At 37.1% G+C, this 144,179-nt stretch overlaps 2 protein-coding genes across 3 annotated transcripts; both read right to left on the bottom strand.

Moving 5' to 3' along the window:
- Positions 1-40,474: 40,474 nt before the first annotated feature.
- On the bottom strand, positions 40,475-81,629 carry LOC149807796 (2'-5'-oligoadenylate synthase 1A-like). The gene is made up of 11 exons (XM_089960459.1): positions 81,544-81,629; positions 76,439-76,514; positions 74,766-75,024; positions 59,353-59,411; positions 56,145-56,327; positions 55,109-55,249; positions 53,047-53,164; positions 46,934-47,100; positions 45,014-45,219; positions 43,723-43,803; positions 40,475-43,234 (listed from the first exon to the last, which is right to left on the bottom strand). The coding sequence occupies exons 1-11, from the start codon at positions 81,627-81,629 to the stop codon at positions 43,081-43,083; spliced, it is 1,530 nt and encodes a 509-aa protein (XP_089816585.1). The 3' UTR covers positions 40,475-43,080.
- A 2,243-nt stretch (positions 81,630-83,872) lies between these two features.
- Positions 83,873-111,437, bottom strand: LOC149807795 (2'-5'-oligoadenylate synthase 1A-like). 2 transcript variants are annotated; one of them, XM_089970648.1, is made up of 6 exons: positions 111,370-111,437; positions 98,484-98,662; positions 94,403-94,661; positions 92,507-92,670; positions 85,356-85,546; positions 83,873-84,737 (listed from the first exon to the last, which is right to left on the bottom strand). In XM_089970648.1, exons 2-6 carry the CDS (start codon positions 98,658-98,660, stop codon positions 84,575-84,577), a joined length of 954 nt encoding a protein of 317 aa, XP_089826774.1. In that variant the 5' UTR covers positions 98,661-98,662; positions 111,370-111,437; the 3' UTR covers positions 83,873-84,574. The 2 variants fall into 2 exon arrangements, with proteins under 2 accessions (XP_089826774.1, XP_089826783.1); XM_089970657.1 differs by having other exon boundaries at positions 98,484-98,702; positions 111,370-111,427.
- Positions 111,438-144,179: the final 32,742 nt, after the last annotated feature.

The raw sequence follows: 144,179 nt of genomic DNA, 5'->3' as shown, positions 1-144,179 counted from the left end.
TAATAGATCTTTTAATCGTAAGACGTAAACAACTGCTTTGCACTTTTATATGTTTTTCTCAGGCTTTTGACAGGGTATGGAGACTTGGTTTATGGACAAAACTGATTAACACTGTTACAAATGGGAAAATACGCAAGGTGGTAATGATGCGTATGGTCGTAAAATCTTGTCTATTCCACAACGGAAAGAAATCAGGGCTGTTTACTTGTTTTTAAAAAAGGGAGCAAGACAAGGCGAGAAATCTGCATCTGTATTATTTGGCCTGTATCAAAACAACACTGAGAATCACCTTTTGAGCTCGAATCGTAGTGGTATTACAGTATAATTACCGGATATAGATATCTTGAGATATTTATAACTATTTATTTTACTTCATACCGTTGTATTTTCAGATAACCCAAAAAGATATCCGAAATAACTTTGACGTATACTTCAATTACTGCCAAAAATATAAGCATATCATTAACACAAGTAAAACGAAAATTATGATAATTGGGAAATGTACACACAGAAAAATGTAAAGTTCAAATTAGGAAATTTGGAACATGAAATTATCAGAAATGATAAATATTTAGGGCTGACACTAATGGAGAATGAGTGATTAAATAACGAATTAGTCAAGCCAAAAAAGAATATTAAATTTGAAACTTGAATGCTGACGGTACGCATAAACTGTTTGATATGACAATAGTCCCAATTCTCACATACGTAGCTGAAATCTGTGGCTTTGAACTTCTATATATGCTGGAACTGATGTATTTAGATTTTCTAAAAATATGTGCAAGCAGTTATTAAAACAATCCACTCCCACGTATATGCTTTATGGTGAGCTTGGTAGAACCAAGCTATTTTCACAAATAAAAAGGAGAATGGTTAGCTATTGGATAAATCTAATTAATATTAAACAAACGAAACTTATATCATGTATTTTAGGATATTGTAGGATTATAATAATAGTCTAGGCAGAAAAGCAGATGGGTTGATAGCAATTTAAAATATCCTATCGGAAACTGCTTACAATTTATTTGAGTTAATAAAAACATTTCCAACAAATGCTGGCTAGATACAATATTTAAGGAAATGCTTGATGATCAGTTTATACAATCGTGGGAATCATACATTACTAACTCGATAAAAGATATATATAAAATAATAATAAAAATATTAATAATAATAATAATAATAATAATAATAATAATAATAATAATAATAATAATATTTCGAAAACACTGTGTGCTGAATTTCATTATCTCCTTGAATGCAGCTATTTCAGGAATCAAAGAAACTACTACTACTACCCAAAATTTTCCATACGAGACCAAATGTAACAAAGTTTAAAGAATTATTGTGTGTTTTAAGAAATCTATACAAAATAATTGATATTTTTTTTTAAAAATTTGCTTTTTTAAAATAATCTTTCATCGATGTGTTTATTGCTCTTCCGCTTGTTAAGGAAGGGAAAAAGTAATATAGGTTTATCATTGTAAAGTAATGAGTTTGATATATATTAATTTGTGATCCATATGTAGTAATTTATAACTTGTCTTTCCAAATATCTATGTATTTGAGTTTCAACATGTTCTTACTGCATTGGACAAAATTATATCGCGCATGGATGATCTACACGCATGCAAAATGACATACTATTTTTGCGTATTATAGCCTGGTTGTAATGTAGAACGTGTCATTGTAATGGTGCAAAATTTTATAGATTTTTTCACCGTACATTCTGTCGTGGTCAGCGTGACAAGTAAGCATTAAGATGGACGTAAATGATGGGCTAGCAATAAATTGCTGACTGTGAAGTATAGGATATGCTCTCTTTGGAGGCATAACTGAATTTTAGAGTCCACTCGATAACGTCAGACCGATGTAAGATGCTACTTTAATTTTTTCTTGAGGTCTGAAAATATTCGTGCATTCGTGGTCTAGAATGAAAAATGATTCACTTATTTTAAAAATGTCATACAATATTTCGCTGGTATTAATGAGTTCAGATTTAGTAGCTTTGTGTGTAATAGAAATCATCTATCGTAGGAATTTCACATATTACTATGATACGAATTGTGTGAATTAATTTATTTGTCTTGAAGGTTAAAGGAATCCTGTATCCTAAAGATTTCATGCATTTCTTCTGATAGGAATTGTGAGAAGTAAATTATCTATCCTATATGATTTGTATCATATATGCTGAGAATTTATTTTTCTATATCTGGAAATATAAGTCAATGAATCGCTAATTAGCAAGGTAACGTAGTTAGGACAAGGAGTGAAATCCATTAATTCATTTGTGTAATTAAGTTGAGAAATCTTTTCAAACGGGAATCTTTGGTGTTAGCATCAGAAACGTGTGTCGACTATATAGTTCAGCTAATGCATTATAGCTCACAGCGGGTGTGATGGTTTATCCAATACATCTAATTATATCACGATTCCGATTAGGAATGAGAGTAGCCGCTAGAAAGATATAAATTCGCGTTAATAGTATTGTGTATCAGCATCAGATTTCAACTTGACCATGACTTATTTATGTTGAATTACGACAGACGATATTTGACGTAAAAATAGTGGGAATATTGTTTGATCCCAGGAGAAGAAAAACCTCAGATATATTTAGATTGGATATTATATTTACTTGAAGGAAAAAATAACATCATACCAATACCGCACAGCGGAAAAGAGCACAGTCTAAAAACAAGAAAGTTGACGAACCGAAGAGGCTAGATACGAGAGAGAGAGAGAGAGAGAGAGAGAGAGAGAGAGAGAGAGAGAGAGAGAGAGAGAGATGGAAAGAAATACGACACTGCCGACCTATCGCCAACAGTAATTTGGAAAAGACCGAAAACAACCAAGTGATACTGACATGCCTTCAATATGAGCTCGAACAGTCACTCGATTATAAGATGAAATTTGTTTCATCGGTGTAACAGAAGGGCTAAATGAATTTCTCATACAATGTTTCTAAAAGAAAGAGCATTATTAAAATGTCATGATCAATTTCATTTTGTTTATGTAATTGATTCAATTGTTATATTTTACGTACGGCGGTTCGTGTCGTTCTGTTCTATATCTTTGCTCAGATCTCTGTTATTCCATCCATTATTTCATATTTTTTAATTATAAAAATATTTTTAAGATTGTCGATGTGGTGGCCATGTTGGACAACTAGTCAACACCATTTTTATTTTGGGCTAATTACACACCACAAGAAGTCTTTCGGTGAAAACCCTGCGGCAATACTACTTTTCATATATGAGGACTAGCATCAACAGTATTTTCAAGATGGTCACTGTTGTAGGCACACTTCACATCGGCACTATTTACATTTAAAATCAACGAGACATCATAAGAAGGCAATAACAATATTCGTTCAGGAGAATTTCAAGATGGTCATTGTAGCTACCATGGTGGACATCAGATCAGCACCATTTTTATTCAGTACCAACTAAACATCATAAGAAGCCTTTTATTGAAAGTCCAATGTTGATATAGCCTTTCAGGAGGAGTAGCAATAACAAGATTTAAAGATTGTCGATATGGCGGCCATATCGGCGACCATAGCATCACCTTCTTTTTTATAGGACTAACGTGATGTAATGTCTTCTGCTGAAAACTCTGCGGCAATATGACTTTCCGTTAAAGTCCACTGTTACGGCCATATTAGATTTGACAGCGGTGTCATTTTCAACAGGACGAACTAAAACTTGGGATGAATGATTGTGCAAAGTTTCGTGGGAATCTTCGAAGTAGTTTGGAGGAATGACAATCACAAACTTGTGCTAACGGAAGGAGGAACTGACCGACGACGGACAACATCCCATCCCATACCCTTCAAGAGGCTAAAATCACGAAGAAAGAAAACAACAAGAAACGGGAAACTTTAGCATGAATATTCATGACAAATTGGAAGAGAAACCGAATTTACTTCTTGTACTGATGTGGAAATTTCTCTTAAAGGTAGCCACAAAACAATTGTGAACAATATTAAAAATTAGTAATTGTATATAGAGTTTCAGTTTCGGGAAGGGAACTGAAAAAGTATTAGGCGTTTTACAAAATCGAGTGGTGGTGCGTAAATGACAGATCTTCTGCATCGGATTATATGGTGGTGGACAATTTTTGCGGTTTTATCAAAATGACATTTCTGCGATGAGTGCTGATTTGGCTGAAAGTTTTGTGGACTACATACACACACGAGTATGTTATTATAATTATTGCGGAACTTCATTATTGGCGTGTTTGAATTTCCAACGATATGTTGAACATAAATCCCGCCAAAATATACTTGCAACGGACCTATCACAAATGACGCCATAGACAGACGTCTAGGTAGACTACTGACATATTTTACTATTGATTATATAGGTATGTGGCAAATTAGAAAACAATACGTTTAAATATCGTAAAAATATTATAAAACCTATATCAATAACACGAACAAAAAACATACATTCCGGCAGTGTCTATTTTAGTAGTATAAGTGCCGACTGTGGCTAAGTATAATCTGTAGAAATTTTCAGATTTTGATAACTGTGGATAGGACGAACTACGTACGAACTTATCCACAATACGGGAAAGCTGTGCAAAAAGATCGTTTGCTAGTGAAGAAGAGTTCATAAAATATTTGGTTGCTCTTGCGCGATGAATTTATCGCGTTCTGGTAGTATAACCGTGCACTCACGAAAAATGGTGGCTCCATGGTTGTGTCCCTTTCCTGTAACTATAACGTTATGAAGTTTTCTTAGCACAACAAATTATGTCTTAGAAAAGACGATTGTGATGATAATCCGTAAAATAGACGATTGCGTTGAAACTTATTTTAAAGACTGGTCGAATGAAGTAAGTGAAACCGAGTTTCTGATTCATGAAGACAGCGAAAATTACTACGCCAGGTCTTGGAGCATTATCGTTTACTACTGCAGAGTCGGTGGTTCCACATAACAGCAGTTCATAAAATAAAGTAATTCATTAACTGTATGGACAAGAAATAAAAGCTTTTATTGAGGTACGTCTGGATCAAAGAATAATATGACTGACCCATAGCCAGAGCAGTGGTAGCCACGACCTATCCGTCAGCAATACACGTCATACAAAATCCATGTATTTTATATTCACTCTTTCTCCATGCGAATTAGTCGGGGTGGGGTGGGGGTTCATACGGGTATTTTCATGAAAAAGGTATAAATATGTTTAACTTATGACAATTTGAATTTCTGAAGGATATAGAGTAGCAGTCGGATAGGTTACGGACAATAGGCATGAATGTCTGACAAGCTGCCAGTGCACCTGTCCTACTAAATCACCCGTTTCAGATAGAGTACTGGTCGACGGTCTGCAGGTTTCGGCACATTTAAGGGTTTGAGTGACGTACGGGCGACATGTTAATTATCCCTATCCCCGCCCTTCCCCTCCGCCTCCAACTAATGGCAGGAGATGGATCAAGTTGTCTATACTCCGCCAATACGTCAGAAAGATAACTTCAACAATTGGGTATATGGTGGAAACTTTTCTGAAATCAAACAAAGATTAGCAAAGCTAACAATGAGGCGACTGTGTACATGTTACATAGCAAATCCGTCAACATGTCAGGGTTCTCTGATTATTCTCGTCTTCATACGAACGTTAAGTAAAGAGACGATCATTGAAGGTTATGCCTGTGCCGGACAACCTGAATGGTCAGTCATTCAAGCTCACCACTAATGTTGTTGTTATAGGGTTGAACGCCATTTTTCAGCACAAGATAGGCTATACATGGCGGCCAATATTAATGGTAGAGGAAGAACCCGAGCAAACCTCGGAAAGAACCACCGACCCACGAAAAACTACCGGCAGGCTTTCTCACATATCCACACTGGCCGAGCCCGAGACTCGGAAACTCACCAATAAAAAGCTGTAGCTGATTTACAGCTGTCAAAAGATAAATTCAAAAACTGTTTTCACACATCTCATCTGCACTTTCAGCTCACTATTTCGCACGGTAAAGAAGGAGTGTTGCAGCATATAAATTGGATTGTGAAAACAGTATCAATGAAATTATAACACAACACATGGGTTGATCTCTAAAAGACTAATTGTTACACGTACTAATGAATACAGTATATACCTACATAATGTGTGTGTGTGTGTGATTTGGATTTTTAACGTAGCTTTAACAATTCTTCAGTCATATCTACGATGTCTGCAGTGTGGCATTGTGCCGCACTGGGGCTTCATGCCGCAGACATGTAGCATGATGTCCCACCCAGTCACATTATCCTGACACCAGGCCAACCAGTCCTAACACTAACCTCTTAATGCTGAGCGCCAAGCGAGGCAGCTGTTAGTACCACTTTTTAAAGTCTTTGGTATGACTCGGCCGGGTTTCAAACACACGACCTCCCGATTCCGAGGCGGACGCTCTAACCGCTAGGCCACCGGAGCGGTAACAACATAATGAAGTGTCAGCACATATTTGCATAATTTAGTAACCTTCTATGTTGATAACGACATCAAGATCGCAATAAAATTGGCAATGAAGTCTTCGCAAGGGTAAATTAATTCACCCAATATAAAGGTGAACAAATAAAGGAAGGACTATTTAGACAGATGCTTGTAACATATGTCGGTCTCAGCTGAATTGGGGAACTTTCAAAATGCGTATGTGAATAACTATAATTCATAAACTCGTCTGCTAAGATATACACGGCTATCAATCTTCTGTTTATGCTGAAGCATTGATGGAACTTTTACGGGGTTTGTTTTACAAAAACAGTTCAACAACTGTATGAATTGCTATAAAAGGCAGACAACTTGCGTAATTTGCATATTAAAATTAACCGTAATTCTAGTTTTATATTTAAATTTTACCCCTTTAAGGAAAACAGATTATTTGAAGAGGATCAGACGAAATATTCAATAATAAGCGTCTCGATCAAAGTATTGGGAATACTGGTATACTTGGAAGGTAACCCGATTACCGTATGATATATATATATATATATATATATATATATATATATATATATATATATATATATATATATATATATATATATATATATATATATATATACACACACACACATTTATTATGGTTGTAAAGGAAATACCAATATCGCTTATAACAATCCAACGATCAATAAATGAGTAACAAGTCTCAGTTTTAACCTTTTACAGAAAATATATAAGAACTTCTTCGAAAGAAAAAGAAAAACAGAACTCATACCATTAGCGAAATAATATGTGTAACAGTAAGCAACCTTATTTAACTTGTACACCGAAACAGTGGATTCACAAGTGATCGTTTCGAAAGAAAAGTAAATATATCATACCGTCGCCATTGCTATAACCAAAGTTATGTTATTATTCGGCGTTCTTTTTATGATGCCGTATCCTAAAAATGTACATGTTAAAATTACGTATTAGGATACACGACTTCGGATGCACTTTTCTTCCAACTTTACTTGTGCTTCAACGGTAATGAGATTAACTCCAATGAGAAGAATAAGGCAAGGGAGAAAACTCATCAATTATCATCGAGGCAAATCTGATGAACAAGACTGAAGTGCATATAACCTTGCCAGAAATGCAACATGACATCATCTTCACCACATCTTTACCATCTGTAAATATTCATGCCCATCGTGCCAGTGACCATCCCTATCCCCACCGCTTCTTTTGCATTTACCCACTAACAACAAAGTCCTAAACCACTCTTAAACCCAATAGAGAGATACAACTTAAAACTCTAGATACAGTGGATACTTAGAATTATTATCCCAAGAACCTAAAGCCAACATTTTCTTGAAAACCAGTGTAATCAATATGTGCCTTCTGAATATGCTGAATATACCAGTGTAATCAACATGTGAATTCTGAATATGCTGAATATACCAGTGTAATCAACATGTGCCTTCTGAATATGCTGAATATACCAGTGTAATCAACATGTGCCATCTGAATATGCTGAATATACCAGTGTAATCAACATGTGCCTTCTGAATATACTGAATATACCAGAGTAATCAACATGTGCCATCTGAATATGCTGAATATACCAGTGTAATCAACATGTGCCTTCTGAATATACTGAATATACCAGTGTAATCAACATGTGCCTTCTGAATATGCTACCCAGATAGGAGTACTAGTGATGCTGATTAATCAAATCATGAAGTCCCCCTCCCCCCCCAAAAAAAGAAGCAAAATAACGTCGTCTATTGTGAAAGATTAAAAAATATACAGTACCTGAAATCACTTAATCGGCAGTGAGGTATCATTATCCCCTCTACTTTATTTACTTACCACTAATTCCACCCCCAAGTTACAACCCCAGGGGACGATCAAAATTCAACAACTTTTTGTGCACGTGTACAGACCATACCTAATCAAATCTCAAGTTTGAAATTTCTAATTTAACGATGTAGTAGAGGTGCGTGACATTCAAAGATGAAACGTTACCGACAACAAAAGTCCGAAGAGGTAAGCTCATGCAGCAAAACTGTTGACATCCTAGTATTTACAAGTAAGCCCTCATTCGAATAATGTGAAAACTCGGACCTTGTCCTTCATGTGGTTATTTAAGGTATATTCCTCAAAATTTTTAACACGCTCATGGTATGTTAAATAAGAATAGTGACCTGAATTTCCGTTAAGATCGTGGTGCATATACCTGTAAGGACCCAGCCATTGCCCCATCGAATGAAGCGGTCCTCTTAACAGATATCATACAACAGCTTAAAACGTCACGAAAAAGCGCCTAAAGATATAGTCCCTTTGCTGATTGGACATATAACACAATTAATTTTACTATATGTTCTCTACAGTTGTTTCTCAGTACTGACCTTTCCACTGTGTGACAATCAATGCAAATCATATGTTAATCTAAAATACCTTCAAAGATGACTTCACGGTGAAGTTCTTGTCAAAGGTTGACCTGCTCTTTTTTGAGATGCTGGAATGTCAACAGAGCAGCATGTAAACAGAACACAGATTTCACTTCCGGATCATCACCAAGACCGTATTACTCACTGTGCACTGTCGCCGACATACACACAGACAACAACACCCTGAGCTCATATTATCAAGAATAAACAATTACCTTTAAATCCATACCAAAAATGCATAAATAAAACTTCTATCACCATCAAAATGAGAGAGGAAAAAAATGTTCTAAAAATAGACTAGAACTACATTCGTGGGTACTGAACTGGAAGTACTAATTGTGACCCGATTCCAATTGAATCACCTACTTTAAATCGGAACTAGTAGCAGTTGTACCAATAGTATAGTTCGACTTTTTTTTGGCACGAAATTCCTTAACTTGATCTTATTGTTAATCAATAATACAACAAGTAAATAAATATTTTCTGCCAAATGCATACACTTTATATGCAATGGAATTTAACAGAAGTATTATATTTCGGTTAAAATAATAAGAAACGGAAGAAAATTATTTGCATTCAAACAACGGTAAAGGGTACCTCTGGCACCAAGCTTTAAGTGTTCTCGTCTTGAAAGAAAACTGAAAATACACAGATAAACAGTTTCAAAGTGCGCATGCGTACACTGTAGACTTACACAAGAGCTGTCAAGTCATATTTGATTAGGCAAATAAAAAGAATTAAAAAAAACGTGTTTCCAGTTGGCGGAATGTCCCTGGTTCTCATTGCCGACCCTCGACTTTTTCCCCAATGGTATCAATTTAGTTGGGTTCTTTTAAATCACATTGCCAAATTTGATTTGGGTATCTATAGTATGACCATACATCCCCGTTTGTTTGTACCCTGATATCAGTTTCAATAACCAAAACGTTTAATGTGATAAAAAGTACACAGAACTAAGTCAAATGAATCATTGATTTATAATTCTAACCTGTGACCAGAATGGCACTAATAGTGGCATCCCCTCAGGGGCGGATTAAGGCTCACTGGTGCCCTAAGCACTGACAAATCTTGGTGCCCCCCTCCTTTCCACGTACACCTGGGAAGATAACCCTAGGGTGCACCATGATCAAGAAACAGAACATTATGATCAATTTGCACTAGTTTTATCAATTTTTTTTAAAAATCTTCATTCGTTTTTTTTCTTTCACCCTTTTCTCGACTTTGTGGTGCCCCCTTTGGCCCTGCTGCCCTAAGCACATGCTTAGTCTGCTTAATGGTTAATACGCTCCTGCATCCCCTGCACCGTTCATGCTTAACGGACTTTTCCAACGAACAAACGGGTTGGTAGAGTCAGACTATAATTGAGCCGGTTTTGTCCAGTACTTTGAAGTGCTGGAAATATTATTTGATTTATAGATAATGTTTATTAAAAAAAATGAAGAAAAAACGTCTAACCAAATTATAAAATTAGTGAAATAGCAAACAAACATCACAGCCTTTTTCAGTCAAAAACAATATTTTATTTCACGTCATTTTTTAAATACTAATTTGTGTCTAAATATCTTTTCTTACTAATATTTAAAACAGAATTAAAAATTACTTTCATTCATCATGAAGTTGTTTGTTTTCATTTAGAACTAACTGCGAGATCACAAGTTATTTAACTTCTTGTTTACTGGCATTTTATACAGAGCCTGGAAAGGTTACTCTTACATCCGGGGTCTTCTAAGCAAATGGAAGCGCTGATGAAACTGTTTATCGGTGTATTATCGATGTCAAATATACTACAACAACTGCCGATACAACTTTTCCTTCTTCTAGGAAGCCATGGTAGCTATGTTGGTGGAGCACCAGACTCGTAAACTATGTATGCGGGTTCGATATCCGCCCATACCAGTCAGCATCCGCTGCTTCAGCGTGTCTTTCAGAAAGGCACTGAGTTCATGTTTCCTCTACATGATATATACAAAAATGTCTTAAAAGTGCGGAAAAAAAAGAATAATTACTATTATTATTATTATTATTACCGCTTATCAACATTCCATCCCTAATTCCCATAACCCCTATTTTCATCACACACGTTCATCGAACTTAGCTACCTCAAAATATAAAAATATACAAGTTGCATATATTTTGCAAGGAATATAAATGTAACTTATTTATTTTCGTTTAAAGTGATTCCAAAAAATAAAGTGCAGACTTTGAAGATATAAAAGTAAAGAAATGGTGAGTCAAACTCTGAGAAACGATCTCTGACCTGGGCGTATACATGAAAATTGATGACGTGGATTGCTTTTATCAACGTCCTAACTATTGTACACAAGAACGGTGTTCCGTTCCGCCGTAAGATGAATGCAGCACATTGCAATTTTATTTTTTATTTAAAAAAACTCCAACGGTTAAATGTTAAAAGACATTTTAGACTGTATATGATGCTTAAATATTTACCAAAATATATCCCTACCTGTATTGACTTTCTAGGCTCCGGCAGGTAAAATTCACTATCTGTGTAAGCGGCGGAGTCGCTTAGCTTGACTTGGAGTACAGTGAAATGAATAGAGTCCAGCGGTTATTAATTCCCTAAGGCTGATAACTGGCTGTAAAATTTGACTTAGTCGTCACAAAGTGATTTATTGCCCGTGCGTAATGCCCCAACCTGCAACTCTGCGAACAAGCCAAGTTGTTAACACACACCTTACCAAAGACACGAAAATTTATTGTTCTTGCGTTTGACTGGGGGGATGCAAACACACATGACGAGTCACTTTTCGCAATGACTCAACTTTTAGCTTATTAAGTACCTAATTAAGTCTAGAAAATGGAGTGGCTTCGCAAACACGGACTATGTAATAACGTCGCCTCACCTTTGTCCAATGATTGTCTGTCATATTAACAAGGTAAAGACAACTAAACTTTAAGTACCTTGTTGCACAACGAGCTTCCCGAATATTAAGACATGTTTAATATAACCCAGCCAATTGCAAAGTGTCCATAAATGGCTACCCTTGCAAACATTAGAACGAGTTTCAGGCATGGCACACTGTAAAACACGCTAAAAATGAACAGTCGACCTTTCATACAAATCTATACAGTTCATCAACACTGGTGAGAATGGAATGGTCACCATGCACAAGATTCATGTACCATGCATACTTACGTACTACACTGGTGAAGTTCGAAAGCAGAGTAATTTACAAACAAATTACTCGCAAGCATTCCTTTGTACTTTGTCTCAACTATTACCCAGTAATGGACGTGTCGTCTCTAAAGCCAGAAAGATACGTGTTCATTTGACAGGTAACTGAAGTATGTCTTGTACACAAGGAATACCTGAATGCCAAGAGCTAAGGTATGTAATGACTGCTGTATTTAGTAACCTACCTACGTGGTCAGCCTGTCTCCGGGCAGTATGACAAGTGGACAGTGGTCAGTGAAATGTACAATCTAGTTGACAGCACAAACTGATAGTATCCATCGTTCTGTATTGACAGATTTGCCTCCGGCTCAAACACGTTTCGTTCCAATGTTTCTCCTTTCAGCCATATAAGGCCGAAATGTCTGCCGTCCGCAGATAAACGTAGAGGGTCTTGCATAATAAAATCAGAGGTTGGGTCGCAACCCTCCCCCCTTCAGACAAGGAGAAACGAACCATAAAGAATCCGTACATATATATACATACTTACATAGATACACGCGTGCATATTTAAAATCACATGAATAATCTTCACAAACATACCCAAAGGCCTACCTATCAATCTGCCCCATTTTGATTATTTACCTACATCGAAGCTTGCTTGTTTTTTACCAATTTACACAACTGCCAAACCATCTGCTTACTTACCTACCTGCATCGGTACGTTCAGCAAACCAAATAAACAAGATATGATGGAAATAATTCAGTCCCTTGAATTAAAACGTTTGACAGTGACATGTACAACCGCTAGTCCTCCGCCACAATAATAGTGTGTATATGCTTCTTATACACGACAGAACATGGGTTACAAAAATTGATGTGATTATGAATTGTATGAAATTAAACATTACAGAATGCTATGTATGTATGTACGTATGTATGTATGTGATTTGGATTTTTAGCTAAGCTGTAATAATTGTTCAGCCATATATCTACGCTGTCTGCAGTGTGGCAGTTTGTGGTGATGTCTAGCACTGGGACATCATGCCGCAGACATGTCCCACCCAGTCACATTATTGTGACACCAGGCCTACCAGTCCTAACACTAACCTCGTAATGAGAGTGCCAAGCGATGCAGCTACTAGTACCATTTGTATAAGTCTTTGTTATGACTCGGCCGGGGTTCAAACAAGCGACCTTCCGCATCGGAGGCGGAAGCTCCAACCACTTAGGCCACCGGTGCGTGCGCGCGCGCGCGTGTGTGTGTGTGTGTATATATATATATATATATATATATATATATATATATATATAATCATCAAACTCTTATTTATTGAGAACAAATTAAATCAAACTCAGTGGAATTGGGCAGCAGATTATTTGGTACCTACGTCAAATACTTATGACTATACTTGTAGTTCAGTAGTATGCATACTATATCGATCTTGTATCTATAAATTATTTCATGTAACTATTTATGCATATTCCTACACGGTTCGTGGAGGGTGTTTCTTGGTTGTAAAATAATAACTATCCCGTAAACTATGCATATATTCCTTGCATACAGAACTATAAATTCCTAACTGCATTTCATAAACAGTAACTATTTTATGAGACAAAGTTACATAAACTGTAAAATAATCAACTGGAAAGCGTTTTATTTGCATCTTACACAGTCCGACTGGTCTTCTAGCCACTTTCCAATAGTTTTAGATGCTAGGACATTTATGCTGGGATGTGAAATCAGAGCGTATGGCCTACCAGCAACATATATTTGCTGAAACCACGCAGTAGCACTATGTGGCAGTATCTAATTAAGTGATTCTTTTTTTTAGTAACTAACCCTACATACCAAATTAAGATAACTACGCTATGCAATCGGATTAAAATCAGATCTCCGCTGTCCATCGTGAAGATCTGACGACGACTGCTTAAGGGCCATGTTTTGGTGACCTTTGAATTAGCCAATGGAAATGCAGTTTCGAAAATCTGAATTTGAATCAAATCGTTCGGTGCACACTCATGCTCTTCATCTACACTGCTCAGTCTCCAAACGCGAAAATATAAGACTTCATCTGACAGGATGATAAAATTAACGATTATCGTAATAACATAGGTAATCAGAACATGACCCCTAATCAATCGCTGTCAGATTTTCATTTATAACAGTGGAGATCTGATTTTAATCAGACTGGTACAATATGTATCGTATGATTCATAGTTTATCTTATTAATTTTGCCAACTTACAGATGTTTATAAACTGAACGCGTACTTTGCCATGTGTTACACTGTAAGGTCACGTAATCCAAAATCTCGCGGACAACATAAGCGTTTTTTTCTTCTTTTTTTCTCCACGTCGGAATACAACGTATCATCCGATAAAAAAATAAAAAATAAATAAATGCCAGGAAAAGGCCTATCGCTATCGAATACTGGTCCCGAGAAATGTGACAATCATGCGACCAAGTAATGCTGCATGTTAGAGTAGAACTGCTTGTAAATACTAGATAACTGGCGCATACAAAGTTATACATCATGCTTTTCCTTGTTATGTCTGAAAAGATAAATATTATACTTATCAATTTTAGACAGGTATAGTTCCATACGATGTCGCTTAATTCTACTACCCCCTGTTTAAAACAACCACCCTATGCGCTACGGCCTGGTTTAGGTGAATTCCATGTTTTCTATACAGAATGCGTTGTGTCCTACCACAATACTATAACCATTGCCATATCTAAAACGAACGGGAGATGCCAGAGGAAATTATATCTTAGAATCATTTTTTAAATATTACATCTAAACATATAAATGCAACAGATAGGAAAGGCTCGTATTTTCTATATACACAGCGGAAGTTGTTTCACATGCGTATCACTTTATCATAAACACAGAATATGATAGTCTCAACTGCGTATCACTTTTCCACATACACTGCGGATTGTGGTCTCGCTTCGATTCACTTCTTCATATACACAATGGATGGTGGTTTCACTTGCGTATCACTTTTCCAGCGGCGATGGTAGGTAGCAGTGTCGTCAACAATGTTAAAGTCCTGCGTAGCTTCTTCTTAAAACAAATCATTCTTTATCTATTCAAATTTTGTGGGTATATTGGTTTTTTCTTCTTCTGTTGTCAATTTTTATTAAAAAATATTCAAATTAATTGGTTTACGGTGATCCGTTCAAAGTCAAGTCAAAAGACGAATATAGGACTAAACCACAAGATATCTTTGCCGATTCTAATCGTTCAAACAGTTTGGGACTTTCACTAACTTTTTCTCTCATTTATCTAACAGTATCGTAACTCCACCACTCCAGAATAATTTCATACGATCGGAAATACTATTTTCACTGTGAAGGTTTCATTACAATATGAGTTTTACTTTTTATTCTTAAAATCGCAAACACGTCTTTTTCTCTCACTATATAGTCTAATTTTGTAACTGGAAAAGTAGAAGTGTTGAATTAGCGAATGTGGTTAGACTGCCCTACTTTAGCATGCATAAAATTAACAAGATGAATGTTTCAAATTATATTTACCATAAATTTGTCAGGTACTTAGAAAAAAATCGTGATGATCGAGTCTAAGGAATTTATAAGCTGGAAGGGATGTATTATTTTAATTAAGAAATGCCAAATGTCAGTACAACAATTATCATGTCCATAAAATATGCATGAATTCACATGACCTTGTCAACTTTATCAAAACGCATTGTAACAAAAATGAATGAACCGAGCGGTACATACGGTTTCTATGTAGGCGTTAAGAGAAAGTATTTTCTTTTGGTTAATGCAGTTTTCTAAACACTTCCTCATTTTCGCGTTCTCAAATTCAGATAAAATAGAAAATCTAAGCTATCCTTGCGTGATGCAATACCGTCTTCTTACTAAATTGTTACTATAAAACAGCCATATTTACAGAATTGAAAAACATATTACTTTTGTGTCAGTTGACAGGAGAATTGTGACATCTTGAAGGCATAACGTCAGTCTTGCTGATGCCTCGAAGCTAAAATCTACTACAAGGACAAATCCGTCAATCGGGTTCTGATTACTTACAGTATGCTTACAGGACACACGGTACTAATGATACGGAAAAATGGGAACCAGCCTGGAAATGGGTGAACATAAAATAGAGTATATATTGGTTTGGCTGACCAGGATTGGTTAATAATGTAAGTTATGTGTTAGGAAAAAGAATCTTTTGAGAGCTTCTCCTAGTTGTAAGTGAAAAAAGTAGAGACATCGTTTTATTGATGGAATTACAGTCCTTTAATAGTCTTGAGTTTGGAACACTCATTACTAAAATTGGCACCTGACTCTTTGGTGCAGAATTGAAAGCACATGTTTCAAACACATGCATGTCCAGAAAATGCAGCTGCTCATATCCTTTCCTTTACACAGAAGCTGACATCCAGGTTTCATCTATACTGATAAATACAGGTTTGATCATGAGCAATTTGAAATTATGAAGTTATTGATTTTTTAATATCATGGTGTTTGCATAGTTTTACTATGGGAACTGAATTAGTACCGTGAGTCCTACATACACGTTTATTCAAGAGTACGGGCAGAAGTTTAATCCTACATCACATGACCATTCGTATCAATACAATTGGAATATCGTCGACTCTTTTCGGGTGAATTGAACTCTTCAATGGACACTAGGAGTTAATCGGTGATACTCTCCAGACTGGTCAGTTTTTGGCGATCTGGCTATATGTGCGAAGAAAAGCTCCACTTAAAAAAGATATCCATTAACAAAAACAAAATATCTAGCCATTTAATGTTATTTCTGCAACCTTTATTTTAAAAAAATATGAAGAAATGGACCATTTTTAATACCCAGAGTCAAGAGTAGGGATCAATTCCCAAATTGGTAAAGTTTTGGCGGGCGAACATTTGGTTAGATGTGCTTAGAAAAGTCTTATAATGTGATTGGGCTTTAAAACAACACTCGAATACCTTCACAGTTAATACTTCATGTCATTCCAACCACTTTGTAAATGAGAAAGAGAAAGAAAAAAAAAACGAAGAAAGCGTTCGGTTGCAGTTCTCCGCATTTATTGCCTGCGTTGTTGTAAGTGAGACACGCCATCTGTTTATTGTTACTTTGTTAAGTCATTATGACGTATGATCAACAACGGGCTTGAGGGCAGTTCAAAATGGTCATTATTTACATCCAATGATTTTTTTTCCAGCATGCGATGGAAAAGACCAAGTTGTTCCGATTGTAGGAACTCCTTTACGTAATACGTAACATGGCCACGTATTCATTCAGATCCGACCCTGACTTGCAGGATTGCATAGACTAAATGCAGACAATACACATTATTGCTAAAATTTATGAAAACCAATTAAATTTTCCGATTCTGTATTTAAATGAAACAACTCTAAAACATTCTTATTTGACATGATGATACAGAATATGTGAAAAACTGCTAAGTGTTTTTAACTATTCAACCTATTTCGCCTCTGACTTCCACAGCTCCTGTATCTTTTGCGTCCAGGGCTGTAGACAGCGACCACGGACCCCGGGATAAGAAAAACACGGTCCTCTCCTAGTTCTTGTTCAAGCAAAACTTTTCTTTATAATATTAAAAAGTGTTTTTCGACTCTGGCCCCCTTACGGGCCCGGGCAGATGGGATATATCCCCGGTTGCCCCCCCCCCCCCATTGTCGGCCTTGTTTTCGTCCACTCGGTAGCGCTTTGATATCATCAAAGTAAGTCATAAATGCTTTAATTTTTGCATCTAAGGTCTTTAACTACCATGCGAGTGAGTTCATACTTGGGGACGAAGAAAGTCACAGGAATACCACTGAACAACATCCATGAATGTTAGCAAGTTTAACAGAAACACACATAAATGATATAGAATGATATCCATTTGGTAGGAAGGAATAAAAGGCTTGGAATAAATTTTCACGTCAGATATATTGAACTTTGAAGAAAATAGTACACTTTGTCCTCAATATCTGTGAGACAAATCAGGTATTTGTATGTAATGATATCCGTGTAAATTAATGTCCATTCATGAGTATTCCTACTCATACGTTACCGTCAATTAAGGTAATCTATTTCGATTTAAGTGATTCTTTATTTCTAGGTGGGCTCACCTCTGAATAATGGATACTTTGTCACCCGCAATGATTTCAATGTAATAAGACGTTAAACATAAGAAAAGAAAAGAAAGAGTCATTAAGCTTGTTGTTTTGTTGATTCTAGTGCCAAGCTTACCTAGTACCTAGCTTACTCAAATCATTAAGGCAACATGTATAATGATGTTTTCCTTTATTTTCTCTTACCATCTTTTTTGTGACAACGAAATTTACGATCATTGCCCCCTCCACCTCCAAAAGCAGTCCTTGCGAAAAATAAATTAGTGCAATAAGCTTCAACGGATGTAGAATACCAAATTTTACATTTGTCCCTTTCAGGACGCCCGATATATCCATTTTTAAATTTGATTTTGCTGCCATCCTGAGATTCTTAGTGTTAATGTTGGATCAATATTGGCAAGGAAATAACAGGCATGACACGACATACTGTGCAACACAACAAAACGGTTAGCAAAACAAGTTTTATAAACGATGAGAGAGTTGTTATACAATTTCCCATATCGAAACTAAAACATGCATGTAAACCGTACTGGTGTCAAGCAGACACACACATTAAGAATAAAGGAAACAAAAGATAAAACTATGTCGGGAGCAAATTTTACGCGTAATACTTGATCTGACAGCATACGCAAGTCTTTTGAGACAAACGGCAGCTACACTTAAACGGCGTACTTCAAACCAGACCGACTGTTTTGGGGCAGCCCCACCCACAATCCCCACCACAATCAGTGTTACTGCCCATTTTTCTTTAAAATGTGAGATGCAATAAGCCTGTCATTCCTCAAAATTAATACTGTAAAGCCTTACAAACAAATATCAAGTCCTAGAATAAAACTTAAAGTCTTTAAAGACTTTTATTTGTTTGCTTCTTTTGAAGTCAAGTCATTTATTAGAAATAAAAGCAGACAGTACATTACCTCTGTGAATGAGCCAACGAAAGCACACAATATTTTTGAATTGTTCTAAATAGCACACTTGTAGTGGTGACAACAAAATATGCTCGACGAAAAGATCCTTACTATCAACAATGGAAATAAACAGAATAGAATAACCAATAAGACTTAATCAAATTACCGATACCATAACAAATAATTCATGTCAAGGCCATGATGAAAGTAAAATGGTACGTTAAACAAATGTACTACACAGCTTTTAAAATAATATACGTTGTTCAAATGTGCAATACAACTGTGCTGCACAGTTTCACCAATGTGCTACACAGCTATACAAATATTATACAAATGTGCAACACAGCTATACAAATATTATACAAATGTGCCACACAGCTCTACAAATATGCAGCACAGTTATACATGTGTGCTACACAGATATTCAAGTATGCTACAGAATATTAGGTTCGAAAGCGAAGTAACACGCAATAAATGAAAAGTCAAACGCTTCTCCAGTGTCATAGAAATCTCCTGTCTTAAAGTTTGAAATGACCAATCGCATCGAAAAACTGCCGTGTCGAAAATATGTGTTGAAGAAATTATAATTTCGATAACATGTACAATATATCAATGGCTAAAAGATGAGCTATACACAAAGCCTATGTACACATACACTAAAACAGTCATATTTAGAGGCAACATTTTCAATGGGACTGATAAATTATATCCCTTGGTGATACGTGTATCTTTCAAACAGGGCTTAACATCAGGTACAGGTATCGCCATTTGCCGAGTTCAATACGTCAAGACAGCTCATAGAACGGGCCGCGCAAACTTACAGTTTACATCGTATCAATATACTTTACAGGTAAGTCTGAATAAAGGTAACGACACAAACTGAGTGGAATCATGACTAGAGAAATAAAATGGACCCCACCCATATCCCCCATTCCCACCGAACACTTCAAAATACCTTTTCAATTCACCACAACCCCTCATGTGCGTGGTAGAATTAGAGGAAAGCGTGTAAAACAAAACAATGAAAGATAAATACCGTGCAGAGAACGTGCACGCTTGTTTCCAAAATACATGGTTGTTTAAAAGAAAACATATATCCTTCCTCATTTGTTTACAAGTTTATATTAATATCACAAGTTCGCATTGCGCATTCGCTGTCGGTGTTACGATAGAAAAGTACCTAGTTTTAAAAATTCAACTTTATTCAGTGTTCGACCGACGATCTAAATGCCAGCCTTCGTATCAATCTGCAACGTTTGTTCCAAGCCAAAGTGTTTCCACAATAGTGTTTTTTTTTGTTGTTGTTAAAGCTTTACTCTTCTTTATCGACGCAAAATACTAAATGTGGAATAAATAAGAACTGTCAGACGGGAAACTATTTTGTGAAAAACAGAGAACAAAATGGTCCTTGGACGCATTGCGTTATATGGTCACGTGACTTGTCATTCTGGATCTGATCCTGGATGGCATGATTATATAGCCTCAATGTGGGCGACATTTTAAAACCAAATAAATTTTCTGATTCTCTAATGGTCTGAACTCATGCCAAAACTTCGTTATTCGCCAACACAATAAAAGATGTAAAACAATTTGTAGAGTTGTTGAATTACTGGGTTTAATTCATTACTACCCTTAATAGTTCTCAGTGACATCTAGGTCAATCACAAAAGCCCTTATAGACAGAATTACAAAGAAACAAAATATTGAAAATCCAATCAAAAAAGAAAGCATTAACTTAGAACAAGAAGAAATTTATATAAATTAATGAAAGTTTGAAACTGATGGAGGGAATCTACATTTTTTGGAATAGATCTAAAGAAATTTAACGAGTGAAGTGGAACATTGTAGGTTGAAGAGTGACGAAACCATTAGCGACAATTCAGGATGCTTCCACTTCAGTTTTTGAAATATTTCCTTATACCTACTTAAAAAAATCTCGATTTATAATGTATCATATATTTTCTACGGCAGAAACTATCGATTTTAATGGATTTGTTCTCCAATACGTGTTAATCTGAATGACGGCTGCATTACTTCTTCGATAAAAAGAAGATACGAATTTGTACAATAATTTTAGGAAAATTACTGTTTACAAATTTAGCTCTTACATTTTTACATACAATGCTTCAAATTGTGTATTTTATCAAATAAATGGCTGATTTCACACGAAAAATGTCATGCGCGGATTGATACAATGAACAGTGACGGGGTGAGAGTAATGTAGAAACACCGCAATGCGGTCGTATCAGACGAGCTTGAGAGCGTAAGTCTTTAATTCAAGGATTATAATGGTTGCGTATATGACATTTTAGGTTCTTTATTATGTTTATATCTGCATTGAAGCGTGAATGGTGTGACGTTGGCAAGGTTGCAGTCTAATTCGGGAAGAAACGATGCACACATATTTTGTTTATCACCAAATTTCGGTTTTCAATCAATATTCATCTATCCTCAAGATTTCCATTGTTATCAAACATGATTCTCATTGTTATGAGTTAAGTTGGCAACTTAAACAATATTAAAGCTATATTTAATCAAGAGGTTCCCCCCCCCCCATCATTAAAACTTGTAGCGTTTTTCGTACGGGATAACAGGTTCTGTATTCGTGACACCAAAATCTAACAGAAACAAACAATGCCAGTCCGGTGCTGAAAATTTGCAAGATTCGTGTTGAAAACTAGTTTTAACAAGTTTGACTGCAACTTCTTTTGGAGTTCATTTTTAGGCGGCGTGGGGTGGTGTGTATGTGCAAGAAAGTCGGTTACAGTCTTGACATTTTAAGATCCGTTTATCTTGAGAGAGAGAGAGAGACTAAAAAGAAAAATGAAATAGACATAGATATGGAAAGTTAAGTCTTAATAGCGAACACAAGGGCAGATATATTTACTAAAAGGGGAAAAAAGTAGTTCATTAAGTAATGTCACCATTGTGGCGACATCAATTGTCTCAAACCGATACATTTCCCAACCTCATTATGAAATACAGCATAAAGTGTTTTAGGCTTACCCGTAAACTGTTATATATCTATTTTAAAAAGATAACAGAACTGTACATATGGAAATGTTTTACCTTGCTTTTTACCTGTGGCGTATCTTAACAAACGGACGATGGGAGAGGGAGAGAGACAGAGAGACTGAGAACTACTTGTGTCACATATACGATCACAAGTATCAGACATACAGACCTGTTTGCTTATTTTCCAAGTGGTTGTATCGTATCCAAACGCAATCATGACATAATTATGTCCAAAGTTTTAAATCTAAAGTGCAGACGTAGCCTGTTTACACTCTGGCTTCTTTCTCTAAAGGACCGATGTTATAAACCATGCTGAAGACTAACTATATCGACTTACCGGAAACGATACATATATGTATGTATATGTCACTTTGCCTGGGGCTACCAGTTGTCGGTTGTACAAAATGTTGTCTCCACTTGTATTCTTCCACAGGCATAACAAAGGTAGCGGCGAAGATACATAGCAAAAGCTGACCTAGCGTCAGGGAAAGTCGCAATGCCGTGACACAGTGGAATGTCGTATATGGCTAGGTCGGGGAAATATTATCATCGTTATCAACTGTAGGCAAAAAGCCCGCCAAGTAACTTAGTCACGTGACCTGGTCATTCAAGAGGCTAGATAACAGAACTCAAATACCTTTATCATCGATATTGCCAATCGAAGTCCGCGTGGTGTAGCAAATATACTCCTCCATGTGTAATTTATTAGCTTTAAACCAAAGCTGCCAAAACGACACGAAAAGAGCTAAATGTTTGAAATGAAACTACAAACTATTTGATTATTAAAACGTTCTTCAATCAATTTTTTTTTACAATGTATTGACTCAAAATCGCGATGCTACAAAAACAATTTATTAAGGAATACGGGTTAAAAATGAAAGATCAATTTGCGGTCACTAGAGCAAGTGGAAATGTGTATGGAGAGAGATAAACATTTCACACTAACTCTTTATAACTGAAATTCGGAATTGTGATACACCGGAAGGTTGTATTTATACATATTGAATGAAGAAACCTTTCTTTTTGCAAGTGCACGCCTTATTTACAGACATTCGCCGTCTTTGAAATAGTTTATCTTTTTCTTTTCTTATTTCTTTTTGTTTATTTATTTTTATATTTTATTTTTAAGTATGTTAAACCTTGAGCTAAGTAAGACTGGCATCACATGAATGTTTATAGTCAAGTCAATGCTGTTCAAATTCGCATCCAAACTTTCCAGAACTGTATGCGTTTAACTTCTTAATAGTTTGTAAAGTGACTATTCCAATAGTTTATGCAATATGAAAAACTTAATAGTTTGTAAAGTGACTATTCCAATAGCCTGTACAATATGAGAAACTTAATAGTTTGTAAAGTGACTTTTCCAATAGCCTGTACAGTATGAGAAACTTAATACTTTGTAAAGTGACTATTCCGATAGCCTGTACAGTATGAGAAATTTTAGTCTTATATGTGTTTAGGAAGTTACTATGATGGTCGTTCTAAAAGCAGTCATAATCCTTAGAGAAGTATAAGTTTGAACTACTTGGACTATTCTGGGTAAATGTGCGTTTCAACTGTCACAACTATATATCCAGATATCTTTAAATGTAATTATAAACTGGCCGTTTAACAAATGAACGGACGGAAGCGCAACAAGCGTGTTCAGTGCCTTCAGTAAGCACAACATTTAGGTGCGATTGAACATAAATAATTTGTATAGCCACTCGCTATCTACGTAGGTCGGTGGGGCTGAGGGATTTTTCTCTTCGTAAATTGTAATAGAATAAAGAATCAACTATATCAACCGCTATGAAGAACTGTGTGTTCTGATTTCGAGTTATTAGCTAATTTCAAGGCACCCTGCTATAAAGCTGGATATTTTCTGCACACATTTGAATGCATACATTTGTGGTCCAAAATCCGATACGGACATGGCCGTTCAAGCTGTACCGTCTGCGACATCCCTGAATACCGAACATGTTTTGTTTTTGTTTAGTCTTCTAAAGTGCTATATACGACATATTACTAAATGCTTATCAATAGTATTTTTTTTCGGATTATATGTTTAACCACTATAATTTTTTTTTCTTATTTCAACATTAACGAAAATACTTATTTGGTCATTAAGGTCTAGCGCTGTCATAGCAACCTATCTAATCTAGGTCCCCGGCTGCGTTATCTTTGTTGAACCTGACAAGGCGATTTGCAGATCAACACGGAATAAAGTGACCGCTGGCCGACCAAGACTGATATCGGCTTAGAATTGACACAGGTATAACATGAGAAATAATTTAGCAGCAATACCGTATATTCTAACGTACAATTCATCTTAATAAAAAAACACAGCCCCAGATTTGAGGTCGCATTATGTGCCGGTAGATCATGACACAGGTATAACACGTGAAATAATTTAGCAGCAACACCGTAACGTATCAATATCTTAATAAAAACAACACAGCCCCAGATCTGAGGTGGCATAATGCGCTGCTAAATCATGGCTTGTGTTTGTTTGTTAGGACTAATCAGTAGACCTCACAACAAAGACACTAATCTACGGAAGCATTATGTTACAGCAGATCAATGTCTCTTTTGTTTGCAACTGGATTGTTTTTATACTCGAATACATGGTATCTTGCGGGGTGTCTTAATCACTGCAAACAACAAATTTAACCAACGGCAGTTGTTCATTTTAATCATTTCAAGTGCAAGATTTCACTACTGTATCATTGTCCCAGCGCTGAGAAAATAACTAGATGAGATTGTCTTCGTGCATTTTGACCAATGCTTTATCAGAAAGGGTCACTTATATTTCTTTCAGAGAAGTACAGCTATGTGTTTTACAAGTTAAAGGTCACAAAGTATGGCACATAACACTCATAAGCAAGCAGATTCCTGTAACACTGATACGCAGATACATGTAACTTATGCGCAAGCATGTATTTGTAACACTTGTACGCAGGCAAATACTTGTAACACATACATGCAGATACTTGTGTACACATACGCTAGTAGATGCTTGTATGGCATGTACGTAGCAGATACTTAAACTCGTACACAAACATGTAGTAGTGGTTAAGTAGAAGTTTGCTTTCTCAGTTACTGTTCTCAATCAATCTGATTAAAATCGGATCTCCTCTGTCCTGGGTTAAGGTCTCACAGCGACCGCTTTGGGGTCATGTTATGGTGACCTTTGAGTTAGCCAATGGAAATGCATCTTTCAGAAATTGGAAAATGAATCAGATCGATAGGCAAACACTGATGCTCTTCACCTATACTGCTCACTGGCCCAAATGCGAAGATATAAGGCTTTATCTGATTGGTTTATAAAAATAGTGATTACGGGGGCGCTCACCAGTTATTATGTACTTTTGAAAGAGTGACGTATATAAGGTGAAATTGTTTGCATTTAAAACATAAATGGCACATACACAGTTGAGCGCACGCCACTATAATTAAATTCAACAACAAATTTAAAACATACACATTGAAGAGAATGTTGGCATGCCTCTATGCAGCTTTGATGTAATGTGGCTGACATTTCTTTGGATATTGTACTTACGGAAATTGTGTATGATATAAGCACACTGCAAACTAAAATGACTGCTCCCTTGTGCTAAAAAAATTTATTATGAATTAGTCTAAAAGTACACTATCTTTAGCACCTATTTAAATAGGGAAAATGAATTTTGACCAACTAGACAATATCAGATTGTATTCTCAGTCCACTCCTTCGCTATAACATCAGTGCGCATCTCGCTCGAATCAAAGGTCGTCGGGGGCATCTGCAGCCGTTTATTCGATTTTACCGCGTGCTTTTAAATTGGCAGTGTCGATTTTGTTTCCGATTTTGCGCCTCGGTTCTCTATCATCGACTGTAATCGTTTTATCTGCGTTGACTACCGAGTACACATTTGCAATTGTGGTGAGACGGTTTTGGTCTGCCGCGAGAAGTTCTGAATAGATGCCGCGATGTATCGACAAGCAGAACTTGCCCAAACGTATCGCGGGTGGTTACAACACGCACATGTACTTCGAACAAAGTAGTTTTCTTTACTGGTGCAGTTACCATATAATTCTAGAATGTATTTTCTTGGGGAATGTTTGTGTTTTCGGCGATTGTTTGCACGCTTTAAGGCTTACCTAGAACTAAATGGATTATGCCCCTGCTTGGTGCTGCTAACCATCGTTCAAGTTTGTGGAAAACCACGTTCTTGTTGAATATCAGTTTGTTATTTTATTTCACCGGTCGAATTATCGGTGATGGTTCGATATAATTACGTAGAATTTATCACTGTGTACTGGTCAGTTATTTGATAAATCAATGAGAACGTTTGTCAGTTCATTGTTATAGAAACGGTCTTTGGATGTTTTTATATGTCCAACGGTGTAGCCAGCGATCGTGGGTTTTCCGCGAGCTAATGCGATGATTAGATGCTGACCTCGTATTGGTTTTGGTACACCACAGTGGTTCCAACTGTCAATTTCCATCTGATCCTCGACTAGTGTATATTTTATCGCATACGAGAGTCTGTTAACCCGCTATCAAGCAGATAGTTGTTCACGAGTGGAACAAACTTGTCGTCGATGTTGGCATGCACTCCCACCTGGTCCAACACATCGTCTTCCGATTCAACATCCCTCATAACGCAAGCGTCGCGTCCGCCATGCATGCAAGATTAATATTCTTCAGTTCAAATACCAAGGACTATTAATAGCGCTTCTTGCTCACCATGCAACCCTTGTATATCTATTCATTCTAAACGAGGCTGAAGCTGAAAACGTTCTCATTGATTTATCATTAGTATCTCACTTAAATAAATTTTTTAGAACTTCTAATGTTTTGCTATTCTTATAATCTTAGGCTTCACTCATAATACCTTCTGTTTTTAATTCACCTGGTTATGGAATGCTTATATACCCCCCAGTATATTGCTGGACACGTACACGATGAACAAATAATTCCCAGTTCTGTTAGTATTAAATAATATCCCTCAAACAACCATATGCAACTCCTGAATAATTACAGACGATAGTTAATATACCCCAGAGGTTATTGCTCTCGTGGCTGGCTCAGATTCACTAAAACATCACGAGATCTCATAAGTTTGGATTTTTAACGTAGCTTTAACAATTCTTCAGTCATATCGCTACGATGTCTGCAATGTGGCAGTTTATAGTGATGTCTAGCACTGGGGCATCATGCCGCAGACGTGTAGCATGATGTCCCACCCAGTCACACTATCCTCACACCAGGCCGACCAGTTCTAACACAAACCTCTTAATGCTAAGCGCCAAGCGAGGCAGCTGTTAGTACCATTTTTACAAGTTTTTCCCAGCAAAGCAAGACAGGATTCCAGTCAGATTTTGGCAAGTCAGGCAGCTCTCGAGATGTTTTTCCATCGACATATTGCTTTGTCTCAGAATCGGTATCGTCGGTGGGCTCTTCCATCCGTCGGATTCGCTTTTTGTTCAGGATATGATATCTACTTATTTAACACAGTTTTTCACTTTCGATGCTGTATTTGTGTCAACGTTGTTTTTGATTAACTCAGTCGACACTCACTCAGCGTCTCTGATTACCAGGTTCTCCGGGATTTTAGGAAGGTTTTTCACGACGGAGACTTGCGGTTTCAGAAAACAACATCACTGATGTCCAAATTGAACATTTCCAAATTTTCGGTTCTGTCTTGAAAAATCACAAGCTGATTGGGTCTGCGCCAACAACAAGCTGGTTTCTCAACCCCACCAAATTCGCTTTGGTGGCACGCCTGGTCATATCCACATTATCCCCGTGTCGGGTTGCTGCACTTGTGTGTCCGTAAATATCAGTACACATTTTATACACGTTTAAGCATAGCTTCTTCATGACGATGCAGCGTTGATATGCGCACTCGGTCTCAGTAAACTATCGAGTGCGCAGTACTTCAACGACAAGATGCCCACATACTGGGCCATAGGCTTGTGTTTACAACAGCAGCCATGGATAAAACAGCGATAGATGACTTCGTTTTCAAGTGGTTATACCATCATGTGAACAATTAACAACTTCACGTTGTGGTGCATCCCTGGACGAGTTAAAATACAAAATATCTTGCGGTGTCATTGCATATGCGACCCAGTGAGTTCCAGGTCCTGTCGACGAGTCCATGTTAACAAGCTCGTTTTCTTGCGTACAGGGACCATCGAGGCAAGTTTATCTCGCATGTAGATCCCTTGGAAATGTTTGTTTAAATTCGTTATCGCAAGCAAATCAAAATTTGTCAACGGCGTGGCCACAACCGAAGACCTTGTCCCCAAGTCGTGTCCCAATACTCGAAGACCTCCCTCCTGTTTTGTAGACGCTATACGTCCCCCTACGGCCATTTTCTGATGCGGTACTGATGGCCCCTAACTCAGCCGCTTTTGCTTATGATTTTCCATATGCAAATCAATGTCCCTCATTTGGTTACCCAAGCGCTCCAACAGTCATATCAGAGAGATTCATGGCGATGCATCTGTAATCTTGGCCACCAGCGACCGCTCATATGCATGGATTGAAAACTATATCTGCCAATGACTTCTTAACCGTGCTCTAGATGCTCAAGAGAAAAGTAATTAATGGGGTACATAGTGAATTCTTTCTAGAAAATCTGCAAATCTGTGTGAACGTTTTGTTTTCGACCCATGTTTTTCAACAGTCGGTGATACACCCGCCCAACATGATTATTTTCGAAGTCAAGCAAAATGTCTTCGATGGATTACTGGTGGCCATTTAACTTCGGTGAACTTCAATTTTTCAAATATCATTAGACCTTCCAGTTGGATTTTGTGGTTATCTGAGAATTGAAATGCAAAATAACACGCTACACGATGCGATAATACCCTATTGGGTACTTATTTACTACGTGATTCTCCTCTGATGCCGATTTTGCACCGATTTCTAGTCATCGTGAATAAATACAGTAGGCACGTCAGTCATATATAACTAATATCAAAAGTGCTTAAGCGGTCATTGAGGGGCTCATTGATGGTACACAACACGTATGTTTTGGATAATATAATTTTATTGTCCTCAGGGGCACACTCATCCAAGGTTGTTCGCATTGCGAATGTTCGTGTCCATATTAACGGGATTCGTTTGTTTGTCATGAAGCAGAGCATCCTCCCCCCAAGTCGATTCTGCGGTAACTATACAGGTTATGGGTGATCTCCGTAAACATATTCCCAAACTCGTGCAACGATTGGTTAACGACACATTTGATTGATTGCAGCTTCCAGCTAGAGGTGCGGTGAGGGTTTTCTTGCTTGCTCGCGGCTCAGAGCGTGCGATCACCACCTTTGACACATGTTTGTCATCCATGGGAATGCACGAGAGTCAAGTCAGGGGATAACGGTGGAGTGAACCCAGAATAGCTAAACTTCTATTTACAGCAACTGATGTACTTACAACACTTATACACAAACAGTTACGTGTAACACACATACAAATGCACATACATATTATGCATACTAAATTTGGATAGGAAAGCCTGAAAGCACAAGAAGGATGCTGAGCAAAAAGACACAATGTTTCACAAGGATAGGTATCAAGGCACTGGTGGGGGCCCCGAGTGACCGAGTGGTCTAAAGCGCTCTCCGTTACGGATCATTGCCATCTCACCTCTTCTGCGTGGGTTCGAGTCTCGGATTCAGCCAATGTAGGTATGTGAGAAAGCTTGCCAGTAGCTTCTCGTGGGTCCGTTGTTCTTTCCGGGGTTTCCCCCAGGTTCTTCCTCCACCATTAATACTGGCCGCCATGTATAGCCTATCGTGTGCTGAAAAATGGTGTTAAACCCTACAACAACAACAGCAAAAATCAAGTCACTGGTTGAAAATAATCACGATATAGAGGTAACAATCATACTAAACAATAATAAACACATATATCATTTAGCAAGAACTTCATACTTGATCTATTCATGAAGGGAGGAAAATGCTTTTTAGAACAGCTCACTGAATAATTGACTGAAACAGTTTACAATTATGGATTCTAAATATGTGAGAAAAGACATTTATCTATATGAATATATTATGAATACACGAAGAGGTTTTATCAGTTCGGTAAAATAGCTACACCACCGAAGTAGAAGTTACATTCATCCGTTCAACTGTTCTTTGAATTCTAAAGTTAAATACTTGTATGCATTTCGTCTCAAATGTTAAAGGACTCGTGTATTATATGAATCAGTTGTTTTGTTTGTAATATAAATCATGTAGTGTAAGTTTTCATCATATTTTATGATACGAATTGTGATGAGTAAATTATCTGTCTTAAATGACTTGTGTCATGTATGCTGATAATTTATTTTTCCATGTCTATGACAATAAATCGCCCATTAGCAAATAAAGCAGCTAGTGAAGCTCATTAATTCGTATGTAATTTGAGTAATTAATTCTCTTCAAAGGAGAATTATGGAACGTGTGCCGACTAGCATAGATGTATAGCAATAGCAGGGCAGTAATAGTATCTGAGGGGTCTAATTAAGTCATGGTCCCAATATGAATGCATAAGTAGCTAGACATGACATAAATGCACGTTCACAGGGTTGTGAATGTGTATTAGGCCGCGACCATAGCTAATTGTGCTGAATTTCTATAGACGATATCTGAAAGGGAATATAGTCTGATCCCATGAGAAGAAAAATCTAACACGTGTTTAGGCTGGGTAATATATTTTTATTTTTGAAGGGAAAATAGGTCCATACCTTACTGCATAATTGGGAGAGAGAATGCGAGAAGGAACGAAGTACAACGAAATACAGAAACGCCGACCATCACCAACAGTGATTTAGAAAGACCAGAAGCACCAGGTGATGCTTATATGCAGGCAATTTGAGTTCCATGTGCCACTTGGTTATATTTTGAAATTTGTTCTGTCGCTATAATAGAACGGCTAATTGAATTTCGCATAAATTTTGTATCTCTTTTTAAAGGTGAATCAGAAAAATGTCATGTTTGGTTTCATTTTGTTTATATAATTGATTAAATTGTTATATTTTACATATCGTGTTGTTCTATTTTATATCTCTGTTCATATCACTGTTATTCCATTCCTTAATTTCATATTTTATTTATTGTTTACTCGATCCGGGCAATGACAACGTGGTCGATCATCTCTTAGATAATGATAACCAAAAACCATAAGGAGTAGTTAGATCACAAATGTCCACCACCTCCTGACACCTATTTTGTTTTTCAACAGCGCAAGCTGGCGCTCCTGAAATTAGAGTGATGCTTGCCAAAGGCTTTCACCCATTAACAAACAAAGTAATCAGATCGAATTTATTTATGAAGCTTAGTTTTTGTGCTTGAACTTGCAGAGTCTCCGTTGCCGCAAGCAACGTGTCTCCGTAAGGAGGCAGCGGTACTTATTTTGTTGTCATGATTTGCAGGTGTATTTCCAGCACAGTGCTTTTGAAATTAATTGTTTGTATGGTTATCAAAATGGCAATAAGTTCATAGGTAATCCCAACTTGAATGAAAAATTCCAATGCAAAATCAAATTTGTTTCGAAGTCATTCTAATCTTTTTAAAGTTATTTCTGTAAACTGTTGATAGGAAGAAATCTGCTAAGCAATCATATCGCTGTGTAACCAACATCATCCCATAATGATTTTGAAAATATTAGCAGTTCTAGCATTGACACGATTTAATATATATATATATATATATATATATATATATATATATATATATATATATATATATATATATATATATATATATATATTATTTCTTTTTCATTAACTTTTCCCAGCTGTTGTAGTTAACCTTTTACTGACTATCTCTCTCATGTTTCATTTTATACTGCTATGTTCAAATTACTGTCCACTTTGCTCTAAAGTTTGTGGAGAAACGAAGCGATCGCTACATCTGTGATAATTCTTTTTTCCCGTTGTGCATTGTTTGCTTGTCGGTGATACAATCTACGCTATCTATAAATTGAAAAATGACTGAGAGCTGTGGTGATCATTTTAATAATTGAAAACCCCGTGTATGAAAAACAACAGTTATTTTGAAGATACCGAAACTGCAATTGATGATTCTGTAAGTCACGCGAATGATTTTTGGAGAAATAACACGAACTGAAGATTATGATATTTCACTAAACGTTAATAGCTTGTGCGTGGAGAAAAAACGATCGTAACATCAAAACACGCTGTTATGTAAAACCAGATACTCAAACATTTACATCGTGGAATGTAACAATAAACGTAACATAAACACCCAATACTATAGTACGCCAGACTGGAGATAACATTTTACTTACATTAGTTTCGACAAGACAAGGTAACAAATGGGTGTAACGTATTAAGAAGTAGAGACAGTTGTTTCTCCTCTAAGGGAACGTGTTATTTTACATGTTTTTGGTATTAGTTGGTTTCTTTTTTTGCGTTTATGGTCGTAAACAAAGCAGCTAGAGGATGGTTCGAATCGCTTAACCATTGCTGATGTCTTTCTTCAAAAGAACCTTGCCGTAGTTGAATTAGGCGTTTGTAAATTATTTCGTAAATTAAACTATAGCAGCTCTTGCAACTATTACTTTCAGAATAAATGACTTTTCGCTGATTTAATGAATAGTATGGTTTCTTGATGTTTCTAATTATTAGTATGTCATCTGAACGTCATAAAAGCGAATCTCAGATGTTCTATGCACAAGCTCCGGCAGCCTGATAACATGGCTATAATCATTGTCATCTTTTTATCCACATAATTGTTACTCGCAGTTTATTTATTTGTTCTTTCTATTTTATTGCCATACTGTCACAGACTGGATATCATCTTTTCAAATAACACCATTCACTGCATCGAAATTAATGGTAAAGTTTAATTAAAGTTAAACAAATCTTAGGATTCCTGTAGAATGTTCTTCAATACAAGAAAACTATGCAGTTTCATAACAATGTCACTTGGTTATAAAAAAAAAAAACCAATCTTCGCCTTTCACAAGCAGAGTGCAATCTGTTATGTAGCTCTGGAACACCCTCATAATGTTTTCGTATCACTTAGCTGGTATACTTTAATCCGCATTAAAACTATGCGACATCAAACTGAATTTGCATATACATTCTGTGTTGATAAATTATATTGTTTGAATCAGCTATTCTTTTTATTCGGACGGATAGTTGCTATTTGAGTAATAATTGGTCAAAAAAGAGACAAAAACATTTTTCTAGTTATAGAACAGCGAAAAACATTTCAGGGACAATGCTTACACGAAATAAACTAATGGCTCGTCATATGAGTCAGAATAAATACAAATATTTCATATTCTTTCACTCCTATTTCCATTTTTTTAAAAACTATGTGATAAACAGAATATCAACTGAGCAGTGATTTAATATTATATTTTATCAAATTCGTCGAATTATGCCCAGTTTTTGTTCGCCAAAGCTTGCAAAAGCTGGACATTTTTCAACTCGTCTCCTAAATTCAATAATAAATCATTCCCACTTAAGATCTTCTGCATATGTAACTTGCTGTCCTAAAATGGGGATATCGAAATTCCGTAAACATTTTAACAATGAATTATATTGCGCAGACAGACTTTGTAAGACATGATTTGTTCTGAACTAGATCACATAGAATACCAATCCTACATGAGCTGATACTCTGGTTTAATCATGGAATACATTCAACTATTAGTACGTTATCTTACAAAGAGAACAACGTACAGCCTATTGACTCATTCGCATCAATCGTCTCGTTAAGATAGATGTACATTTGTTTAACCTTACAGTCCTACTATCCGGATCGGCGAGTTTTTATCCCGTGTTCTTTTTTCGTGTTTGTTCTCTCACAAAATCAGATAAATCTTTATATAGTTTCCAGTAATACCTGTCATCACCTATGGCTTCTTAGAAATTCATTTCCTTAAGGTATCTCTATTCATGATGTGATGCAATGTTTAAAGTTTTGCATACTATTTGAAATTACTTCCGAATAATATATTTGATGTTTGGAATAAATCGAAACTCGACAGGTAGAGGTACTGCACTCTCATTCGCAGATTTCCTAATCTGAAAGTGAATGTGAAAATATATAAAAAGATTTTACTGCATCTGCAACAGTGTTATATCTTAAATGTCAGCGTTAAATCCATCAACCAGCTGTTGCCATCACACTGCCCAGATTAACTATTGCTCTCTTTTGAGATCATTCTTTTCATATCTGTTCAGATGATCAATATATTCGAAATGTGAAGTTTAGTTATGAAAAATATTAAACGGTTTGTGTGACAATAATTGAATTTCAGATTAGTAAAATTTGCATCTTTTGAAATATTTTCACACTGCCATTGCCAACTCAAACGATTAGCTCATTTGCAGAAAAGAATAAAGCACGGTACTCCTGGAGTTTTATTTTAAACTAAATTTGACAGTTGTGCAAGGATCAAGAAATCATGCTTTTCTTCTGCAAATATATTGAATCTCTATTGACTGATTTTAGTTTTCATTATCAGGTGCAAATCTTCCCATCCCCTTCGTTATAACACCATTTTAGTCTCGTCGATTTTGACGCAAACGTTATATCTCTTGTATTTGTCATTTCGGTTTTCCATTCTAAGGTTCATTTTTTTTAAATGCTAAAGTTTGTATGCTTTGACCGAAAAGGGACTTCTTTCAACCATATGATGTTGATTGCAATATATTTGTGTCTTTTATAGTTTCAGTTACTACCAAATATCAATGACGGTTATATACCAAAATTGTATCTTTAAAATTTATATATCTAAAGATTTTGAAAGATGCACTGTTCATTATTTCATCCAAGTGGCGAATAAAAAGTTGTTCCTAATTCAATTAACTTTGGTTAATTTTGTGATGATATTTTGTAAGAGAAGAAATAGTTTTATAGATGTGTTTAAATAGTACACTTTGATAATTGTGCACAGAAAACATGCAAAGTTGTTAGTGAACTTGGCACTATTGTATCAACATGTATATTATTATTATTATTATTATTATTATTATTATTATTATTATTATTATATTTTATTTCACACATACAAGCTTGTAGTACTTTACATTCTCCTTTTTGGGATCAATTTCACACTTTTTATTCATATCTCTTTTCATTTCTTAATTAATTAAATTTTTACCACGCTAAGACATAGTCGCCTCTTCCCTTTTTTATGTGTGCCATTTTGTTGCTTACTAGTGATATCTTTGGATATATTTTCTTTGTTTCCTCAGGCTTTGTAACACAGATTTGCATCCTATGCATACTTTAACTCCTTCGTGGCGTCATAAAATGTTTTGTGCACATTTCAAGAACTTGGTACCATTTTTAAAAAAGAGGTAAATGCTTATGTACTTCTTAACACTAATTTATTTTGATTTGGATGTCAATTATTGTAATGACATAATATTTTCAGCCTGTTCTCAACTTTTCAGTGTCATATCCTTTGCATTTATCGAGTAGAGTACATACTCTTTACTGTTCATCCAAATTATTTTTTTATGTCGCTTCAACTTTATATTTGTCATCTTGTTTGATGCATGAAGGTAACTCTTATTCATAAGACACGCGTTCTATAACAATTCCATCTGAGTTTCAATTTAAATTACCAAAATATCCATTCTGCAAAATAAGAAAGGTATCCTTGTTCAACAATTGTTTCGTATTTTATATTCTGTCTGTTCGTCTCTTTTAAATTTAGGCGTTCCAGATGTATATGTCATCAAGTAAACTAACATGATGACAATACATTTGGTCTGTGTTTCTTCTTGCTTGCTTAAACCGGAGTCATGTGCATTGATCCATCACGAATGTTATTGTGTCCCTCATTTAGACTTGGTAAAATGTTAATCCTTTTTTCTGGTTTCATTTTGATTGAAATGCTTTCACATATTTGACTTTGGGTATCTGTTAAACCTTTCAATAAAATATTTGTTTTTTGTCTAAGTAAGTTGAGAAGTGTTTCTTTTCCAGAAAATTCGTAACATTACGGTTATAAAACGTTTCCATCATCAGACGGAATCTTTTCAAGTTTCCGGTCTCTGAAGATTTTCTAAACCATGTTTATTTTTATCTCCACTTTTATTATCCTATGTGTAATATGCAAACAAGTATGTTTCACGGTCACAACATAGTTGTATCCGTAACTGTATTTTTCACCATATATATATATATATATATATATATATATATATATATATATATATATATATATATATATATATATATATATATATATATATATATATATATATATAGAATACCTGATACTCGTTGTCCATGTAATTGAAGTAAACCATGTTGAGGAAAATATATTAATAGCTTCCTTGTGTAGTTTGGCTTTTTGCCCGTCTCTGGTGCTCTTTAATTATGAAACCAGGTCATCAAAATAAACCAGTACATCAGCTAAATAAAGGCGATACATAAGACAAATTAAGGTAGGGCCTACAAAAATAGGATTGCATACTAAGTATTCACTTATACGTGGAATACCTTTGCAAGTTACATATTACACTAAATAAAATTGTCGGTCATTCAGCAATGGAATGGCGACATCAGATCGTGTCATCAAGTGCACACATTCTGTGAGAGATATGTGTTTAAAGGGATACGGATTTTCTTGCATCGGCAAATTCCTGTCCATTCATGTGCGTCCGAAGGGTTTGTCGGTGCTTTAAAAAAAGAAAAAGATCCATTGTGCCTTATTAGCGTGGTTCCCATCCCATCCCACCCTACAATGAAAAAGTTCGCCTGTATGCATATTTGAAAGTGTTAAACGGGAAAAGAGAAATTAAGTTTTCATTTTTCTAAAGAGATATGGTTGCAATACGCACTGGTCAGTTATATTGTGCAACTGTCCAGTTCAGCTAGTTATTAGCTGGGTCAAGTTGTGGGTATACAGAGTACAATTGCCTGACGAAGCCTAACATTTATGATGACTGAAGTAGCAATAAATTACCTGACATTAATTGTCTGCAGGCTTAATTGAGATTGGACTGGATGATGCACGGTAATCAAATCTGGCTGTCTGGCTGTCTTACAATGCACACACACACACACACACACACACACACACACACATATATATATATATATATATATATATATATATATATATATATATATATATATATATATATATATATATATATATATATAGTTCGAAAAACTCTAATTCTGTCTCTGTCTCTCTGAATCTTAGAAGTTGTATTGATACTTTATGATCATTACATAACACACAATAACCGTGGATTGGCCTCTTTCTTCATTTCAAAATTATCCCTTTAATTATTGCTTGATTGACAGTGCCCTCAGTGGTTAGAACGTCCATCTCTGATGCGGGAAGCTGCGGGTTCGAACCCTGACCTAGTCATACCCAAACTTATAACAATTGTATTAGCTGCCTTGCTTGGCGCTCAGCATTAAGAAGTTAGTGTTAGAAATGGTTCTCCTGGTGGCAGCATATTCTGATATTTTGTCTGGGTGGGACATGATGCTACATGTCTGCGGCATGATGCCCTTTGTGATAGATATCACTATAAACTGCCACACTGTAGACATCGCAACGATAAGACTGAAAACTTGCATAGCTTCTTGGAAAATCCGAGACACACACACACTCACATATATAGATTGACGTAAGTCAGTGTGAGTGAATGGTTGGGTTGATATAATGAACTACAATATGACTTAAAATTTTACTTATCTTTGGCAATCGTATCGTAATTACTTGTTTTTTTCATGGCATGGGTTACCGGATGTGGGGTTGGGGTGGGGTCACTAAACGTTTTAAAAGTTCCTCAAAAAGAAAAAGAATAAAAGGATATTCGTAAACTTTCTAGAAAACTTCATCCTTTTTCTGTGAGGAAAGTTTTTAGGAGTTTCCGAAATTGAAGTATACTCTTTTCATTGCGACAACAAAACAATTCTCTAGTATTCAGTTTTAAAAGTGTAAACATGCATTGTCAGTCATCCCTTTCGCTATATTTTCTTTAAAGGAAAATTCCAATTTTTCAAAACTTTCATAAGGAATGAAGTAATAAATCTCAGTTTGAGGAAAAATTTCGACAACTTTAGTGAGACAGGGATCTGTTATTATGCACTCAGTACTCGCGTGAAATGCAGTATATTGTATGCGCCATGTATGCCGAATTAGTAATAAGCAGATAAATCGACTGATCGGGGTATCCAAACCACGCCCTCTCTTATCGTTGTCATCCTTGCGACACGTGAATGTCGATCCAAGATAACGTAAAAAGAGGCCCATCACGGGGATCATAATAAACTAATCACTGATCCATGGGCTCACATTCTAGGTATTAAAGATTTACCTACTCTGGATTTAGTTATCTGCCATCTTTCCAGTCAAGGTTCTATAAAACTGATGACGATGGCATTATTAATTTGTTACCAATTTTCAGATTAGGCTATATATCGTCCAACTACCATTGGTTAATATACTTATAACAATATATATATATATATATACATACATACATACATATATATATATATATATATATATATATATATATATATATATATATATATATATATATATATATATATATATATATATATATATATATATATATATATATATATATATATATATATACATATATATACATATATATACATATATATATATATATATATATATATATATATATATATATATATATATATATATATATATATATATATATATATATATTTCGATGCAAATTTTGAGAAAAAAGAAATAGCATAATTATTATTTTAAATTAATTTCGACTGGAACATCGCTCAGCCATTTCCGTCAAGTCAAGAATTAACCTCGGTTGTAGTTGTAGGAAGACAGGTGTGACGATTCTCCTTTGGTGGAGTGCACTACTTACATGTACGATACGACAGAAAAGGTCATTAATGTTCCAACTGAGACTTTATCTCCTACTGCCGACATATTATATAACATAAATGGAATAATCCTGTATTAGTTCTCAATGGCGACGATTGTCCCTTAATGTTTCTCTTTCGACTTTACGGTAAAGGCAGAGGCTGTTCCGATTAATTTCGTGGATAATGAACTCGAGGGATGTATTTATAAGAGTTTGTGATGCCATATGAAAACTTCCCATTGTCTTTGATGAGAGCCAAAGGTTCAATATAACGACGATTTAAACAAACAAAAAAAAACAGAACATATTGCCTTACTTGAAGCCGATGATCACTATACCTCATTACCTCCTAATGAAAATTCGCCACTACTTTGCAAAGGCAATAAAATCAAGGATATTGTTTGCTAAATCTGAAGAGAAAAAAAAATGGAAGGTGAATATAATTTTATGAATTATCTTTTATGTATTCTGGGTAACGATTTAAATGTTGAGAAAAACAAATCCGCTATATTGAATGTGTGGGAGCAAGCAAACTTTATCCTACACGGTGTTTGAGTGTGATACAAGGACATTGTCAGTTAGGTGTCTTAGAAGATGATCTTGAAATATTTAATACACATACTTCAAGGGGAGACAACTGCTTGAATACCAATACAAAGGTGTTAACGGAATTGAACAGGAAAATTATTATCTGAAAAGCTATCAAACAGTTTCTGTCAATGATGCTTGCAATTCCCGTCAGATCCACGCATAATAATGCTTCCGTCGCAAACCAGCATAAGTAACATATATTCTAACATACAGTCAGCAACGTCTGGAGAAATCCACAAGTGTTATCAGTTTGGGTTTTGTTTCAGCTTTCATTAACGTCTCCAAAATTCTCAGGGGCTAACATTCTTTTTATTTTTTCCTAACTTTCTACATCATTAGGTCGGTTCCAGTTGGTTTAAAGTCGCCCACTTTCAGACGTCATCTTGTACTCAAACATTAAAAGTTTGCTTGCTGTACCATTTCTTTTTTCTTTCGTTATTGAAGTTGTTGAATTTGCTCTTCATCTACCTAAAAATGATCATAATAATAATTATGTAATGAATAAAGGTAATAACTGTTTACAGCGTGCAGTTTTTCCCGGAACACTCGGAAAACACTCTGAAAACACTCCGAGCCTTCGAGATCAAGCACTTTATTCTGGTCCGGCAAATGTTTGAACACGGCAAACCGTGCATTATCACCATAATAGTGCCTAACTGTATGATTAATATGTTTGCTTCTCGGAATTCTTAGAATTCGAAGATATAAATTTGTAGATAAAATTACAGACAAAATGTACACACATGTTGTAAGCAGAGTAAGGGGACATCAAAAACAAAAGAAAAAGTATTTTCTTAGCATTTCAAAACTTTCAGCATGAAAATTTTAAGATAATCTTCAGAAGAACGATGTCAGTGGAAAATCTGCGATAAAATTAATTTATCCGAAAAGATACTGATGTAAAGCTCTATAAGGATTTTAAAGCGTAACTGGCATAATGAGAGTTTATTAAACTGTTTTAATGAAAATTTTACAATGAAAGAAGAAAAAAGCAAAGCGTAAGTTTAAAACTTGTATTTTTTTAAAGGATAGCAATATTCAAACATTCAGATATGTCACTGTTGGTAATGCATAGGGAAATACTTAATTATGCAACATAATTAATACATACACATTGATGTAGTATTAGTGTAGATGATCGTGTAACCTGTACCATGTATTCCATGTGTTATACGGACAATTGACTGTTTCATAAGATAAAAAAATTTGCTGATACTGCATCAACGTACCGGTAATTAACAATATAAATCAATGATTTCCTTTTCAGTAGGATATATTTTTACCTGTAATCTAGGCAGCATAAGTAATGTGAGCATTGAATAAAATCTGAATTGGCGCTTGACAGAGGATTATTTTTGTCTAGCTTTCCGACATAATTGTCTACGGCCAAAACTTCAAACCTGCTAACACTTATAGTTTTATGTGTGTGATTTTCTGATATAATACAAAATGTACCAACAAAACGTGTATTTTTCATTTACGAGGTTGTTAACTTTTACCTTTTTTAATACATGATTTGTTGGTCTACAGGAATCACAGAGAACGCAAGAAAATCAAAACGAAACAAATAACTTTGTCTAGGTTTCAACATTATTCCATGATACGAAATAAAAGCTGTATGCCTTAAGCGGCAAGGATGATATAATGATACAGGCGAAAATCCGCTTTTTACCTGCCTGTGAAAAGATGATAAGATATACTTTTTGTTACTCATGGATATACTAAAGCCAGTTCAAACAATTATTGCCAACCCCGGGGAAAATGTTGTAGGAAGGTTGACCAATATAACCATTAGTGCTGGTTGAATTGGCTAGTCAGATTGTCTCTCCCGAACACAATCACTTATCGAAGATTACTTCTGTTCCGTTGTACAATAGCTTTTTATTGTTTCGTTGATGACGTATTTTTGTTTATGCGCGTTCAGGACAAACGAGATAATCTTATCGCAGGCAGCCACGGGTGATACGACAGCACAGAGGATTTTACGAGGGGCTTGCGACCTTGTGTTGATTTACTTCGAGGAGCCTATTTGATAGAAACGGGAGTGCTCATCAATTTAATGTCAAAATTTGTTATCATATGAACGTAACTCATTGATACGTCCATTGTTATGTTTCCTAGTACAAAGGTGAAAGACTTAAGCAAACGATGGAGAATCTAACGGTTATAGGATCGGATCAAGCAGATAACATCTCTTTGAATGATGATGCTGTCCATGCCCTTCCACACCATACCGTGACGTTCTGTATATTGCTTTCCATTTTATTTGTTGGGAAAAAGGCATCACGTGACTATCTGCGACACTTTTCGGCAGGCTACAGCCTTGAATATTCATCATCAAAGAGCAAAGAACAAAAATCTTAAATTAGGCAGTTAGACAATGTTATTCAACATAAAACATAGTAAGGTCTTGTTTAATGCATTTATAACTCTAGGACAAGATTATCCCAAATAATGGAATATAAAACCTTAATACACTAACACCATCAAACGCAAACAGTGATAACTTTAATATATGCAGGGTATTTTCTTTTCCTACCTTAGCACGAAATCACTAGTTAAAATATATATGTTTTTGTGCAAAATGATTGAATATTTTTGGTATTAATGATAAACAAAAACTTGTATTGAATCTATGGTTAGAAGATTGAACTTGCCCTTTAGCACTGCGTCACTACCCGCCAGCTCCATTCTTAAGATCACCAGAATTTTAATCATAGTCATAAGATGCTCATCTTTTCTAATAAATTACATGTTTATGACATTGTAAGATATTTTTACTATATCCGACCACAAAGCAAAGACAGCGATGCCGCAAAAGCCTTAAATGGTGACAAGGTAGTGCAAGGGACATAACTTCGTATAACGCTGGCAAGTAAACAAGATGTCCTTGGCCTAAGTGGGTTGCATTCGTTGCTCTTGATCACAACATTCTCGTTTTTCTTGCTTCAAATCTAACTTATGGAGGCACACACAATCAGGTATCGAGTGGCATGATGGAAAATCTTGTATTGTTATATTTGAAAATATAAAGATATATTTCTAAGATGTTAAAATATAGGAATGAAAAGAAATTGTTTTCCCCACTAATAACTCTACATTTCATATATAAGTATTTAATAAAACGTGGGCTTTACAATAAACAAAACGGCTTCACATCTTTGTACTTTAGTAAAACGTTTACCACAGAAATCTGACTGGTAAACTTTATTGCTGTGACGGAATGTGATACGGCCACGATACGATTATGTTAAATAATGCAAATATGATAGGGTCATTATATTGTTATATCAAATAACGTAGTGAGTGTTCAGTAATAATTCATGAATCGTACTAAATATGGATATTTCAGTATGTATCGTAAAAAGATCAAGACATTTTAAAACATTTTTTGTTGAAGTTACGCAAAATGTAGATAAAGCACGGACACATAAATTCTCATTGCCTTATTGGAACAACGTAACTAGGAAAAAACAAGCTGATATGACAATGGAAAAAAATGTTAATTATAAACAGATCCCATAGCTGGCAGCTATTTCCTTAAATTTGCCCCGTTATTTATCAGAGTGATGAATATGAGAATTCCTTCACATTGGCCTCAAACGTCACCAGTTATGGAGTCCACTTCGTCCCAACCCTCCAAACAGAGGCATGTGAAGACTTTCACCTGCAACTTCCGCAACTTTATGCCAAAGTTCACATGTGCTCGTAACATTACTAAATGGGTTCGCTGGATCGATGACGTAATAGCCGGGGTACCTGTAAAAGCAAGAAAGAATTCATCATCATTATCATCATCATCATCATCATCTTCTTCTTCTTATTATTATTATTATTATTGTTATTATTGGTAGTAGTAGTTGCTGTTGTAATGGTAGTTGTCGCATAGTCCCAGTCATAGTAATAGTGGTAGTAATAGTACTAGTAGTAGTAGTAGTGGTAGTACCAGAGTAAAATCTTTGCAAAATTGGACAACTTTTGAGATTTTAGACGCCATTTTTAGAGTTAATTGCTTGATGCCGATTTGAGTGCTATTTATCAGTCGCGTCCACAGCGCATAACGTTGCATGTTTTTAGTCTGTGTCTGCGTCTCTGCAAGAATATATTATATTCCAACGTCCTTCTCACTGCCTATCTAAATATACCATGATCCAGTTTATATTATCTGCCTTGCTGTATGATTGTCATTCCGTCCATATGTCTGTATGCATGCATACGTGTGTATATGTGTGTGAGTGAGGCCTTACTTGTGTTGTCGTGCGGTTGTCCCAATCCTGCTTTCAGATCGCGGTGTCTTAAAGTTCTCTGGCACGTGTATACCTGGGTTCCTGTAATTTATTAATGTCATATGTAAATCAAAATACGAACATTAACAAGATATCCGACGGACGGACGGACGGAAAAACGGAAAATTTGATTACTAAAGGGGAACTCTGTCTAGATGCAGGTCCTAGTAATAAACAACACAGAAACGAAAAAATGAATGAAGAGACAGGAAAGAAAGATAAGAAAGATCAATGGACAGAAAATATATTTTTTTAAATTTATAATATATGATTCACAAAGATACATGCTGAAAAAATAGAATTATAGTAATACGCATTTTGTAAACACAACACTGCCTTAACACAGCAAGAGAGCTATACAGTGCCTTTGGAAGCACCTCACGATAAAATACTTTAGTCTGAAATAAAACTTGCCAAGGTACCTATAAAAATAATAGTAATAATAATAATAGTAATAATAATAATATTAATAATAATAATAATAATAATTCTTATTATTAAGAAAATATATTTAGTCATAAAATACTCATCTGTTACTTGGTCCTATGCATATTTACAAGTTATTTTACAATAAAATAACTTACACACACTCACTCATACATGCACTAACACAGATTTGTAATGGATATATATAATGGTCAACAGGTGCGCAAATGAACACAAACATTTACAAATTTCATCAGATCAGTAATATATATATATATATATATATATATATATATATATATATATATATATATATATATATATATATATATCCACATGACTTTTGAATGCAGCATCATAGATGAAAAAATTGTCTAGATACACCCTTGCATTATGTTTACCGGCACACTCACACACTGTTGCGATGTGTCCGGACAAAATAACACTTTTTTAGTTGGGGACTTTAATATATAATTCCAACATTTACAGAAGACATTTCTCACATAAAATCTTATATGCAGCAAGGGAATTGTAATTACCTCTCAACAGGGTATGCAATTGAAAATCGTAGATGCTGATATTGTAAACAAATTTTTGAAATGGTTTTGTTCTCGAACGTTGAATAGTTAACTAAATTGAATTTTTTTTATTATCAAGGAAGATTACGTTATCAAAGCTTTGATGCCTATAGCACACATATAAAAGCAGCATAATGCCATTTAAGATGGTGACTAGAAAATGTCCGATCCTTTCATTATTCAACATAACAATAAAACCATACCTTCAGCCGAGTTTAGGTTATCTAATGGCTAGAGAGCAGACTTACCTTTCTCTTATCTGCTTCATAAAGATCTTGTCATAATTGACAAGCCATTGTATCTTCAGATCTCTGTATTCAACCAATGCGTGCAATATTGAATATAAGCCCCGCCTTAGGTCAAATGACGCAGGTTTCCCCGCCTCCTCCCATCTTCTTATAGTGATAAGTTCCAACAGGTAAGAATCTGGCCATTTATTTTTGCCTTCATCCGCCTGCGGACGACGAATTATTAACTTAATACATGAAATATTATCTTAATATATTATTATTATTATTATTATTATTATTATTATTATTATTATTATTATACAAAAATAATAAATACAATGAAAGTAAACAATGGGTAGAATCAATGCATGCACTCTAACGCATCTGTCCATAAAGATATGACGTAATCGCAGGGCATTCAGCACATGTTGTTATGGGCTTAACGCTATTTTCCAGCACACAATGGGCTTACACATGGCGGCCAGAATGATGGTGGAAGAAGAATCCGGGTAAACTCCAGTAAGAACCACCGATCCACAGAAAGATACTGGCAAGCTTTCTCACATACCAACACTGGCCGAGCGCGAGACTCGAACCCGCGAGGACAGAGGTGAGATGGCAGTCAGTGATCGGAAAAGGCGAGGTTTTTAGACCACTAGGCCAACCGGGGACCGTCATTCAGCAAATCAAAACTGCTGACTCATTCGAGTAGGTGATTCATTCGGCTTGTATCCGTTTGTGTCTTTGACTGCGATAGTCCTTATACCGTGCCAGTTTTGTTTTAGAAGAAAATATTTTTAATTTAATAATAATATCTTGAATCCTATTCCGAAAATTTTTCAAGATTAATTTTGAGAAATTTTCTTAAACGGAATTTGAGAATTTTAAATCAAGATGAAGGGTAGACGCGAGTAAGCCGAAATTTTTAACATCCCGGAAACGAGGTATAGCCACGTGTTGTCCATATGCAAAGATATGGGTAAACAATGCATTTGATTTATTCCAATAACAAACTACAACCACTGCGATGTGGACGTGTGAGTACAGTTTATTTTTGCTATAATCATGAAGTTATGATTTACAAAATTTGATGGAAAGTAGTGAGCTTTAAAGTTATAATTGGAAATTCTCTTTATCTAACTGCAATAAAGGCTAAGTTTTAAAATCAGTTCGTAAGTATATAAGGGGTAGATACCATACGTATACTAGCTTCACCATAAGTATCATTGCTGTGACATACGTAGGCCTATACTAGCTGTACCATACGTATAATAGCTGTACAACAAGTATGCTAGCTGTACAATAAGTATACTGGCTGTACAATAAGTATACTAGCTGTACAGTAAGTATACCGGCTGTACCATACGTATACTAGCTGTACAATAAGTATACTGGTTGTAAATGATCAAACTAGTCTACCTTAAAACGCAAGTGGCATTTTTCTTAAAATATTAAATACTAAAATTTTCACGCTGAAGACCTAGCTTAGTCCCACAATCTCTGAATCGTTGTTGGAGTCGTGACTGTAATCAGTCTTAAATACAATGTGTCCTGTATAACCCGAATGTTGTTAATAACTGCACGAAGAGTTTTCCGATGTCTCAAACGCCCACATTGATATGCAGTTTTACTTCCTCCATAACCCGTGTCTTCAAGTGTATTTTACAATATAAAAAAAAAAAACAAAAATATTTCAGCAGTGTGAGATTTTGTTAACATCAAAACCATGTAAATCATGAGAAACGGAAATACATGGTAAAGCAAGGAAAGGGCTTGAATATTAACTTTAAGTGAAAAGAATATTAGAAATTAATATAAATGTCCAAACGCTAAGGCCGGTGTGTCCTTTTTGTTTACATGAAAAACATAATTTTATCCAACAAAAATGTTTGTTTGAGCAAAGTTTTAAATCAGTAAATCTTTCGGGAAGTGAATTACCGGAAGTTTGGATTTTCTCCAGTATTTCACAAGTCTAATCAGGTTTCTAACTCTCTCTGGCTGCTCTTTGACGAACGCCTGTTGCAGCTTGATGAGGCAGGTGGAGTAAAACTGTCGCAAAGTGTCACTTTTCGTCATGTCTTCGTAGATCTCACGCTTGCTTTGGGCTTGTGTAGAAGAAATAAAGGAAACCATCAAATATATAGGTTCTTTTTCCATTTTAATGTATTGGGTATCAGGATCATAACATAGTACAAGTATTAAATCACAGTTTAACCATGGATTTTTATTATTATTTAAGAACATAGTGTAATACATTGAAAACATATTTTATCATAGAAAAATAGGATTTCTACCGTACTTTTAGCAGGCATTATAACAAACTTTAGAATGTTCCTTTAACAGGGCATTATAACAAGTTTTTGATAGTGCCTTTAATAGGGCATTATACAAAGCTTTCGACAGTTCCTTTAATATGGTATTATGACAAGTTTTCGACAGTGCCTTTAATAGGGCATGATAACAAATTTTCGACATTGCCTTTAATAGGGCTTCATAAAAAATTTTCGACAGTGCCTTTTATAGGGCATTATACCAAGCTTTCGACATTGCCTTTATCTATTGCTCTATGCATTATAACAAGTGTTCGACAGTGCCTTTAATAGGGCATTATACCAAGCTTTCGACATTGCCTTTAAAAGGGCATTTAACAAATTATCGACAATGCCTTTAATAGGGCATTATAAAACCATTTCGACACTGCCTTTACTAGGGCATTATAAAAAGCTTTCGACAGTTCCTTTAATATGGTATTATGACACATTTTCGACAGTGGCTTTAATAGGGCATTATAACAAGTTTTCGACAGTGCCTTTAACATGGCATTGTACTAGGGGTTGTACAGTGCTTTATACAGTGCACTACACCAGGCTTTAGCTTTTGCCTTTTATAGGGCGTTATACCCAGTTTTAGACATTGTCATTTTTAGGGCTTTATAAGGGCTTTATACAGAGCATTTTACAGGGTATCATACCCGGCATTATACGATGAGTTTTACAGAGTATTATACAAGGCTTTATATGTTGTTTGCCTAGCGCATTTTACAGGGCTTTAGACATTGCCTTTTACAAGGCTTTATATCTGGCCTTTTACAAGGCTTTATATCTGGCCTTTTACAGAACATATTACAGGGTATCATAATCGGGTTTAGACAATGCCTTTTACACGGTATTGTACAAGACCCCCCCCCCCCACACACACACACTATAAAAGATTTTAGACATTGACGTGTACGGACATTATACAAGGCTCAATACAGTGCTTTTTAAAGTGCACTACACTAGGCTTCACGTATTGCCTGTAAGAAGACATTATACCAGGGTTTGGACACTGCCTTTCACAAGCCATTATATCAGGCTTTACACAGTGCTTTGAATAAGCATTATATTGGTTTCAGACATTGCCTTTCATAGGGCATTATACCGGGCTTTAAACATTGCCTTCTATAGGGCATTATACCTGGCTTAATTCGGTGCATTTCACAGGGTATTACGTCCTTCTTAATATTATACTTATTACAGGGTATTAGACCAGGATTTATATGGTGCTTTTTATAAGGCATTATAACCGACTTTATATTGTGCATTTATTGGACAGCATATCGCTTACAACGACTTTGTTGTGCCAGCCAATATATACGTCCCGACAAAGCATATAGAAGATGAACCTGGCACAATCCATATGGAAAATATCACAACCAGGCTTATTACATCTTGGTGAAAAGACGATTCAGCACAGGACTGAACATCGCCAGAATATCAAGTTTCCAAGGAGCAGGTATTGGAAGTCATCATGATTTAATTAGCCTCCACCTGCAAATGATAAAAAACCAAACCAACCAAGAATCAGACTGGATCTTAAAAGATTGAAAGATTCTAAAGTCACTGAAGCTTTCCAAGCAACGACAGGTGGTATCTTCGCACATCTTATCGCCATGGGCAACCAAGACACCCGACCTAGAGTCTCTAACCACTACATTCAACACAGCTGTGACTGGCACAGTCATCGAGATCATTAGCAAACCTCGTCGGTAAAAGAAACCTTGAGTCACAACATATGTCCTTGAGCTATGAGACAAAAGAAGAGAACTGAAAAGGGGAAAAGGAGATGATGAGAGAACTAAACGTACAGAGAGATAGACAACATGATCAGGAAAAGCTGGAGAAAGGCAAAGGAGTCCTGGATAGAAATACAATGTTGCGAAAACGAAGATAGTCTGAACAGAAACAACAACCAGAAGGAATTTCAACTAGTTAAAGATCCCACAGCCAGGAAACAAGGAAAAACTACCGCCATTCAAGACAAATTAGGAAAATGCCTCACAGAAGATCAAGAGATCCTCAAGCGATGGGTAGAATACTGATCAGAATTGTACAATCATAGGTCTCAAGGAGATTCAGCAGTACTAAAGAAGAATTCAATGGTAAACCCATTCTTCGCGATGTAGCAGAGGCCGCAATTAAGCCACTGAAGAAAGGAATGTCAGCTGGAGTTGACAACATACCAGTAGAGTTCATAGAAGCAGGAAAAGAAAAGATGGTTACATTCTTAACAACAATCTGCAACAAGATATGGCAGACAGGAGAATGGCCCACCACATGGAGTAAATCTTTGGTCATCGTACTCCCCATGAAAGCTAACATACAGCTAGGTCAAAACCTCAAAACCATTAGACTGATCAATCATCTGCGCAAAGTCATGCTGAAGATAATTTTCAATAGAATAAAGCCTCGAGCAAAGAAAATTATTGCTGAAGCGCAGGAAGACTTCCGAGCAGGAAGGAGACCACATAACAAATCTCCAATCACAGATTCCTTTGCGAGAAATGTTTCCAGCATTGGCGAAATCTATATCACGTCTTCACAGACTTCAAGAAGGCTTCTGACAGGGTATAGCATGACAGCATAGGAGATTAGTTCCGAACAAAAGTTGGAGTCAGACATCGATGTCTACTATTATCCACACTCTTCAAAACTGGATGATGCCTTGGAAGATTATAATGTTGCTGTCAGCATTGGAGGAAGAACAATCACCAACCTGCGCTTCACAGATGATATTGATGACTTGACAAGGTATGAACAAGAACTGGCTGATTTGGTTGAGTGCCTCGACAAAATCTCCATAGCATACTTTATGGAGAGTAGCGCCGAAAAAGACCAAAATGATGACAAATAACACTAATGTTATAAGTTCAAAGATAAAGAACAGTGGACAGAAGCTGGAAATAGTCACAAGATCCCAATACTTGAAATCAATTATCACAGATGAGGGCTCCAAACCAGAACTACTTTCCAGGATTGTCCAGACAACAGCAGCACCAACAAGGTTGAAATCAATTTGGAAGGACAACAACATTGCTCTTGGTTCCATTATAAAGCTGATGCGCTCTATTGTCGCATTCATTTTTCTGTATGCTTGTGAAACATGGAATCTCACAGCAAATGTGAAAAGCAGGATTCAGACTTTCGAAATGAGATGCTACCGCAATATCTTGGGCATCTCACACATGGAGGCATAACCAATAAAGAGGTCCACGATAAGATCCATCAAGCCATCGCACCCTAAGAAAACCTCCTGAGAACTGTGGAAAACGCAAACTGAAGCGGTACTGTCACGTCTCATGATCATCTTGCACCGCACAGTGAGAGGGTGCAGAATAAGAGGCAGACATAAAAGGAGGTGGGGTTTGGAGATTCCCAAGGGGTAGTGGAAAACAGCAAATGATGGAGAGAATTGATGGTAAAATTATGCCAGTACTTTATAGAGTGATTTTTACAGGTGATTATGCCATACTATATAGAGTGCTTTTTACAGGTGATTATGTCAGGCTTTATAGGGTGCTTTTTACAGGCGATTATGCCTGGCTTTATAGAGTGCTCTTTACAGGTAATTATGCCATACTTTATATAGTGCTTTCTACAGGTGATTATGCCAGGCTTTATAGAGTGCTTTTTACAGGTAATTATGTCAGGCTTCATAGAGTGCTTTTTACAGGTAAATATGCCATATTTTATGTAGTACTTTTTACAGGCGATTATGCCATACTTTATAAAGTGCTTTTTACAGGTGATTATGTCAGGCTTTATAGATTGCTTTTTACAGGTGATTATTCCAGCCTTTATAGAGTGCTTTTTACAGGTGATTATGCACACTTTATAGAGTGCATTTGTACAGGTGATTATGCCATACTTTAGAGAGTGATTTTTACACGTGATTATGCCATACATTATAGAGTACTTTTTTTACAGGTGATTATGCCATACTTGAGAGAGTGATTTTACAGGTGATTATGCCAGGCGTTATAGAGTGCTTTTTACAGGTGATTATGCGTATTTTATAGAGTACATTTGTACAGGTGATTATGCCATACTTTAGAGAGTGATTTTTACACGTGATTATGCCATACATTATAGAGTACTTTTTTACAGGTGATTATGCCATACTTGAGAGAGTGATTTTACAGGTGATTATTCCAGGTTTTATAGAGTTCTTTTTACAGGTGATTATGCCAGGCTTTACAGAATGCTTTTAACAGGTGATTATGCCATGCTTTATAGAGTGCTTTTTACAGGTGATCATGCCAGGCTTTACAGAGTGCTTTTACACGTGATTATGCCATACCTTATCGAGTGCTTTTTATGGATGATTATGCCAGGTTTTATAGAATGCTTTTTACAATACATTATACAGGACCTTCTTTTACGTAATAACATAGAAAGAGTCATAAAAAGGCTTTGCCGTGGGAAGACAAGATTAAGGAGTGGACATGCATGGGATTTGGAGATTCCAAAAGGATAGCATAGAGCAAAGAAAGATGGAGAGAATTGGTTGTAAAGTCATCTGTGGTGCCCGAACGACCTCTTGGGTGATAGGGTTGATGATGATGATGATGATGATGATGATGATGATAACTTTGCCTTGGAACGGGTTTGAATGTTTTCAATTTATAGTGGAAGTCATACGGTTATTGAAGGACATGGATGATTAATAAAAATGTCACTGAATGTGTTTTCTCTTCACTTTGTTATAGGTCTTTGGTCAGACGTTCCGGTTAACTCTTAATTGTATAGGCTCTCGGCGATGCCTCGTGAAAATACAACCCGGCATGAGTCAATACAACCATACTTGGACTTATAACAAGACTAACAACAAGATATGAATATAGCTACATAATACTACAGCTAAAGCACAGTTTCTATCTCTCTGTAATGACACACAAAATGATACATCTATATATGCCTGTAGCTTGTTATGCAAAGCAAAAATCAAAATGATAAATAAATTTCTATCAACTTTTCAGAGAACACTTATCAAGAAAAATTCGTATTGTTTATAGCACTGAAACCAAGACATGAAAACGCCTACAATTGTTGTTGTTGTTGTTGTTGAAGGGTTTAACGCCATTTTTCAGCACGCGATAGGCTATACATGGCGGCCAGTATTAATGGTGGAGGAAGAAACCGGGAAATCCCCGGAAAGAACCACCGACCCTCGAGAAGCTACTGGCAAGCTTTCTCATATATCCACATTGGCTGAATCCGAGACTCGAACCCACGCAGACAGAGGTGAGATGGCAGTGATCCGTAACGGTGAGCCCTTTAGACCACTCGGCCACTCAGGGCCCCCGAAAACGCCTACAAGACTACACACACACACACACACACACACACACACACACACACACACACACACACACACACACCACATGGCACAACATTGCGATACCAAAAGTTTGGATATTACTCTCTCGTTTCCTGTTCTTAATATTTTGTAAGTGAGAGACATATATAAAACATCTACAACTAATGATCTAAAATCATCTCATATCTGATAAAATATTTTAATTCGTGATTTTCCTTATGATCTTTGTAGTTTTCTTCTTCCCTCTCCAGCTCCATGCTTTACTTTATTTTGCAGTGGACAAGCGCAGCAATGATTGCAAGTTGTTTTAATCTTTATCTTCGATGGGTTTAATCGTCACACAATTGTTGAGTAGATAGAGTAGAATGAACAAATAGCGGTTTCAATAATCTTTGACAAAAGACTATACTTACCCTGTAAAACGTCATACACTGGAAGTATTTCCACCCGATGTTCATGGTCACCGTGACAAAATAGATCTACGTGTACTGCCTGCTTCGTTTTGCGTACAAAACGGCATTCTCTGTAATGCTGCAAAAGTAGAACAAAATGATAGTACGTATGCATAGATGCATGCATGCATGTATGTGTGTGTTTGTGTGTGTGTGTGTGTGTGTGTGTGTGTGTTTGTGTGTGTGTGTGTAAGCATTGATCAGTCCTGGCTCACTGACCAGGAAAGCTTCCGTTCATGCAAAGTTTAGTAAATCATCATTTTCGTAGCAAATTCAGAGCTTTTCTTTCAGCGATATAAACCTTTTTGATACACAAAGATGGAAGCTTTATGCCATCAAAGTATTTTTGCCAAACAAGTTTCATAAGTGCCCTACGTTCGCAAGTAAATTAGAATTTTCCGATCATTCTGTATTGGATCTAATCAAGTCCTTGGGCAGAGAAACGGAGTCTGTCAGCCGTATATATTTGTGCATGTAGCTAGAAAGGTCGGTATGTATGCACGAAGATGACAGTTTGTCAATATAGTAAATTTATGAGCTATTTAGAAACATTAGAATAATAAAATTAGAAAAAGATAAGACACATGCGCACTCAGACAAAGTTTAACGAAATGAACATTCATATACGTATCAAGGGGATACAACTATCAGATAACGAGTACTTAAACTCAAGGGACTTGCATTAAAATAAAACACACACACACACACACACACACACACACACACACACATGTACCATAACAAATGCACACACAATTTTGATCAGAATTAAGAGGTTAATTATTTTATGTAAATAATATGACATTTGATATATACTAGCATTTATATTTAATGACATAAAAATTAGTTAATTTTGAATTAGACCGTATTTGTTCTGTGTACTGTATATATTTAGGAATGAGGACTTTAACAGCGGTTTTTTTTGACATGATTGATAAGTGACTTACAGACTCAAAGCAATCGGTGTTTGTTTCTTTTTTGGAAGGGAAGGGGCATGATTATATATTACAAGTTGGTATATACAATAAAATGCATCTATAAAGATTGCCTAGCTCTGCATGCAAAGTAATAAAAATGTGGAAGCAAATTAATGAAAATTAACACAGCACAATGAGAACAGTCATGAGCATTACGAAGTCAAAGTGTTTTTACGATGATTGATAAGGTGAAGTTGCGAAGAAATGAATATAACCGTAATGGGTTTATAAATTTCTCTCCAAAGTTGAGAGCCCTCTGCTCCATTTACCTGTCATACCCATATTTTACACAAATTCTGTAAATTGCGAGCTAAAAGGCTTTTTTATTTTTATTTTACATCTACCATTATTTCTGATTTATATCATAATTTCCAGTTTCCGTTTACATTGTATGTATACTTTTGAACAGTCCAAATATGTTTCAGACTTTATATTAGAATGACCTATGTTTTAGGGATGTCAATAGTAATATTTATTTATTATTGCATGCTTTCATATCTTGGTAAAAGTTTAAATACGTCACAGTGATTTGACATAAATAAACAGAGCAGACAGCAATCGACACTGTGATAGAACGGACCCAGTTCACGGAAAAGTATCTGGAACTAGATTATAATTCATGGTTAAAGTTTCGTAAAAATTTGACAAATGTAGTTGATGGTTGGTAATCTATTTCCTTTAAAATGTATTACACACGTCAGATCGATAATATAAAGCTAGAGAGCAATTTTTTGAATACTGCGTGTAATAAAGTAAATATTTAACATGTTATAATAAATTCAGGTATCATCCGGACATGTATACTCGACCTATTTCAAATATCAGTTCGAGGTGGAATGTTGCTCCACGTGTGTGTGTGTGTGTGTGTGTGTGTGTGTGTGTGTGTGTGTGTGAGAGAGAGAGAGAGAGAGAGAGAGAGAGAGAGCAAAAAACTCTATTTTACAAAAGTATGAACCGCATCTTCACCTGAGGAATAGGTATGTATGCATATGTATGTATATATGTATGTATGTATGTATGTATGTATGTATGTATGTATGTATAACCTGAAGGTACTGTTCGAGGACAGTTAGCAGCTCCTCCATTTGATCAGCGACCGCCTGAAGCCGATGTCTTCCTGACACGTAGAAAATCAGCTCTATCTTCGTCTCATCTCTGAGCTCCGTTCCTTTACCAATAGATCCTCCCTTTATCAAAGCAAATTTGTGGAAAATACAGTTCAACAATAACGTTTGTTTGCAAATTAGTCCATTTATATATTATTTACCTTTTAACAATCAACACCTTTATAATACTGCATAGCTAGTATAGCGTTAAATACGTATTTCCATATTGCACTCATGTTTCCTATATATTTATATAAATGTAAATGTACACAAATCATCACATTGTTAAACAAATGGTTTTTAAACTCCTTTTGGTAATGTACGAATAATCTGATCCAGATAATTCCGTTAAAAAAAATTATAAAATCGGACTCGTGCTTTTTAAAAAGTCATACCTTTTTTTAATATCAAGACCAAAACGGTGCGGGTTAGAATCCAAATATAGGATCAGCCATAGTCGGCTGGTGAAGCGGTACCAACTGCGGAAGCTACGGGGGTGTGGGTAGATCTAAATGCGAGTGAACAATATATTCATAAATAAACAACAAGGCCAGCTGAGACTGGCGTATTATCCAAGACTTATAATTTCTGTTAAGCTTAAAAAGTGTAGTCCTTCAGCTAGATGCGAGATTACATTAAGTTATAGCTAGATAATGTTTTGTATTTTTATGATTTGTTTTGAAAAGGCTACCTGTCATAGATCAGTGAAAGTGCATCTCTTGTGACAGGATAACTCTAACTTCTGTCAAGATCGGTAGAGTTATCTCATTAAAAGCCCTTGACGTATTGCTACCTTGATACCAGCAATCGTAGCGTATCCTCAAACAAGGTACTTTACTCCAATTGCCTCGGCACTAAATAACCACATGTGTCGCTGTGCCGTAAAACACTAAACCAAACAAACCAAAGTTTTTCTACTCCCCAGCTTTGATTGAAAAAATAAAGAAAGTATACAGCAAGAAAACTGTATACACACCCTGAATACTCGAGCTGGTTTCATACTGTCTGGTGCGTGTTTCTGAATAAACCCTATCAGACGGTCCACGAACGGATTGCAGCTGGCAACGAAATTCGGGTCTGGCACCAAATACTGATTCACGAACTGTTCCAAGTTGCTGTTCTCGTCGAACACATTCAAGTACGACACGTAGTCCCCATGCTATGAAAAAAGTATTGAAAGTAGATAGATAAACAAATATTAGTAAATCAGTAAATTAGTACATACCTCCACACACACACACACACACACACCATGGAATAAATAGCATTATCATACAGGTTAGATAATTTTAATTCGCACTCTACAGAGATTCAAATCCATGTCCGCGGGTAAACGAGGCACCCATTGCCTTGCCTGTAAGCATCAACCCCTATACCATCTCGACCATAATCACATCACCCCCGCCCCCCACGTTTCAGAGTTTGTGGTATTGACATCCTTGCGTAGCAGACACACCCACATATCGACCTGGTAATTAATTCTCATTTGTTCACGGTCATTCCGGATTCCTAAGACAGAAATCAAGGTATATACAAATAATGATAGGATTACAAATATACAGCAAACAGAACGGACAATGCTATCCCAGGATTCTCCAGGAGAATGTTCGATAATACTAACATAATTTTTATAAATATAAATAAAAAGCATTATTGTACAGGTTATAATCCAGAATGACTGTGTACAAATGAGAATTAAGTACTAGGATTATCTAACCTGTATGATAATGATGTTAATTAGGGGGAAACTTACAGTGAGTTGGCGTTCCCACTTCATGGGTAGCATCCAAACATCATTAAAGTAGTGCAAATCGTCGTACACTCAAGCATTTGAAACAGTAAGACCCTTGAATTGTTAGATAACTATTTATTAGCTCCCTACATTGAATATCTATCTGTTCATTGATAAATCTTTCTAGAAACTAATTTTCATTTTGTGATATGACCAACTTATCGTTGTAACCACATAAAAGCGATCGATGAAAGAAAGTGATTTTTGAAAATCACAAAGAAAAATACAAAGGAAAAGAGAGAAAATGGAAAATGGCAGCCGGAAAAAATTACACTTACCCAATGTGCCATGCTTTTGCGTCTATATTAGTGTTGCTGCAAGGTAAATGGAATCATCACTACTTTATTAACTAAAATATAAATGCAGCCGTACAAAACTCTATTTAATGTCGTAAGAATTTAGATTGGTAAGAATTTGTGTTGACGTATTGTTTTTGACAACCTATGGCTTGAAATTAGGTCTGACAGCTGTATACCTTCACAAATTGAAACACATCGATATAAATAGAAATTAGTTTGGTCATTCAGTCATGTTATGACTTTACTGTCGTGTGACAGAAAGTCCCAGTGGGGGACTAGGTTTAGATTTTTTTTCTTTCTTCTAAATCATATACATCTTAACAAAGTAAAATTATTAGCTTGCGATTATGCACCTCTATCTTCCATGGGAGATAATTCATTTCTTTTTCCACCAGAAACTATTTCGTCTCTGGTTCACTTATGTATTACCCTAAATACTGTTGTTGTGTTCTCATGTACTCATTTTTGAACCTTACTAAAATACTGTATTGGTAGATATCAATGAGAAAATAAAACAAAAATCGGTACCCTACCTGATGTCCATACAAGGATTGAATTCTAAAGCAAGATACCATTCTTAAACAACTCAAATTTTATCATCACATACCGTCTATATGTATAGCAAAATCTTCCAAGATGTCATTTTAGACTGGAAGCTTTTACATTTTTTCGTACTCACAAGCAGAATTAAACTATCAAGAACTTTCTAGCAGTCAAAGTCGAACCTTGAGATTGCTGTTTTGTTTCTTTCCTGGCGTTTCTTTGAATATAGGCTACAGGCCCCGTCTGAGTGCTGTTTAAAATTGGGACACTTTCCTATTTATAAAATTACGATTGCTTTCAAACACAGATTTGTGCTTGGTACATTACTTCCATGAAGACGTCGATGTTCCTATGATGCTGATAACAATAGTCACGGGAACACAAGATTTTTCAGTGCAATTGATGAATGATCGATGATTTGAATCACAGATATATAAAACTTCGGCTGGATTTAATGCTTTAAGTATGTTTCTCTACAAACGTACTAGTAAGGTTATTCTGTAGTTTGACCTATCTGCCAGTGTACTAGTATACTAGTTCAGATCAGTGAACAGTGTTCGAGTTCGCTGTTAGTCAATGGCTGATAGACACTAGCTATTGTGTTGGTGACATTTAATGCATATCAATACAATGGGCTTCTAGTTATATTAATTCAAAAAGTAGGTGGCAAAATTCTTCAAAGACAAATTTGTTTTGTGTGGGTTACTTTTTGGCACACACACACACACACACACACACACACACTTTGTAAAACCATCCAAATGAAGACCTCCGCCATGGTCTCTTAATTAGTATATTGTTCTTAGATACTCACTTGAACGGAATTAGGTCAAGTGATTTATCAGACGACCCATTGTTCTAGCAAGGTACCTTTTGTTCTCTTGTTCACTTTTGCTGTGTAATAATTTTTGTGTTGTGTGAGTTCAAAGCGTGTGTGGCTAAACCCTCCAAATTCATTGATAAATGTGAATATATTCGTATAAAAATATAAATGCGACATAAAAGAGCATAAACAGGATCCTGAAATTATGTTGCTTACAATAAAAGTCGATGGGAGGTGAAACATTTGACTCGCTTGTAAATTTATGAAAACAAATTGATATGAGGGTGTTTAGAAAGTGCTTTTTTTAAACACACAAGGCTTGAATTTCGAGCAATCTTATACATTTATGAAAACAAACAGACTATAGAGTGGTTAGGTACTGTTTTTTTTTTACCCACAGGGAGATCACATTTGTTGCCCACTTGGCCAAATAATGCTATAGAGTTAAAAAATAAAATAAAAATAAAAAGAAATAATATCAACATAATGAATGGTCAAGTCGAGATAAATCTATATTGTGTTGTTTATGCTTGGGTGAGTTACTTCCCATGTATTTTTTTGTCCCCTTTCTTTTCTTTAGTGTAAAAAAATAAATATAAAAATACAAATGAGACAATTACACAAATGAAAGACATAAAAGTACTTAACGGTGTCTACTTTATTAAAATATTTAAAAAATGGTCTGATCACTTTAAAAAATCTTTGATAAAAAAGTATATGTATTTACATAGCCCTTGATTTGTAGAGGATGACTAACATTGATGTAACACAACATAAACTTCGTCTCTGCATAAGGACAAACAGAAATTCTTAATATTTTACTTCACCTCAGTTTTCTAAGTTGCGGTAGCTCAGTGGTTAGAGTGCCGGGTTCCTATGCAAGGGTACTAGGTTCAATTCCGAGGCACGATATAGTCGGCTACAACACTGAGTTCTTTGGGCAAGATTCTTTTCTCTTAATGCCCAGCATAAGCAATAAAGACCAGCTGGCAAAATCCCTTAAAACAGACTGAAACCAAACAAATCAGAGAGTCGATGTGCTTAGCTGATGTACACCAATAATTTAATGTGGAATCATGTATGGTGGATTTTGAAAAAAAAATAACAACAAAACAAGGAAACATACAAAATCTTTATTAGGAGCTTACCTTGCCCAACCAAGCCAGGTGTTGCATATCGGGGTCTCTTTTGTTTGCAGTTGGACTAGACCAAGGCGTCGGTAAAAACATAAAATCCGCAGGGGACAAAATAATATATGTAACAGGCGAGTAAATAAAGATGTTACAATTTCTTATGCACTTTTATTGAGGTTTTATAAGCCCTCACGAAGATTTTGGATTTATTTATATTCACTCAGTATGTGCAGTTGATAGCAGTTTAGTGTAGTCGTGTAGTTTATTTGTAAATGATTTACACATAAAACAGGTGCTTATTTTGAGAATAAAAAGCCCCAACTTTTAATAGATGCATGTAGTTACTTGAATTTAGTCCATGTAACTGTACAGATATTGGTAAATCTGAAAACTATTTGGAAAAATAAGTCTGCAAATAAACAAAAGGAACCAGACTGCACAATGGAGACTGTAGTTATCTTTGTTGTACGTGAAAACAGCCAATATCACATACCAGAATAAGGATCCTTCTGATAAATCAGAATGGTCTTAGGTTTTACTTTAGTTAAAACCTGATTTTGAGATGGATCCCCTCTGTTATCATAAGACTGGATGAAAATATATACATCTTTGTCAAGGACTGATCTATTAAAACAGATTCGTTCGACTATAAGGATCTGACGTTTTGGAGTGAAGGAGTGATAAAAGTAATAATGTTAATAACATTGTTTATCTATACGTCTATCTGTACGTTTACAGCATAGATCTAATGGTATTTTATTACCTTCGCATAATATTGCTATATATGGGAAAGTGAGTTTTTTCATTAGAGTATTCAGTAGTAAACACAATCATCTTGTAAATGTTATAGTATTGAGGTTTACTTTTCCTCACGTACTGAATTTGTTTTCAAAGGTGGTACCCCTACCCAGCTGGACCACTTAATAGCTAATGTTGTTGGACATTTTAAAAAAAACCTACTAAGTGGTTATAGCGTCCGCTTCGAATGCAGAAGGTCGTGGGTTCGAACCCCTGTCTAGTAATAATAAAGACTTATGAAAATGGTTCTAGCAGCTGCATCGCTTCGCGCTCAGCACTAATAAGTTAGTGTTAGAACTGGTCGGCCTGGTGTCGGGATAATGTGACTGGGTGGGACATGATGCTACAGGTCTGTGGCATGATGCCCCAGTGCTAGATATAACTATAAAGTGCCACACTGCAGACATCGTAGCGATATGACTGGAAAATTGTTAAAGCTACGTTAAAAGTTTAAATCCCATAAACAACTCTCATAAGACTAAAATTGAGTACTTGAGTACCACTGCTACTGCTATTAACAATGTAATAGACTGGTTTCATTTCATGACTTATCTATCCCAACAATGAATAGGAACACGTCACCGGTTGAGATAAAATCATCCGGAAACATACAGCGGAAGACCTAATAATCAAACCAGGAACAATGCTGTATTAGTAATACGAAGTATCAGCAGTAAAGCTGATTTTGAAACTTCCAGAAGCTTATACAATATCGAATCGGTATTGGCTCATATTAGTCAGAACTTAACATTGTTAGCTATCACTTTAATAATATAATCATAAGAAATAACCTGAGAGAAATATTTAGCCTACCCACCCAATACATAAAATAAATAAATAAATAAATAAATAAATAAATAAATTAAAAAATAAGAAAAATAAATAAATGAAAAGAATTGCCAAAACAGCATTAAAAAAAGAAGCTAATAACGGTCTAATACCGCTTGCATTAAATGATACCGTTAGAAATGAGCGCGCCAGCTGCAAAACTTTTGTTTGTGATATTATTGCCTACTACAAGCCATCTGTACTGATCTCACGTGGCACAAAAGGCAACTGGACTGACTGCTAGGTGTTATGTAAACCTCACAGTAACAATATTCAGTGATCAGCTGAACCAATGCATCAATCAGAACCTTTCCCTCTGATGCGTTACAAGGACAAGAAAAGAAGTCAAGGACCAGTTGTGACTAGACCACCCCAGCAGATGGGTGGGAATGCTTCCAGATTCCTACTGGCACCGTCTATTTACACTCTTTTATTCTTTACTTAAGAAACAAATTGTAGTAGTCCCACTCAGATGTGCATTACCTCCGGTCTGTCTTTCATTCTTCATAGCTAAGTGTTATTAGCATCTGTATTATGTGTACACTTCATGGGTTGATAGATCGTATGTGGTCTGTGTTCTGAGGTGATCTGCACGTCCGTATGTCCATCTGTAATCCTGTTGGCATGATAGCATACAAAATGTTGAACTTAGCATCAAGCTATACGCACTTTTTCATAGTCACAAGGCGATGGTATGATCACATTTTCAGATCATTCCAGAATTTTTAAATTTGTACGTATTTTTAAAATTTTGGAAGAAAAGCTTTGTCAGCATAATTACGGAAGTATTGCTTCAGGTAGACACATAATAGGTATGTCTGTATTTATATGTAAAAGTTCTGGTTAAATTTTCTTTCCATTAATGGAATAGTTTAGGTTGGAAAAAAGGTTTTGGACCGTACTTGCAGAAGTAATCAAAACCCATTTGCGACAGAAAACCCCACTCGAAGTGAACAAATTAATTTGACAAGGTATATCATTTTTGTTCATATTTAAGTGGCCTGATTTGATTTTGAGGAAATTATAGCAACGTTTTGAAGTTTTTTACATTTTGCAATTATTTAGACTTGGACTTATTTGTCTCCAGATGGAACAAACTATTTTACAGCCCGTATTCTATGAGTACAGACTAGAGGTAATGACATCAATCATGGCGCATTGTTCCCGATCTTTTGAACAATTAAATTTGAATATAGACAGTATCTTTGCAGTTTTCGTCGGAATTGCTTAAAGCATAATAAGTTACTATGCAAACTCTACCAAATGATATAATTTCCATCACTTTGGAAAGGTCTCATTTACTATAGAAATATGCATAATCTTTGGAAGTGAGACTTGTGTTGGGCATCGCATTATATTGCAAAGTTAGAAACGTTGTTTCATTTTATTAATATAATTTTTCTCTTGCACTGTACTTGTAACCATCTCCATCAAGCAAAATGGGCATCCAATATGAACATATTTTATCAAGCCATCGGTCCATCGCTCATTTTTGTTTCTGGATCATCACTCCAAAACCATTCAAGACAAATCATGAAACTTGGGCACAAATATAAAAATAGTGATTTAGTAATGCTATCGAGAATCTATCCAAAGAAAGATATTTAAAAAATTGCACAAAATCCACCCACTTCTTCCAGATGTTGTAGACATTTTGTAACTTCGAATCCAGATATATTTTTGTAAAAGAAAAGTGGTTACCACTATTAAACAGACATCTTGTAGTAGACTAAAATGCCTGTAAAAGGGAGATGGAATTGTTCATGCTATTATTATTCTTGATTCATAAATAAATGTGAATATTCTACTATTTATACCCAAGTTTTAACATTCAAGTTGTTCTTGTATAATACGTTGTTAAATGTTCTTCGCAGCTTTGCGAGTGCAGTAACATGGTAATATAATAAAACCTGGTCATCTTTTCTCATTTAAGTCACTTCTTTTGAATGCCACTATATTTCCAACCATTTCTTCCGATTGGGTATTTCCAATTCAAAATAAAACTTCTGCTTAAAAATAGAACCATCTCTATGAGTAAAGAATTACATCTTAACCTAAACTAACTTGTATTGTACAAATTTCATTGGGTTACATTTGAAGCCGATCTAAAGTTTGTTTAACCAAGCGTGAACATTCAAATCCTTTAAACATGCAGTGAGAGAAAAATAAGGATAGTTGCAACATGCATCAGTACACGCCATTGTTTTAGCTTGTTCAACGTACAGGAAATTGTGATGTCTTTAATATATTTGTTTCATCCGTAAGATTTGCAGAGTGTGTAATAATCTCACCTTTTAATGGGTATTATGACCAGTCACCCAAAACCATCACGAAAACTGGATTTGTTTCAGACATCTATTTAATTAAATTATATTAAATTATCATACTTAATCTTTTTTGTCAACACTCAGCATTTTCATGTCAATGATTAATCTCTTCTAGGATGTCCAAGTATGGCATTAATTATAAAGTACTTAGTTGCTGATAGTTATGACATATTCGTTGTAAAATACTTATATTAATATGCATACGGGAGAGATTTGAGTAGACTTGATTTAAGACTGACACTTAAAGAGAGAGAGAGAGAGAGAGAGATGATGATGATATTCTTTTATTCCTCCATTTTCTGAAGATTTTAAGACAAAAAAGAAATGCATTTAAATACATAGAATCACAAAAATAGTGGATTCGTTACTTATTGAAATTATTTCCAATAGCAAACGAATAAATAAATTAAAATCATTACTAAACTATATATATATATATATATATATATATATATATATATATATATATATATATATATATATATATATATATATATATATATATATATATATATACGATAGAACATTTGAAAATGTATCCTGACAACAAAAATAGTTAGTTTCCTAATCGCTTTGCAATCCAGTACAAGTATTTCTTTCCTTATATTCTGTGTGAGTTCTCTATTGAATCGAATATATAATATCCTTTATCTTAATGAAATACTTGGTAGATAGTCTGATCATATTTATTCATGTCTCAAATTCTAAACGTTCTGATATATCATTTAAACCACCAAGTAGTATAATCAGTATAACATCATCGGTCTGATCACAGAAATCACGGTAAATCACTGGAGGCATATACGAAAATAGACTTTCCATCAGGTGGTTTCTGTCGTCTGAGGTTAAGGCACAATTCATCGAAATATGCAAAATACGGTCATGACTCATTTTGCCACATAGGGGACACAGTCCAGGTCTTGTTTGCATTCCTCCAATACGAATTAATGTCCCATATTTCATTTTTCTGCTTGAGTCAGTGTAAGCTATTTTCCATAGATGATGCATTTTTAGTCCTGGATTAATTTTTAGAAATCTACCGAATTCCTCTGATGGATTTCTGATACTCATTTCATGTTTTCTCTCCTCAGATATCTGTATTCTTGTCCCAATTAAGTTTTTCCATGTTATTTTGTTTGGAAATTTTCCAGTGAAAATAAAGTCGCTGAGATAGTCTTCTAAATCATACTTTTTGAGTACAGTATTTATATCATATATAAAAGAGTTGTAGCTATGCTGGGGGTCAAAAATCAAATTTCTAACAGCCCAGAGGAAAACATTTTTAGCAGTTAAATTTGCTGATGTTCTACACATGCGACCAAAGAATACGAGTTTTTGCTTATCTATGCGAGCTTCCATTGATATCATCCCCAAGCATGATGTCGTAGATCCAATAGGCGATCTTTGAGGGAAACCTTGTACTCTCCGGGCGAAATATCGTTGTATTTTCTCAATAGATTCAATGCCCTGATATGACATATTAAACCAGAGTTCTGAGCCATACAAAGCAGACGGCAATATAACTCTTTCCCAGACTTTCACAGAAACTATAGGATTCATCCCATTTGCATTTAATCCAATTGAGTATAGTGAGTTTGTTACACGTTTAGCTTTATCGTAGGCATAGACTATACGATCATTATTTTTCATTGATTGTGAAAAGGTAACTCCTGCATATTTCACATTTTTTGCTCTAGGAATATTCTGTGATCCCAGAGTAATTCCATTTGATGAGTACGCTTCATTTGTTTTACTAAATATCATCCAATTACTCTTGTTAGAGTTATATTTCAATTTCCACTTCTGTGCATACTGATAAGCTGTATTCACGAGTATTTGCAATCCATTCAGCGTAGAGCTTAGTAAAGTAGTGTCGTCTGCCAAAAGCATGTCAGGTATGTCTGATTCACTGTTATCCCGCAATTAGTCATTACTAGTTCATTCAATAGGTCATTTATGTACACGAGAAATAAAAAAGCCGACATTACACGCCCTTGACCAACGCCTCTCCGTAATGGAAATGTGTTCGATATACATCCTCTACACGCTACACAAGCACTTGACTGTGTGCAGGAATGGGCGATTATTCTCCATATTTTTGCATTAATTCCTAATATTTTTAGTTATTTTAGTAGTCCACAATGCCACAGTCTATCGAATGCCTTTTCGTTATCCAGAAAAACAGCATATACATTAGAGTTATGATTATTAAAGTACATCAAACATTCTTGAAGAGTAAATGCAGCGGAGATAGCTCCAGCCTCCTTACGAAATCCAAATTGATAAGGATGTGGAAAGCTTATTTTGTCTAAATATTTCTGAATTCTGGTCATCAATATTTTTTCAAACAATTTTCCCAAACAAGATGTCAATGTTATACCACGATAATTCACCGGATCCTTTTTATCTTTACCATTTTGTTTGTATATCGGTATAATCATCCCACATCTATATACATTACGTAAATACTCATACTGGATCATGTAATTAAAAAGGGCAGTTAAATGTCTGATTAAATATTTTCCACCATACTTTAAGTGCTCATTCGATACGCAATCAATGCCTGGTGATTTTTTTGTTTTTAGAGACTTGATATGCTGCAACACTTCTTCCTCTATAATATTATTACATTTTATGTTATCAGTCTCTAGTTTGCTTTCTTCGTACATATTCTTCATTTTGACACAATCATTATGTTCCTCGTCTGTTGTACCACTTAATTCAGAAAAATATAGTTTCCATAGATTGACACATTCATCCAAAGTATTGGATTCGACTCCTCGAAATGCAATATTACCAATATCCGATTTATCTTTTCTATTTTCCCGTGTGACTGCATAGAATTCGTCTATTCCCATTTCTGCACTCTTTTCTATCTCTTCAAATATGCACTCTTGATATACCTTTTTCTCTAGCCTATGTTTCTCTCTAAACTTTCTTTTCACGTCCTTGTATCTTTTATTAATGTTACACTCTGTGCTTCTATTTTTTCCTGCTTTGATCCGTTCTCCGCGCACTTTTCTCATATTCTGATGTAATTTTTCAAGCCCACTTTTCTTCCAATATGGTTTTAAGTGCGATTTGAATTCGGACTTTGGAATATATCGGTCTGATGCAGTTATTACACTCTTAGTTATCAATTCATTATACTTTTCTATATCTTCTACCTTTTTACAACTCATAGGTGAAATTCAAGAATGCACTAACATCAGATTTATACATGTTCATTTCTAATGGATTTGCCAAGTTCCATTTCATTCTTGGAGATACACATGTCTTTTTATTTTCCTTCAATATAAATAACTTACAGTGTGGTATAAATTCATATAATTTCCAACATTCAGTTTCACTGAATTCGAAAAGGCTCCAAAAGTATTCCGAATGAAAGTTTTAATGTGTTTATGTTCCAGCACATCAGATGAAACACTGTTCTAATATCCATACGATTTTACTTCCAGGAAAATCCAGTAAAATTTGAATGTCGCAAAATGTCCATGAATGTTTCACGATAATACAACGTAAATTAATAAATATTCAAGTCCTTGAATGTTTTACAATATTACAGTAAGGTACTTTTTGTTTAGAATAAGTGATGCAATCTCTGAAATTTCAACGAATATTAAATAATTAAATCTAAACCGAAGTAATATCTTGATGTTAACTTGGAAATTCGATCTTGATTTGTGAGATGACCTGAGGTTAGTTAGATCTGTGCTGGTTGGTTTTTAGTGTGTGTGTATTTCCGTTTGAAACCCTTGTTTTGTACTAGCTTATTGGAGTTCTCTGATGTCATCACTTACATTGCTGCAAGGGATCTAGCTCATCCAGTGATCAATTAGGTATATGCACATATCATAGTGTTGGTTTCCTGCTAGCTTCTGATGTTCACTGCATTTGTTAAGTAAGAATTTCAAGAATGAAATTAAATGCTTGCAGAAATACTGCCAGGAATCGTTGGTTTGACACCCAGGATAATATATCATTTCCTGATGACTTTTTTTGACCTCACTGTCTCCATTAACTCATGGCTACTGGGACCAAATAAATTTTATATACATAGTGTGTACTGAATTATTTAATGTCGGTATCCAAAGGGAAGTGAAATTGTTTAATAATATAATTCTGCACAGAAGCTTTGGGGTTTGTGGGAGGAGACGGAGATTACACTGGCAAACGTACAACCTCTTATTATAGGGAAATCACTGAAATGAGACTGAAAGCTGCAAACACTGTTAAAAAAGATTTTGTGTCACAAGGATCTCAAACTCCTTAAATTTAGTATCCATCTGGTTTATTGACATGCTGGTTTTGACTTTTAGACTCCTGTTCTGGGGATTTAAGTTGTCGAGGGAAGAGTAAAGTCCATTCCATGGTAAAGTTATCTCAAAAGACGTTTGATTTTATATCGATGATAACATCTCTTGGTAATGTCACATTTTTGCTGCACTAGGGCCTATCATAAACATGTTACATGTATCGTATATATCAGGTAATTTAAAAGCTTAAAAAAATGCAAACGAGAATAATTGTCAACATAATGCATTCCGTAAATTTATACCATTTTCAACCCCTAATCCTGCTTCGACATCCCTGGGGTCTCAGACAAATTTACAAACCTTATTACGACTCGATCGACACCCATAGGAAAATTTGATAGCTGTATCATAAAGGGTCAAAAAGGTGTTGCATTTACATACTGTGACTACCGCACGTCAGGAGGGACATGAGGCGAAACTAATGTATCCGCTGTCTTCTCCGCAAATGGTTATACTACTACTACTACAACCAGTAGTAGTAGTATGAGCAGCAGTAGTAATTATTATTATAATAATACAGAAAAAATAAATTTTAGATTTAAATGCAAATGAGGGTATGCTGAGTTATATATTCTAAACAGGAAATCTCGTACGATCCAAAGCGGCAAACCGTTTCCAATATGATGCACAAGAACCATACATAACAAGGGCAAAATATCAACGTCTAAAGGTTCATCACTATTTGGTTACACGAAGGAGATATGATGAAAGTTACACCTATTTGCATAAACAAGGATATATACTACGGCACAGCATAATTTTCACTAATAGTGGCTGTTCTTGCAATCATACATGTCGGGCAATAGTGATGGTCTGTAATTATATTTCCAAAGCACTACTTTGACAAAGAATTTGGTTGAGGGTTCTAATACACTTTAAATGGTAGACAGCTACCAGCTCCTAGTTGTGTCAGTCGACTCAAGTCCTAGGAAAAGTGGCCATTTAAGGGTGTCCCGGGCGTATCTGGCAACATCATCCCATACATTGCATCTGTCGATGACGTTGTTGAATGGATTTGCGGGATCGAGGATATATGGTGGACTGAAAATGAAGGAGAAGGATGTCATCCATACCCATCCATGGGAACACGTAACTTTCTTTAACGTTTACGATGCTCTTGCATGCATGAATCTTGCAGAAATGATAACGGAAAGGCACGGAAGAGGTGTGAGGGTTAACTTTGTGCTTGTGCGTGGGTGAAAAAAGACTGAGTGAGAATTGCCGGCTAGGAAGCCATGTAGGGGAGATGTTCGGAGTGTTTCCTATATTCTGTGTAGCTAACTGTGTCAATCAGAAGTTAAATAAATTCGTATTCAGTCCATGCTACATCAAGATTGCCATTGCAAGAATGCTTAACAAGGGTATCATAAAACGCACAATGTTAGCCCGTCCCGTGTTTTAATGGTCCTCTATCTAACCACTAGAAGGGCATGGTTGTCTCTGGAAATTACTGAACTATTAGTCTCAGTGACTTGAACCATTGGTATGAGGTCTTGAACTCAGCATAAAGTGCAGACAACAATACTTTCTTATTAGTGTTACTGTGACCTCAGACCATGTTCCAGAATTTTACTTTCTTTAGTAACCAAAGTTCAAGTCAACCACAAAGTATGGTCAAGGAACATATTTTGGTACAAAAAATATTGTATACAATCTCTGACATTTGCCCCTTTGACCCTAGAATCAACAGGTTCTCACCATCCCGCAAATGCAAGCCCTGCAAAGACATTGTATGTGGTATAGAATTAAAGTTACTTTTTTTTTCAGAGAAAACATCTTTTTCATTACACTGACCTTAACCTTTGACCTTGGGGTCGAAAATAAATAAACTTCTTTCTCACCCATCATGTACGTGATTCACAAATGGTTGGTGAAGGTACGTGATCGAGAACTGAAATGATTGTTAAGACATTATAAATGACACAATAGGTACTCATCATCGCCGTATGATACCCTATCTTACGACTTTAACGAGAACATGCAGTTCTTATAAAATTGTGCAAAACTGTTATATATGTAAAACACATGCAAGTGACTCCTAGAAAATTTAAACTAGTCAGGCTTTTGTTGAACACAAAAGCAACAGCAGAAACAACGACAACAAACTGCAACAACGACGAACGATCAACATTAATATGAAACCAGATCGTGAAGTGACCTGGAGTCACCACTTCTGTGGTAACAACTCAGACTGTCTTAGGAGTTAGTAAACAGTGTCCACCGTTACGCAACAAAAGAAATGTCGGGCAGAAATTTCGATTTTCGGCTGAGCCATACCTAAGATAATTAAGCAAAATTTCGAATTTATATATTACCAAAAATATGAAAGTTATTCAAAATGAATATGACAAAGAATGTATTGTCCTGTATTGGTGAATGCGAGGAGACTTGCTAATATCTGATAATGTCACTGTACCAAATTGTCTGACAAGGGTTTGGGATGAAGTTCTTGTTATCTTTTAAAGGCATTTGTCAATTAAAAACGGGTCAAAAAATGACACCACCTACCTGTACTGCGATTTTAGCCAATAATAATTTCCATTCCAGACCACTTTCAAATCACGGTAATTAACTATGGCTTTCAAAAATGAGTGTAATCCACGTTTAATGACAAAACGCTCTGGACGTCCAGCATCCTCCCACTTCCTGATGACGATCAGTTCCAGAATGTAGGACGTTGGCCATCGACCTCTTCCACTGTCCAACTTAAAAGGACAATAAAACTGACAAAAAAGTTCTAATTGCTTATAACATGTAGAGTTTGACTCAGAGTTTTAAGAAAGGCCTTTGTGCGGCCTAACACGTTTCAGAGCAAAATCGTCACACTTTCTTCAGCATACAAAATGAATTTTGGTCCCATTTTGAAATTGTACATGCTCCGCTTACTGTAATAAATGGATGTTAAATGACATCGTATCATGGTCATGACAATGAAATAAATGAGTACGGCAACTACAAGTATTCAGTAACTCCATCGTTTCTAACGTTCTCCTTACAGTAATCCCATTTTCGACGATAATAAAAACTGTCATGAAATACTGTATATATGACTGTACAAAATATTACCCTAGACCTTTATATACATTTTCAGTTTGCACTCATCAAAGTTTTCTAATCAAATGTTTTCAAAAATATTTCAAAGTAGCTTCCAACAGATATTATCGTATCATTCAGTAACTGATCATTTCATGATCTATCGGTTATTTTCAGTGAAAATTAATTATATAATCATTTACATATACTTACGAATACGTGCAATAGCAAAGAAGCCATTAATCAAGGAAATAATTAACCGTCCCTTGCATTATACAACGCTAACGAATTTGGCATACGGGTGGGAATGCGAATTTTGTTAAATGACAAAAATACAGACAGCACAAATATTAAACATGTGCAATTAACACACACACACACGCACACACACACACACACACACACACACACACAGGTGTGTGTATCTATGCTGGTGAATGTGTATACATACCTCACAAAACTTTGAGAGATGACATCATCAAAATTGATACCCATAAAATGCTACTTTGATAAAATCGCCACTACGACTTAATGGTGATATACGGGAATACAGGTTTCGCGGTAGTAGACTTACTCTTTTGGCAAGATCTAATTTATGATGGAGACATCAACACAAGCTTAATGAAAGTAACATACCGGAAGTTCCGATTTCCGTCAGTACTTCACCAGTCTTATGATTCTCATCACCTTTGCAGGTAATACTTTCACAAAGTTCAGCTGGAGCTTGACTAAAGAGGCTGAGAAATAAGGTCGAAGATCAACGGAACTTGCCATATCATCGTAAACGGCAGATGATCCCTTCACTTAGTTTTAAAAGAATGAATATAAAAAAGGCAAAAGAATCACTAAAATGCAAAAGTCTCAATACCTAAGCGCTAAGCAGTCACCTATCACAACATAGTTGGAGATTGATTTATACTTATATCATATTTGAAGCTTTACTTACAAACAAACCCGTGTATCATATTGGAGGCTTTACTTACAAACAAACCCGTGTATCATACTGGAGGCTTTACCTAAAACAAACCCGTGTATCATATTGGAGGCTTTACTTACAAACAAACCCGTGTATCATATTGGAGTCTTTACTTACAAACAAACCCGTGTATCATATTGGAGGCTTTATTTGAAAACAAAACCCGTGTAGCATATTGGAGGCTTTACCTAAAACAAACCCGTGTATCACATTTGAAGGCTTTACTTACAAAACACACCCGTGTATCATATTGGAGGCTTTATTTACAAACAAACCCGTGTATCATATTGGAGGCTTTATTTAAAAACAAACCCGTGTATCATATTGGTGGCTTTACCTAAAACAAACCCGTGTATCATATTGGAGGCTTTATTTACTAACAATCCCGTGTATCATATTGTAGGCTTTACCGAGAAACAAACCCTGTTCTCACATTTGTATTATGACCTTACCAGAATAAACTACACGAACAGTGTCCATGAGCGTAGACAAAGCATCCTGTTATTATTTCTATTTCTAGATTACAAAGTCGACAACAGTAACTTTTTGATGACCAATTATTCAAATTCGAAAAACAAATGAAACACATAGAAAGGTAGACATTTAAAATAATATAAATACATGGCCGCGTACAGATAAATCCATTCTAACCTCACAAAAGATATGTCACATAAAAACGTTTCGACTTTATAATTATTCCCCTAAGAAACCCTATACAATCAAATATATAATCTTTGATAAAACTAATAATTTCATATGGTTGTTAACGTGATAATGATCTATTAATTGATATTTACATGATCCACACATATATTAGTTGCAGATATTACTTTTTCAGAGTAGAGAATGAAGTAGATAATGTCTATTTTTCTGACTGTTGGTATGAGTCACCCAGTAGAAAAACAATTGTGATTTCCTGAACTTTAATCTCTTCATGTTCACGTGCATGCGATAAAACTTTCGAAAGGATCTTTTGCTGTGATAAATTCCTGTCTCGTTTTCATATTTATATTTATTTGAAGACACATGTCTTAACCTGTAGTTTCATTTCTTAACATATAAGTTCGTATTTCATGTTGAATTTGTTTCTTATTCAGAAACTATTTCTCTGTATAAAAATAGGTATCACGCAATTGCCACTCAACCCTTTTGTAGCTAAGATATATTCGTTTGCAGTCAAGGCCGAAGGAATCGGTCAATATCTAAGAGGGAGGATGGCGATGTACTTGTAAACAATATTGCATAGAAATCCCACTCTCCACAAGTGCAATGACAAAGAATTTCATACCTATCATATGATGTACAATGTACCCTATCTCTACTTTTGCACAAAAGTACCTTGTACTAAAAAGTGTACTCAAAATATTACTCTAACCCTGCCCTCTTTAAATTTTTACCACCTCATAACAAACACTTCGGCGTATTAATCGTGTTTACACTAGCGCACTGCCGGGAATGAAAGGGGCGGACGGGGCGTTTGACCCGGGCGCCAGAGGCTTTGGGGGAACCAAAACCTTATTAATGATATAAATCAGTAACAACACTATTGTCCCATCAATACACTCCAACCTACGACTTCACCTTTTTATCTGTCATTATTGTTTATTGGTAAAGCAGCAAATTCCCTTCATATCCTTATCTCAGTTTGCGATTTAGTTATTTTTCTTCTGGAGAATGCAACCTTAAGCTTTGTGGCGAATGCTCATTTGTTTTAGGTCGACGTGAAATAATTATGTGCACTACGACTCATGTGTGTGTGTGTGTGTATGTGTGTGTGTGTGTGTGTGTGTGTGTGTGACTTGGACTCTTAACGTAGCTTTAACACTATTTCAGTCATATGGCTACGACATCTGCAGTGTGGCAGTTTATAGTAATGTCTAGCACTGGGGCATCATGCTGCAAGCATGTAGCATCATGTTCCACCAGTCACATCATCCTGACACCAGGCCAATCAGTCGTAGCACTAACCTCTTAATGCTGTACCATTTTTTTAATAAGTTTTTGATATTACTCGACCGGCGTTCGAACCAGCGACATCCATCATCCGAAGAGGACCCTCTAACCACTTAGCCACCGGAAAGGTCCTACTTCATTTCTTTATACAATATTTTAACCCGAGTAGGCAAGTATTTAAATAAAGAAAAATACTATATTTATCAAACACACTCTTTCATATGACCTTGACATTACCGTTTGATTTTCACGAGCAGTGTTTATACCAAATATTTAAAACGGACCGGACATGGAGTTTTCGTCGTCATCCGTAAGAGACGTTTACTTTAAATAAACTAAGAAGGTTTTAAGTTTGATTTATATCAGATATCAGCAGAGCAAATGCCAATTAATTATTTTGTAATTTGTTATCACTGTCTTAAGCACCAGCAAGAAATTTGTTACAAGAGCTATCACGCAGATAGTAGTAAGTAATAACATAAAGACTGTTAAACATACAGCTCAGAATAGTAACGACGAATTATATTATAACTAAATAAAGGAACATATAAACTTTAATCCTAAACATACTCTATATATGTCTAGCTAGTTCTTCTGTATGTCATATAAATTTTGCTTGCTTTTGTCACATAAAAGTACCTCGCTCAATTGTTAACTTTTTTCCCCTAAAAGCTACGAACATAAATCCCACCTAATACGACAAACACTGGTCATGTTTAATGCAGTCCTAGTAAATGCGTGCGAAACACTTTTGACAAAAATAAAAGAAATCTTACCTCCGAGTACGTCACAAGTTGGTAGAATATCAACCCTGTGTTTGTGAGAGGAATGACACGAGACATCAACCTGCACGGCAAATCGTGTTCTGTCAACAATGCTGCAATCGCCATATTGTCCCAGACAGGTTTCCAGTGTTGATAAAAGTTTGTCCATTTTATGTTTAACTGATCTTACTGTAGGATAGTCGGAAAGGAACAACACCAAATCGATGTCCGATTTATCCCTAATTGCTGTTCCCTTTCCAAGGGAGCCTCCCTATGTTATAAAAAAAGAAATTAAGAAAGGCAAAAGGAAAACCCCCATCTAAAACAAGCAAACAAAGTATCATTGTTAATGAACATGAACAAATTAGTATTGCTTTAAATGCAGCAAAAATGCACTAATCATAACCTGTTCATTGCTTCAATATAATAAATTTAAACTATTCCCAGTTTTCGATCACCTGAACAAAAGATCTGTCGCAACGATACGATCAACATTTTCAGTTTATAATTATTTAACATCTGTGAAACTGATTAACAGACTATGTATATTTTAAGATAACAATTAAGAATTCACTTTTATTTCGCAATATTCATACATTTTAATTATTGCAAGTTCACTGAAAGTTGCGATGCCATGACGTTAAATCCAGCAAGGCCGCTCCTAATCTCTGCCTGCACAGAAGTTGAAAAATAAAGTTATCGTTAAAAAGTAGTTCTTGTCATTTTATTCTCTATAACAAAAATATACACAGGAGGACGGATGATTCGAACAGTTTTGATAAAATATATGACTTAGCACATATCGTAAGAGAAAGACGACCAGACAGATCGTGAATATCAACTTATAATCATGTTATCGATTTTTAAAAGAAATATTAACATTCGACAACGTTTCAACAATCAATGAAATATATGCGCTTTAGCTTTTAATGTTATTCCTCTTTGTTTTGAATACAATAATTGATGAAATCATTGTTTTCATACCATCAACTTAATGATTATGATTTTTTGGGTGATGAAATGTCATTGAATCGGTGGAATGTCATTAACCTTATTATGACGTAATAACATTAATAACAAAAATAGTTTTGAGGACAGTTCGAACTGTTTGCATCGGATGTATTTTTCTAGCTCGCTACCGAAAAGACCGAGGACGTTCCACTTGCTACTAATGTAACCTGACTTAAGGACAAATGAGCAAACACAGGACGACGGTTATGTATGTATGTAACCGTTACTCTGCTTGGATGCATTCAAAGAAGTTCTCATTCATAACGTCATAATGTTTGCCCACACTTCTGACACCAAGCCAATCGGAACTCTGTCTGCCTTTTCGGTCGCATGGTACAAAAAGCCTCGGATGTAATAATGACCACTTAGAACTGCCCACAACCCCAAGGTTATTTTACGTCATAATAACTCCATTGACGTCACAACGATTATATCGCGTGTCATTTCTAGCAGCAGTGTAAGCAATACTTTTAGGGCATCGGCGAAAGAGCCAAGAATTACGCAGCACAATTTGTTCTTGCATGCAAACAGAGCAATGATGCATGTTGTTGGCATTTTTGAAAGTGAAAACTATCTTTAACACAAAATCTAATATAACTAACGACGCTGAAGTAATGCCTAAGTCTCGCAACTTTCTAATCACACGGAGATAATGAATAATGGATTCCTTTTACCTTGACAACTTCCTTCACTTTGATTGGAACATCATTTTGCAGAACATTCACAAGCCTATCAATCACAGCATTGCAACTGGCCTATAAACTTCGTCCATCTGCAGAAGCTTAGCGTCAAATTTATCCAGATTCTCCTTTGGACCCAAAGTCCTTAATAGTCCGCCACCAGCAGCCATTGCTATTAGATGGATGATGGTACAGTATTAAAATATTCGAAAGTAAACTATTAATTGCAGCTTGGTGGCAATTTTGACGGTAGTAGTGATTATGCTAGTTGTAATGATATGTAGTAGCATCATCCACTCACCCCCCACCAAAAAATACCACACTTATCAAGCACAAGTCCTATGTCTTTACAACACACATGGTGCACCTCTGTGCTTCGCATTTCACAGTTTGCACTGTAATAAGTTAGGTTCCATTTCTTTGTCTGATCTGGTTCAGCAATAGAGGTTTATAAAAAAATAGAAAGGTTACCGTATCGTTAAATCTTATTTGAATTGCATTATACTGCAGTCCCATGAATCGTTTTGACCTAAAAGGTTAGAAGATGTCGAAACACTTTTAACATGACTTTTGTGGCCTAGAAAAATAAGTGGAGATCAATTGGTCTTCCAAGTCATGTTATTCAATTTTGTATAAATCAAGAAGCGTTACAGTGGTGAGACTTTTTCATCGAACATTGTTTGGTTTCAAATATTCATAAAATGTTTGAGCATGCAAGAGAAAACCATAGCTAGTATACTTTTCAATTTTATATCGAGCAAATGGTTTACGTTCTCGACCTTAGTACTCTGTACGACACACACTCGTTCTAGATATTGTTATAAAGACTTACTTTTGAAGTTTCGTTCTTGTAAAAGGAAGTAGCAATTTTTCAACGATTTGATCTATCGACAATTAATATTAATAAGCGTGTTTATCATCCAATGGAATGGCAATATTGTACCTTAATCATGCTCCGGAGGTGATGCAAATTAAACTCCTTCCAGTATGTAATTATACATGTGATTTCATTTTTGTAGAAGTGGTATGAAGCCATCACTTCTATTCGCATACCACTTTCGGAAAAATATTCTTTGCTAGATATAAGTATTTATTAATGGCTTCTCATCTTCCCCTTTTTCCATGAAAGGAAGTATTACATTGGGTGGATCCACTATTCAAGGTTACTTATTTATACGTCTGTCAACTTTGCTGTGGAACCCTAAAACTATTACTTGTACAAAATAAATATTTGCATGGTTGTGCAAACTATTATAGACTTTAGTATAACTATGTAGTCTTAAATGTCGTTAATGCTGTAAAATATATACAATAGCCTGCAACAACATTCAAAAGTTGGTGTGCACATATTATAGTTGTTATCAGTTCAGCATTAGAAGTAAAGGCCTTTCTCTCTCTCTCCTTCTCTCTCTCTAGCTTCACTTACCATGGACTCCACCCTTGCAAATTCGATACAAACCTTGTGAGATGTAAAGTAAGTATATATATATATATATATATATATATATATATATATATATATATATATATATATATATATATATATAGATACACACACACTTTACGGCAAATAAATGGTTTGACAAACAAGTTAGATGCTAATTATCCAGCTCAACTAAGAGTTAGACATTTAACTTAGTTTTACATATTGAGGAAAAGGCATATATAAATTTTCTGGCAATATAAAATCTTTTGTTCTGATGAGCAAATCGGATACCCGGGTAAACTCTTTACAAATGTGTACCCCTGTCTTTCGAGAATCACTTCAATTATAGTTTATTGAGTGATGCAATAGGTTGGCATATATAAATATCCTTAACAAGCACTCACATTTTCGAATACAAAACGATTTGGTGTCTGTCATTCCTTGTCTAACCTAACTGTTATGGATATATTTAATATTTTCATTAAGAAAAGAAGAAAGTTAAAGCAAAATTTTGACTTAAGTTTGTATTTCTTTTAAATGTAATGACATAAATTTGGGTTTAGTCCCCTTCGTTCTTATGTGCGATGCTCTAACGGTTTTGCTCTTACGTGCGATGCTCTAAAGGTTCGTATCGTACCACCTTCAAGCATAAAACCACGTAGGTGAGTTTCAATGTCTTTTGTCTCTTTACGCCTCTATCTCCATTTTCTTTCTATCCAAGAACACCCGCACACTCTACCGGATGGCACTGCCCGAAATCATCATACTTCTTACTTAGTCCATCGAAACTGTGACCTTTTGTTCTAAAGATCTATCTATTACTATGCATCTTCTTGCCAAACTAATGTCTACATGTACAATATCGTACAAAAGATATATATGACAGTTAAGAAGTAATCGTCAACTAAGAAATGATATTGCAACTAATGAGTACAAACACAATGTATAAGATGCCGGATTAACTGGATTACGCCTTGAATATGTTTTCAGTATTTGCCTGTTTTCACAGTGCTACTCTAGTTTCACTTTCTTTTCACTGAAAAACGACGTAATACTTTTCTGTGACTCACTGACCTACTTGCGATATTGCAGTACTATTAGAAAGATCATATGCTACTGAGTACAGGTCACACGTTTTGAATATGTTTTACACCTGGAATTCTGGAAGAGAAAGTTTGCAAATAATATGTGTTGATATCTCTAGTTCATTGTTTTCTGACAACGAGAGAGAGAGAGAGAGAGAGAGAGAGAGAGAGAGAGAGAAAGACTCTCTGTATAAAAAAAAAATCCTCTAATGTTCAACTAGTGAAAAGGAAATTAAAATGTTTATAAATTTATGCCCGAAACATGGAAGTGAGATTCAAAATGAATTTAAAATTTTTTTTTTATTTCTCTCAACGAGTTATCTACAAAATTTAGTCGAAATGTCATAATATTTCGATATCGACTACTGTCGCTTTGCAGACTCGTTCATTCAATATTTTAATTTTTTTTTTTACTTTTTTTTTATTCCAGTCCTAGGACGGGCAATTAAACTAATTTTATATCCACTCCCAAAGTTAGCACACTAATATGTATTGAAAATATTTCCATTTTAACAGAACAAAAATCTAAGCATTCACTTAGACTTCCTCGACAAAACACACACACACACACACACACATATATGTATGCCCAAATTTGGTCAAATTGTTCGATGTACAGTTTGTATCAGAGCTACATTGCTATATTTATTCCTTGGTACCATTAAAAGCAAAAATCCTTTGAACTGAGACAAATCGGGACTGTCTTCATACCCCCCCATATATATATATATATATATATATATATATATATATATATATATATATATATATATATATATATATGCTGTTTTGCATATATAATTAAATTGTTTACATCATCTGTCTGATTGTTGACTCTAATTTAAAAAATAATATATATTTTTTAAAATTGAAAAATATGTATGCGACAACAATTACTTTTATTTGTTGCAAAGTGTGCTTTTACAAAAATCTTTGTTTGCTGATATCCCCTCCCCCCTAAAAAAAGAAATAGTTTCTTGTCTCTGCAAGTAACATAAAAATAGTGCTAGTTTGAACTAATGTTAATTCTTTTCAAAAATATATTTGTAGGCAAAATTCTATGGATGTCTTTAAACTGCAACACTCTAAGGTTTGGGAATTTTGTAATTTTAAATGGAGGTAAGAAATATTGTTGCTAATCTTTTTCATCTAACTCACCAGAATCAGAATTCCATTTCTTTTGGTATTTAATTATTTCCGTAGTTTCTTTTTTGTAATATAGCGCACAAAATTTGAAATCACGTAAAAGAAATCTTGTAATTTATTATCAGTCGCTCTACTTCTTTCAGTGCAGTGATTTGGTCATGATAACAAATAATACCAACTTTCATATAAAACTATATAGAAATTAAATCGTAAGTGAAGATTCTTCAATCTGAAAATAAATTGTTGTGGCAATTTGCCAGTTAATTTTAATAGCAGATAAGATTTACTATCTCGTGTAAGACAACGGACAATCGTTCTGAGACTCGCAATACACTCAGCATGTGACAACATAAACAATTCCAAATACTAGGCAAATGCCATTAGATACAACACTTAATACAAGACACGATAATTGAAACAATTTGTTTTTACACAGAGTCAACTTGTGAATTAGACAAGTTATAAACAAATAAATCAACACACGTGCAGGAAATTATACTGAGTTACTGTTAGGATGAGAAGGAACGAAATTTACTAATTATTATTTCATTGTCATACATTCATAGGATGACACAATTACTTTCTCGTTTTATATTTTGAGTTGGTAGCAAACAGCACATTTGGTTGATTCTGATGGATTCGAGTAGTGTAGTGACTGATTATGCATTGATTCAAATGTTCAATGCAGCTGAGTGTACATAATCTAATTTGACGCACACAAAAAGTTGCATATATATGCCCGTTACTGGAGGAACGAATAAATCGATTTCAGTCTAGGTGCATATATTAATGGATTACAAGGAAAGATTTCGGCAACGGAGACAGATTACATCATTTTAAGTGAGAAAGGTGAACCACAGCGAATACAGCTAAGGTATATGCAGTATGAATCAGAAAACTGCGTCAGAGTTTAGCTTCTGTGTTTTTATCCTACATCAAAACAGAAGTGTAACATTAATCCAGAACTTTCCTGTGCAAATTAGACGTATCATACTATCATTGTTTCTTTTCCCCCCTAACTGTTACTGTTGAAACTTTTCCCGATCTTCTTACATCCAAAGTCTAAATGTTGTGACGAATCTCATGATGCGGCCATTATCAGTAATCGCTGAATGGATATCCACTATAAAGAATAACGCAGCGTTTAATATTACTACATAGATTACGATATCTAAGTTCAAAAGAAACCATTGAACATGCTGATAATAGTAATCAGTGAGGTTTAGGGACGATTACCAAATCTACATCTGTGTGACTACAACAGTACCGTCTCCACAACAATGTGTATCCACCCTTAGTGTATCTTCTACTACAATGAAACCTAAACTTAATCTGTACTTATTGGACTGCCATTTTTCTTTTCTTTTCCTATGGAGTTGATGCCTACAAAAGACTCAAGGCCCCAGCAGCTGGTGTTGGTATGGATCCATAACGGAACTTACCTTTCGGAAGTGTGAAAGGAGATCTCATTTGGAAGGTTCTTGCTATTGGTTGTCAACTTTGATGCGCGTTGTTGCTTAATAGACATGAACTTTAAGGCAGTTTTGAGTATAATATCTATCAAAAGTCTTATTAATATTTTTCGATTAAGTAAAAAAAAATTGACAAAAAGAATATTTTCTTTATCTGTAATTGAAATTTCTGGATCCGATATGTATCCACCCGAGAACCTCGGTGGGTTTTGGTTAGCGTGCATGATTCCAGGTCAGAAAAGCGCGGATTCAAATCCAGCCATTAATAGTCGCAAAGTAAATGCTCAACAGAGCTTGTGTTTCGATACATTATAAGCATATGCATTTATTTTAAATCAAGATTACTTTAACTTGATCAGCCTTGGTAGGTTGCTTTGGTGTATCTCCCGGGGCAAGTCACTTCACTCTTTTTGCCTCTCACACTTTACAATCTTCATTTACTGATATGCATTTAAACATCCAAATATTCTCTTTCGCAAGATAAGGAGTACTACACCACATTATAGCTTTACAGTTATACAATATGACCTATACAAAATAAATTAAACTTGAAAAAGTTTCCACGAGATTTAAAAAAACATTTTTACCTGATCTGCAGTTCTACGCAAAAGATTTCATTCATACTCGAGCGCAGAATTTATACCTCCATTCAAAGATATTTCATGAAAACACGTAAAAACATTAAACTAGCAACTACTCAACACCCACCCGTCAACGACCTAGTTATAAATCTCTTCATAGTATTGTTAGCCCTCAAAACCCAACCCCCAAAGTGCGTATAACCGCTAATCAAATGACAATACTATAAAAGCGATATCTGATTTCAGAAACCAGAACAATGTCTCAGAGGAAGGCCAGGTGAACCATAATCCTTGGCTCCAAATAGAGCTCCACATGAGCGATTTCGTTACAAATGTGGATGCACAATGGCATAGAGATATCGATGACTTGCAATCATACGCAGATAAATACATTTTGACACTAATTGTTGTATTTACAATATATGCCAGGATGACAAATTTAAAATCAAATACAAGAAGTACATAAATCATTTCCAGGGAATTTTCAGAAGAGAAAACCCAAAACGAAACAATTTGAAGAAGGCAAAGATTACACGAAAGATTAAAAGATTATAGGAGACATATTCGAATATTTTTTTAAATATATATTCCGAAAAAGCGACCCCTGCGATAAAAATATTTGTTGAAGAAGACAATATGAAATTTATTTTACAGAGCTATAGAACAGGAGGATATTTTGCCTAATTTTGAATGATAGAATAATAATTGCCATAGTGTGATTGATATGAATCCGTTTACAGGAAGTGAACCCCCAAAGTTAATATCAGGTATGGATTAATTACGTTGTTACCTTACGGTTGATACGTTTTGGAATACCACTGTGTCAACAGGCCTAACTGATTGGATTTCAAAATATAAACTTATATTTGCAAAAGGCGGTTTTCCTTATTTTTCAGAAGACATCCAATATAAACCAAATAATCATAGGCGTTTCTACTGTTTAGAAATTGAAGGACTTCATACAAGAGACTATTGTGGTTATATTAGACGAGGAGGAGGAACTATCTCTATACCACAAACACGGCGAATATTCACAGCCAGGGATAATATATAAAGATTACCAGCATGTTAAAGATATCATGAAACATTTCAAAATGAATTTTCTCGGTACCTCATATCACTAGTATGCACAAAATAATTACGAACTATATCTCAAACATTATTTTATAACTCCTTATGCTAGTTTGAAAACGAGTCATGATAATTAGATGCCATGCCATGTTCCTAACAGCTGAAACTGCAATTAGTGGAGGATTCAGATTCCATATATATACGGTAAACACGTCATGATGAATTATTCAAAAATAAAAAATGCAGTAAGTGTAGGTCAGGGTTATTTATTATATGCTTTAAAATCTATTAACACTTTAGACAGGCCATCAAACAAGATAGAATAATCTTGAAGAAAATCAAAAGTGTTGGAGAGATGGACAAAGATTTCACGCTAAAATCAGAAAGAGATGCTAAACATCGTCGAATTTGCAAAGTTTTACGCGCCGGTTGGGATTAAAACTAAAAACGATATATAAAGTAGTGTAATTGGATCCTCAAATAAGTAAAAACGAAATACCAAAGCTTTTTAAACATGAACTAAATCCTGTATTAATATAAAAAGTTCTTGTCTTCGAAGTTGGTTATATGCATTTAGAACTGAGAAAGGTGAAAAAGAATGTATGCGAGGGTATACAGTATCAATAATGAAAAAGAAACAAAATTAGAAATGTGCAAATATTGTTTATTTTACCATGAAGTGTAATTAAATAGCCCCTACCATCACTATACATACACTATTTGCGTTAAATAAGGTTGTATTAGATTTCTATGAAAACGATATATTTAGTGGACAACAAATAGGCTTCCATATGGTTATGATCGCTTTAGACTTTGCAATAAAACGGGTAATCAAAAGTTTAATTGTTTTGATCTAGCAATTTTTGTGAACTATAATTGATTATCGGTTGGTCAGAGATTGTAAGAATTTAGTACCATTTCAAGTATATACCATAATAAAATGTCAATTATACAGAAAATGTATAAATGGAGAATTGTAGTGTAAATGAAATCAAACGGATTGATAGTTCATACAGACCGGAATTTCATTAGCATCTATGAAATACACGTCATATTGGTTAGAATACTACTAGTACGACAATCGCATAGGAAACAGAAATTCCAAATATACACTGCAAGCATAAGAATGCATTCAAATAAGAAATTCTAGTTATTTTGCATACGTATTTTCTGTGGTATTACTGTACTATAAAATAACCCAGAAGAAGGTGGATAGTTGGGGTTTCGTATCCAATTTTATGAATCCATAATGCATGCATAATGTAGAAAACGTCTACATGACCTTCAGAAACAATAAGTTGAAAACCTTTCTTTTAAGACCTAATTTAAATAAATAACACGCCACTGACTCAATTCCATATATTCCGATTCTTCCAATTTTCAAGTTTCCTTATTCCGAAGAATATTTTCCACCCAAGAGATTTACGGGCAAATGTGGCGACATCCTCCCAAACGTCGCATCTGTCCATAACATTGTTGAAAGGATTCGCTGGATCAATAACGTAGGGTGGACTGAAAAATAATAAGAAAGATAAATGTCATATTAATTGCACAAAAAGACACCAGTGTCCACATATGATGACAAACACTTAATGTTTACCAACATCCATGGATCGAAAAATTCAGTCGCAACCATTTGTGTTCAAGGTTACATATATGTAATGGGCAATATATTTTACAGTAAATAACCTGTTCACTTGGACTTCGTCAAGTCAAAGGTCTCTCTCCTTTCCTATATTCTCTTTAGATTAATGATATGGAAATACCATGATACTCAAATGTAAAAGCGGGTATCATTGTAGAAACAATGCTTGTTTAAGAAAATTACTGTTGAAATAAAACGCATGAAATAAATCCAGTGACTGAATATAATTTTATGCCATACTCTTTCTATCATCATTTTGTTATTTCCACTTCGTTCCAGAGATAAGTGAATGAACGAAGGAATGTTTGCCTAAAAAAAAAAATGAATGAATAATGATTAAATAAACTAAGAGAAAAGAGAAACCAATTAAGCTACGGTCATACTAGGACTATTTAGAGGCGAGAATGAAATGATGTATTGCTACGACTAAGGTGGCACTTCATGGCTCATAGCTGGACAAAAACATGGCCTAAAATCATACGCACGTGTGCTTTTCGTAGCTCGGGCCATAGTTGTCGCACCACATCACCTTGAATTTTCTGTAATTACCCAATGCTCTCAAAACTGAATGGAAACCACGTTTAAGTGGAAACTCATCTGGACTATGCGCATCATTCCACTTCTTGATGGTTATCAGTTCCAAAATGTAAGAAGTTGGCCATCGGCGGCTGTCGTACTGCAATATATGCGAATAAAGTATCCGAAAATGAGCCATGAAAAGGACAATTATTGATTTTGTAATCATGGATCGATATGACTGACACCCTTCCCCCATTCCTCAATGATTTCTCTATACTGTCTTTATATTTTATGTATATGCCTGTTAAGTTGTCCTGTTTCTGTATTGTGGTTTTTATCATTCAGTTTTCGATTATGCACGTATCGACTGATAGTTTGTTTCCCTTCTGTTCAAACTATTGTACCCGACACAGCTTGCTTTTAATTGAACCTCAGCTGCAGGTAATACGCTAACTGTATACAATTATTCTGAAGTTCAATGCGAGTATTTTATTGACGTACAATCAACGGGGACTAATATTATCGTTAGTATACACGATGAACCATCTGGTTGTAATTAGTTAGTCATTCCTGCTTTGAGTCTATTGTGTTTGTGCGTTCCGTTAATGTACGTGAATTCGCTTTATTTATGGATATTTATAATTACATTAACCTTTCCACAAACGCAAAATATGGATGCAAAACGCTGAATCCATAACAACTGTACTGAAAGTACAGTGTTGGACCTATGCATCGTGAAAATAGTCATACATTCTAGTTCTTGGATGAAAGTATTTTTCATGTTTCCCCACATCAGTACAGCAAGACCACAACTATAACACTGTATTAAAGTACGGAAACTACGACCACCAATATATGTTGTGAGCTATCGCCTATATATTTCTATAGCATACGGGTCAATGTTCCCTTTTTTGGCAGGCGAAGCAATCTGTATATATAATATACATACCTCGAGATATATACATTATTCATTAAAAGTAAACGATAATCTGATACAGCGTAAATACTATGCATATATTTTATTTATATAACATATAAACACACACATTTGCCCTTTGAACGGAGTTACGATGGACTTCAGGGAACTCTGTATTGACCGAGTGAATGAACTCTTCACATCCCTGCCGAGTATGTCCGCTATAAAATATAGTTCTGTGCCTTCTGTGGCTATTCACTATCACCTTTGCATATTGATAGTCAATTGTTTTCTTTTTGATTTCTATTTTTATTTACGTTGATAAAATCAACATACAACACACTTATAATTTAATCATGAAAGATGGTTTTAATGATGAAAGTAGAGTACTACAAACACATGGTTGGCTCTTGAACACTGAACGCTCAGCCATTCAGGAACCGGCTCACGGAAATTAGTGTGGAATAGAAATTAAGCAAAACGACGAGCCAGCAAGAGTTAATTAAAATATTTTAATATATTTACAGTTGATCTAAGTCATTATTCTGCTTTACTTAAAATTTCTACCGACCACAATATTCTCTCTCTCTCTCTCTTTCCTTTTTTCTTCGGTTGGTTTGACTTTACTTTTACCATCTATCATTGGTCCAGAAACATCATTGCATGACACAAGTGAAAATCTTCTACGCTCGTCTTTTTATTGATGTTCGCCTGTATCTTGCTGCGGCGGTTGAGAGAGAGAGAGAGAGAGAGAGAGAGAGAGAGAGAGAGAGAGAGAGAGAGAGAGAGAGAGAGGAGTCTTTGGGCATTTTTATATTTAGTTAACAATAATCGATTTTGAGAACATTATAATAGGTTTAAAAAACAAAAACAACAGAAGACTATTAAATACATTAGAGTTCGTGTGCCTCGTAACCAATAAATTTAATACATTGTGTCGACAGCTTTTTGCAAATTTGTATCATTGATTATCTAAACAATGTAGACAAATTCAAAGGAAGGTGTACACATACCATTACGACGAACCGTATTCTTGTAGGTTACTTGATGTAATCTTTTGTTCGCTCACTCCATATGTCTGCGTATTTTGTTCCTTATGCATGAGAGGGGAAGGGAACGGAAAGCAGAAATCATTGCGATGAAATTGTATACCATGTTAAATTCATTTAGAAAACGGGGATTATTAATACTTTTAGCAGGTCTGTAGCTGCAGACCTGCACACAGGCAGCTCAAGACATTGGGTCGCTTTTTCACTGGACAGAAGGAATTGTAGAACTCAGCAGCGCCCTGAATTACTCAGCAGCCATTTACAGGAGCACACTGCCCACTTCCGTAGCATGAGAAAGGGATTAGAAAGGTGCCATAAAGATTGCACAATTCACCTCAGTCTTGGTCAGCATGCCTCGACCGTCGGAGGTTTCACCTTAGCGGTCGAAAATCTAACAAGAAGAAAATGTGACGCAACTCATCGTCTGTTCCTGCAACGTGCGTATACTAGTGGAATGTACATCAACACATTTACGACATAAAAGAGCAGCTTTTGCTGGTAAAAAAGTCGTCCGATTCAACATTCAGATAGCAGCCCCGAGTGAAACTCGCCTAGCTGAGGAAGGACAATCCACTGAAGTAGGAAACGGCCTACACCTTCTTCTACTGTGGCCGAAGCAAATAATAGCGACAAGAGATTGGTGTTGGGCTTGCCGTTAATCTCAAAAATCTCCCAAAGGGTGTGAATGACAGACTAGTGCAAATGAGACTCTCTCTGTCTTGGAAAATTCATACAACAATTATCAGCGCCTATGAACCAACCAATGACAACCCATGTGAGATTAGGGAATTTTTTTATGAAGACATAGTCTCTTTTTGCAGAGGTACAGCAGGCACATACGCTTATAATCCTTGGTTACCTCAGCGATAGAGTTGGTACAGATCATAGACATAACCAGGATCTACTGGCCAAAATAGTGTTGGCGAATGCAACACAACTCCTATCTCACTCCTAAGCGCTGGCGTCGTCAGGAGAAGAGACAGGCTGGATGTCTCTGTGACGAAGGCCTTGATAATTGCCGAATGATGGGCTGTCCATTTGCTCATAGTTTCCAAGCTCAGTATCCAGATTCAGCTTAGCAATGGACCGCAAGGCAAAAAGATGCCCGAAAATCCCATTGTCTCCAAAATGATAAAGAAGAATATGAAACAAGAATTTGTCGAAGAACTTGTACAGTCAGCTAGAAACGATTGATACGGAGAATTCAAGGAAACATTAACATCCTTTGTAGACTTTACTGATATGCATGGAAAACATTAGGTCCTGCAACAAGTAATCATCAAGGTGTCATAATAACTTCTGATTGAGAAACATATGAGATACAAATCCTGTTTCAAAGACAGTGTCTAAGAAAGCATTCTTCAACAACATCAAGAGGACTGTCTACTGCAAAATCGGAGAGTTACAAGACACATATCTGAGCAATTTGGCAGATGAGATTCAGTCCTACGCAGACAGAAATGACATGAAGAACTTTTATATTCTTAAAGCAATTTACAGGCATACAGCCAGCAAGAAAATATCGAATACTGAATGCCAATAGTACCACACTGCGCACTAACAAAGAAAATATACATCAAAGATGGACAGCACACTTCAATGATATCCTCAATCAACAATAACCTATCAATGAAGAGGCAACTTATCGACTGTCCCAAGTGGAAATTAACATATCACTTGCTGATCCTCCAACGATGACTGAAACTGAGAAAGCAATTAATCTGTTGTCACATAGTAAAGCACTTTGAGCAAATGCAGTACGGCCAGAAGTTTAAAAGCTATTGGCTCGCAGATAGCACAGAAACTGACAACTATTCCAGTCAGTGTGGACTTAAGGAACTATCCTCCAGGAGTACAAGTATCAGTCTATTGTAAACTTGTACAGTCCCACAACAAACACCTGCACTTGTGCTTGCTGTTGATAGCCGGCAAAATCACCGCCAAAATTCTCCTGAATCTGTTTGTGTATCACATCTAACATGGGTCCCTCCTTGAAAGACAGTTTGACCTCAGGAAAGGACAAGTGACCACAGACATTGCAGCTTGTGAACTCCAGAAGAAATGCTAGGAAACGAACTCTAACTTGTACACGACATTCGTCGATGACAAAGCCTTGGACAAAGGCATGTGGGCTTTTGGAAGATCATGTTAAAATTTGGTTAGTGAGCGAAATTCATCGTTATGCTTAGGTAATTCTATGATGGTATAATCGCTCGCGTCATCGACGACGACGAGTAATCTGAACAATTCTCAGTCAAGAATGGAGCCAAGCAAGCTGTGTGTTGGCCCCAGTCATCTTCAGAATGATGTTCTCTGCCATACTTACTGATGCATTCCATGACTATGACTCTGGGGTCGTCATCGGATGCAGCATTGACGGCAGACTCTTCAATCCGAGAAGACTACAAGCGAAAACGATGTTACAGAAAGTGAAACTGCTCGCGATCTCCTATCTGCTGACGACTGTACCCTGAATGTCAGACCTGTGTCTGACACGGAAGCGAATAACGACCATTTCTCTTCAGCTTCTGACAATTTCAGTCTCATAATCAGTATCAAGAAGATAGATGCATCAACCTGCACCGGGAAAGCCTTAAGTTGAGCCGACCATCACAGTAAATGCCCAAAGCCTCCGGGCAGCGGACAAATTCCCCTGTATTAGCAGCATACTGTCTCGGGCGACCTGCATCGATGATGAAACCAGCGTCAGAATTGCTAAAAAGAGTGTGACCTTTGGAAAACTACGCGCGAATGTTTGGAAGTGCCGAGGCATCAGACTACAAAAAAACTAAAGGTCTACAAAGCTGCCGATCCTGATATATGCACACAAAACATGGACGGTGTAGAGACGTCATACCAAGAAGCTGAGCCGTTATTACGTTGGCCGCCTGTGAAAACTGATGAGGATACAGTGGCAGGACAGGGTCCCAGACACTGAAATTCTCACACGGGCAGACATTTCAAATATCCACACTGCTGATGAAATCACATATGAGATGAGTAAGCAACATCACCGGAACGTCGGAAGAGTTACTACCAAAGATGATCTTCTAGGAGTGATCTCAGGATGGTCAGAATAAACGCTTCTAAGTAGCAATCAATTCATCCTTGAAACACTTCAACACTGAACCTGAGTCTCGAGAAGATCTCGCACAGGATAGCTCCACCAGGTGTAGTCGTACTGATAATGGAGCTACAGACGCTGAGCTGATAATAATTGCAGAGACGGAGCAGAAACACAAATAACCCAACCGGCATCACTCCTGTCAAGTGAGCCACACAGATCAGAGCACACATTGTCATGAACAGCCAATCGCGTAGTCATAGAAATCAAACTAGTTGATAAGGCCATGGTCAATTTCGAGCTCGAAGGAAGAACAACAACCCATTGCGTTTAACTTAGACAAAGAGTGCATTCCTCTACAAATAGACTCGCGTGTATTAATAACAAACTATTGAAAAACGTTTTTCACTTTGCATGTTGACATCATTCATCATAAATTGATCTCGAGAGCAAATTGGTACATTATTATTTTCTATCATATCATGTGTGAAGTTGCTGAACTTGATCTTTAAGTTCATGATAATGATTAACAAAAATTGAAACGCACAAACGTTAAAAGAGTCGGTGAATATTGTGTATTTTCACCAGATTCCATTGTGTGTGGATTGACTACATACTACAAGCCACGAATTTCCAGACACAAGGAATTTAAGTTTTATGTGGAAATACGAAATTTCCTTTCCAAACACAAATATTGTTGTCTGAATGAAAATGTCACTGTTCGCAAAACACCACAAATTGAAACATACAATAAACTAATTCAGAGGACATCGAATCTTTTGGTTTAATAGGATACGAACCAGCCACCTTGTTTTCTTTGCTGGTTAAACTAGGTGGTTAGATTTTTATATTCAAACAAAAACAAAAGGACGTGTGGAGGATGGGATACAGCTTTGTCATATTCAAGTCAAATCGTCGAACACTGGGTGCACATAACGGGGCATCGCTATCCATTACGTACCAAGAAACTGATAGTCGAACAAGAGCCATTTCTGTAAACCTCATTTCCTTTGATATGAAATATGCTCACCAGAAAAACATTTAGAGCGTATAGCACTATATATTGAAAGAGAAATCATGTAAAGGTACAGATCCGTGGTTAGGAACAACCTGAATGCATCGCTGCATTTGTACTGAAATCATGGGCGGAAAGTCCGTGCAAACTGCAGAAAAGTTACTTTGTCGGGGATCAAGAAATTTATTTTTTTGAAGAATCTTTGTTAATAGCAAGAACCCATCATTACTATATTAGAAATCGTATCTCATATTTTTATTACGCTATATCAAGGTTTCAGAGATTGACAGTTGTTTAAAGGTGATTTGACTGGTAGATTTCAAAGATGAGGTCGAGGTTTTACTAGCCTCATAACTCTTGTCAGAAATAATCATTGCTACCCGAAGCACGGGTAAAGTAATGTTCATTTTATCCATATAGGTGAATGCCTCGTTCTCATTTATAATTTATGTGGAATTTCTTTGAAATTTAAGCTATCTTGCAATAATAACGTATGGCACATGCATATAGCGTAAGCTTCTAAGAAGTCGGTGACGGTTGTCTGAGCGCCCTTTCTGAAAACCAATAAATACAAGTGGACGAGATGGCCTTAAGGCTATTGACCAAGGTAAAAAGGTCACTAGATAGCACTTAAGCTTTGCCATCCAATTTAAAGAGTACAATGCCATTAGAAACCTAGAAAAAACGCACATTTTATCGATCTGCTTCTTAATATAGCGATGATAACAATATATTCGTGACAACATGACTGAAGTCGATAATTCTGATATAACGGAGATCAGAAAGACATCGATAAAAGTTCATGTTCTGGTGACTTTTGGAACACCCGTTCTAGTTATTTTAGCAACTTATCAGACAGAGCATTTAAATTTGTACCAGAGAGCATTTTCATAGGAAGTGTGATATGTTCCAAATATCGTTTACACTTTCAGAACTGTGACAGCTGTAATCTGACTAGTGATTCACAGGGTCAACAGAACATGACATCGTATCGGTACCCATAGGATCTACTTCTTGCAAGCAAATCTCGATTATTCATTCATGTTACATTCATGATAGCTGCAAAAACCTACCGGAAGAACTGACTTTCTCCAGTGCTTGATAATTCTAATCAGGCTCTTGACTTTTGCGGGTAGTTCCCTCACAAAAGCCAGCTGAAGTTTGACTAAAGACGCCGAGAAATAGTGCCTATCTTTAGACATTTTCATCTGGTCGTAAACCTTTGCTGGCTTGAGATCTTGGTTCAAAGAAAAATAAAACACACAAAATATACAGGTATATGTCTATAAAGGACTTTTGAATTCCAAAGCAGGAAATCACAAATGCATTAATGGTAAACCAAATTGTAACAATGCGAATATTTAAGGTCATTTCATTGGATTGCATAAATGGAAGATACTGAAGACTCTAACATGATTGATATCATAGGTAAGACAATTCATTTGACGTCGGGTGACACTGTTCTCTATCTTTCATTCTTTTCACACACACACACACACACACACACACACACACACACACACATACATGGCTACTGACTCTAGGCAACGTTCTAATTGGCCTATAGACCTTTATTAGTCTGTTGACCAGCCATATGGATCTCTTACAGCTCTAAAATGATGATAATTTGATGACTGGTATCTACGAATACTCTCTAATCTGTCAAGTCCATTATCTTGAAACATATAGCCTGGGAAAAGATACATTAAATTCCAAATAGACATACATAAACTAAAATTACTTAACGAGGTTATCTTCGGAGTTAGTAAACTCTGTTCATAAGGCATTCAAGGAACCACAGTGTGATGTACATAAAGGTTACTACCATTAATAATAATGCTAATAATAACAAAAACAACAATACTAATATTAATACAAAAATTAATTGTAAGAAGAAACGAAACACATTTTGTCCTGTATGTATTGTTCATATGGAGGTGTCCATCAAGCCCGATTGTGTTGTATATATTTCATTTCTTCCTGAGTCAAGATGATTGCAAGACAAAATTAGATATGGAAGCCATTGAAAATATCCCCAGTTTTTATTTTTTCCCTCACCCCTTTACGACCTTAACATCGGGGTTGCATCTAGGATTAAAAACCGTTGATATCTAATCATACTGAAATATAAGTAAATGCTGTCTGATCTATAATTAATTTTGAAACATAATGACGAGTCTATTATAACGTATCATGGTGAAAACAGTGGCTACCAAATAAAAGTGTACTAGCTGAATTTGGACTGTCATATCTAGTAAATTGAATTAATATGCTATATAAAATATATTTTAGGTGGGACCATGTCTGTGTTCAGTGACCAATGATAAATTCAGAATACCGCCTATTTGACGTAGAATATCATCTTATACTCTTGCTACAGAATATGAAAGTATATAAATATATCCAAAGAAGAGAGGTTTTGTGTATTATGTAAAAAGTATGACTCAAACAGAATATCACATCTTCCTTGTGCGTCTGTTGTATCATGAACTTCGAAAAAATATTTACCTCGGTAATGTTGCTTTCGTACTCCATTACGCAAATTTCAATCGCCCAAGTCTATTAAGTCCAAAAATAAAATGAGTACACTTCTTAAATACATTTACTTTGGAATGAAATTACGATATCGCACAATATCTTGACCACTTCTGTCTTTATCTGATCCTTGGTAATTCTGCTTTTGCAGACATATCAATGCTCGTAAATATGTTTTTTGTATAAAAATATAAAATTAATACTGTTCACACAATGGCTATTAATGTTTTATGCTGAAAAAATATTATATATTCTGTATTTTACCTGGATACGAGAAGAATCCATATTACCTATGAAAATATTATCTTTGGTCCCCACCCTCTATTCCCTTGGGCACATAAAAGTAAAACAGAAATCTTGGAGGCCATCCATTAATATACATGAAATACCATTGCACATATCGTGAAAATGAAATTAATAAAATTCATTCTTACCACCAAGAACATCACAAGCTGGCAATAGATCAACGGAGTGTTCGTGATGTGCATGACACGCGACTTCAACTTGCACGGCAAATTTTGTTCTCCCCGTGATCTTACATTCGCCGTATTCGCCTAGGTATTTTTCGAGTGTGCGTAAAAGTTCGTCCATATCACGAACGACCGATTCTACGTTATGGTACTTGGAAAGAAATATGACCAAATCGATGTCTGATTTGCCTTTGAGAGCTGTTCCCTTCGCAAGAGAGCCTCCCTAGAATTCAGGTTACAAAATGTGAAAAGAAAAATATAAGACATAACGAAAAGGGTTAGAGGGATGCAAGAAACAAAGTAAACATTCAGGACGCCTAACTTCATCAAAGAGGAAATCATAAACAGTAGAAAGAGTCTCTTGTACTAATAACTCTCGCAACAAATTTAGTTCAAGGAACAAATACATCAACAAGAAAGCAACACACACACACACACACACACACACACACACACACACACATTTATTTATGAAACCATTTTTAACATCTTTTATTTTTTATTTAATATTTGTTGTCGTCTTAAAATCCTTTTGTTTGAAAAGTTATGAAACTAACACTCATTTTCAATAGCGGCAAACCAGACTTAAATGACAAAGATCAGGCGAAGTATCTAATTTCATTCGATGTCGTGTAGTTTCTCATTTAGTAATCTGTCCTAGCCGTCGATTGGAAGAATGTTTCTAATTATACATGCCACGGAGTAAATTACAACATCTGGTAGTTTATTTCTTGTAAATTATTTCCATGGTCCTTTCAGCAAAGATATTACCTATTATCGCTTTCTGTACCATATTTGCAATAGTTGCGTTCAATTCATGTTTGTAGCCTTTCAAGTCTGGAGAAGTTTTGTTTATTCACTTTTGATGATCATAAAACGTTGCTGTTTTTAATTTCTATAAATCTCATTATGTCTCTAGCTGTGACTTAGCCGTTTAAATAACCGAAAAGTGTTCAAAGGTGATGTAGGTTTGAAATGAAACAATGTGAAGATGTTTTTTATTGTGCATATAAGATGATGGCGTTTTAAATGAGCAGCAAATATAAACTGGTTCTACTTCTTGTGCTCTTGTAAAGTCTAGGGTATTGTTTGATGTGTATAAAGAGGACAATCACACAGACAGGCCTTGGCATGAATGAATAACACTACCACTTAGATGAAACAACTTTGGCATACTAAACAATTAACTCTATTTTAAGGAAAATTAGTTCAAATTTCAACCATAGACAATATCAGACATAGACCCTCCATTATAGCAAGTAAAATTAATAGGAGCTTGTTAAGCGAACTAGGTTGTCCAAACAAATTGACATATGGGTACGTCTTCCACCGTCGATGATCCACATCCCATTAAACCACTTGAAGCTACCGTTGGATAAAAGCAAACTTATACAAGTTCCTGCAGTAAGAATAATACAGATAGTATCCATCAAGCTTTTTGAAGAATAGATAATGCAAAGAAGAATTCTCAAAGAGGAGAAATTCCACCACTGTTGAACAAATTATTAGTTACAGAAGAGGGAAAGAACCAATTGGCTAGGTAAATGTTATAGAAGTTGTAAAATCAAAAAAGAATATATGAAATCTGATGCTAAACATATGAAAAGCAGGTAGAAGTGCTAAAAGCAGACATCAGCAAAGACAAAGATCCTCCCCAAAATGATTTATATAATAGATGGAAGGTGCTGAAAGTAGAAGAGACCATTTAATTGGACATTTAATACAGTTTGAGAGCCACTTTAAAGAACACATTGAGAAAACGGATTCATAAATCGGATCAAGTCTAGTATTAAGTGAAATGTGGAAGCAACTGTTTAAAGAATGGGTCTGATAATAAATGCTTTAGCGCAAGCTATAGCCATGACTTTAACAGCACTTACTTATCTATAGCAAATATTATTAAATGCTTTGCGGATGTTTTAAGATAAAAAAAGTGTATGTAGCGGTTAAGTTGGTCGTTAAATGATTCATTCTTAGACATATATCAATCATTACTTGCACTAACTGAAAGAACCATTATCCAATGGGTTCTCCGGTTCACAATATGGGTGCCCTGGTAATGTTAAACCTTGTTTTCATATACATCTTTTTTTGCCACGTTTTGATTTTGGTAGCCAAACATTTGTTTTTCTTCTTTCACACAGTGAGTATACTCCTTTCATAATTCTTTCATTATTCTTTATTTGGATAAAAGCCTTATAATCTGTATCGCTTTTTTCTGCATTTCAAACAATACGTATCCATGTATTATATTATTAGGTCAATTTTATGTCTTTAAATTACTTGGTTGTTGTTTGTCTTATGGCAAGCATCTTGTTTTTTTCTTTCTCCTACAATATATTGGACTGTTACGTACATTAAAGAGTTTAATATTGTTTTTGTTATGAGTTTATCGTGGCATAAACTGTCATTTACCAACACACATCAAATAACGCCCGTTGCTTTTTTTGACGTGCAAAATACTCTTGGATTTGATGCTTTCACGAGTTGGTTATCGTTATTTTCCAGACACGCGAGTAACCAATGTTTAATTCTTTAAAACTATTTTCTTGCATTTTACGTGTCGTCTTTGGTATAGTAACTCCTGTAAACGTTGTTAGGAGGACAACAACTTATTTGGGTTATATATGTATCAAGGCATAAGTCGTCAATTCTTTTACAACTGGCTGTCATATTTTGAAGGAGTGTGTCACCAAACATGAATCCAGGCGGGGTAAGTAATATATGCTAATTTTGCCCATGTTAGATGGTCCTACTCTTTATGATATGTTGGCGGGTAAAGCCTCACCTCGTGTTTTATTTGTTATTATAAAGTTTTCATGTATATTCTTGTAACGAGTAATGAATTCAAAACAAAATAGAACTTTGTATTAACTTTATTCTACATTACCGAGGTATTTGGCGTGGTTATATGGACCGAAATAGTGTACATATCGCAAATTAATAATTCGAACGTTCTTGAGAAATCGGTCTTTGTCGTCCTGAGTTAACTTTGTCCCTAGCATATTTCTCTCACAAATAGAAGTTCCGTTAGAAATACGAAGGCATGCGTACAGCCGCAACCGTCATCCACCGGAGGCACTTGAGATGCGGTTGATTTTATATGTAATATGTTTTTATATCCCACCACCACCGCCACCACCACCACCAACCCAAACCAAACAAGCACCAAAACAAAAATACCAATCAAACAGGTAAAACACTTACTTTAAAGTCAACTAAATTACCAGAAATAATTTACTTGCTTTTAAAATTTCCAAATACTGTACCTCATAACTTTACATACATATGAAAGTAATTTCAGATTACGCTTAAATTCAGTTTATTTTTAAAAATAATATGTGACTTTCCCTCTGATTTCATTTTAGGTTCCTTTAGGTTCATTATCTGTTCATATTTGTTTTGAAATTCATTTCCAGGGAATTTCGTTCATTTTCGCTCATTTAGTTAATTTTGCAGAGATTAATCATCTACATCAGCCATACTCTTTCACGGCTCACTACTGTGACCTAGTTAGCCTGGCGAGAAAAAGTAGTTAAGAGAGCAGAAGACATTAAAGAAAGTGGCATAAATATTTCTAAAACCATATTATTTGTTTGGCCTAATTTTAATGAGTATTAGAAAACATAAAGTGTGTTCAAACTGCTTCGCAATGAAGAAGCATCTACTGCTGTCTATGCCAATGCTGCTTTGTGGCAAATCATAGGCGATTTTTTAAAAAATCTAATAGCAGAATAGGGTGCAGAGGGATGAGTATCCCGCACTGCTCGTTCTACTTCTCGACTTCCGTCAGGGCACAAAAGTAAGTTTAACACATTCCCACCTGCTTTAGTCTGCTAATGAAAACCTGCATGCTCCACACACACCAACATGAGACAATAATTGAATGGTGCACCAATATGTCACTTCTGCCAACAATCGTCCTTTTTTATATAGGTGCGGATACAATAGCCTCAATGTGATTGAAATACATCCCGAAATTAAAATGATCTGCACCGTAACACAGAGCAAAATAATTAATCATGAAAAATAATATTCTCCTTACCTTGACAACTTCCTTTACACTGATTGGAACATTGTTCTGCAGAAACTTCACAAGCCTATCAATCACAGCATTACAGCTGTCCCTGTAGGATTCATCAGTTTGCAGATAGTCGGCATCAAAAACGTCTAGATTCGAGTTTGGACCCAAAGACCTAAGCTCGGCAGCAGCAGTTGCCATACCTATTAGGTGGATAAACTTTACCGATCAAATCTTTCAAACCTAAAACAAAACTCAGTGAAAGACAGTATTGTTATTGTTAGTCGTCGCAATAATAATAATAATAATAATAATAATAATAATAAATAATAACAATAATGAAAATTTCAAAGGAAGATATATTTAGAATTTTAAAGTTAATATCCCGTATGGTCTTCCTAACTATTATAAACACGCTATAAATTGCTCACCAAGGTTACAATGACATCGGCTATTCACGAACTGTCGTAGTTAATGAAGGAATCCATCTAATTCTTGACTCATATCTTTGTTTGGAAACGTTTGTATGCTTCTTTGATGGCGCTGGGATTCAAGTTTAGCGAGGATGACACGAGTGTCAATGGAATTGGCTGCCTTCCCGACGCATCATTCCTGCACGTTTCTCGTAACAAGATGCCAAACATTGGCATATGAGTTGGCTCGATATGGCCCCACGCGTCCCTCAGGCGACAAGAAAGGGCAAAAAGACATAAGCACCCACAGGCCGGTTCTATTTATTTAAAAATATTAATATGTTTTGGGTAAAATGTGCACCGGATGTTTTCTTGACAATATCACATTGTTTTGGCGACTGACTGTGGCAGCTTTGCTTGTTGCTGCGTTTGTAATTTGCAAAGCAAGGCAGGCAAGCGATGCTAACAAGTGATATTTGTAGTAAACGTCTTTCCACCGATGATAGCGAGGACAAAGACAGATGAGGCGGTTACCATTCTTTTAAATTCGCTAACAAGGCAAGCAGCGTTGCGCAATTAGATAAACTGCCTACGATTGTGTTGAGCTTTGCTTCGGCTAAGACGCGGATTTCATTGTGCTTGTTAGCTTTTATTCATAGTTGCCAGCTGATAAAATTCACAGCTACGGAAATCAGACTACAGCTTCAGCCTTGCTGACTTTTTCAGGTAAAAATCTTGTGGATCTTCAATTTTTGGATACATCGAACCTGTAATTCCTCTATGAGCAGTATTATGTGAAACTTTCATTCGTCGCGTGAGTCGATTAGTGTACGGATCCATGCCTTTAGCCGATTGTATGTGCTTTTGGATAAGACGGTGGCGAAATCAAAGAAGCTGATTGTCTCCCTGATATCATCAGGTTCCCTAATAACATTATTATTACAAGCCAAACCTACCGTGCCTTTTAGCCGATAGCTCAGCGACAAGTTGGACTTTTGCCTGAGTATTGTGAAGGGGTATAGTGCGTATTTGCTTTAATATCACCTGTTATTTATTGCGACGAAAATGTACCCCTTTGAGCTGGATGGATATTTCGTAACATTACCCTAGTAGTCATAGTGAAAGTTAACGTCTAACCCAGTTATGTCAAATCCATCAATCCCAACTAATGTGGTAGGCCCACCGCATCTCCCAAAGAATAAAGATGCTAAAACAACAGCATCGTCTGGCGGGTCTGGTTCGTAGTTAGTGATTAGTGCCGAATTTGCTAGTTGCAGTTTTCTGCAGACCAATGGGTCTTGTGCGACCTTCATTAATTTGTTGTTTATAGCCAGCGCGCTATTAGCATCGCCATGGACATTCAGATCTGCCACGGAGAAACCACCGTCACTCAATGCTCTAGTGGTAAACGGGGGATGGGTCGAAGGCGCTTGCAGTGCGGTTATTAAATATATTAGGACCACGCAGATGTTTTATAATGTGTTAGAAGTTTTCTTTGCCGTTTTCTTTAATTTCAAGGGTTATAGTGTTCAGCAGCATATTAACCGGCGAACGCCTTTAATTTAACATGAGTATTGAGAGCTCTTGAATAATGCCTTCACTCAGTCTACAACAATGTGATTTTACGTACAAGACAGTACGAGATTCACCGACCACACTAATACCTTGTGGCAGGGTGATATGGTTTCAATAAACAATATTACTAGCTGACTTTATTGATTCGAGGTGAATATGAAGCTATGCGACGTTGATAAACACTGAAACATTGGGTGCCATGTTTGTGTCAGATCCGTCAAACGTGGGTACATTTAATCCAAAAATGGGGGAAACGATTCGAGATAGAATTGAGAGTTTGGGTCGGTGAGAGTGATGTTGATCCGTTCGGCTTATGCGTCGAAAACCTGTCATTCCAGGAATGGCAGCCTGCATTACTTTTACCAGCCAATCTCACTGTATTACCCAATGGAAACGGCGGCTTCTCCTGCTGGTTTGGTTGGGGTCGCGCTCACATCAAATCTGTTGCTGCAAAACTCGGACGATATGTTATATCATCTCGTGATAAATTAAATCTTTTGAAGTGTGTGCCGTCCATCATCTGTTCTAGAGCCACCGGGCCCAACTAGAGTTTTAGTTAATGCAATATACATTGTTGTTGTTGTTGTGGGGTTTAACGCCATTCTTCAGCATACGATAGGCTATTTATGGCGGCTAGTATTAATGGTGGAGGAAGAACCCGGGAAAACCCCGGAAAGAACCACCGACTCACGAGAAGCTACTGGCAAGGCAATATACATTGTCCGAACGACGAAGCGATGATATTACCAGAAGCATTTTGCATTAATGGTGACACAAAGTTTTTAACTATAATGATACGGAGTAAGCAAGCATTAGCGGTGGGACCCTTTGTTAGCAGCTTACGTTACTCTCCTAGGTTTTCAATGCGATCTCGTATCTCTTGGCCCATCCGTTCTCTTTATTTATTATACAGGTTCGTATCGTTTTCCAGCCCGTTTACTATTTCTTTTGTCAGATGCAGTTATGGAGCTCTACAAGTTTCGAGAGGTTATTTACAGCCTCTCCATGCATCCTTTGAAGCACCTCGTTGACGCACAGGATCTCTCGTGTTGCAAGGTTTTTAGGCTTTAATGAAACCTCTTAATCGAGCGCCGTGTCCTCTGATCCCGCTGCAGCTAGCAGCCATTGCTCTGCCAGCGTGTTTCAGTTTTTGTATATTTAATAGTTATTGTGTGGTGTTTCTGCTTACAATTAGTGGCAGTCGTTGAATACCTAATTACATTGCTCTTTTAGGTATTAATATCTGCAGTAAAGTTGAAATAGAAGGGCCATTCATTTATGCCTTTGATCTTCAAGGAAGCATCAACCTTTTCTTTGCGAATTTCATCCTTAATTTATATGAAGTCGTCGGCCATAAGGTTTACAGCCAGTTTTCCATTCTCGTCATTTGTCAATACCTCGAGAAATAAGTTTCTTCCTCACCAAATTCTGTCATTTCAAAGTCAAAACCAAATTCAGCCATGTTTCGTTTGCTGTTCAGCCGTACTAGCACTGGCTACCAGCAGCGTGCACATATTAAAGTAAGCCACGTGTTCTTTAATAACACTGAGGTGAACAGCTAGCATTTCCTATCAGTGCAAACACAAATTCAATCCGTTTCACTCCTCGAGTGGTGTAAAGGGAGCAACATCGTTTGGACTTATAACCCAAGCAGATAGACCAAAAACAGCTTGTCAGGTTTCCGACCATAGATAGCAACAATGGCATTGTGACTGTTATTGCCAAGTGTGCATTCTCAATTGGTTTCTGAACATCAGTCAGACAAGGCCAGATGATGAAAACCGCGATTGTGAACACTGCACAATCGTTACAAAATCAAAACATATATTAATGAGGTGCCTAATGCGTCTATCCTCGTCGATATGGTAGTCGTTTCGTTACGCTTCAAGCTCCTAAATGGCCACATGCCATACTACCATCCCGTTGTTTAGATTTCCTAGCCTCTGAACTGACCCTCAGCGAATATGGCAGGATAATCAAGAGCACCAAGAAAGCTACGCCATTAGTGGTACATCTCTTGAATTAGACGATGCGATCCACGCAGATCTTGCATGCATGCATAATACCAGCAGCAACACTATCGTATACACATACATTTGGCAGCTACGGCAAGGATTCGGTCACCATCCCGAGCGTCCGTTTTTGACTCATTGCCTCCACGTTCGTAGTGATGGAACGCAATCATAGCTTTCAGTCCGTGTAGGGATCTTAATGACCCATAACGGCTGTACAGCCGTTCTGGCTAACACCTGGTACGAAAGCCATCCAACTATCTCGGCGTCTACGTTTGTAGCCAGAGACCATATTAGGTTCGAGGGTCTCAACATTATTACACAGCTCAATGGATTATCAGCTACCCTAGCCATAGTTTCCTTTAGCGATCAGAACCCACCTGGATTAAAACATAGCTATGGAAAGCAATCGGATATGGAACGCAAATCAATGGTGCCTGACTATCCCGACTATGAAGCAATCAACAAGGAATATAAATCACTGATGAAAGAAGTATATGCGCAAATATGAAGTTGACACTTATCGGATCTAACTGGGATGGAACGATGATGCAAAGCAGATTGACATCAAGCCCTGATGTTAGCCAGGAGAACCCAAGAGCCCTTCTGTGAACTAGTTTAATTTGCCTTTTCGATGTCAGAACAAGACTCAAAAGTACTGCCCTCGGGAGGTCTCTGGCGCAATTACTACCTCAATAACAACCTGCCATTTGTTATTGAAAAGCTTCTACCTTTAATATTTCCTTCTTAGTATGTAGCACCTTTATCAGTCATGTTACCAACGAAAACATAACAAAGAGGAAAACACGTTATGTCCCAAGCACAGTAACTGGCCAGATAAATGAAAAATCAAAGAAACAACTGCGAATGGAAGGCATGGAAGCTGTGGTTTTTCTCAAGCGTTTTGATTTATAACCCTAATGATACTGAAGAGACTGATATATACACTGACAACACCACAGCCTTGAGAGTAGTCCTTGGCAATGGGCTAGATGTGTAATGTCAAGACGTATTATAGCTACCTACCCACACCACAATCAATTAAAATTTCATATCACACTCCTTATAGAGAATTATCATGTCGCAATTCCCAAAGATCAATGATCCAAAAGAAATCCGCATGAAATCAAATGCTCTAGGATTAAAATTGCTTGAGGACGAAAGATGAACAGTGATGAACGCTGTACAAAACATAACGGCAGTGGCACTGGGCACCAGTGTGGCTGGAATCGGGATCACTTCAACAAACAGAGCAGCCCCTACTGCGATACTTCTCGAGATTACAGCGTTAAGTCGCGGTTTGTTTTCTGTAGCTGAAAATGTTATTAGCCGCCTCCTTCCTGCGAAAGATAAAAGGTGCGACAAGAACAGCATCTTGGCGGTGATAAAACTGAATACTATTGCAGGTCATATTTCTAAAGGCCTTGTGAGACAATGTCATCTTGTATCAGCGAATGAATTTAAGCTGGAGAGGTGCTTCTAAAAATTCTCTCAGGAAATTCATGATGAGCTCTTTTTCAGCCGTGCGAGCAACAGAAACCGAAAAATCAACAGAAACGATATAACCATCGGAACGACGGCTTTCCGACTCGAAGATTATTCCTAGCGCGTTCTCGCCATAGGATGCATTATGTACCCTTTAACTTATCACTCTACTCCGCGCATTCTTTTTTCCTACTCAATGTTTTGCGGTAGAATCTTTTTTTGTAGCCTAGTATACGCAGCCGGATTACCAGAGAAACATTAAGCGCAAATGTGAAACCCTCGCAAGAGTTGAGATTGATCACTTGAGGACTGGCACGATTCTCGACATGGAACAGAAAATCGTATCTAATTGATCAGCATAAAGTGGCACGCGAATTCGAAAATCTCGGCTGCTCACTCACAGTGCGCGCCTAAAATAGCGCATGCACTACTGCATAACATTGCTCTTTTTCCACAACGAGCTTTCAATATTAAGAAAAAGCGATTCTTTTTTGCCGTTTTCAGCACCTCACGTAAAGCCATTGCCCCCTCCCGAGCCTTCGCCATCATCCAGTATGACGTGTATCACAGCAGCAGGTCGTGCACTTTGAGCACTTGAACGAAGATGTGTCACATACAACTGGTCAGTGCCAATTATGCAAATCTCAGCAACTGTTAACATAGTAGCAGGCATCCTTCGATAAAGATACACCAAACACCATTCTTGCCTATAGTTTTGTCAGCAGATTGTTTGATATAGACGCCTCCGGTGGTATCGCTACAAGAAGCTAACAATAAAAGCTGTAATCTTTCCGATATCATTTTGTAGATAAAACACGAGATACCAAAGGGGTCTTCTTATTATTAAGACGTGTGGATATCCTGTATACAAATAGATATTTCAAATTGTGCGATATGTGCTCTTTGTCTGGACTCTATACACCAAAGCGTATAGTCGATGTATACAGTTTTGCATGCCATGGATAATTACTCTAGCACCTCTAAATTGTCCTTTTAAACCAATTAACTATCTATTCTCCCAGGTTTATAGAAATCATCTATATTTTTAATCACACTGTTCTCAATATGATTTCTATATTGCAATAATTAATGTTTTCATAGTGGGGAAAATACAAAGTAAAGTCGGTCAAATTCAAGTCAGAATGCAAACACGGTTTATCGATTGACAATATGAGTCAGCTTAAAATGTGTATCGGGTTGAAAGCAGTAAACAGTAATATAATTAAATAATCAACGAATTTCTGCGCTGTATAGTTTGGTGTTCTCTCGTACAGCTGGATGCGAAAGAATTGTTATTGTTATTATTATTATTTACGGTTTTTCCTCTTTCAAAATAAAGGTTAGTGCCCCGCCCACTTCGGGCGTAAAACCACGTAGGTGAGCTTCCTTTTGTCTCTTTACGCATCGGTCTCCATTGCCATAACACTTTACCGGAGGTCGCGGTCCCCTCTCATCAATGCATCCTACATAGTGCATAGAAACTGAATTAAAATTATTTGTGACCATTGTCCTAAAGATCATGTTGGCTACTTTATATGTTTGTGGCATTATGGGGCTAGCAATAATGATTTTGCTACATCTTTTGTTTGTGTCATGAAACCAGCCTTGCGGAGATCAAATTCGACCTTCGTATCATCTATCACATAAAATGTGAGGCTCAGTGCATTGGATTCTGTCAGATGAGTCCTTAGAGGTGCATTTTAGTAACACTTTTGTATGTTATATCCGCTTGTTTGTGAAACGTATGGATGTTATATACGCTTTTTAGTAACAAGTTTGTATGTTATATCCACTTTTTGTTCTTGATGTAATCGTTTTTTATGTGCTGTGTCTCAATGTTTGTCATTAACTCCTTGAACAGTCGTATCTCTCTAGCGTGGCGCCTCACAGCAGAGCCCTCTATCTTCATTCTTACTACGTGTTTTATAATTTGATATAGGATTAATTAGTTGTGTTAGGCATTTGGGTCGTGTCTTGAGATGCATAGCGTATCAGTTTTCGGGTTCGAAAAGCTTACTAATGACTTGAGTAAAAGGGAAACCACAAAAACCATACAAATGTGAAATTGGAGATTTCTCTTGTGACGTCATGTCCTTAGAGGAGACTTATGTGGAGTATTTACGACTTTAAGAAGCATTCATTTGGCTCTGAATATTGTCTTGAAGTCCTTGGAACTGGGGAACTTAGCATACTTGTAACCGATTTCCAGAAATTGAGGTTACATTAAAGGAAGTGGAGGGCGGGTCAAGCACATGCCGCAAGAAGATTATATCATACTTATACAGTTTGGTCGTTAAGTATCACCTTTAAAGAGATTTTACAAGGACCCTTCTTAACATGTTATCTCTAGAAGATAGTGTAGTCACGAAAGAAGACCTGAGGAATTTCGTTGAGCCGATTTCGAGAAATTAGCTAGATGACAGAGGTCTCGTAGGACACATGTCGTAAGATTATAACATAAACCCTTCTCTGACATTTTGTCTCTAGGGGATAGAGGTCCATCCACGAAAAATATCCTGACGAATTTCATCGAGAGGAAACAGCGAAATAAGGGATGCCCTATGGGTGCCTGGTGTTACCCCCCACCCCCCAACAAAAACAACAACACGCAAATGTTAATAGATTGTATCGATAGTTGGCACTAATTAAACACCTGCTTAGAGGATTTCGATTTCAACGTCTCTTGCATATTATCTAACAGTATAATTTTTTTTATTGTTTATGTTTTTATCAAAAATTCGTCGAGGTGATTTTGAGAAATCTACGGCTAGATGGAGGTCGAATAAGACACATGTCGTAAGAACATTATATCTGTATACAGTTTTGACATGGAAATTTCTTTGGTATTTTATCTCAAGGGGATAGAGTCAACTCTCGAAGGAAGTTCTGACGAATGTCTTCGATAGCAAACCACGATATAAGGTACGTCCGAGGGGTACCAGGTATGAAAAACACACAAAGATTAATAGACTGAATCAAGAGTTTGTACTAATGGAACTTAGAGGATTTTGATTTCAACGCCTGTTGGACCGTACCTGGTTAGGCACGCGTGCTAAGAGGGAAACAAAAATTTGTAAGTCGCAGCCAAATAAAGGCGGTCGGGTACAACACATTCCATATGAAAATTGTATTTTACGTATATATTTGGGCCACTGAGTCCCTTCTTTTTAGAGTGTGACATAGACACTTTTTTGACATTTTATCTATAGGAGGATTGAGTCTACCACGAAAGAAGTCACGACGAATTTCGTCGAGAGGAAACAGGGAAATAAGAAACGCCAGATGGGTACCGGATATGACAAACACGCAACTGTTAATAAACTGTATCAATAGTTTGTACTAATTGACTCCTTAATTAGAGGATTCTGATTTCAACGCCTCTCACAAAGTATCTAAATAGGGCCCCATTTTAACAGCAAGAAAAGTCTGAAGAAAATTCGCCGAGCCGATTTCGAGAAATTCGCTGCTAGAGAACGGAGGTCGAGTGCAAACATATACTGTTGTACAGTTGGGCCATTACGTTCCCTCTTTAGAGTTTTGATATCGACCCTTCTTTAATATTTCATCTCTAGGGGATAGAATGCATCCACAATTAAAGTCCTGACGAATTTCGTCGTGACATAAGAGCGAAATAAGAGGTATACCGGGTGTGAAAAACACTAAAATATTCATAGATTATATCAACAGTTTGTACTAATGGAACCTCCATTTAGAGGATTTTGAATTAAACGCCTCTTAGATATTATCTAGCAAGGCAGCCGTTCTAACAGGAAGAAAATAGAGAAAAAATTGATCGATCTAAATTTTAGAAATTTGCGACTATATAATGGAGTTCGAGTATAACATATGCCTTAAGATTATATCTTAAGTTAAATTTGGGACACTACGTCACCTTTTCATCGAGTTTTGACATAGACACTTCTTTGATATTTTTTATCTCAGGGAACGAGACCACCCACAATGGATGTCCTGATGAATTTCGTCGAAAGGAAACAACGAAATAAGGGGCGCCATTTATGTACCTAGTATGAAAAACACGCAAATGTTAATAGATCGTATAACTAGTTTGTACTGATTGTACTTCAGCTTAAAGGATTTTGAGTTCAACGTCTCTTGGTCGGTATTTAGAAAGGGGCCTCATTTCGAAACAGTATAAGAGGCGTTGAAATCAAAATCCTCTAAGTAAGATTCTCATGAGTACCAACTATTGATACAGTTTATTAACATTTGCTTGTTTTTCATACCCAGTACCCCCTAAGGCGCCGCTTATTTTTCTATTTCGTCTCCACAAAATTTGTCAGGACTTCCTTCGTATGTGGACTCTATTTACTAGTGATAAAATATCCATGGAGGGTTCATGTCAAAACTGTATAAAGAGTGGACGTAATGGCTCACGTGTATATAATCTTACGGCACGTGTTCTGCTTGACTTCCTTTATCAAAATCCTCTAAGTAAGGGTCCTTATTTTGTTGATTCGTCTCAACGAAATATTTCAGGACTCCCTTCGCAGGTGGGTTGTATCTCCTAGTGATAATATATCCATGGAAGGTTCATGTTGACTCCACAACTTCACAACTGCACGGTTTCTCCTTATTCCACTTCCGTAACTTAGCGGTAGTATTTCTATCCTTTAAAATATACAACTCAAACACCCTATGCAAGGAACTACTTTACATGCGTCACCTCATGCCATTCAAATCATTTCGCCTGTAACCTTGCACCGTATCTACCATCATAAGAACAACACAAGCCGTCTCCAGGCAACGAAACCGTCCCTTCTGATATATTCTATTGTACAATTTACCAGTAACCCATCACGAATACTGCACATTGACTCACATAATCGTTACAAACAGGTAAGTTTTAATAGGGACTACTCTGCCAGGGTCACTTATGGGACTCTGACTTGAACTCACTGCAGTCTGTGATGTTTTCCCCTAGCAATGGCTAATTAGTCGGGCTGAGGACACTGACCTCCCAAAGGCAACCAATTGATCACTAAAATATATGAAATCCTTGAAATGGAGAACTATATGAAAATGACGGATACTCCAGATTTATTACAATATCAAAGATGGGTCGATGTACAAACTGTATAAACAGGGGATGTATTAGGTCAAATGTAAAAGTAATATAAAGTCTTACGTCATGTATTGTGCTCGAATAACTTTATCTAGCCGAGAATTTCTCGAAATTGGCTTGACGTGTTTTCTTCCACTTTTTCTTTCAGCTATTTACATAATATCCAAGAGGCGTTGTAATCAAAATCCTCTTAGTAGAGGTTCAGTTAGTGAAAAGTTTGATACACATTTTAGTGTTTTTTCATACCCGGTACCCATCGTTGTTTCCTATCGACGATATTCACCAGGACTTCCTACGTGGGTGGACTCTGTCGCACAGACATAAAATATCAAAGAAAGTCCATTGCCAGAACTCTCTAAAGAGGAGACGTAGAGGCCCAACTATATACGTATGGTATAATCTTCTGATCCATTGTGGTATGCCCGACCTCTTTCATCTAACCGCGAATTTGTCGAAATCCTCTCATTAAATTTTCTTCGAAGGTTTCCTACTGTTGGGATTCATTACTCTTTACCGACTTTAAAACGTGTTGAAATCAAAATTATCTGAGTAAGGGTTCAAGCATGGCAAAGTTTGGCTGCAATCTTTTCATAGATTGTAACGGTTTTAAATACTGCTGGTATTCGTAAAGACCCTCTTAGTTTTCCGCTTGCATTAAACAAACACCGTCAAAAATGCTTTGGGGAGTCAAATATATATCTGTTTAGAAGATACGTACAATAATAAATATCATGATCATTTCAGTGGTGAAATGTAGGAACCAGATATGGACTGAAGAGGTAATCTGCTAATGGACTTTGTTACAACTATCATATATTAATCTCCAGATCAAATGAAATCGGGTTGACGAATTTTCTTTAAACTTTTCCAAACGTTGGAAGAAATCACTAACTACGTATTGTCCGAGAGGCGTTGGAATCGATATATTCTAGTTAGGGGTTCAATAATTACAATATATTCAATCGATCCAAATTGTGCGTCTTTTTCAAACCCGGTGCCCATAGATTGCTTCTTTTTTCGCTGATTCCTCTCGATGAGATTCATCAGGACTTCTTTCATGACTTGACAATATCTCCTAGAGATAAACCGTCAGTGAAAGGTCCATGTAAAAACTCTTTAAAGAGGAGACGCATTTGCCCACCTGTATAAGCAAGATATTATCTTCTTGCCGCATATGTTGTACTCCCGCCCCTCCCCTTGTTATGTAGCCACAGTTTCTGGAAATCGGTTAAACGAATTCTTATAATGACTTTGATAAAAACTGTCCATCAGAAGTTGCAATCAAAATCGTTCAGGTACGGGTTTAAATAGCACTAAGTAATATTAGATTTGACTCACACTGAGCCTGTTTCATACACCTAACCGTATGCTTGTTTACCCAGTTCCAATGAATTCAAGACAACATTCGATGTCAACTGAAGGCTTCCTAAACCCGTAGATACTTGAAATTATTCTTCGCTAAGCACATTATGACCACATAAGAGAAATCTCCAATTTCACACTTGTATGTTTTTGTTGTTGTGGTTTCACGTTTACTTGAGTCATTAGTAAGCTTTTCGAATACAAATACTAATATTTCGCGCCATGCACAACAGGATGCGACCCAAACATCTAACACAACTGATTAATCATATCTCAAATTATTAATTATGTATACCCAACAATCTCCTAACTCCTTCCTCCACATAGTCCGTGATTTGTCTCTAGTCAGCTTTATATAGCTGGCACCAAAGAACACTCTTATTTCTCTATCTGGGTCAGAATAACACCAATGCATGCCCTGAAGGGCTTTTGATCTTCAGTAAGTAAGTTATACCCAATTACTTATATAACTGTGAATAAAGAACGAATACCCAGCTAGAGGTGAATAAGTTTTTGTTGTTGTGGGGTTTAACACCATTTTTAAGCACACGATAGGCTATACACGGCGGCCAGTATTAATGGTGGAGGAAGAACCAGGGAAAACCCCGGAAAGAACCACCGACCCACGCGAAGCTACTGACAAGCTTTCTCACATACCCACATTGGCTGAATCCGAGGCTCAAACCGGCGCAGACGGGGGTGAGATGGCAGTGATCCGTAACGGAGAGCTTTAGACCACTCGGTCACTCGGGGCCCCAAGGAATAAGTAACCAAATATATGTAGAAATAGATGAATCGGGAATAAGTATCTGGTTACTTACTCCTTATTCAATCCGTAACTGGTTACTTTTTCCTTATTTAATCTGGAATAACGAATAAGGAATAAGTAACCAACTTGTCAATGAAGTAATCGTCGACCAATAAATTTCGACTAATAAGTACAGAGGTAAAGTATAAGCTGCAGGAAAACGTTAACTTACCTGATTTACTCCTTAAATATCTGTCTTTAATATTTGTCTCTCTACCCTGTTACTCTAGTTTCACTATCTTTTCACAGGAAAATGACGTCATAGTTTTATTTCACTCGCTGCACTACTTGCGATACACCAGTACTAGTATACTGAGCATATGTTAGTAAGTAAAAGTACTAATGTGTTGAATATACTGTACAGTTGTAATTCCTGAAGAGAAAATATTGTATGTTGATATCTCTTGTTTTGGTTTTCCGACACACACAAAAGATAGAGAGAAAAAATTGTCTGAACAAAATATTATTTAATGTTCAACACTAACATTTCAAATTGCTTTGCAATGAACAATGTACGCATACACTTACAAAGTCATATTTTGATATCAACTACCTGTCTTTTGCAAATCTTTCTTCGAGTCACATCAGTTCTTGCTGATTATATTAAGGTAGATATAATTAGAATGAGACTTTGCATTTGATTTTATATATATATATATATATATATATATATATATATATATATATATATATATATATATATATATATATATATACTTTTAAAGTGTTGGTATGAAGCAAATTGATATACCAGTAATATTGGTATATCAAATTGTGATCCACCCATGGCACAATAATACGAATATATAAACATTCTTTCACCTGAAGTCTATAGAACAATGATGAATTTCCACTCATTAATCATTAATGACGTATGAAAATAACAACAAAAAGTAAGTAATAATGGTTTCCGTTTACTAAATAAATTTAACATGGTACATAATTTTATGGCAATGCTTTCTTTTTTCCGTTCGGGTCTACCCTATCATGCAGAAGGGGCAACATACGCAGAAATATGGAGAGAGAGAGAGAGAGAGAGAGAGAGAGAGAGAGAGAGAAAATTTGGGCTGGATGAAAATCTTCAGACTGAATTTGCACCAAGTAATTTACAAGAATACGGTTCAATGATACATAGTGCAATAGCCTGTCGACACTGTAAGTTAAATTTGTCGGTTACGAGGCACATATTCTCAACGTATTGCACTGTTGTTGTTGTTGTTATATTATCTTAAACCTTTTATAATATTCTAACAATCGATTATTACTAATTAAATATAAAAATGTCCCAACGGTGACTCTCTCTCTCTCTCTCTCTCTCTCTCTCTCTGGACCATCGTTTCAAGATACGGACGAAAATCTACAAAAATACGAGCGTTGGGGATATTCGATTGTGTCATACGACGACGTATTTGGACCTATCAATGATGATAATCTTAAGTCAAACCGTCCAAAGGGAAGAGAGAGAGAGAGAGAGAGAGAGAGAGAGAGAGAGAGTTTTATTGTCAGTAGTAATGTTAGATAAAGCAGGATAATGACTTAGATCAACTGTAAATACATTAAAATATTTTAATTACCTCTTGCTGTTTCGTCAATTTGCTTAGTTTCTATTCCACGCTAATTTCCATACGCAAGTACGTGAATGCATGAGCGTTCAGTGTGTACAAGAGGCTATCGTATTTTTAATGTTATACTTTCTTCATAAAACAATTTTTCATGTTTAAATCATAAGTGTATGTTGTATTGATTTAATCAATGTGAATAAAAATTGAAGCTTAAAAAGAAAGCAATGAACTTATCAATTTGCAGGTCTGATTGTGAAGAACAAACAAGGCATAAAATCTACATTTTGTAGCTGACACACTTGCAGGGATGTGAGGAGGTCATTTACTCGGTCAATACACAGTTACCTGTAGCAAATCTAAACTTCTTTCAAAGAGCACATATGTGTATTTGTATATTACATAAATAAAATATATGTATAGCATGCAATCTGTATCAAGAATATACCACTCGTTTTCTTTTAAGGAACATTTATACATCTATTGGCAAATCTTGGTATATATCATTGATACAGCGTACATACTTTACACATATTCTCTCTCTCTCTCTCTCTCTCTCTCTCTCACACACACACACACACACACACACACACACACACACACACACACACACACACATATATATATATATATATATATATATATATATATATATATATATATATATATATATATATACATATATATATATAAACACACACACACACACACACATTTATAATGACTTAAACTGCATTAGTAGATTCCTCTGGTAAGAGTATTAGAATCAATGCACAGCTCTGTTCAAGACCCCAGGTCTACACAATGAATTCTTGCAACTCACTCACACTATTAAACAAATGATATCCCACATCCGGCCATTATGTTAATACAGAAAATCATACAGGACATGGAATATGAATATAAAACAGTAGTAGCAAAACGTCTTTCTATGCAGCCAATGTCAACAAAGTATTTTTTAAAATCATGCTATTTTAAAAACTCGCACTTTTTAGTTTCTAAACAGAACATTTTGCATAAATATATTAGTCTTCTACTCCCACGTCCTATTTTAATTTCAAAGTCAGTTATCCTGCATTGTTGAACTACTTTTTTTTCTTTTCTGATCTCAATACGTATAGAAAGAAGTTGGAAGAAATTACATCATTTTTATTGAATGAAACATGAATCAAGGTGAATACAGGTAAGGTACATGAATATCAATCCAGGAAATTCGGTGTGGATTATATATATTCCGCCTTGCATCGTCATTTATTTGCATAGTTTGTCACTTGTGCGACCTTCTATCAAGATATATGTGCACTATCAATCTCGAACTTCCCGGTGCAATATAAACGTTTATTTACCGTTTTTGTTACTGTTGTATCTATCCCTAGCTTCCTAAAGCGTAAGTCGAAATGGCGTGAAAAAGCAATGCCTTACGCAGACCTAATGTTGAAGCATATACATATAATAGATATTCATCTACCTGGTATTAAAATACTTTAGTTCAAGCGTGAAACCATGTTCATGCTTGCATAAATTTCTTGTAAATGTATCTGAATTGCCTGCCTAAGATTTGTTTTTCGATTAGATTGGGCATTGTTTGTTGGCACCCTTTTGACTAACTCAACCACTCCTTCCACCTATGTTGTAAGCATTCCTTATAATATGAACACCGGTGGAAGAAGAAAGCATACATTTTTAAAGGATACACGTGGCTCAAATAGAAAGGTCCAAGTGAAATCGGCACCCATGATAATGGCGGAGTTGCGAGCATTTTTGTTCATACTTAATAATGAGAACGATCTGAATTAGTTTACGGGAAGGCAATCGTGATATCACCTTAACTTAAAAAACCGTCGTGTAAGTCATTATGCTATTCATCCGGAAAGTCCACGTTTGGTGGCGGGGGGGGGGAGGAGAGAAATTTGTTATTTGGATTTGACTTGCATTATATTATAGAACTTTGTGTTTCACATTAACATTGGGAATTCGTCATTTCTGTCAATAACAGAGACAAAGGGCACTCTTTATTGATCATTACTTTCTCTTGCCACCACTAGGTATCACTAGTTTTTAAGCTTCGCTCTTGTGCTGTCAGCATCGTACGAAAACCTCCCGTCAATCAATGCAAATATCGATGTACATTTTTACTCTCCATCCTGGAATTTAGATTTATTTTGTGTATTAATCATTCCTCTACAGGTTGTATACACTATTATTGTCATTTTTTCCATTTTTTGTGCATGTAAATATGACACTTGTATATACTCTGGCTGTTTAGACCGCATGGTACTACTTGCAATCGTTGATGCAGGTTGTGATTGCAGGTTGTGATTGTACACACTTATTGTTTACTAACCCAATTAGTAATTCTGTTGTCGTTGTAGCGACTAATTAACAGACCTCATTACATTATTTGTTGTATTTTCTTTTATTTTGTCGTTTTAGTTAAACTGCCAACCAAGTGTAATAAATGCAACAAGTTCAAAGCCAAAGAATACATGCGTGAATCCTGAATAGGATTTAAGTGGTAAATCCATCCGTCCAGCGGGCCCACGATACGACTGGTACCGCCATCATCAGTACCACCTTTCACACTGTGAGTAACAGTGCCGACCATTCTACCAATAGTCTGTATCGGTAGTACGCATACGTCTGGCGGAGACAGATACCGGATGCTCACTGCTTACTCACAAGGAATTTACCGTGATTAATAAAGTGATAAGACCATAATGACATCTATGCCACCCATATAGATTATCCGGATATTTAAGCAGAACCAAAACAGGAAACAACACCTATTGATTCTGAAAATACCTTTGAACAGCAGCCTATTTCAGATCCAACCACACAGCGGACTTTGAGAAGTTTTAAGGCTACCGTAGAAGAGATATATCGAACGTTGTCAGTTTCAGCGTACCCGCCACACTTACAGATACACATGGCTATAAGTTCCTGGCTTCGGCAGATCCCGACGATGAGGAAGAGACTCCACTCTTCAAGCTGTTTCCCCAGCCAGTGAATATCATAGGAAACAATTAACTTCTGTCTGGATGAGTCCGGGGAAGGATAAAGGCTTTCTTGCCTGAAAGACAACTACCGGCGACGCTCTAGTCATGCTGGTACAAAACATACCCTGACGTCTTCGTACTGATTCTCTGGGTCTAGATAAGAATGTCTTTCACACCGCAACGAAGCTAGTTCGAAATCATTGTTGCAGTGTGTTCGATGTTTTAATTTACCTCGTTTGCGACTTTCCGACTGGCGGGAAAATCACCACCCCTCGGAATCAACGGTCCGAGTAGCTATGCTAATTAATAGAGCAGCTCACCCTTTAAGGGCGAATGCGTTGAGTGCCTCTTCCAGTCATGATATGATGCGTGGGAACGCGTGTTTCTGCTCCACGTTACTCAAGTCACAACACGCTCTGCCTTTAAGAATTATTCCGTTTGGCTTGCCATTTTTATTTGGTAGCAAAGTAAAAGAAGTTCGGAGGCAGGCAGTTCGAAAACAATCCCTCTAATTTCCCGCCCCACCTACACTCTTGTTTAAAACCCAGCCGTTACTTCCACAACGGAGGGACGATAGGCAGGCCAGGCACAAGGGATATTTTACGTCCCATGTTCCATTTAGATCTCAACCTTATGCCATCTGACAACAGTCAAGCCAGTCAAGGAGGCACCCGTACAGGGGACGTAAGAAACAAGGTTTATCGATCGAATAGTTTCTTCTATCACATTAAAGTTAGGAATATAAGCCCTACTACTGCACGAATCTAGCCCTCCCAAAGGCAAAAAATTGTCTTTTCTGCCTATATTAAATACACAAAGAGAATAACTCTTGCCCATTACCTTTCCTTACCTCCGACGGGTGGCGCTAGTTTTAAGCTTTTGATGTGAACTGACAACACGCTCACTTTGCCTCATGAAATCCATTGGAAACTTGTGCTACATTTCATCCCATCCATTGAATTTTGTTATTTTCGGATTCATTAATGATTATTCGAATTTTTTCACGCAGGCGGACTTAGTTTCTGATTTCAATAATAGAAAATTTTTGAAGTTCATGTTCGCGCACACTATTTATTCATCATAATTGTTATGGCGAGTATCTCTGGAGTTATTAACGCTGATAACGTTTCATTTCCGTTTGTTTTTGTTCTTGTCTTCTTCTTTTGTTGTTCCAGAATTGCCTATCACGAGGACGTGTGCTGACTTCAAGAATTCAAAGCTAGAGAGAATTGTCAGGAGTTGTATCTCGCCTTACAAAGTTTGCATTGTCGGCTACTTGCAGCATATGCGTCAATTGGTAGGAGAATGCATGTTAGACAGTTGTAAGGACATCTGCACAGGAAATGACGTGGAAAATCAAAATACAGAGAGTACTGACATTTTGAGCATTACTCGTATACTGAGCCATTTGCCATCCTGGTTGGGGAAGACACGACGAACGTTACCTACTACCGTCGTTAGATCTGTGGGAATTAAGGAAGCTGCGACTTCTCTTGGAGTTAGACGTACGTTGTTTGGTAAAACAAGCGACGACAGTGTTGATTATTTCTGACAATATTTTCCCCGTCATTCAATCTTCTTATGTTTTAGTCGAGCAGTTTGATACTTTGGGTTTTTCCACTCAATTCTAGGTTGCCTAGGTGGCGTAAGTCCCCTACATGTCTGAGAAGACCTTCATGCCTGTAAGTCCAGGCGCATGGGTTTATAAATGACTTGAATGAGACATGATGTCTAGCCAAACCTTAGTTTTAATGCCCTTTCGGCTGCCGATCTTGCCATGCAGACGTTCGACTCTCAATCATTACAGTTCAGTGACCGTATGACATACATACATATATGAGATTTTGTTACATAACTTCTGATGCTTCGTTAAGTTTAGCCATAGAAAGTTAACATTACCGGGTATCTTATTAATAGATGCGTCAGTCCGCCTCACATTACCATATCTCTGTCAGTATAACCGTCTGCATTGCCATCCGTTCGCCTGACACCAATACTGGTTCGTTTTGATTTCGACAAAGCCGTCCGTTACAGATTAGACAATTGCATCCTGCGTATACGGCTAGCCATTTATTCATTGCATGCCCTCTTGGAAGGTTCCGTCATAGTCCTAGACTGCGACTCTTTTACCCCCGGGAATGAATTATCCAGATATAGATCTTGCGGTAATAAATCTGATGATGATGCATGCTCAGATCCTAAAGCGGACTGAGTAGAGCTTTAAGGCAGCAACAGAAGTATTTTTTATGATATGATGCAGAACTCAGAATGCTCGCCTCCCTTCTCCCTTTCTACACCAGCATACAAGACCAAGACCTCAGTTGTTTTTGACGACGAGGAAGTCGGCCATTCCTTCTGTCTTTTCCTGTAGTCGGAAAGAATGAAGGGAATTGCCGAGAGATTTTCTGGCAAGACCATTGACAAAGGCATTTCCATAGCCTCTTCTTCTGAGAGTCAGCTAGCTGTGTCCTTTGCAGTCTAGTTGGTATATGATCCATTCCGATGCCTTCTTCACAGATATCTCAGCCTTAGACAAGAACTATGCTGCCGTCGATCTGTCGTCGCCTACTTGTTATACTGTGAATAAAGTCGTTCTGCACAAGATTTCGAAGCTCATTCCCAATATAGTGGCCACGTCTTCGTTGTTGGGCTTCGCGTTTCTGGCGAGTTTCAGGATTGCAGACAAGGCCGGCAACGTACACCCCGCTCTGACCCTGCAATCCTTTCTTTATGATCGCCTCTGCCAGTCAAAGGGAAGATAGAGGAAGTGCGGAAGCAGGTACACCAAGACCTGCCCTCTATCTCTCCGTGCAGAAACCATCACCTTAAGCAGCAGGGGGGGCGAATCCGACATTTTGTCCAATCGTCATTTGGCTTAATTAATACTTTCTGCACTCAGCGGATCCGGTGTCGTCAGCGCCTGGTAAAAAAAAACGACGTCGTCGACGCTGGGGGGGATCGTCCAAACGTCATTTGGTTTAATTGATACCTTCTGCGCGCCGATCCCAGCGTCGTCAGCGTCGGGTAAACACAGCGACGACCGCGTCGATGTCATCGCCCCCCCTGCTGCTTACAATTTAACCGAATATTTGGTCAAGTCCGATACGATACCGTGTCCGAGGATCATGTAAATTTATCGTTACAAATCCATGTGGGGTCGACTGAGCATGACTAAAAATGTTTCGAAAACCATTAAAGTCCATGTCACCGCCGCACCATGTCTGCCAAATATTTCGTAGCGTGTGTGTATCAACGCCGTTGAATACAGCAAGAATATTACAGTTGTCTCTGATTACTTTTGGAATCTGAGTGTATCGTTGAGTGACATATATCACGTCAGTGTTTTTATGCCTGCCTCTGGAAAATATCCTAGCTGGGTTTTTTTTGATTGTCTAACATAACATCATCGTACACGACTAGATTGTTAACGTCGCCATCAATATCATCAATACCTGGTGCATCATTGATATCCGTAATAAACTCGATGACATTTTTTTCAGCGATCGCTGATGCATTCTCGTTGAAATCTTTCAACACCTCGTAGCATCGTTGATCATCTACGCTAGGAGCGATTAAATACAACTTATCCCACTTCATCCATCTCATTATTAAATTAAGTAACAATTGCGTCTTGCCGGATCCAGATGGTCCGATGATAATCATCCGGATCGAGTTTGGTAACGCTGCAACATGCTTAACTGGTTCTCTTGTTTTAGTCGCCGAAAAATCAATTATATTCATATCTCTATACATAAATTATGGATCTATATTGTGTGAAGTGTAGAGTGCGTACTGGCACAAATGATATGACAACCGTTACAACAAGAAATAACAGATCGGCACTTACTGGTAAGTGTGTACAATGCGGTATAAAGAAATTTAGATTTATTTCTATTAGACCCGGAGATGTTTTAAAAAAAAGCGAGGAGGTGACATCGCAGCCAAGTTATCAAAACTCCCCGGAACCCCGTGGGCAAAGTATCCAGGAGAAAAACACCTCCCAGGATATAGCTACTGTGGCCCCGGAACACGATTAGATATCAGACTCGATGATCAAAATCAGCCCAAACCCGGTGAGTATCCAATAAACGCTATCGATAAGGCGTGTCATGCTCATGATGTTGCTTACTACAAAAGTAGCGATCTGCAACAGCGTCATATCGCGGATGTAAAATTGATTCACGCGTTAAATGCTATTCCTGATAAATCCGTCAAAGAAAAATTGGCCTCATGGTTGGTAAAATCGGCCATGAAAGGTAAATTAATGATTGGAAGCGGAGCTTCTCGCGCTGGTAATTGAAAACGCTAGCGTTTATAATAACAACATGGAATCCATCTATTATTCTCCGAGAGGATACTGGAAGGGGAAGGCCGCAATTGGTAAGCTTGCAAGCGCTGCAAAAGTAACGAGGGCCGTTGCGGCTAATTGGTTATCCAAACAGGCTATATGGCAAATCTATCTACCACCGCCTAAACAAATCAACTTCTCGCGCTTTGATGTCAGCGTACCTAATGAAGTTCACCAGGCTGATATACTATTTCTGCCGCATGACAACGGTTACAAATACGCGCTAACCGTAGTTGATGTTGCGAGTCGATACAAACAAGCGGAGCCGTTAAAAACAAAGTCAGCAACTGAAGTAGCCGATGCGTTTGAGCGGATTTATCGAAAAGGTCCTCTGCGCTGGCCAAATCTATTACAAGTTGATCCTGGTAGTGAATTTCGCGGTGCTGTTTTATCAACGCTGAAACATCATAGCGTCGCGGTACGACGAGGTCATACTGCGCTACATCGTGATCAGGCAATTGTTGAACGATTCAATCGGACTCTTGCTGAACGGTTATTTGGATATCAATACGCGAAGGAATTCATCCAAGAAAAACGATCTCGTGAATGGGTCAAAAGGTTGCCAGGCGTAATTGCAGCGTTAAATAACGAGATTACCCGAGAAATCAACATGAAGCCCAGCGACGCGATTAAATACGAGTATATACCCGGAAGATCAAAAATAGATAGCGTTTCCAAGCCGATTCTCGGCGATGTCACTGTTAGATATCTGTATGAACCAGGAGAGCTTGAAGGCGGTAAAAAAAGAGCTACTGATCCTATTTGGAGTGTTACCACACATAACATATCAACGATAACACGATCAACTGGTAGACCACCGATCTATAGACTGGATTCAACTGCCCCACAGCGGGGGTTTACACGCGAGCAACTACAAGTGATACCTGACGATACTCAATTACCCCCGCGTGGTCTTAACTAGCACCGTTGCGTCTATTGCACTCAAGACAGGTTAATCTCACATTGTTTTTGACATGACCGAGACTGTTATCGATTCTGTCCACGGTAAATTGGCGAGCGTCTTTATCCGAATAACGCCAGCGCATTACACAATTACAACTCGCGCAGTGATTATTCTGTTGTTGTCGTAACGCAATTATTAATTCGGCATCAATATCAAAACGCCGCTGTTTTTTTTCATCCTGTTGGCGGTAACCCGAGAGTTTTCTATCAATGACGCTTGCATCGATGATGTCGTTGGTGACTTTGTCGCCGGCTTCGTCGTTGGTGACTCCGTCACTGACTCCGTCAATAACAATTCTTCGAAGCTGATTTATCCTCCGTACTCGGGACACTGCAAGATAGACTAGATTTGACCATTCGATGCGATTATCAACCATCCAAACAATTGTGTCCGTGATAGTCAGTCCCTGCGAGGAATGTATTGTTGTTGCGTATCCTAGCGTCCACGGGGATTTATCAGCACGTAGCGCGTCCTCGACGACGCTGATATCAACGAGCACGATATCATTCAGCACGAGAACTTGTTTTTTTGTCCCTGACGCCGTCGGGCTCGGGATTTCAACTTCAATGTTCTGCCGCCGTGTGTCCGCGGGTCTATAGCATAACGGCACTGGGCGCGTTGGAAACTTTTCCTTATGCAACGTAAACAACTTTTGCTGAAGTGTGTCTCTGACTATCTTTCTACTCGCTACAATCAAATCGTTTGGTCTCCATGTTTCCCAGAATTCATTTAACGGCGTTTCCGGAATCACCTCGCGAATTATTTCACATTGAATTCTATCCGGCTGTAATCTGATTAATTTTTTAACCTCGCGCAGTTGTTCATCAAGTGCTCGGTAATCAGTATCGGTTTCTTCATAATAGTCCACAAAACCCTTTAACCAATCATGGGGGCCCTCGCCGACAAATGGTGGTGGTTGGCCATGGTCGCCACACATTATGACCGCTGTATTCGCGCGCAGCAACCAATCAAGAAACATTTGTAAAACATCTAACGAAACAGTACATATCTCATCCCAGATGATAACCTCAGGAATAAATTTTTCGCCCATTCGATCAGGAGTCCACTCACCGCCGCTGTATCGAAAAAAGCTGTGATAAGTAACGGCGTCAACATTTCGTTGTTTTATCTCTCGCGCTAGTCTATGGGTCGGTGTAAGCACGATTATACTTGCCCGCGTTCGAAATAATTCAATTGCCCGAGTCGTCTTTCCTGACCCGCCACAGCCGCTTAAATAAACCGTCTTGTGTCTACAAATTGGATCAGAACACGGTGGTGCATTAGACCATTCTGACAATTTATCACCGCGTAAGTAGTTGTTCTCAACGGTGACATCTGCTGACGGGGAATAATCGCGTCGTATTTCATTTTTAATTCTCCATGTACCCCAACTCTCGTCCGGACTAGTAAACTCGGCTACGTTTTCCTTATACGCTACGTCAACATAAAACGAATCAACGGCTACTCTAACGGCGGTGTCAGGAAATCTATTTATCATCGAGAATAAATTGATAGCGGCGTAACCCAGCATAGACGCCCTCAAATGCGGGTATGCCGGGCTGTCTCCATCGCTGTAGGTAACAACTGTACCCAACCTTGTTCCATTGGACAAGAAAGCTGTTTCGCAGTTCACGTATCTATTTTTCGCCACTGCGTCCTTGATTACGAAATCATATTCTGCGTCATCTATAATCAGCCGTGAGCAATATCGTTTGTAGTCGCAGTTTTTTCCACCTTGTGTGAACTTACCAATTATTCTTCTACCGAGATCTTTTGCCTCGCGGTTTCGTTGGTTGAATATCCTCCTGGACCATTCGATGATATATTCCTTGTCGGCATCGATGTGTTTTCTGGATTCGTCAATTATGCTATCTAGACGCTCCGGTTCTGGTAACCAGACTTCAGTCTGCGCCCGGTATGATATAATCGCGTCACTGACAATCAACGATACAAGCATGCTACAATCAATCATGTACCGTAGCAACGCTATTGGCAGCCACTTCTTTTCAGCCATGTGTCTACCGATCCAAATATAGCAACAGCGATGAAGTCCTGCCGCGAACTCAAATGATACTATGCGAGCGAATCCGGTTAAATCAAAATCAGGCAGTGGTCCATTAATAGCAACACGAGTCATTTCATGTCTGGGGTGTCCAAATCGTTTGAAATACTCAGCGGCGGATCCATACCCGAGAAAACTCGCTGGATAACAGGCAACCATATCAACGGAAATCATAGCGTCGCGGTTGTATTCAGTGTTCCATAGTCCACCGTGATAGTATTCCAAACAACTGGATTGTACATCCGGTAGAAATTCCTTGCGCGTTGGACCCCACGCATTTTTCCTCGCTGCAACATGAGCCGCAACCGATGGAATCGTAAAACAATTTGTTAGCAGTTGTTCATCATGCTCTTCAAATTCCATGGCGGTTTTTTCATCCTGTTGTGAAATGCTTCAGTGCGATATAATTCACCGTTTGGTCTTACAAACTGATCAAAGGTATCAGCGCTGCGAAGTAACCACACTGATACAGGGTCGTTTTTACACAAATAAGCGATAGCATCAAATAGTTTCCTCTCCGCGAGAAAACCATCTTGTATAAATTCCCCCGGGATATACTTTACCGTTCTATCCCGTGGAAACACTGTGATCGCGGGCGTCCATGCGTGTTCGTTATGATCAATAATTTTGATTGGGGCCCCATTTGATTTGTACTTTGATTCGTATAATACTTCACCGGTTATCGTTGTAACGGTTATTGGAAATCTCAACGACGTTTCTAATCTCGCTATGTCGCTGATGGTTGCTCCACGCTCTTTTACGGTTAGTTCCCACTGGTTGATTTTGCTACGTCGTAAATCAGTCAATTTGTTTCCTCGACACGCATTTGTAAAATGCTCTATTACTCGTTCCGCTACACAATTTATCCCCGTTGACTGTTTCATTGGTTTCAGTTTTCCGATATCAGGTTTCTTATTTAACGGGTATATTCCATAAACAACTGCTGTTTCAGGATACGCTCGTTCATAGTATGGTCTGTCAATTCCGGTTAACAGCCCCGGCTTGGAGTCGCGGCTAACAATGACTGTTTTCTTGTCGCTGAGAACTGGTTCAAATTTATCACGTATGATCCAATCACCTGATTCCACCCGGACAATGAATTTTACTCTGAAGAAATACTTTTTACCGTCAAGTTGTGATATTATCGTTGCTGCGCGGTTGTCGTTCATGGTAGCATCAACAACGCCATCAATTCGAAATGTTGACCAACTATGAGATGCACCATCACGCTTGAATTCATTGATACAATCGCGTATTTTACTCAACAGGGTTTTATCGTTTATTAACGCTTTTGGTGCGTCCTTGAGGACTCTATCAAGATTGAATTTAATATTTTTCCAGGGCTTAATTACTGCTAATCTCTCGAACTCATCCATATAATTAAAACAAGTATTTAAATAAAAGAATATAGTATAATGAATAAATGCAAATGGTTGATGATTGGGTCGATAACCCCGTGCAATAAATCATGTAGAGGTGAATTCTGCGGGTATCATTTACAAAGCGTTCGTAATGGTTCTCTTGGCCCCCTCCCGTGCTTGGTTTGTCACGTTGGTGTAAGAGGAAAATCGCAGTTGTGTATTAATTGTGGCGGAAAGCGATACAGGGAACTAAAACGCTATTATGACAAACGAATTAAAAACGCCGTCATTGACCCCACCGCTGACTCCGTCATCAAAACCCCCCAAGACTATGTTGAAAGATTTATAATTAAACCAAATAATAAATTAGACAAGTAGTATTATTATATAAATGGACCAAGAATTTCAGCCGCATCCCCTGCTCGTCAATTACGAGGCATCTTGCGACGGCATTGTTAGAAACCGCAGACTAAAAAAACCGGTTGGATGGAAAAACAATCACGGGTATTTAATGTTTACTGCTGGAGGGAAAAAATATCTCTGTCACAGAATCATCTATGAATGTTTCCACGAATTGATCAAAGATAGTCTCGTTATTGATCACATTGATTCTAATTATCAAAATAACAGACTGTGTAATCTGCAAGCTATCTCTCAGAGTGAAAATATTAAAAAAGGCCAGACTGGTAAGTACTCAAAAGCAGCAAGGGGCGTCAAATCATTTGATACATCAACGCACGAGGAAAAAATATTTCAGTCAATGAATGAGGCAGGAAAATATTTTGACATTTGTAGCGCCTCAGTACGATTTGTTGCAGAACGAGTATATCAAACAGCTTTCTCAAGTAAAAACGGACATAGAATTCGATTTTCATATCTGAAGGGGGATAACTCGTGAGGGTATGACGAAGTCGCCATGATAGAGTTATGCTGTCACGTGATTGCAAATAGTCGTCTGTTTCAATGCAAATGAGTTACCTATGCGCGTTCACCTGGAACGCACTACGTCATTGTTTGTACTGTCCATAATTAAGTATATGTATGCCTGTAATCTGCCACAAACACTTCTGCAACATCGAGTGGAGATTTACGGCATTGTACTGTCCATAATTAAGTATATGTATGCCTGTAATCTGCCACAAACACTTCTGCAACATCGAGTGGAGATTTACGGCATTGTACTGTCCATAATTAAGTATATGTATGCCTGTAATCTGCCACAAACACTTCTGCAACATCGAGTGGAGATTTACGGCATTGTACTGTCCATACAAAAAACGGGGTCAAAAATGACCCCCCAATAATTTTATTAAAATTTTTGATATTAGAAATAAGATGTTTATAAGAATATGGATCCCCAAGACATCAATAATATATTAACTGAGATTTCAAAATTAAAAAATCAAGGAATTGTATTATCTGATAGGCTCAACAGCGAGGAAATATTATCCGATTATGAGGTTATAAACGAGCAATCGAAGCGGGGGCGTTTTACGCTAGCCCGCGAGTATTCTTTTATAAAACGATTACAACATACAATTAATGAGAACCTGTATGGCAATGACGTAAGCGTATTCATTGGGTTATTCACTGCCGTTGAAACAATACGAAAAAAACTCGGGCAGCTTTATGAAAAACGCCGCGAGATCTCTAGTAAGATTAAAAACATTAGGAGGATTATAGACGAAACCCCTGTGGGGAGCCTCAGCTTGAAGTTACCTGTGCCCACGTCGCGTGACGAAGTCGGCATACCAATGTAACATTATATACATGTGATGTGAAAAAGTAATGGTTTATTTTTTTTTCGATAAAGTCGTACTATAACGTTTTTAATTACCTATCCATATACACACAATGACACAACTTTCGCTTCGATATATTTCTGCCACCATGGAAAGACTCGGCGGAAAATTAGAAAATTTTATTTGAAATTGCGGATCAATTTACAATAATGGTAGGTGAATCACTTACTACTCGGCTAGCCAGAGAGCGGCTAGCAGCGCTTAAAAAGTTTATACCGTTACGAGACAGAGTGAGAGAAAAACTTCAAACGCGGCAACAAATGCAAACTGATTTTGCTGTTGGAAGTGAACAGTTATTTGCCCCGGTAACTAAAGCGACTAAGGATGTTACAGCGGCAACAGAACGAGCAATATATGGAGATATTCCTAAGGAGGGCGAGCATCGAGAAGTGCCTCTTCTTCCTGTACTTGAAAAGATAGCAGCAGAGACCGAACAAACAAAAAAGTCTCTGGAAACACTTCCCGTGGATATAACAACTACTGGACAGCAACAACGACAAAAAGAACGAGTACTAGAAGAACTACGACGACAAGGTGATACTAAAGAAGAGGAAGGAGACGTTACTATAGAAAAAATGTATTCACCACAAAGTATATTTACACACGATGTATACAATAAAATTAAAAGTTTAGATGTCACTGAATTAGCTAGATTCACCGCGCTGAATTTTTCACCTGATCTAAGAGAAAACGCTGTAAACAAAATGTATAAAGAGTACATAAAAAATGACAAGAATTGGATAAAAAAAGTATACCTGGCAAAACGCGGCAAATTTAAAATCACAAAAAATATTCGCAATGATTTCGAGGATTTTAAAAAGATGGTATTGAGTAGAGTGGATAAAGAAAAGTCAACTGGATTTCTTGGTAAATGGGACACAACTAAAGAAACAACTGGAAATGGATATTTAGGCAGCGGCTTAGTTGGAAACGCTAGTGTTACTTGTTCTGGTAATGTTCTCAGTGATATATCACGGTTAGAAGTACTTATCGGAGGGAAACGAGCCGGAAATAATTCCAGAGAAATTATTAATGAAGCCGCTGATATTTGCAGGCGGCTATTTGCCGGCGGTGTAATGGGTATTAATATATATCGAATGCTCATAAACGAACTCATGGATGGTTTTGATGACCACGGTCATCACAGCGATTGATCAATCACTGGTGATCACAATTACTAATTGGAAAACTGGTGTTTTTATAAGGATGATCATACACTACAACCATGATAAACCAGTACTCGTCTACGTGGTAAACTCGCGATTGCCTGTTTACCGCGCGTACTATGGAGATGGTCTCGGTAGCACCATTGCGGGTTTATTTACAAGAATGGCTCCAAAAGTAGCGCCGTTAGCCAAACAATTAGGAATGAAGGCTATTGATGTTATTCGTGATAAGGGTATTAGTGCTATTGGAGATGTTGCCGGAAAGGCGCTTTCAGCCGCGCGGGACAAACTAATGTCGTTGGTGAGAAGAAAAAAACAAAAACCACCGGTGATGCCATCAACGACGGTGATGCCTGCGAATGTCAGTAAAGTAATAAATAACGCCGTGGAAGAAAAACTAGAGTCGTTGGCGGCGACGACTCCGTCGTTGGCGACTTCGCCATCAGCCGATGCGGCAACCAACGCGCTCATGAACGCGATAGCGGGGAGTGGTCTACGACGAAAACGACGTTAATGGATTTCAATTGAAAATATCAACATGATAAATAATAAAATGTTTGCGCGAACCGCTGACCCCGCGTTTGATATGGACGCCCCAGTGCGCAGGGATGATTCTGTCCGTGATTATCAATATTATTCTTATTATGCAGCGCAACCCGACCTACGATCGCAAATTGAACTTCAGGTCCAAGATACCAGTAAATATTTTTTGCCGTGTGAAGCGTTTATCGAAATTGAGGGAGAACTCGTGACAAATGCTGCCGATAATGCGCCATACGCAGATGACAATCGTGTTCGAGTTGGCTTTGTCAACAACGGTATCATGGCGTTATTTGAGAGCGCCAGATATCTTATTGACGGGCGAGAAATTGAATCAATAGAACGCGAGGTTGATGTTGCAACGACGATAATTGGGCTAGCAAGATACTCAGATGATTATACAAGATCGGCGGGCCCATCTATGATGTTCGCAAAGGATATCACTAATAACGCTGATCACTTTCAGTACGTTAACGTGCTCGTAGAAAAAGATACCGTAATTGATCAGGCTGAAGCAAATAACCCAGATCGCAGAGCAAAACCAGGCGTTAATTTCACTGTTATAAAAAGTCTTAACGGTAATTACAATATGGGATTTGCAACACGAGCAGAAATGTTGCAAGGACCACGCCGAAAGTTTTCATGCGCGATTCCACTCCATCACATATTCGGATTTTGCAGAAATGTCAGAAAAGTTATCTATGGGGCTAAGCATACAATCGCGCTAACGCGAAGGGGCGATGATAACAATGCAATATGGCGTGCTGCTGGCGTCGCTGCCGGTAAGGTTGTTTTAACTAAAATAGCATTGTGGATGCCGTTGCTGACTCCATCAGTTACCACGGAAGCACGATTGTTAGCATTTATGGAACAGGGAGGAAAATCGTTGTTGAGTTGGCTAGCGGTAACAACTGATGCTAAAGAGGATAACGTCGCCGATACGTTTACATGGCACTTGGCATCAAAACAGGGTGTTTCAGCCCCGCGTCATATATTCATAGCGCTACAGAATAGGGAACGATTGGGTAATCAAGAACACAGCCATATGATATTTGATCAATTAGGAGTCGGGAATGTTTCGCTGAGAATAAACGGACAACAGGAACCATCCGAGGATATACAGCTTAATTACGGCGACAACCATATCGCACGTGTGTACCATCGATTGCTGTCATATATGGGTCGTGATCAAAACGTCGACACTGGTTTGCAAATATCACAACTTGATTTTAAAAAACTGTATCCGATTTATTATTTTTCGTTGGAACATCTTGATTTAACGAGACAATCCGTCGTTGATATACACTTCCGAGCTCGTATAGCCCCGGGTGGTGTTAATTACAGAGCGGTTGCTGTCATTCTCAGCGATAAATCAATGCTGCTAGAAGGCGTTGGTGGACGAATGAGAATCGTTGATGCGCCAGTGGAAAACATGTAATTGAAAGCACAAAACGCGTTTACAATAAATGTCGTATAGTGTCGTCAGTGTAGAGTTGACTGATGGTCAAGTCAAGAAATTACGATCAAAGTCGGCTAAACAATGCGGGACCACAATAACGCTGAAGCCGTCGCAGATGGCAGGTGGTAATCATAAGATATCGTTGACGGCGCGTCAAATAAAACATTTTAATGATGCGATGAAGAATAAAAAGGGTGTTAAAAAAAAACTTCAGAGGTGTTTTTATGAGGGATCAATTACCGGCGGCACCAAGGAATATTGAAACCGGCATAATTAACCTCGATGGGTCCTCCGGAGCGGGAACTCATTGGGTTGCGTACGCGATTGATCCGCGTGCGATCGTCTATTTTGATTCATACGGGTTAGCTCCGCCGAAAGAGTTCATGCGGTATATCCGGGCGTGTTCAGCCCGGGTTTTTTATTCCACGCTGCCAACACAGCGATTAAGCGACCCACCGATATGTGGCCGTGAGGTATTGAACGTACTCGCGGCGATTTCATCATCGCGGAAACCACCTCATGTGGTTGTAAACGAATACACTAGTGGGGTCGTAGAGGCCCGGCGGGTTAATTAGAAACGCCCTTTTTTTTTTACAATAACGATGATTGATATTTGGGGACGACCGGTTTCGGCGCTGAAAGAATCCACAAAAACGCCCGCCACCGATGACATAAAAAAACTAATCGAGGATGAAATCGCTGATACGTTGAATTTAACAAGTGTTGACCCAGGTGAAATAGTCGTATTTCAGGACCGCCAGGGTAAATTGAAATCCAGTAATGTGTCGCTGGATGACGTTTTAATACGACAGCGTGATGCCGCCGAAGACACTATCGCGTTGTATACCAGCGACGGACGACTCAAACCGGGTGAACATCTGTCGACGATAACATTAGTCAAAGACGGTTTTATAAGGTTGGATAAATCGGTGACCGAACTTGACGCGCAGGTGAAAAAATCTGCCACCGAGGTGAAAAAATCTATCACCGATATACAACTCACTACCCCTAGTTTTTTCGGGACCCCGACGGTAACCGAACCGAATATTACAACAATAAGGAATACTATTTTGGATTTTGCAACGCTGTCGGGCCAATTTTACACGTTACGAAAAAATGTTAACAGGATCGATGACAACTTTGATAAATTTTTTGGTAAAAAAAATACCAAGCTGGATGAAATCACAACAACTATAAATGATATCACTGCGTATGGACAGGAAATAGGAACAATCAAACTCGATGTTGCAGAGAACAGAAGTGGTGTAGTAGTACATGAGCGGGAAATAGAAATAATCGGCGCTAATGTTGCAACGATCATAAATAATGTAGACTCGCATAGACGGAAAATAGAAACAATTAAAACTGATGTTACAACGATCATAAATAATGTAGACTCGCATACACAGGAAATAAGAACAATCAAAACTGATATTGAAGCGAACAAAAAGGGTGTAGACGCGCATACACAGGAAATAGGAACAATCAAAACTGATATTGAAGCGAACAAAAAAAATATAGACGCGTATTGGCGGGGAATAGGAATAATCAAAACTGATGTTGCAGCGAACAAAAAAGGTATAGACGTGCATACATATGAAATAGGAACAATCAAACTTGATGTTGCAGCGAACAAAAAAAGTATAACCGAGAATACACGGGAAATAGAAACAATCAAAACTAATGTTGCAGCGAGCAAGAATAATATGGACGCGAATTTGCTGAGAATGGAAATAATTAGAACTGATGTTGAAGCGATTAAAGACGGACTACCGAGAGTAGCAGAGCAATTCGAAAAAATAAAAACCCCTCATGAAAACATCATCAACACAGTATACACAATTCGGCATGGATCATTCGATTGGACTCCTACACAGAATACAGTAAATATCACCGCAACTGTTAAGGGCATTTATCGATTGACACTGGTTTCAATGATGCAGTTTAATATATTATCGTCGAGTTCATCCGGGTTTAACAATACAATATCAACAATTATAGACAGGAACGCAACTGAACAGTTTACAATTTATGCCGTTGATGGAAATCTAGCCCGGGCAAACATCACATGGTATGTGGAATTTGTAGCGAATCTAATTAATTAAAAACACTAGCTCTTTTAAAATAAAAATGACCACCAGGGTAATTGAATCAGAGGTATCACCGACGTCACATCAATATCGATTCGATACCGCAAAAGAATTCTCCACGAATTTGAAAACGCTTTCCGAACAATACCGCGCAAAAATAAAAAAAATACCGCAGAAAAATAACCACCATCGACGCGGTCGTGTACTCGGTGTCGGGTATAGTAGCCGGTACCGGTGTTATTTTATCCACGGTGACCACGATAGCCCCGATCGCTGTTCCAATCGCTATCTCCGCGATGACAACAATTGCTGGAGTCGCCAACGCAATCACTAAAAAGATATCATCGTGTTTTCAGAAAAAACTCGACGAGTATACAGTAAAACATCAAATAGTATCCGACGCGTACTCGAAATTATCCGGGTTGATCTCGTTATCGATTGATAATTTGTTCATATCCGATGTTGAATTCTCCACGATGGTCCAGTTGTATAGCTCCGCGATGTCAAAAATCGAGGATTTCAACTGGAAGCCGGAACCACCTGGTTGTTGAAATTAGACACTAAAGACAACGAATAATAATAATGTCGCTGAACCCCGAAGGGTTTCAATTACTTCAGCGGATCGCGGAGAATACCACTCCGGTACAAACAAATATGATATCGATAACGTCAACGAAACCCGAATTCAGTGTGAACTTCCCATCGCCGGTTCCAGTGAAGGAAATAGCGCTGGCAAAATTGCGAATATATCACAGTTGGCCTAATATCCGAGCGGACGCATTTAACGGACAACAACCTAATAACTCGCTGGTTTTTGCGTGGACAAATAAACCCGATGGGACCCCAGACTGGAATGAGGTTACAATACCAACTGGGTCATACCAAATAGAACAAATCAATGGAGAATTTCAGCGCAGGATAAAATCGATCACAGGAAAGGAATCAAAAATCGCTATTACGGTTCATGAACCGACGTTATCGTCGACGATTGAAATAAGCACACCGGGGTATATGGTTGATATTTATAACAGTTCAGTAAGAACCATACTAGGATGGCCCGAGAATCCACCTCGTGAAACCCCCGAGGACTTGCACACGAATGCGCAATCGTATCATGAAATTACCCCCCGGTATCTAGGTAAATTATCTATTATAAAATGCACGTTATCACCCAGTTGGTTTTTATTTCAAGACAGGAATATCATGCAGTGGTATTTTCAGCATAAGGAAAATCCTGAATCGGTCGCCATATTAACAGTTATTTTAAGTGATATCACTGATACTTTTGTCGAGATTAATCATTATTACCAATTGCAACTAGAACAACTACGGAAAACAAAAGCACGAAAACACGTTGAGGTGTTAAATCAACTTATATCAGACATGGAATATGTCAATGAACGAATCGTTAAAATGATATCCGATAACAGCGATGGTAGTAAACAAAAATTCCTAACCGAGTATAATATCACAGAAGCCGATTTACCCAATTTCAAGTTTCCAGGATACAACGCGACAGAACTAAGAAAGTCTCTTAATGATTTTCTCGGTCCATCAACTTATATCCTCAGACACGATAACGGAGATGGTGGTAGGCATATTGCTCCATACAACGTAAATATCGCATCGGTGATAGCGATTAATCTAGTGTGCGATGTTATCGAAGGGAGTTACCAGGTAGATACCAAGCAATCAAATCAAGCTCAACAGGGGTATATCCTTTATTCGTTTTCACCAACAGCCCCTCCGGGATTTTTAATCGTTGAGAACCCGATTAATCCGGTCTATATGCGATGCCATAATCGGTTTTTAACGAGAATTAATTTCAGACTTACCGATCAGTCAAATAACCTAATTGATCTGCAAGAGGAGGAGTTAGTGATCACTCTGTTTGTAAGATCATAGCAGCAGGGGGGGCGATGACATCGACGCGGTCGTCGATGTGTTTACCGGACGCTGACGACGCCGGGGATCGGCGCGCAGAAGGTATTAATTAAACCAAATGACGTTCCGGACAATTGTCGATTTGGCCCCTCGACGATGACAACGACGACGACGTCGTTTTTTTTTTACCAGGCGCTGACGACACCGGATCCGCTGAGTGCAGAAAGTACTAATTAAGCCAAATGACGTTTGGACAAAATGTCGGATTCGCCCCCCCTGCTGCTCCTTATGCATATTCTGTCTCACATTCAATGATATATTTATTGTAGACAAGGGGATACAGGATCGTTTGCTATACTATCCAAACTATCCAAAAACCAGCCACGATCCTAAACCAATATATTTAAACAATCTGCTTATTAGTTTCGGAGGCAGTCGTATCGAGATGTCGACAAAATTACTCTACTCTCACGCCTACGCTCTCTTACCATTGACCCGTGTCCCAGTCCGACTGCAGACAGCTATCCAGTAGGCGCCCGACTTTTGTTGTTCAAACAGCATTGAATCGATCTCTTTCCGGCTTGTGAGTGGGTGATCCAAATTGTCTCAGAAGAGCTTCTGTTCTCGTTTTCTCACAACCTTCTTCCTCTCCATTCCTGACGAACGTACCGTCGGATTCGATAAAGGACACACTACTTCAGCAAGAGATCCAGGCGAAGTTTCTTCTAGTAAAGACGGCCGATAGAGAGCTCCAATCCATCATCGACTTCCGTCGCGGCGGTAATTCTTGAGGTTTGCATTTCGAAGTTAATCTTATGACTCTCTCTTTCTCTCTCTCTCTCTCTCTCTTTCTCTATCTCTCTATCAGTCTCTCTCCAGCTTATATACATGTCGAATGGCCTTTAAGAAACTATTCCACTGTGTCGTCTTCATGTTCTATATTTGAATGACATCAACAGACACACATGACCAGTTCATTCTAGTCACATGAAGTTTATATCATCTGGGATTTCTTATCAATTAGCATGTCCGATCTTTGTCCATCCCATCGGTTCGTCCATCTGGTATGGAATTTCTCACCCACCTCAACCTAATACATCATCCCCACCTTCGGGTAGTCCGAATCTTCGTCCTAGCATAATCCATTACCATCATGAAATGGATCACATCAGGATGTTTCTGAAAACTCCTAGGGTAGATTTATGAAGCAGTTCGTCTTACATCTCGTTGCAGATGATCTTGCAATCTCAACAGTGAATTTTCCATGTCGCTCGATCAAAGAATAAGCGTAACTAGCTAGATAGCATCATTCCTGGACTAGTGGCGTTACCAATGGTGGCTCACCAAAAGGAATAGCTTTACAACAGACGCAACATGATGTGACCGTGCAAACAGATGCAAGAACCGACCGTTTGGGAGCTCATCTGTCGCTGAGCTTCGACACCGTCAGGGGTTAGTAGGATCGGAACGACACGGATCTCCACATCAATCTCTTGAGATTTCAGCGACTGTATTCAACAGAAGATCGCTTTCTTCGTGTCAGATAACTCGGTGCTAGTAACGTACCTCCTCAAACAGGGCGGTACCAAATCAACCCAACTATGCATTCTGATCTGGAATTCTCGGTGTAATTCCGCATATCGTATCATCGACATCCATAAGCCAGGCAGACTCAATGTCCTGGTCGATTTTCTGCCATGGAAGGGGCAGATTCTTCCATTCATCGGTCTTTCATCAGATTTGCCAGCTTTGGGGGTGCCTGATGCTTGAATTTGTGGAACCCTATGAAATCGTAAAGCGCTCTCCTTCGTTTCCCATGTACCGCATTACATGGCTTGGTTCGTCTTCACTCTTTTTATCAATTGGGAGGGTTTGTAGGTTCCAAGGATTATACATGACTCGAGGAACCAGACGTGCAATGATTTGAATTGCACCTCTCAGCGAGGACAAATCCTGGATCAACAATCTTCTCGATCTAACGATAGATTTATCCCATAAAATCCCAGGTCAGGCCCAATCTTCTCATGCTGAATGGGACCAACAGCCCTGCAGCATAAACAATTCAATCCTTCAATCGTGGAAAGAATTGCACGAGCTAGATCCCCCTTTAAAGGTTTACAAATGAAAGTTTCACATTTTCAGTGACTGTTGTAAAGGCAAAAACATCGAACGTACCTTTGAGTGCCTCAGTCCCATAAGTAGCTCACATTTTTATGGCTGCTCGATTACTATTAAGGGCTACCGTTCAATGATATCGGACACGTTCCATCATCATGGATGAGGCGGTCGTATTTATAACAGAGACCTCTCTGAAATAATTGATCAATTGGGCTTACATTATTCTAAATCAGTCACACTGTTTTGCAGATGGAATCTTTCCTGTGTTCTTACTTCGCTGATTTCATACCATTTCGATTTTATGATAGTATTCTCATCAGCTTGCTGAGTCAGTGAATTACATGCCCTCTCGTTTGACCCAGCCTACCTTCACTTTTGATCAGATGGCTCGGCGGTTCTTATGACGAAACCGGGTTTCATCGCCAGGAATTGATTGCCGTCAGTGGGTATCAAAATTTCATTATATAACCCCAATCCTGCATTACCACCACCCAAGAGGCTTTAAAACATGGCTCCGTACGAGTGCTCAGACTTTATATGAAGCAGACTGAGCCAAGTAGTGGAGTTCAAAGAAGTCTCTTTTTCCAAGTTAAACCTGCGAAAGAGGACATAACCTCTCAAGCCATCTCATGGTTATTAAAGTTGGTAATATGCGTGGCATAATCGGACATGACACAGGAGTAGCCTCGAGAAGATCTCTGCTCTTGAGATAAGTGCAATCTCTGCGAGCCTTGCTTTTGTCCGTCATGTCTCTATCACAAATATCGTCAGGGCCATTGTTTGGCGTGTACAGTCGACCTTCTGGACCACACTCTGGATCCAGTGAACCAGTATCATTCGAAAAGGAGAATGCCATACCCAATTGGACCAACACAACCATATCGGGCACCATTTGCAGCATTCGCTGGATTCGACCAGAAATTTTATGTGGCAAGAAGATCTTATTATTTCTTCTTCTCAGACGTAACCAGGTCACTTACGCTGTGATCCTCACAAGTTAGGAGAGTGGTTTAACCTTCATATGGGGAATCCAATCTTCTTCCCTCAGAGATTAACCGAGGTATAGGTAGGATGCTAAACATCTTCCGCCAATTACCTAATTTCCGAACGTTAATATGATCGTGGAAAATATTCAAAGGAGAAAGTATATTTTTCAGTAAATTATTTTTCTCTTTGAATATTTACCCAATTACATTACTTTAATACCTTCCAGTCCTCCCCATTATGCAAGCATCTGCATATTGCGTTCAGCTAAAACTAGTGTCACCTGGCGGGGGCAAGTTGAGGTAATATACAAGTCTTATTGTCATTGTATGTCTAACATAGAGAGAAAAAAGTCAAACAACGAATTTTAGTCTTTGGGAGGGCTTGATTAGGGAGGTAGTAGGGCATATATTCATTGCTATTCGGTCTCAATCTCACTGATCCGTACTTAACTGTCTCTATTCGCTTGTCGTCGCGAATGTTTCTTCCGTGTGCTTTACCACGACAAAGTTTACCCTTTTCAAGTTCTCCCGTTTTGTTTAATGTTAGCCTCTAGGGCCTTTCCAAAGTTATGGATTTCATCGTCACTTTTTTCCGGCACAATTCCTTTACGGCAACTGCGGCATATTTGGACCATCTCATTTAAGAACATATTATAAACTCTATTGTTCTCAAGAAGCTCTCTCCTATCCTTTTTGTATTATCTTCATTTTTTCGTAAACTGGGAAATATCCGACCTTCACTGGTCCCAGTCGTTTGTCCTCATGGATATGGATTTAAAACCAATTTCAACAATCTCAGTCGTGTATGTTTCCTCATGCCTGTTTCGTACATATCGTCGAACTCGTAGAGACCCTTTGCTACATAATATGGATTTCAGCACGGGTGTTCTTGCAGGTACAATAGTGTAAAGGATAACAACTGTGCATGTCTTGCAATAGAGTGGCGGTTCGAGCCGAGTTGTCTCGCTTATATATTTAGCGAAATATTATTTCATTGCCTTGATCTTGTCATTAACTTTTCTTTTACATAAATCGAAAGATAATGATCTCTACTGATGAAATTATTTGTTCGTAAGGAAGTTTAGTTTTAGGTTCAGCATTATAAAGGTGTTGCACTTGTTCGCATTAGTGTCTGCCAGTTTTAGCGCCAGAATACGTCAGGACTAGGGCTACGGTTTTTACATGGGGAAAAATAAGGGAGCTGCAACAATACAGCTATTCCATCTGAATATACAAATGGATATTTCCCGGTCAGCTTGTCAGTACTTAACATAGCATTCCACAAGAAGGAAAATCGAAACCTAAAGGTGATAGACCTAAAGGTGATAGACCTAAAGGTGATAAACCTAAAGGTGATAATCTAGGTCATTAGGTTCTGACAAAAGTCATTTATAATTATTTCCACGTTTTCTACCTTAAATTAGGATGGACTTTCATTTATCTTGTTTGGTTTATGTTAAATTTTCGAACTCGTTGAAAATGGAAACATTTGGCACAGACAACTGTGTATACATATTTTTGTTTCTTAACTAGAAACTAAAACTATGTCACATATATTAAAATTCCTCAGTAAATCAACTAGCATTATCAGTCTTATAGACATATTTACCACATACCATATGTCAAAATATGATTCCTTAAGGGAATTCAGTAGGTAGACCATGTGCACCGTTTTCTCACGTTTTTGTGCATGCAGTACATAATGAGCATCTGGAATGAGTGAGAAGTGCGTCCTTTATAAAAGCCCATGCTTTTATAACTAAAGACCTGATTCTTGAAAAAGATTTATGCAATCGTTTTAAATAGCGTTTGGAATTCACCTGGCAGATTTGATTCTTTTGCTCTTTCCCTGTATGACTCATGATACTAGCAGGGGTTGTGCCTTTTCCCTGGAAAATGGAAGGAAATGAACCTCGTGACACGCTCCCGATGTTGATTATCGAGGCAGGAGAGAGAGCCTGACCAGTGTGCTTGTCAGACGATATGAATGGCAATGTACTCGATGCTGACTCCTGTTTCATGATCTTAATTTGTGAACTGCCGTAGTTGGACGTGATTCGATTGATATTTTCCGGATCGGGTTGGACAATGTATGGATTTCTCTACAGTAATGCCGTACAGTTTTATTTACTTTTGGAATCATCATGATTAGTGCTCTAAACATTTGTTATTCAATGGAAATCCTCATGACTAGTGCTCTAAACATTTGTTATTCAATGGAAATCCTCATGACTAGTGCTCTAAACATTTGTTATTCAATGGAAATCCTCATGACTAGTGCTCTAAACATTTGTTATTCAATGGGAATCTTCGTGCTTGTTGCTGTGAACATTAAAACAAATATCGGTGAATTTTGATACAACTTTAATTAAACTTTCTTTCATGCTCATAGATGCATAACTGACGGAGCCTAAGTGAGTTTTGATAGAACTGTAATTAAATTTCTTCGTTTCAGATATACATATATGAATTTTGAAATAACATTGTTGATCTTGTTAAATTTTCATTTTCATTGCATACCTACATGTACACACACACACACACACACACACACACACACACACACACACACACACACATATATATTATAGCTCAAGTTTGATTGTTTGATTGCCATTGATAACTGAGTCTTAATTTGAAATTCTTTTTCTGTTGGCACTTCAATTTGTTTCTAGTTGAGATGTATGTTTTTGTATGGTATTGTAATTGTTGCTACTTTAGTTGTTTTTGCATGTAAATTCTCAGCATGATACCCTCCTTGTCATAGGTTATGATTTATCTGTTCACCAGGTGGAGTCAGTATTTATTATAAACCATTGTTAGTACCATCTAGATTGTAATTTTACCTTAGTGAGAATGTTTTAATGTTTGTGGACTTCATGAATTTGGAAAAGTATGTGTGTGTGTGTATGTGTGTGATTTGGACTTTGAACGTAGTTTTAACAATTTTGCAGTCATATCTCTACGATATCTACATTGTGGCAGTTTATAGTGACGTCTAGCACTGGGGCATCATGCCGCAGACATTTAGTACGATGTCCCACGCAGTCATTTATCCTGACTGCGGGTCGACCGGTCCTAACACTAACCTTTTAAGGCTGAGCGCCTACCGAGGCAGCTATTAACATTTTAAATAAGTCTTTGGTATGACTCGGCCGCAGTTGGAACCCGCGACCTCCCGCATCCGAGGCGGACGCTCTAACTGATAAGCCACCGGCGCGGTCGAATTTGGAAAAGAATAATAGTAAGGCAACAAGTGATAGAACACAATGTTCCACTTGACAATTCTTTTGGTTACAATAATATTCCCATAAACAGATTGCAAATTTAACTCAGTTTTCCTGTTATTATTACAGAAGATGTGGATGTGTAGAATTTAATAAGAATAAAATGTAAGATAAACCTGCAATATTGTAATATGTCTCCTGGTCCTGGAATAAAGTAAAATAAAACTGACGTTGGGAATAAGTTTGTATACATGCTGTACTCTTTTTTATAAGCTAGATGAGTTGATAAGAACTCAGTGTCACCTTCCTGTTTCCATTCTGACATAATTTTCACTTTGGACCAAAAAACCTTTCCCTGCCACACATCATAGCATGCCTGAAAAGAACTTTCCCAATTTTGCTAGAAAGTTCTTTCAAACTTAAATGATTATATTGTTAACCTTTGTTTAAAAACAAACTCGGGCTATACAAATTTGGATCTTGGAGGGAGCTTAAATTTGCTTAAGGGGGCCTATATAATGTAGGAACTTAGCAGAAGCAAACTGTGCTTAATGGGGCGTGAAAAGCAATGAAACTTTGTGGAACAACATTTTCTAAACAAGGCCTGAAACGATAGGAACTATGTGGAAAATAATTTGTGTGGATCGAATAATTAGGGTTCATACCTCCACAACATAACGATGTAAAATGCTAGGCAATCAAATTCTTGCAAGAGTTCATCAGTACAAAGCTGTATAATAAATTTGCATGAAATCCAAAGATGTCTGGTGTTCTTACACTACAGGAACTAAAATCTGAAAGGGAAGTGAATTATGGGCAGTCGGGCCTTCATTCCCTGTAGAATGACAGAACGTGCTTTGTGGAAACAAAGTTTAGGAGTATGGGTAGTTGGTCTTCATTTCCTGCAGGATGAAAACGAATGTGATATATGTGAACAAAGTTTATGAGAATGAGTCATCAGGGTCGTCATTCCCTGTAGAATGACATAGAATGTGCTTTGTGGAAACATGGTTTAAGAGGCTGGGCAGTCAGAGGTCTTCATTCCCAGGAAGACAAATATGTGATATATGGAAACAAAGTTTAGGAGGATGGGTCATCAGGGTCTTCATTCCCGGAGGATGACATACTATGCTTTGTGGAAATATGGTTTATGAGTATGGACAGTCAGGGGTATTCATTCCCTGTAGGATGACATAGAATGTGCCATGTGAAAACATAGTTTAGGAGGACGGACAATCAGAGGTCTTCATTTCATGTAGGGTGACATATAATGTGCTCTGCGGAGTTTAGGAGTATGGGCAGTCAGGGGCATTCGTTCCCTATAGGTTGACATAAAATGTGCTTTGTGAAAACAAGGTTAAAGAGGATGCACATGATTGAAACAATACAAATGCATTAAGATGTTTTTTTTTCACAGGGGTAAAATAAAACAACTACATAAAGAAAGTATTACCACATTTAAAAATTGACTTTGATTTATCAATCAGCTTTGTTAACCTCTAAGGAATGCAACACATTAAGAAATGGGGTTGTTGGGGATTGTTTATCATGTGCACCTGATTTTTCATTGGGTTTCCAAATTCATGGATCTTGGCAACAATGATGAGAATTGATACCACACAAAATTTAGTAATACTAGAGTAATACAAAAGCAAAATATAAAATCGTTGTCTGTTTGGTATTTTGCATATTTAAAACTAAACGTTTCGTAACTGGGTACATAGTTTCTGGAGCAGTGCTAAAATTAAATTTATGAGAGTAATGCAAATCAAATTCACAACCAACTTGGCTCAATGTATAACAAAGAAACGCATACATCAAGTAGCTTTGGGAGATAATCAAGGTGTAAATACTACTATCACTTGTGTACAATACATTGCTGGAGAAAACAATTTTTCTAGTAAAATTAGTTTCTTCAACAATACTTACAACATTATATTACCTCATGAGAACTACTACTACCTCGCAAATCCAGCTCTCTCAGGCTAAAACGTTTTAGCTAAAAACTGAAAGTTATCTGTCCTCATCAGCATCGATAAGAGTGATTTTCCCTTGATACCGGGATTAGCACCTAATCCCATGAATTCTTCAGTTACTACTAAACCGGAAGCCATGCTCTCTATAAGGATGTACTTGCTGGGAGGCTGGGAAGGTGTATATGTATTATAATCGGGTAAGCGTTATTGAAGAAACTTATTTTAATAGAAAAATTGGTGTCTTCTTCAAACACGTTACCTGATCAAAATGCCTTAAGAGACTACGTACGAGGTGAGACTACCTCCGGTCCTCTAAGGTACGTGAGCCAGCTTCTAGAAAACCCGACTGGAGAATAACCTCTATCTGTCGGGAAGTAGCTCCCAAATGAAGCTGTCAAACGACCCATGAAGGTAACCTGTTGCACCATGGCTATTGGTACCCCCAGATTGAGTTCAGCCTTTTAGATGAAAGATCTCTGAAATAAAAGTTTGAGAGTGGACTCGGATCTGCATCCCACGGAATGGACAATAACAGTTCGAGAACAGTTTCGCTCGTATGCAGTGTTTGTGGAAACTGTCTTAACTTCGTAAGCTGAGACACGAAGCAAATTCATTTGGTGTGGGTTTATGTTACTGATATGTATAACGAATAACCCACTTTACTATGGATGAAGGTGTCTGTGTTGATATACTATCCTTTCACTCTATGAGGATTAGGAAGAGGTGTGATCTGCCTCAACCCATGATAGATTCCACTTTGGCAAGGATCCAACATCATTGGAGGTGTGTCATAAATATGGACAGACGATTGGATTGGTCTTTGGTTTGTTCGATATCATTTCTTCCATGATAGCACAGGGTACCAGTAATCAAGGAACAGTAGGTGTTAACTGTGTAACTGTTTCTCATCAAAGATCCATATGAAGTTGACTACTGATGTATGGATGCCTGCAGTGGTATAAAGTGTTCTTGTGCATATCACTATGAGAATATATTCCATTGCCTTCATACGCTTTTAAAATGGAAGGCCATTTCGCATGAGAGATTTCTCAACCACTGGTTGCGAGAACTGTTCCTGAGGATGTATTTTAATAAGAACATGATGTACAGGTTCAGCAACTCTGGATTAAGATAAAATACCTGCCGTCGTGGTTGATTGAACAGACGAGTGAATAGCTCGATTTTCTGGGGATTCTGATGCGGGATTTATGAAGTTGATCCAAGATTTGAGAAAACTCTGCAAGCGAAATAATTCTCTGGCGAGTGGTCTGTTCCGCATAAGGAAGGAAGCCACAATGGAACTGATTAAATTCTCGTTCATGGGAAAGACACACTCTGTTTACATTAGTGTTGACTTTCAGATCTAGATGACCAAAATCTTGAAATGGTACGAGGTTGGACATGTACTTGTTGACAAGGAAACGTAAGGTGAGAAAGAGAGTAACAAGTGATATCATGTAATGCTCCAATATATAAATCACCTGCTGTTTTGTAGAATGTATTCTTGTAGGTGAATAACAGGAACAGCTTGAAAGATGTGTGAGTAAGGACCTGAAGTCACGCTTCTTGCAATTCCACAATGTTTGCCTCAAGTCTCCCTACTGAAAGGCACTTGAAACTCATTGTTGCTTTTCATCCTGAACCATGGAGCACAAATGGGATGATTGAGTACGCTTAGGTTGACATTCGAGTAAAGAGTGCCATGTTTGTAGGTTATGGCACCCTTGAAAAAGGAGGAGGTGTGCCAAAAGTAATAAGTCTCTCGAAAACCACTTGTTGGGTCCACATGTCGTCATAGAAAATCGTCCCCATTTGGCATACAATGATTGGAGCCTTACCATACCGGGATCTGTGATAAGGGCAGCATGAAGATCATATAATTTTGAGATAGGACGGTCTCATGGAGAGAGCTACTGATGAAAATGATCGCCTTCCCTTTGTCTTGCAAATCCCTCTGCTGTAGATGAGACTAAGCGGGAGGGTAAGAAGGTATTCATGGAAGGAAGTTAGTGGATTCCGTGTACCTGATCATTAAAAAGGAGATTAGATGATTAAGTTTGTGAGCCTAGCTTAGCCTTTCTGATGGTCTTTAATATATGTGGAGGTAGAGAGCACTGTATTTTGTTCCACCAGTTGTAAGTTTGTAGCTGCTGTTACAGCCGTGGCCAGGTCATATTGGATCGCTATGTTTAGACGTGGGCCATTCTATAAACAGACTCCCATGCATATCCAGTGAGATTCAGGATGGGAAAAGATAAACTGTATTCGCCTGTTGAACGATTACCAAAGATACTAGATCCAACATTTAGCCCACCGTCACAAAGTTACACATTAACTGCTGGGTATATAAATGGGAAAGTGGTGTGTGGGGATTGTAGAACCACCGCCTACAATACGAGGAAAGGCGTCTGCGAGAAAAGCATCGGTATGTGCGTGGGATTTGT

The sequence above is a fragment of the Sinohyriopsis cumingii genome, chromosome 1 (genome assembly GCF_028554795.1).
Source record: "Sinohyriopsis cumingii isolate HCF-2022 chromosome 1, ASM2855479v2, whole genome shotgun sequence".
Taxonomy (NCBI): Eukaryota; Metazoa; Mollusca; class Bivalvia; order Unionida; family Unionidae; genus Sinohyriopsis; species Sinohyriopsis cumingii.
Note: the sequence above shows the minus strand (reverse complement) of the source record. Positions and strands in the feature narration are given on the sequence as shown.

What these genes read in the sequence shown, in the direction of transcription:
- LOC149807796 (XM_089960459.1), bottom strand. Translation starts at nt 81,629, where the DNA reads ATGTCTATTAAGCAACAACGCGCATCAAAGTTGACAACCAATAGCAAG. An exon ending in TCCTTTCACACTTCCGAAAG is followed by an intron (nt 76,515 to 81,543) that starts GTAAGTTCCGTT and finishes TTTATAGGCCAG; the next exon opens with TTGCAATGCTGTGATTGATA. An exon ending in AGTGTATGACGTTTTACAGG is followed by an intron (nt 47,101 to 53,046) that starts GTAAGTATAGTC and finishes CTTCTACACAAG; the next exon opens with CCCAAAGCAAGCGTGAGATC.
- LOC149807795 (XM_089970648.1), bottom strand. Translation starts at nt 98,660, where the DNA reads ATGGCAACTGCTGCTGCCGAGCTTAGGTCTTTGGGTCCAAACTCGAAT. An exon ending in GGAGAAAGTCAGTTCTTCCG is followed by an intron (nt 85,547 to 92,506) that starts GTAGGTTTTTGC and finishes CATATATTGCAG; the next exon opens with TACGACAGCCGCCGATGGCC. An exon ending in CCGAGCTACGAAAAGCACAC is followed by an intron (nt 84,738 to 85,355) that starts GTGCGTATGATT and finishes ATTATTTTTCAG; the next exon opens with TCCACCCTACGTTATTGATC.